Genomic DNA, 111,866 nt, shown 5'->3' with positions numbered 1-111,866 from the left:
AAAAAGGATTTCCCCTCGGTTCTTCTTGGACAAGTTATAAGCATCACTTCATAGATTTGACAGGAAGCTTAGGGCTTTGCAGGAAAGCAAGGAGGAAACTCAGTCCTCCGACTCCTTATTCTCCCTCCCTGAGCATAAAACCCTGCCATATCTGCCATATGAGGCAACTACCTTACTCTGCCAATTGATAGGGCCGGCTCTGAGCAGCAGGCAGCAAATACCTCCAGTTTCAAACCAAAGAGAACCGGTTCTTTCCTCACATTGGCCTTGCATTACAAGACTTCATTTTTTAAAGGCCGACAACAGAATCTTCTGCAAATGGGAAAGTGACGAAAACACACACGCAACTGCGGTTTATTGATGGAAGCCTGCCGGCAGATGATCTGCACAGGAAGTTATGGCAACTTGATTCTCCCCCGCCCGCCATTACTCTTTTTTACTGTTATTATTTTAGTGGCTAGAATCCCTCTTCCTTCTCTCTCTCTCTCTCTCTCCCTTTGGAGAGGAGACCTTGGAACTCATTTTGATATATATCACGAGCACTGCCAAATGTGACAGCTACTCTATAGCATTTAAAAGCATTGCGCACCTGTCTCCAGGATAATGGCTCGCTGGAGATGTGAGGATGAAAATTGAATTTGTCTTCCAATATGTTTCTTGCCCAGATCAGATGTACCTCCTATTCCAAACCTCGGCATGGGCTGGTTTACTGCCATAGACGGGAGCAGGAGGAAAGCATGCACACAAATGATGGGAAGGTCTTTCCAATGACCTTCGGGAAGCCTTTGGAAATGCAAGCTAAGCATCAGAAGCAGTGCTGGATGCGCCAGTGGGAGAGCAGAAGATGCTGTGGTCGCTTGCTCCCTCCTGATTTCAAACCACATGTGATTGGTTGGTGGGAGATGGGGCAGTTACAGCTCAGGGGGAAGAGCGTAGCACCCAAAGCAGGACATGTTGGGATGGTATCGGTAATTCCGGGGTGTCCTGGTCAAATTGGGATGGTTGATGAATATGGGAAAGTGCAAAGCTAGGCTGATAAGGGGTGTAACCTGGGGAGAGTTCTAGGGGCCAGGCAGAAAGACTTGGAGGGCCACATTTGCTCCCTAGGCCTGAGGTCACCGATCCTGGACTTACAAGGTTGTTGTAATAAGAAAATCATACACATGACACATTTTGAACACTCAGAAAGTGCTCTACTACTACTACTACTAATAATAATAATAATTTATTTATTTATCCCTTGCCCATCTGGCTGGGTTTCCCCAGACACTCTGGGTGGCTTCCAACAGAATATTAAAATACAGTAATGCATCAAACATTAAAAGCTTCCCTAAACAGGGCTGCCTTCAGATGTCTTCTAAAAGTCTGGTAGTTGTTCCTCTCTTTGACATCTGGTGGGAGGGCGTTCCACAGGCCGGGTGCCACTACCGAGAAGGCCCTCTGCAAATGTTGTTTGTTTTATTTTCATACTAGGGAAAGCTTCTCTGGTGGCTAATGTTATAGGCAAAGAAGTAAGCCAAGCAAAAAGAAAAAAGAAAAAGAAAAAGGCTGCACATCCTATGGCAGAGTTGGGAAAACAATTGTGTGTGTGTGTGTGTATTCCCTTCCGTGCAACCTACTGAGGGTCACATGCCTGTGGTGGGTGGAGCCAGGGGTAAAAGTGGGTGGGCCAACCCATGCAAATTTCCCTTTTGTAGTTTCTGCATTCCATTCTTCTATATCCTCCTTCCAGCCTGCCAAGAGGCAGCATCCTAGTTGAAGGACATATTCCCACCTGCCAAAAACACGGGGGGGGGGGCGCTAAGCAGGGCCAGTGAGGGATGTGGCTTGGGGAAGGTTACGAGGGCCACGTAGAGAGGCCTCAGGGGCCACTTTGCTCCCCAAGCCTGAAGCTCCCTCTAAAGTTCTGATCTACATTTCCGCCTGGAAACATTTCAGTGTTTCCTTCCGATCCCTTCTTTCCCACATTTTCAGTCTGTTTCAGCTCTGTTTATCCTTCCAGCTACTCGTGGCAGTGCTTGGGAGAGAAAAGGGAAGAAAAGCTATCTGATGAGCACAACCCTGACTAAGGGGCCAGGAAAAGAAAAAAGCAATAATTATAGGGACCGTTGCCCAGCTCAGCGGTGAAACGCAATTTCTCAGCCAAGAGGGTGCAGCGGGTGAGGGCATCTTGGTACAAATATACCAGTGCGAAAATCGAGTGAGTCACGCAGAGGGATGTTTTGATCTAAGGAGAGCGTGTGCCAGGGATAACATGGCAAAATGCAGGGTATGTCAAGGAGGAGGAGGGCTTCAGCCGGCGTGAAATTTATGCCACCTATCAAGGCAGGTTAGCGGTTTGGTATTTGGGAGTCAGGATTCCCTCTGCAAGTGAGGATGATTTCGCAAGGCATTAGCATCAGCGGCGAGAGCTTAAGGTCACTTACTGAAAAGACTTTAATTAAAGCGGTGATCAATTCTGTCAGCGTGCTAACAAAGCACATTCTGTTCCCTTCCTGAGGGAAGACACGTCCCATCACCCACTCAGGGGCTTTTCAAAGAAGTTGGAGGCAGGGCCGGCTGCTGTGAACTTGCTGGAAATGGTGGGATGCCCTGATAAGCTGGACTCACTCCTTTAGGTCTTAAGCTGCATGCCTCTGCAGCCTCATCCTTCGAGGGGGCTGAGGACCGGAGGGAAGGATGGGAAGGGGTGCAAGAGGCATTTCCTCCATCATGGGACTGATTTCTCTCGCAGAAAGACTTGGGCTGCAAAGCTCCCGGGCGATTCCTTTCCATTAAAAATTTTGTTTATGAATTTCCCAGAAATGCAATACAATCAATTCCAGTGTCCAGTGTCCCTTAGTGATTAACTTCCCTTCCATGGTTTCCTCAAATGATTATTCTATTCCTTCTTTCCTCCACCTTATTCTCGAAAGAACTTTTTTCTGCTGAGCATACTCCAGACTGGCTAGCGTTTTAGCATGTTTACAATAATTATTATTTTTTAAATCTATGGTTTCCAATCCTCCTTGAAGGTTGCCTCATCTCGTTCTCTTAATTTGACGAGTTAAACTTGCTGATTCAGCATATTCCATCCATTTCAGCCGCCACTCCTCTTTCGTAGGTACTGCATCGTCTCGCCATTTGGGGGCATATAATAAGCTCACTGCACTCATCACCCACCCGCACAGGTTCCTTTGATTCTTCGGTAGACCACAGAGATTCCTGAACTGTGTGCTGTGAAAAGATTGGAAATGTGTTTTGGGGGGGGGAAGCAAGCCATCACATTGGATATGTTGGGTGCTCTGTTACCAAATATTTTGGGCCACTGGGCGCATTTAAGATTCTGAGAAAGTGCTGCGAGTGCCAATCCCCCCCCAAAAAATAGGCAGTGCATCTAAAAAAAAAGGTAGCGCCACAAAATGGTGCCAGAATAGCTTTATATCAGTGGGGAAAGAGCACCGATAACCATCCTTGCCACTCACTCACAGGAAGAAGCTCTTCATTCCTCTTCTCTATTAAGAATGGAAGGGAGGGTTTGTCTCCAATTCTGGCGCTAATCTTGCTTTCAGGCCGAGGGAGCCAGTGTTTGCCCACAGACAGCTTTCCGGCTCATGTGGCCAGCATGACTAAACCACTTCTGGTGCAACGGGACACCGTGACAGAAACCAGAGTGCACAGAAACACCGTTTACCTTCCTGCCGCAGTGGTACCTATTTATTTACTTGCATCAGTGTGCTTTCAAACTGCTAGGTTGGCAGGAGCTGGGGCAGAGCAACGGGAGCTCACCCCATCGTGGGGATTCGAACCGCTGACCTTCTGATCGGCAAGCCCAAGAGGCTCAGTGGTTTAGACCACAGCACCACCCGCGATGTATTCAATGCAGGAGAGGTGGAGCCAGTGCAAACAGGAAGCGAGCAGGCAGAGTACACAGTCTCACCTGCACTGTGAATTTGTAAAGAGGATATTTGCTGAAACCTTTTGTGGGTGCCATAGCAGGTACCAGAGGTCACCCATGGGTGCCTGAGGTGCAGCATTGAAGACCCTTGCTTTATGCCCTCTGGGAGACCCAGTGTAGCGCTGGATATTCTCTCTCTCTGTGTTTGTTTGTTTGTGTGTGTGTGTGTGTATGTGTGTTAGGGGCAGTAAAAATAAAATAGAGACACCAATATAAATTGCTAAAAGTGCCACAGGTGCCGGCACAGGTAAAAGAGCTATCCAATTCCATTTAACCCATGTCCTGTGTGCTTCGAAGTCAGTATACTTTTGTATAGAATGTAAAAGCACTACATTTGTAGTACAAATATGCCCGTAATTTTCATTGCCCATTCATTTTCATATGCCCATAATGTTGACCTTCTGTTTCACTTTTTTGGGCAGCGGGGAGCAATATTTTTCAGCGTATGGATCATGTCATTTCAAACGGATGTTGACCCTTTCAGGCATTTGAAAAAAGGAAACCCAAATTAATCATAGCTTGTCAGTGGAAAAAGATAACCTTGGATGCCTTTGTCACACCTATGTACCAGCCTCGCTCCCTGACTCTGATCACTTTGCACTCCCAGCCAGAAAAGGCAGTGCCTGGTCATGTTATTATTGTTGGAAAGGACTGAGGTGCCGGAACTGCAAGGAGAGCAGCAGATGGCTTATCTCATCCATTTTTATACTGTAGCTCTCTGGATCCAAACTGACCTCAGAATAGCTTCTTTGCTGGTTTACACAGCCGCCACGCCAAGTACGCAGGGTGTAGGGAACAAGCCTTCTGTGATTGATATTGTCCTAAGTGTGCTGACACAAGGAGGAAAATTGCTTTGCTAATCTGTTTTGCCTATGGGTGATGTATAGGGAACCAGGAGATAGCAATGAGATGGGCTAGTGGGAGGTTTATTTTATTCTGTGGTCCCCCTTCTGGTTGAGCCTGTGGTTGGCACCCAGAAAGATTTTACTTAGAACAGACCCACTGAAATCACTATGACAAAGTTCAAGCCATTAATTGGAGTTCGCTCTGAGCAAAATTTTGTTGTATACCACCCCTGTGAGCTGCAGCTTATCAAAGTGTTGGTGCTGACCTTTAGAGCCCTAAACAGCCTCGGTCCAGTATACCTGAAGAAGCATCTCCACCCCCATCGTTCTGCCCCGGACACTGAGGTCTAGCGCCGAGGGCCTTCTGGCAGTTCCCTCACTGCGAGAAGCCAAGTTACAGGGAACCAGGCAGAGGGCCTTCTCAGTAGTGGCACCCGCCCTGTGGAATGCCCTCCCACCAGATGTCAAAGAGAAGAACAACCACCAGACTTTTAGAAGACATCTGAAGGCAGCCCTCTTTAGGGAAGCTTTTAATGTTTAACAGACTACTGTATTTTAATACTTTGTTGGAAGTCGCCCAGAGTGGTTGGGGAAACCCAGGCAGATGGGCTGGGTATAAATAAATTATTATTATTATTATTATTATTATTATTATTATTATTATTATTATTATCATCAATCGCTTGTAACAAGAGCCCTAGGGACCACTATCTGCGATCCTCCCGGCAGCCATTCCTCCTCTAGTCACCTTTGTGGTTGCATGACCTGTCTGTCTGTCTTCAAGCACTGCAGTTGCCTGCAAGGGATTCCCACATGGCAAGGTTAATGTTGCCAGCCTTCAAGTCAAGGTTGCAGACATCTTTGTATTGCAGACTTGGTCTGAACAATGGGCCTGGTGCCTGAAGCTAGCTCCCTATGGACACATCCTTGGGGATCCTGCCATCTTCCATTCTGAGGAGGACACAACCTCTAAGGTTTTCCTCATAAACTAAAGGTTCAATCCAAGGGCTAACCAAAGGCAAATCAACAGCCCATTCAAATATTCCCTTTGGTGTTCTGTATATACAGAGCTTGCCCTAGTTTCCAAATTGTACCATCAAGCATTGGGAAGGTCTTTCCCCTTGGAAAACCCTAATTTGAGGCCTAAGTTAACTCTCAGCTCTCTTGGGACTCTTACAAAGACTTTTAGATAAGAGGTCTATTAACCATCTTAGTTTATACTTCAACAGTAATAGCCAATCAAGCTTTTAACATACTGACTTTTGAAGTTAATTCTTGAAGACCAGTTCAAATTGAGTAGCTGTATACTGTCTGCTTATACCTTCACCATGGCAAACTCAATTTATGTTCTCAAGAAGGAAAAAGCCTTTAATTATGACATGATCCTTCACTAGGATGTTGTACATATGCCCATAAACCTCATCGACAATAGTAATGTCCCTTCCATTTTTCCAGTTGCGTTTTATTGTAAGACACATTTCCCAATCCACCTGCTTTGTCTTAGGTTTTCCCCTGTGGGGACAACTATTCCTGGAAGTAGGTCTGGAATGCTGGGGGTGTGGCAAATTTTGCAAACTGTGCCTAAGATAAAAGGGCAGCAAGTTTTCAAGAGATTTGTTTCATCATTTAAAGTGCTCTTGTAAATATGTACTTCTTTAGTTTAAGGCATACTTAAGTTCTGCTCTGGCTATTCAGTCATTTTACAGCACGGCAAAGTTACTGAGAATGAATATACCATATTTTCGCTCTATAGGACACACTTTTTCCCCTCCAAAAATTAACTGGAAATGTGTGTGCGTCCTATGGAGCAAATGCAGGCTCATTGGCTTCAGCGATAGCAACGCGAAGCCTCTGAAGCACAGAGGGAGAGCTGCCCCCGTGCTCCGGAGGCTTCGCGTTGCTTTCGCTGAAACTGCCCGAAGCCTCCGGAGTGTAGCGTAAAGTCCAGCTGCGCTCCAGGGGCTTCAAGCAACTATCCGCAAGCCTTCGGAGTGCAGCAGGAGTTCCTGCTGCACTCTGAAGGCTTGCAGATAGCCGCCTGAAGCCTGGAGAGCGAGAGGGGTCGGTGCGCACCGATCCCTCTTGCTCTCCAGGCTTCGCTGGAGAGCCGCTGCACAGTTTTCCCTCTCTGCGCAGCGCCCCTTCAGCGAAGTGGGAGGAGAAATTGTAGGGGCTCCGTTTCTCCTACCGCTTTGCTGAAGGGGCGCTGCGCAGAGGGGGGGGGGTTCCCTGTTCTCCCCTTCCTATGGTCCGGTGCATCCTATAGAGCGAAAAATACGGTAATCTGTTAAAGTGCAATCCTATGTATTGTTTACTGCCCAGAGAACTTTGCTGAATGGGAAGTATACATCTGTCAATGATAAAAATAAATTCATGCAGAAGCAATTCCCACTGCATTCAATAAATCTTACTCCCAGGAAAAATATATTTAGGAATGTAGCTTAAATGACTTTTAAAAGATCCTGGGTCTAAAATAAAGCAAAATTGTGCAGCCACACCAGTCTCAAATTACTCCAGCTTTGCTATTAGCGTGAAAATATTTGGAGAAGCAAATATTTGGTGGCAGTGAGCTTGATCTGGCACTTGGTGTCCATGTTAAAGCTCCTGGCCTGTTTATGAAGTTATGCCTTGGTTGTATCCGAGTGAAAATTCAGCAAAAGAGGTCAAAGTATACTAGCATTTATTTGCTAGGATACCTCATTTCAGTGATGCCTTTGCATTAGTAAACTGTGGTTCAGGTCCAGCCTGCAGCTCTCACCTGCTCCCTAAATGCTGCAAATAAATTGACAGCTTTTCAGCTAAGCGCTGTCCCTAGATAGAAGAGGGCAGCTTAATTAAAAACTTCCTGCCTTTGCACATATTCTTCACTGTCACTCTCTGTGTCTAAGTATTGGATTCATGTGGATTCTTCCGCGATTGCTGTTATGTCTGCAGTGCAACCTGGAATAAGTTGTGCATTATCAAATCTGCACTGTTAAATTACATCCTCTAGAGAGGCAGCCATTAGTCTGTTGCAGCAAAACCAATGAAGAATCTTGTGGCACTTTAAACACCAAAAAGTTTATTGGCAGCACAAGCTTTTGTGGGAACTGGAATCCACTTCATTAATGTAGAACAGGGGTGGCCAACTCCCAAGAGACTGCAATCTACTCACAGAGTTAAAAACTGGCAGTGATCTACCCCCTTTTTGGGGGTTCGGGGTCAAAGTTGTTGAGTTTTTACAGGGAGGAGGTAAAACATTGAGCTTCTTTTAGGGGAGCCACAGTTGTTCAGCTTCTTTGGGGGGAGCCAATGTTCTACCAGTGATCTACCACATACGTCCAGTGATCTAATTTTAACAGGGAGAAATGTAAAGTATTGCACTTGGGCAAAAAAAATGAGAGGCACAAATACAAGACGGGTGACACCTGGCTTGAGAGCAGTACATGTGAAAAGGATCTAGGAGTTTTGGTTGACCACAAACTTGACATGAGCCAACAGTGTGACGCGGCAGCTAAAAAAGCCAATGCAATTCTGGGCTGCATCAATAGGAGTATAGCATCTAGATCAAGGGAAGTAATAGTGCCACTGTATTCTGCTCTGGTCAGACCTCACCTGGAGTACTGTGTCCAGTTCTGGGCACCACAGTTCAAGAAGGACACTGACAAACTGGAACATGTCCAGAGAAGGGCAACCAAAATGGTCAAAGGCCTGGAAACGATGCCTTATGAGGAACGGCTAAGGGAGCTGGGCATGTTTAGCCTGGAAAAGAGGAGGTTAAGGGGTGATATGATAGCCATGTTCAAATATAAAAGGATGTCACATAGAGGAGGGAGAAAGGTTGTTTTCTACTGCTCCAGAGAAGCGGACACGGAGCAATGGATCCAAACTACAAGAAAGAAGATTCCACCTAAACATTAGGAAGAACTTCCTGACAGTAAGAGCTGTTCGACAGTGGAATTTGCTGCCAAGGAGTGTGGTGGAGTCTCCTTCTTTGGAGGTCTTTAAGCAGAGGCTTGACAACCATATGTCAGGAGTGCTCTGATGGTGTTTCGTGCTTTGCAGGGGGTTGGACTCGATGGCCCCTGTGGTCTCTTCCAACTCTATGATTTTATGATCTACCGGTAGATCGCGATCTACCTGTTGGACATGCCTGATGTAGAATATTCAACACCAGAATTTAATTCCTAGTTCTCACCCCTCGCCCACCTTAATTTTTCTATGCTACTTAAAATATATTGCAGCAAATTTGTCGGGGTGTGTGTGAGAGTCAACAGTCCTTAAAAGCTTCTGCATTTCTGGAACAAAATCCCACATGAATGTTTTTCCGGGGCCTGGTCAAAATGCTTGTGTGTAATACTGGCAATGCCCCATTATGTGCCCCCCCCCACCCAAAAAGAATAAGAAAAGTGCTTTCCATTTGCACTGAGGAAAACAAAAAGGTTAATCAAGACTATTAATACCACTCTCATCTAGCTATTATTTCCAAGACAAGCTGCCTGCTGTCTACTGCTCTGATCTGGCCTCAAGTCTACTGGATGACCCTTGGGCCAAAGGAAAAGAGCAACAGAACATCAGCAGCAATTACCACTCTTTCTGCAATCTCTAGTAAGGAACTGAAAGACTACGGCAAGCTGCAGGAAGCAACTTCAGGTGCTGATACATTTCTCGTCCTCAGAAGACCACTTAAGAGTTGCTGTTTGTATCGAGGTTGCGTATTTGGTTGGTTGAAGGTGAAACACAGAACACAGGGTTGTTCTTCCCCTTTCAAATCATGTCCTGGTGACTTTCAAATGAACCAGACAGGTATAAGAGGCCAATGCCTGCTTGTCCAGAGAAGGAAGACAGGAGCTCCGGGTACTTTTTAAAACCTTCCTCTTCTGCTTTATTGACAAGTAAATTGTTCAAAAATGTTCTCACAATTCAATAATTACAAAGACTTCAGACTTACATTTAAAAAAAAGGTGTAAAAACCAGAAAACCCCAAAAGCAGTAGTGTCCAGCTCAAATTGAGCTTCATTGATCAAGAATCTGAGAAAAGAGCAAGTATTGTCAAACACTTAATGTAACAGGATTAAATGTTGACTAGAGCCACTTGATTTAAAACTAGGGATAAGTGCATGTCCTATACAGTGTTTCAGGAAAGAGTATTAGCCATTGGTATAGCATTAGCCCATAGAAACCAGATTTTTTTTTTAACAATTGACATCCAACTGTCATCAAATTGGCACAGAAGGCACACTAATGTGACAATGACAAACTGGATATGCCAGCCACAGAATTAATTACACACGCATTTTTAAATGAAACATGATCACAATTCCCCCCGCCCCCCGGGAAGGGGGTGTGGAGAGGTGGAGGTGGGGAAGAGGGAAAATTACTAAATGTATAATACATGGAAGCATGAGATTAAATATACACGCAATATGTCACCGCTGCACATGGGCCGTAGCAAAATATACAGGAGTGTGCTGTGCATTTTTCCTTTTTTCTCTACATGATCAATACTTTTGATTAGCAATCATGGGGTCTTCATGCAGGCGAGGATACAATGAACTGGGGAAGGTGGTGTTGGGGAGAAGATGAGGCACCCTCATATACACATCCTTCAACGTTTCCACTTTGGTTACCAATCAAGATAGACCGATGGTTTAAGTACTACTACACAATCCCTTCGCATAAGCAGCCTTCAAGGGAGCGATCCCAAGAGAACGCACCCTAGCGTATTTTATTTTATCTTAATGTAGTGTATCTTTAACACTTGAACAAAAGCAAAACAAAAAGAGGAATTACAAGAATGTCCGCGAAGGTGGTAGCAGGAAAAGCAAAGTAAAACCAGTTTCACAGCAGTCTTTTTTTCTTTTCATCTTTTTTTTTAAAGCCCTGCCCCGGCTAATGATGAACTGAAGAGGTCTAAAAAAGCAGGGTAAGGATAAAATGTTACCGGCAATAGTTTTATGTACATGACTAAAAAGTTGGGAGAAGGACATTTACAAAGCTGAGAATGTATGTAATGGCTAAATAAGTTAAAAGGCCACAAACTAGAACCTCGGTTTTCAACTTCCTGACATACTTCTACTGATGCTGGGAATGGCCCTACAGCTTCCTATCATTCTCCTAAAACTTGAAAAAACACACAACCAGAATATATTTAGAATATATTTAGCCAAGGATGCAACTAGCCTGCTTTTATAGCCTGCTTTTTACTTCACACTCAAAAGGACCATTTCCCCCCCTAAAAGGATTTCCTGTTAACGAGACATTACATCATCCTATAGAAAAATATTCCTGACACCGCACTGTAGTAAAAAAACAACTACCAGCGACTCTTCTCTATTTTCTTTCCAACTTAAATATGAAGACTGTTTACCAAAAGCCTGTAGTGTATGTCACATTAATATCACATCTGTGCAGAAATTGATCCACCATAGGGTTAAGAACAAACAGTTTTGCATAAAAAACAGTAACAACTTGATCCGTGTCGTAATAAAGAACTCGCTCCTCCTTTTTTTTATTCTCCCAAATCTAGACCTCTAACTATAGAATTTACTTTTGTGCAACACTAGAAATTCAGTATCAAGTCTTGGCACAGTTGCTGGAGACGGGCCTCCTGCTCTTGAATACTCCGTGGAGTAGCTGCTCCTGATGCCGATGGTCCCGAACAGGATTTGGGGAGGGAGGGGGGAGCCGTAGTGTTATGCATCACAGGTCGACTGGTCCAACCCGTCTAGCGTCAGCTGATTCCTATGTGGGGAGTTGGGACTTGGGGGCCCGCTTGGGTTCGAGCTGTTGGAAGGAGTCGAGTGTTTGGTAGAATCTGAGTCAGGCTGCAAAAAAAAAAAGGGGGGGGGGAATACTGCATGTCAAGAGCCTGAAACCATTAGGATGCTTCTGATGGGAGACAGAGGCAGTGCAGCAAGAGCTCCCGAAAGAACTGGGCCCAAATTGCACCTATTAGTGTGGACAACTGGCTGACAGTGTGATAAGAGGGAAGGGAGAAACAGGAAGAGGAGGAAGGATGAAAAGAAAGCCTGTCTTCTCAGCATAGTCCTATTGCGGAAGGCCTGCCAAGTGTGGAGCAAATCTTCTGAGCCACTTAGATGGTCTTGGGGGAAATTTCCCAGAGTTTCTGGATTTGAGGGCAGGGGACCCTCAACCCAACCTGAGGAGAGCTTTGAAAGACTAGCCCGTCTCTAGTTCAAGCAGCTGCCTTGTAGGTTTCTATGCATTAAACCGTCTTCAGTCAGAAGACAGAGCTCATCATTTCCCAAGTCCTTGCACAGAGAGCATCCAGCCTGCTGTCTTGATAAACATGAATCCAAAATGGGAGAAAAAGTGTCCTAGGAAGCGGCTGCAGAGGGAAAGAGAAACGGCGGGGTGAGGAGTGTTCAGCACAAACACCCTCCATAGATCCTTCTGTGCTTTATGCTGCAGCCTTCCTACTTTAGAAAGGTTTTAGGCAAAGTCAATTAAAGAGGCAGGCTTGGATCCTAAGACAAATCCTAAGCTCATGGAAGGAAAGTTTCCTGTCTCTTTCTCCCCCAGAACTCCATCCCACGTTGTTCAGGATGGTGCCCTGATGCTTCCAGAGAGGCTTCTCAAGGGTCACAGAGGAGAGAAGAGGATGAGAAGCCTTACTTCCATTGTTTGAACTTCTCTTGGGGTGCAAGCCATGAATGTGATAAGCAGCAAATGTAGTTTGGGTCTCAGCTTGTTATGTATGGAACTCTGATTAATGTCTCTCTCTCTCTCTCTCTCTCTCTCGGGGGGGGGGCATAGCAGCACCTCTTTCATCCACAGGGAGAAAACATAATGGGCATACATTCGCCCCAAACCCCAGATAGGGAAAAGGATCACTCAGTTGTGAGTAGTGAGTAGCTTGGAAAAGCAGGGGCAAAGACCGTTATGTAAAACAGCAGATGAATTTGTCCACCGGTTATTTATGTTATGTCCTTGACAGCAAAAAAAAAAAAAAGAAAAAAGAAAAAAAGAAACTGAAGGTTTCTGACTGCAAATGGTGTCAGGGAAGACACAAATGGCAGCCCAAACTGAGGAATTCACTGGACAGTCAGTTGCGCCTATCCAGCCAGCGTTATTTTCTAGATTTGTTGATGATGGCTCTGTGGTGTAGCCCTTCCCTTTTCACTTCAGCCATTTGCTTGGACATTTTCCCAGCATTTTGGAATGCAGTTAGCTCTTTGCAAAGTACAGCAGAACTGTTGCTGCGCCAGCCCATTTAATTGGGGGAAGAAGAATTTATATTTAGCCAACAGATTAAAAGGCGATATCACTGAGAGATACCATCAGGAAGGTTTTGCTGTGGGTGTAAACAGCAACTTCAGACAATCATTTAGGCAAGATCTGTTAAGGGAGAGCTGTGACAAGGCAAGGAGCCACCGAGGAGAATGACCCAGAGTTTCACAGCACACTGTTGATATACAGGCAATAGCTCACATGCTCTGATCTTAACTATTGTAAGGATAAACTGAAAATGCCACCTCAAAACCTGACACTTATGGCAACCTGCTGGGCAATTCTTAGGGCTGCAGCTGGAAACTTTGCCTCTTATTTGGGTCGCCAAGATGGAGTCTGCAGCTGTGTGGTTTCTGCAGTCCTCGTGGGGCAAAATCAACAGAATGCTGACCCAAGGTGCAGATGGCAGAAATTAAAAAACAACAACAACCACACACCAGTGACAGCCCACAGCCCAAAGGGTGCTGGATCTTTCCACAAATGCGGCTCTCTCTAGTGCAGGATTCAGTAGGAAAGTGGCAAGGGTCAACAGATATTTGGGGAGTTTTTAGTAGATGCTTTGAAGCTCGCTTTCACCCTTTCATATGCACCTTCCCGACACATGCTTCTTTCCCCCACAACACCCACCAGGCACTATTGTATATTTAAAGGTATTTTTTATTCCACCTCTCTCAAAACTGGAAGCGCCTCCATTAATGGAAGGAACAGGTGGGAAGGAATAGGAGGGTGAGGGAAGCAGATGACAAACATGACCCTCAGAGCCTGATGCAACTGGACTGCCTCGTCCGCCATTGGCAAACTGGAACATAAGATGCCAGCTCCTGTTCCAGCCTGTCTGTTTTGCTTTGAGCATGTCATTTGTGGCGTACCCTGCATTTTATAAATACTATAAAGCACTTTCATGACTACAGTTGAAAACTGACATATAAATATACTACCTTAAATTTTGTTTACTATTGGTCGTTACTTTAGTCCCCAATGGCTCCTTCACTAACAAAGAGGCTACAATCACTACATATTCATAAAACAGCCTCATCACTGCCACTGCTAACAGCGCTAGAGGGTATCGGAGGAGGAGGAGAAGGAGAAGAACAGATTTAAAAGCTGCAGGCTTCTTAAAAAGGTCCAGCCATCCAGCGACTGCTGTATTAGCATTCTATGATACAACTGCAAAAATAATTTTGCAAGAGATGGAAGGAAAGCATTTGTGCGAACCCACAAATTAGGAAACCAGTGCATGGCTATGTTTGCTCCTGATTTCAGTCTCGGAGACATCTTCCACTGGGAAAATTGTTTTCCTTTCATTAGAAAGGGCTGTAGCTAAGGGTAGAACACACACCTTGCATGCAGAAGGTCCCAGGTTCAATCCCTGGCAACTCCAAGCAGGGCTTGGAAAAACTTGACTGAATCCTGGAGAGCTACTGCCAATGAGTGCAGACGATATAGAGCAGATTAGCCAATGGTCTCAGTGAGTACAAGGCAAGCTCTTATGTTCCTTGTACATGTCATTAAAATCAGCCGTGGCAGCTCCTGGGTTTTGATGAATTAGGAACCAATTTCAAAAATGCAGTTGGTACTGTTTGATAATCTCTCTAACACTCCAGGAACGTTGCTAAAAGTTTATGCAAGGTGGCAGACCAACTTGCTGGCAAGAGTGCTCGGATAAGGAATCCAGGCTGTGTTCTTCTAAAGCAGGGCTTGCAAAACTTGGGTCTCCAGCTATTTTTGAACTACAGTTCCCATCCTCTGCTAGCTAGGGATGATGGGAGTTGTAGTCCAAAAACAGCTGGAGACCTAAGTTTGGGAAACACTGTTCTAAAGCTTATCACCTATTTTGGATCCTCAGTTATGAACTGTTGCTAAGACACCCACAAAGTGTTTGAGCATGTGTTTCTTGGGAATCAGAGCTTTCAAGACATTTCTCCCTAGTATTCTGTAGTGAAGGAGTCTTCTAGAATCAAGATTCCTGAAGGTCTATGAAACCTGAGATCTGGCACTTGAGATATACACAAACAACCAAACAGCTGCTGTTTACGTAGAAGGCTCTTTCCAGACTGCATGGAGAGCTATGCACCAATATGAGGAAACCAAAGGGTGTCTACAGATAGATCTCACCTCTTTGTCAAACTCCTGGTCTGGATCAGACATACTCCTCAAGGGCATAGCTGCTCCTAGGTCACTGCCACCTGCAAAGCAAATATGTTTGAGACTCTCCACTCCGATAGGTTTACAAAACTGCAGGTTATAAATAGATCCATTTCTACTGTTACCTGAAGATGGCCACGAAATGTAGCTTTTGTTTCTCTGAGGTGCTTGGCGTGAAATGTTGGTCGTGGGAGGACAAGCCTTTTCATCTTGTGAAGGAGGTAAGACACTCTGCAGCAGAAATGTAGCCACAGACAATTAGACAAGACACTTTCAACGTTATTTTCTTTTTCAGTGAAACATTTAGCAGAGTTTTTTTAAAACACTGAAGGAATACTGCTTTCAGAGCTATTGAATGGTGGTATTTTTTACAAACTAAGCTTCGCTTGCTAAAGAGGGCCATTTAACACAAAGGCACATCATTCAAATAACCGACAAGGGGGCAATTTATCCCTCCTCCCCCCCCCCCCGCCTCCCAAAAAGCAAGCGAAACAAAACTGAGTCATCAGTCTAAGTTCCTTCCAAGTGCTGGAGGCAGGATAACAGAACTCACCAGTAAACCAGACTGTGGAAAAGAAAAGAATGGAGTTTGACTGCAGATCATGCCTCAAGGTTTTTTCCAATTACAAACATATGAAAATTGTTTTTGAGCTATGGTATATTTGACACCTGGAACAGTAAATACTGCTTTCAAAGCATTCTCCAGTGAGCTTTCCCTTTGCCACCTGCTGTTGGAAGGACCATAATCTAGTCTGTGTAGGGGTTTAGGAGACAACCTGCTAACTCGAGTGTAGGATTCAGAGCAGCAAGCACTAGTTTATATATATATACAGGTTAGTAATTCCCTGCAAACTGCTAGTGCCCCCTCCCAACTTTTCTTTAATGTTGGCAGAGAGGCATAATGCCCACCGTCACCATCCAGTTCCTAAAGAGCTGCTCCTACCCTTGCTACAGAAGCAGAGGAGGGACAGGAAGAGGAGGAAAGCAGTGAGGAAGAATGGTCACTCTGGAGAAAGATTTCAGCAGAGATAGGGCTCATGTGATAGACGTGCTCAAAGCCTGTTGGAGGTGATATCAGAGCAGAATGTCGGGAGAGTGAAGGGGAAGGAAATTCGTTCTGTTATTTTAGACAAGACAAACAAGAAAAAGGAAGGAGGAGAGAATAGTTATTTAGAAAACACTATTGCACTCTTGGCAGTGATGCCTGCTTACTTTCAGTGCCGTGTGTGTGTGCTGGCATTCTCAAAGAGAGTTTTCACACAGCCTGCTCAGGCATCTGCCTCCCCTCCCCTTCCCCTCCTGGATAAGATTTGTCGCAGGGTTTGGGCTGGCATGCTTGCTCCTCTCACTATGGAAAGACCTGGGGGGTTCCTAGGAGATACAACCCCGTTTAAAAGGGAGTTTGATTTCCCAGAGTTAGAAGACATTCTACAACTGAATAACTATCCTGTCATTTGCATCACCCTACAGTGACGCGAGCTGAAGAAAAGTGGGGAGAGAGCAGGCATGGGCAAGGCCTCCTCCTGATCCCTTCCAAGAGGTATATTAGCCCTGATTAAACATTGCAGCTGCCCCCTAGGAAATGAACAGCTGTTCTGCTCCAGCTATAAAGTTCTTCTGCCAGCTTGTTCCCAAGATTTGCGGGTTGTGGCTGAGCATAGGCCTGCCTATCTGCTTTCCCTAGGAACAAGAAGTTTTACCAGCGGGAGATCCATGAGCACTTGCATCCCATCTCCTGGTCCCATATGAGCCACGTGGTTGAAATTGGTCGGATTGGAAATCATTTTGGATCGGAGTTCAGGGTCTCGGAGCATCTCCCTAAACCAACAAAGACATTAAATGATGGGTTTGCATAAGTAGAGTCTCCTTTACCACCAATTGCGGTGTGTGTGTGTGTGTGTGTGTGTGTGTGTGAGTGAGAGAGAGAGAGAGAGAGAGAGAGAGAGAGAGAGAGAGAGAGAGAAGAGAAATAGTAAATCCACACCTTCTTTGTTGTATTCTTTCTTCTTCGGGGACTTTAAAGACAAATCTTCTCTTGCTTCTGGTGCGAAGCATTTGCTTCTTGCTGTTGTCTGATGTCTCCGGCACGCTAAGGGCGGCTCCTGCTGTAACAAGACATAATGCAGTTTATACGGGTTCTTCCCCTCTTTAGTATATCCTCACAACAGAACAGCCCTGAGGTAGGTTAGGCAGAAGGTCTGTACAAGCCCTGCTGCAGTGAAGGAGACTCCTGCAGGAGACCTTTGTGGAATCCTTAAGCTCTTTTTGCAGAGGAACCTAGGAATTTACAAAGCATCAGGTGGACTCTTTGCTGAGTGAGGCAGGGTTACAGCCCTCTCTTATCTGATCTACAGAGTTGTGCCCTGCATGCACACATGTGGGGAGTGTGGGCTAACCACATCCACTACCTGCATGCAGCCCCTAGAGGGCAGGCCGAGGCTGAATGTGGCCCTTGGGGCGAAGGAGGCTAGCCACCCATGGCTGCCTCTGTAATTTTTTACACATGGCTGTAATTTTACACAGACTCTACTTGCCTTCCCTGCATCACCAACACATTACAACCACTCTTCTTTATCCCTTTTCCTTTGTATGTCCCCACCCCGAACAAACGCACTAACCTGAAAACTTGTTCTTGAAATAGATCAGTCGAGGAGGTTCACAGTTAAGGAGATTCAGTGTGCCCATCACATTTAGGGGTCTGATCTGTTATGGAGACAAAGTAAGGGAAGCTTAAAATTGATCCTCAACACACTGCCAAGAAGTTTGCAGTAAACGAATAAGGCCCTGTGTTTTACAGTGCGGGCAAGCTACTTACCTTTCTTAAGCCGATAGTCTGAACCCATTCCATGGTGCTGACATTAAATACATCAACACCGTATTCACTGTAGACCGTTAAATAGAATGGACTGCAGCCTAGAGAGAAAATACGAAAGCTGGTTATGGCTGCATACTTCTGAGATAAAACTGAGCACCATCATTATTTCAACTGCTACTGTTTCTCAAGCCATCTCTCAGGTCTAGTTCTCGCTGATATAAGTAAATGAAAAGGCATTGATTCTGGCAGTCAGCATATTAAGAACTCTTCTTCCTGACATTTAGCTTTTCGTGTGGGAAAGGTTTATTGTAAAGGGAGCATTCCATCATGAGAACACCCTCCCCCTCCCATCCTGCACTGGTACAGCCTAGACAGATTCCTATTTAGGTATTTGTCTATTTGAAACCCTTTTTATACCTCCCATCATTCTATATAGATTTTCAGCACAGTGTGCCATCAGTTATATTGCAACCCAAATACAATGACAAAATAGATAAAACCATCAATGACAATAATAAAAAATGCACAAAAAATGAGCAGGTGGACAATTTTTTTTAAGGGGGCACAAAAAAGATAGCAATGTGGCTATACTATATACCATAGTTGGGGGACCAGTGCTGCAAAAGGCCTTTCCTCTGTTGCCACAGACCATATAGGAAAAAGGTTGTGAAGTAGGTTGTAGATCAGGCCTCTCTGGAGCAAGCAATTTTGTTGCAAGTATTTCATTATAGATCATCAGCAGTTTAAATCTGCAGGGTCCTTTCCAATAGGCCCTCTCCACCAGCCTGCAAGGCAGGTCATCCTTCCCATTTAAAGACAGAAAATGGAAGCTGGAAGATTTCTCCTGGGTCCAGCCTAACAAGCCACCCTGCTATCTACCAGCTATGCCTTCAAATGGTTAATTCTTTGAAGATGGGAGAAGAGTTTTATTTTTCTGAGAGAGACTGGAAGGCTACAGGAAAGCCAAGATTGCTTCAGAAGGTGCTTTTAAGGGCACAGTACTAGATATGTCTAGCAACATATCTAGAATGAGAAAAATATGTTTTAAAAAATCAGTTAGAGGTGTAGCTATGCTACACGCCTTCATTTCTGCCTTTTTGGGAAAATACAGCCCTTTGCCCGAGTAGGTGTTTTGATTTATGGTTTCCAAACAGCAGCTGGCTACGACACACTTTCTGGGAGATGCATTTGACTTGCTTTCTGCTGTATAAAAGACACCTGCAAAAAAGAACAGGACTGACAAGTCCTTTTGCATGGTAGCAAGGCAGAAATACCTATTCCACTGGCAAGGTTATCTGCGTAAATACAGAGGAAGAAGGAAAGACGTGGGCAGGGCTGTCACTTTCAAGAGACAAGTTAAGGGAAGGCGAAAGGGCACCCCCTGGGCTCTCCGCCTCAGCCCCTCTGCCATGCCTTGCTCCGAGGAAGGGTCAAGGGGGACCTTCCTCAGAGTAAGGCATTCTGGGTATGTTAGAAAGTTTAAACAGAATTTCCAACTGCTCTGTAAGAAAGAAAAAAGGGGGGGGAGAAGCGAGGAGGAGGAGGAGTGTGGCATAATCTCTTCTGCTGCACCTGGTAGTGAGGGGAATAGAAAGGTCATTGCACTCAGTCGCTGAATGAGGATGAGGTGAACTCCAGAAGCTATGGGGTTTTCCCAAAGGGAAGCGTGGTGTGCTATGGTCATAGGAAGTTGCCTTTACAAGAAAACCCCTTTCAGAAGTGATTCAGAGGAAACACAACAGACCATTTCTCCCACGAGGGTCCTTCGTGAAAAAGAGCCCTCCCCCATAGTTCCAATGTGCAATGGTCTTTACCAATGGTCTTTCAAAATGGAGCGCCTGGTAGCAACAGCTCTCCTATCCCCCCCCCCCCGCTGCCCCCAGCCTCTAGCTGTAACCATCACAGCCAGCAGCTACTGCAGGGATGGCACTTTTGTTAAGGACAAGCTCCTGTGCCTTAAATCGTTGAATGAATGAGATGTGCACCAGCTGAAGTATTTCTCATTATTGGAAAAGGTATAGCTGCTGCAGCTATGTTTGCCATACAGCTGCTTAAAGCACAGAAGACTCAGGTGGTGCTGTTTTTTTAAGGGAGAAAAAGGAAAAGACGTGGCAAGTCTAAGCCACTCTTTAGTTTTGTTGACTGCCTTACTCACATTTCTTAAATGTTTCAATGTTTCAAGTGTTTAATCCCCACCCACCCCCCGGAATAACTTCCATGATGTTATGTGAGCCCGTTTTGTTGGTAGTGGTTGCTACAGATCGCAGTTGTGAGGGCAAGCAAACTGCAAGAGAACAAGCCCATACAAGACTAAGCATGCCATAAAAAAGGCCCACGGACAAGGCTAACAAAGGTTTGCAAAAATGTGGGAGGGCAGGGAGTACCCCCTCTGTGCACTAGCACTATCAACACAACAGGGTACACATTCACACAGTACAGTGGTACCTCTGGATGCGAACAGGATCCGTTCCGGAGCCCTGTTTGCATCCTAAAGCGAACGTAATGTGCTGCGAGTCACGTTTCACCGCTTCCGCGCATGCCATCATTTTGAGCGTCTGCGCATGCGCAAGCGGTGAAGTGCAACCCAAAAATGCTTAACCTGAAGCGTATTCATCCCAAGGTATGACTGTACAGTGATTAGGAGAAGATGGGTTAAAATCTGCCTTTTAGAACAAGACATTTGAAAAGGTCAGTCAGATGTTTTAGGGAGCACACATTTACACACTATGCTTGAAGTTGACTGAACTAAACTATTGGTTATCAACATGAGAAGTACATGTTTTAGGGGGTGGCTCATATCTTACAATTGAGCCTTTACTACAAAATCAGTGTTCTCCAAGAGCACCTGGATTTGGTCTGTGAACACCTGCTCAAGAACCTTGCCCAAGAAGAGGAGATTGGGAACTGGCCGGTAATGAAGGTATCCTCTCACCCAGCCACCTAGCAGCTGGTATGTAGAGCAATACAGCCTTCACTTAGCTGTCATAATTAGTAGGCACTGAAAGCCCTATTCAACATGTATAGGTCCATCAAAAACAATGGTGGTATAGCGTGATTTAAAACTATGATGGTTAAAACAGTTATTTGCCGATTATTTTTCAGACAAGTGAAGCAGCAACAGGAAAAAAAAAACATATACATACTACAGGCAGCAGGAGTTGCAGGCCACATTAGCTCTTGCATGCGTGACCTTCGACCTTGCGCATCAACGTACACTCCCAAAAGGCTGAAGCAAAGCAGGTATTCCTCATTGCTGAGCTCCACAGCACAAAGGGCGTCAAGAGGCTGTTGTGAGAGGAATGCAAGCGATGGGTCATTGGAATTTACCAGGTTTATAGATTGTCCATCACCCTGGATGTTCAACAGAGAGAAACCAGATGGGTAGCCAACACAAAGCCTGTCTTTGAACACTGTCATCCACTGTATGCTGCCAGGTGCCTGGATTTCACTGAACTTTTTATGGAAAGGTTTAGTCCTATGAATTTCATAGCACAGAACCTGCCGTTTGACTGCCACAAACAAACTTGTTGAAGAGCTCTTCTTCAGTGTTCCAGTTGTAATGAACTGGCAGCCTTTAGTTTCAGGAAGCTTAACATCAAGACTGCCTTCAGATCCATCCAGAGAGGACCAGGGATACAAGTGAACGTGATGATTCCGGCCACAGATAAGGATAATGATTTTCTCTTTGGGAGCCAGCTCTATCTGGTAGACCTTCTTGCAGTCAGCAGCTCGGACGATCACTGTGAAAACAACAGGTCAATGTGAGTAAGTGATAGGAGTGCAGACAGGCGGAGCCATTTTAAGTGTCAGCAATGTAATTACTTAGGATATATGCATATCTCCATAGTGATAGCAGCCTTCCTCAATCTGATGCCCTCTGGATGTTGTGGTCTACAACACTCACCAGTTCCATGTAGCATGGCCAATGGATAGTGATGATGGGTGTTCTAGTCCTCAACTTTTGGAGGGCCACGGGTTATGGGAGGCTGATGGTAGGAAGACATAGTTTTGACCCAGTCCCCCTCTCAACTTTCCCTTAAAACTGTACACCAATATTGCAATATTACAGAGAAAGAATATTTTGACCTCTTTAAAAAAATGCAATTTCCATGGATGATTTAAACATACAAAGCAGGAGGTACATACTCTCATCTTTTAACAATAAGGTATAACCAAACTGTGTCAAATGGTCCTATATTTCCCATTCTGGATTAGCCCATTCAATCCAGTATTTTTGTAAGTAACATAGTACTATGCTGTCCACCATAAATTAGTTAGTGGCCTTCCAATCAATCATCCCTGATGTAGAGTGAACATATTTTTAAGGTACCCAGCGCCGACAGACAAAACCTTCCTATTTTCTTATATCCAGGGAAACGCCAAGTGCACTTTACATTATATTTTAAAGGTCAACACACATAAGTTATTATTCTATTAATAACTCATTTTTTATAAAGAAAAGGTTTTTCATTATTAATTAACAAATGGAACGGGGAAGAAAGATATTGGGAAATGCTAAGATAGGTGAGGATGATGCAACATTAAAGAAAAAAACAATTCTTTGACCTAGTTGGAGGGGTCTAACAGCAGGCATACACATTGAGTGCAGAAAAAATGAAGACTGAAAGATAGGATGGAGTTCAACATTACACTGAGCTTTACTTCAAATACAATATTCTGCAATTACAATATATGAAATACTAAAACTGGCCAGATGCAATGTGAATGTCAGTGAATCCCATGAAAGCTAAATGCAGCAATTTAGGTCTGAACTATTTGTACCATTCTGAACATATATTCTAGTAATGCAAACATTGGGAAGAACATTCCCCAAATGGGGAGCCACTGAAGAAAAGGCCTGTTCTTGCGTTGCCACCCTCCAGACCCCTTGTGGAGGAGGCACACAAATAAAGGCCCCAGATTATGATTGCAGAATCTGGGTCAGTTCATAGGGGGAGAGGTGGTCCTTGAGGTATTGAGGTCCTAGGCCATTTACAGCTTTATAGGTCAAAACCAGCACTTTGAATTGGGTCCAAAATCTAATCAGCAGTCAGTACAGTTGGGTCAGGAACTGCAACCATCGGATCAATAACTCTGCCCAAGAAGGGGAGATTGGCAACTGGCTGGTAGTTACTTAAATTTTCCAGAGGGGTTTCTTGAAGAGCAGTTTTATCACTGCTGCCTTTAAGCAGGAGGGACCACCCACCCGCAGGGAGGCATTAATCACCTCCCCGGCCCAGCCAACTGTCCCCTCCCTGTTAGTTTTTATCAGTCAAGAAGGGCTGATAAAATCTTCCTTTGTTAACAACAAAATTATAGCCACTTCTTCACAGTGACTGAGCTAAAAGGTAACTTTCTGATTTTTCTTACTCTCTCTGTCTAGCATTATAAATACTGCCATAAATTTCATTCTGCTGGTTCTGTTTTTTGTACAACTCACTTCCTTGATAACAGAAGCAAACCTATACAATTCCATTGCAGCAGTAGCATGACACTGCTATTGTTCAGTTTAATCACATGCAGAGAAGCCAGAACAGTTCTCTTGAGTGAGGCTCAGGAAAGTATTCTACTTTTCTTTGGTAGAGAGAAAAATGTGATAGAGTTTATACTTTGGTATTCATTAGTTTGCCAGAAAACATGGTGCATCATACAATTATTTTCCTCAGGGGCATGCAAGGTGCATACATAAACACACTCTCACTAATTAATTCTAGTATTTAATGAGACTGTTAGAATAAGGAGAGTCACATTGACATGCAGAATATGGCCACAAGATGTACCCATAAAATTAAAATAAAATAAAATAAAATAGCCTCTAACCAGGGAAGAATAGATACTGATGTCTACAGACTAGTTATTCATTTGAGATAGTTAGTTTTCTGAAAGCTCGTTGACAAGCCATAAAGATTTTTCACTTCTACTGTAATAAATGAGAGCATGAGAGGAGAAATATTTGTCTGAAAATCACCACTGCCTTCAGACAGCCAAGTGAGAAAAAAGAATCATTATTCCTGTAACCCAGAGAAAATTGTACCTGTTTCCAATTACTCAAGTCTATCAAGAGTGTACATGGAGCAAACAGCCCGCAAATTTCATTGACATTTAACATGCTTTCAAAAGTCATGTTTACTCCATGGCACTAGCAATCAATGCTGGGTGAACTCAGCAGAGATGACCTGGACAACTTGTGACTCACAAAAACAACATCATACGGCTGACATCTATGGTTTCACAAAGGGCTCAATAAATCTTCTGGTTTTGCTGCCTGCCTGAGATTACAAAAATGGTGTGTGAGAGCAATACCTGGCAGGTCACAATATATAGCTGGTAGGTGTTGATGGGCATGGTGCAAGCCTCCATTAAAGTCTTTATCACCACCACTTCATTCCCCTTTCACTGGTGATATGTGTGTGTGCTCTATTTGCTATAATATGTAGCAATGAAGCAGGTCTGCAAACTTTTGCTTCGTGTGCAATGAAACCCTGCATGGCAAACATGCCCAGAGTTAGACAAGAGTCGATCACAGTTACATTCTTAAACTGTATTACGCTCCTGCATATTTTTGGTTTCAATGATAGCATGAGCATGGAAGTGTGCAGAAAGAGGCAAAATAGTAGATACCTTTTCTGGCCCCTCTTTCATAGCCGAAAGCTCATCTGTGCAAACTGTATGGGGAATCCTTGGATGATCATTCTTCTAGGGTGTCAAGTGCCAGGGGCATGTGAATGCTTAGTACTGCAGGAGCACCTTTGCATTTATGGAGTTTGGAAATGCACTGAAAGGGACTTCTAAGGTGTCTATGGGGAACTGCAAACAGTCCTTACCTGCCTTCAGTGGTAAGATGACCAATGAGATTCTCTTCCGCCAAAAAGGCAACTGAGAGTGGGCAGCTTTTGTCAGATAAACAAGTTTTCTACACAGAATGGACTGCTGTGTAACCAACTTTAACACGGAACTTTTAAGTGATGGGGTTCAATAAAAAAAAAGCTGATTGTAGAAAGAACTTCACTTACCATCACGGGTCACGTCTACAACATAGAGGCCTTCTTCAGCACCAATTGCTATTCTATCTCGATCTAATGGTAGTGGGGAGAGGGGGGAGGAAACCACTATTAATATAAACAGGTTTGCAAATTCTGAGTTTCTGCTGTTCTAATGGAAGGGACCCATTTGATAGTGATAGTGAGCTGGAGGGACTTCACAACTGTACTGGCTCCCCAATTTATTTCTGGGCACCAATGAAAAGAAATTATTCTAACCTTTAAAATCTCCAGTGGACAGTTTATCTAATGGAACTAACATTTCTGTACCAGACTCCATGGACACAGAAGTCACTAGAGGATGTTCTACTCTAAATTCCTTCTCTAATGTAGATTGGTGGGGAGAAGGCTTTTTTTCTGAAGCAGTGCCCTAACCCTTTACCAGTCTGGTCTCATCTTCACTTTCTGAAGCAAGGAAGAAATTTCTATCCCAGCAAGCTTTCAGAGGGTGAAGGGGATTATTGTTATAACCAGCTTGGCAATTTACATTGCTGCAAGTATATGCTCTATGGTTTTAAGCTGCTCTTAATATTGCATCTTATTTATTGCTCCAAAACTGTTTTTTTATGTGGTGCCATTGTGATAATTTTGGTGGCTGCCCTGAGGCCCATTGTCCAAGAGGCAGGCTATAAATATGAAAATAAATAATACCCCCAAATGAGAAGGCCTGTAGGGAAAATATGCACAATTGCATTTTAAGGCATCATTAGTGTATGAGCTAGCTGTTTTTCCTTAAGCCAAAAAGCAATGGGCATAAGAATAAGACGATTCATTCAAGCACTGCAGATGCCTACTGCAAACAGAGTTAATCATAATTAGCTTTTAAAAATCAATTAGTAAATTTCACACTACTAAGCTTCTCTGGGCACATATGCAGATGAGGAAAACTGCACGAGGATGGCAGCACAGGCAACACATTAGCTCCATCTGCAGCTGTAACAGCAAACATTCAAATGTCTCATTATATTCAACATACCTATAATAGTAGCAGCTAAACTGGCTTTAATGAGAGGAAGTGTGCTATCATAGGCTTCCTGTGGAATATGTACAACTTGGTTTTTGAGTTTATTTTTGTGCAGAATAGATTGCAGCCCCTCTAGGATTCCAACCCACTTTCGCTTCTCGTTCTCATTTTCTGTTAGGATCAGCAGAGAGCAGGTCTTTGAAGGCGAGCCTAAGAGAGAGGCTGTCACCTTGACAGCAAGAGGAAGCAAGATGAAAATATTCAAGTGAAATTTGCTGCCTCTCTATTGCCGGAGAAATACATTGGCTAAAGTAAGTTGCAAATACATCACTCGCAACGGCTTCGTAAAAGTGACAGCTTCAATATACACAAGCCCTTCCAGTTCCTCTTAAAGTCTTATGTGTAAAATCCTGTTTCGTGAAACCCTCGGTCTTCCTAACATTTCCCTTAGTACAATGATTTGGCAATCTTTGCAGAATCCATTTTAATGCTAAGCTAAATTCTCACATTTACGGTATTTCGGGATGTTGTTTGTCCACACTGCATTACTTTCAGCATGATGCACGTTTAAAGGGGGATGATGTGCATTGTCTTGTCCCACAACCTTGCATTTCTATCTAAAATGTGATCATTAGAAATATTCTCAAGAATTTACATTCAATGGGGCCAGTGTCATTTCTTGGCAATGCAATCCAAATCCTGGCTGGGGAGGAGCAGTGGCAAAGTTGCATCTGCTGCTCAAAAGATGGTGGCGGGAGCAGGCAAATCACTTCAGAGGTGGGGCTTGGCCAGCCCCACTGCTGCCACATGATAACACCAGCTTGCTCATATGACTGGGGAAACAGCTGGGAGAAAAAGGTTAATCTTTGTCTAGAGCCTCGTTCCTTATTTCTTGGCTGGTATGTTGTGCTCCACAGAACATTATGCAGTGGGCCAAAAGAAGCTGGGGGAACAGACTGCACACTTCTGAATGAGAAACAGTAAAAAAAGCAAAAAAAATCCTTCCAGTAGCACCTTAAAGACCAACTAAGTTAGTTCTTGGTATGAGCTTTCGTGTGCATGCACACTTCTTCAGATTCTTCAGTGTGTATCTGAAGAAGTGTGCATGCACACGAAAGCTCATACCAAGAACTAACTTAGTTGGTCTTTAAGGTGCTACTGGAAGGAATTTTTTTGTTTTGACTATGGCAGACCAACACGGCTACCTATCTGTAACAGTAAAAAAAGCATGTTTCTTGACACTATGCATACTGACAGGAGAATATGAATATTACCTGGAGAATGTACAAAATGCTATTGAAATAGGCACATTTCCAAGGGGCCTCTTGGAGATTATGGATACTGATCAAGAAATGTCCACAATTCCTTCTTCATGGATGTATTATGAGGCCTGGCGGCACGATGGCCACTTGAATTAATCGTTCAACTTACATTACCCCTAACATGCTTATTATAAAAAGGTATGAAAGTCCCAACTGTGTCATGACCCAAAGCAAACAAATTAAAGGTTGGTAACATCTGTAGTACCTATGATAGATTACTAGTTGTCGCTAGGGAGGTATATGTAGGTATAGGTCCATTCAATCAGTGTATAGGAATCGTTAATGAAAAGAGATGCAGTCCCATACGGCAGGGATGGGGAACTGCTGGCCCTCCAGATGTTGTGAATAGTTTTGATTAGTGTATCTAACTTACTTTTTTTACATTTTAATACACTTTTTAAAATTCTTTGTTTATTTGCTCTTTAAAAAGGTGGCCCTTATATGCCAGTTGCCAAAAATTACAATTGCAAGGAAGAGACAGCTAGTTTAGACGCCTACCTGCTACTAGGCAATGCACCCTGCTAATTTATTAGACAAGGACAACAGCCTAGTCTAATGCACGTGTATGGTACGAGTTGTGCAAACCAGGGGTGGGAAATCTTTTTCTGCATTCCCTCAGGGGTAATCTGTTGGGGACCACATACTGGTGTTGATATGGCCAGAGCCCAATATGAGCAGGGACACCCTTTTTCTCTCCCCTCTTCCAGAAGGTTGCCGGGGAAGGAACATGTATCTTTTGCTAGAAGTCTGAAATGCTTGTTTTCAAAGGGATTCTCTTTCCTCCCATGGCTTCATTAATTTCAGCATTCCCACCCCTCCCCTTTTTCCTCCTCCCACTCTCTTCATCTCCCTTGGTGCTCCTTCATTCATATGAAATTAGGGCAGGGCGCTGCAGGTTGCCCACCTCTAGCATAAACCACCTTAATATATTTCAGCAGCGTCCCATTTTTTTGTGTGCCAGATACGAGCACTTAATTTTAGTATCTGAAAACACAAATTATTCATATAAAAATTGAATTGTAAACACACAGCCTGTCCTCCACAGATCAGTTACAGCGAATTTATTAATCTTCAAGAAGTGTCCCTCTACCTACATGTTAAATGGATATTTTAAAACTGAGATTTATACTAGGGACAGACAATACAACTATTTATCAGTCATTCACTGAAGCAAGGTATGAGAATAAGAAGTTGCAGTAAAATAAAAACCGTATTTGAACATACCCTGAATATGCAAGGAATATCTTTGCGGGTTGCATGTATAACATCCGATGCTAGGACAGAGCTCACACAAAAATCTTCATCTCTGGTAAGAAACCAAATAATTCAAGTCATTGGCGTTGGATTTTACACTTATTTAAAAGTACAGCTAAAGCAAAAGCTGTCGGCCTCCTTTCCCTAGGACGTTAACACATGAACTGGTGTTAATACTTGGTTGTGCAGTTCAGGCAGACCCTGGGTACAGATAAGCTAGTTATAGCAACAAGGTAAAACATTAGGTTTTAGCAGGGAGAGCAGGTGAGGAAACAGACAAACACAGTAACAACATGTGCAAATCAAGGCTCACTCTAACGTCGTTTTGTAGACCAACATGGCCATTTTGTCAAATCGTTCCCTGAAATAACAAAGCACAGTACACTATTTTGATGAAAATTAAGGGGTTGTATGCCAATTTCTGATTGCTTAATTGTATCCCCCCCAAAAAAAATCCCGCGTAAATTTACCATGCAAAGGGGGGGGGGGGAGAATGGGGTTTATTACCAAAATGACTACACCAATACAAACCTGAGATCCAGGACTTGACTTGCAACCACTCCTGGCTGGGTGGATTTTCCCTCAGGTACATCATAGAGGAATAGTTTACAGTCACAGACAACTGCATAGGCCCGCTGCCATCCTTTCTTAACTCCTGTTGGCTTTGGAACCTGTAAATAAAGAAATGCACACATACATCATTCACATCTTAGCAGATAAAGCAGAAGCGGGACCCTTGAGGACATTTCCATGCGACATTTGACTCTGATTTTTAGTGCTACAATTTTTGGTGCTATAATTTTTTTATTATAGTGCTACAATTTCTTGTACAGAATATGAGTTCCATGAGCTTAGATGCATGTGCAAATGTACTGAGCATTATGCTGTAAACATGATGCGCTTATTGAAGGACCTATGACCTCCATGATGAACTCTGGAGTGCTATGGATAATGGAGCTATAAGCAACCAAACGGCATGTATAGTCATATATGAATTCAAGCATGGAAATGCTAGTGTGTCTGGGAATATAGATAGATAAAGAAACTCCAGGGAAGACAGATTTTTTTAAACATTCCTCTTTTACAAAACATTCCCCTTTTACAAAATTAACTTCAGGATGTGTGCACTTCAGCCTTGCAACTGGAAAATATCAAAGAGCGTAAGATGATGAGAACATTTATCTCTCCCATTTAAAGTTTGGCTAGAAACAAACCTCTCTCACCCAGAATTCTTTCTCAACTTTCAGTCTGTGGCAATCCAGCTGCCAGTTTCCAGAACTTTTTATCAAATCACCTGCTGTGCTCACTAGTATAAAGATTAGGACTAAGGGGATTACTATAAATTGTAAACAAAGCCTTGGGGCTTTATCATAATTTGGGAAGATGGATGGAGAGAGAGAGAATGGGTTTTCGGCACAATTCTAGGGAAGATCCTCTTCTGCAGTTTGCCCCTTCTAGCATGTCAGATACTAGTGCAGAAGATACTAAGCCGTACGCCAAAAGAAAAATATTTTTGTAATATACTAAGATAATCAAATGCCTTCCAGCTACTGCTGCTATAAAGAAGCAGTACGCTAAAATGACACAAGGCAAGATTTTGTGTTTAGCTTCTGCATAAAGTTTGTATTTTCAGTTGGACTTTTCAGCTCGGAATTCTAATGCCCCATCTTATGTGATGTCAAACACACAGAGATTCTTTTCTCATATATACTTGCGCGTCTCTGAAAAGCAACAGTTATTTTTTACACTAGTCTGCTGCTTGGTTAAGTGACAAAGCTATTGACATGTGCAACTTTCCATCTAGCTTTGATGCAGGGTGGGCCTCACGAGTTCATGGAGCACACCACAATTACAGTACATTTTAGGAGACGCAATAGGAACCAAAAGCATACCAAAACCAACAGGAACCAAGAAACACAGATGATTTTGGTACACAGTGTTCTTTCGGTACCCTTGCTTCCTGTTTAACTAAACCAAATCCTTTTTTCTAATCTCTGCATTTTGCTGAAGTGGGGGTATGAAACCTGAAAGAAAGGTGATGTCTTTTTAAAGCAGTAAAGAATAAAATGTATTATATCTCTATGACGTGAAGTGCAGATTAAACAAACAAAGCCCTCCTTTCAGGTTTTATACCCCACCTGAGCAAAATGCAGTGAAGAAATACTTACACAATATACTGTACTTTTTATTGTACACTTCCATGCTTGAAGATTATTATTTAATACGGCACTGAATGAGTTAATTGAGTTTGTACCTAATAACCTATGCCAATCAAACTACTGGATTTTGGGGTAAAAACACAGTAGTGTTTTTAAAGATAGGTGGGATTCAATTAGCACTACTGTTAGAATCATAATTCTCTCCCTGCCTCTGCTCCTGTATAATTTTCCTACCTTGACGTAGCCTTTGTAGGCTGTTCCTATGCCTCTTTGAACATCTACCCCAAGGGGTCTCTTGGCTTGCTCTGGAGGTATAGGGCAGACTTGTGGTGCGCTGTCCTTGCAGGAAACATGGCATGCAAATGAACACACTAAGAAAGAAAAGGTGAACTTGTCAAAGTTCTTTGCTGTTACACAGTAAAACCTAAAGTTCAGTTAAAAACAAGGAGCACAGCATCATACAAGTACAGTGTATTGCTAGCATGAGGCTTTCTGATTAAAACAGTTGACACATGTGACTGATAACACAGCTTCAACTCTATGGGTCAACATGGAATTGGAACCCCTGCAATCCTCTCTTAATGCCTCGCCCTTCCTGAAAATTTCATGGGCTCACATTAGTAACGTAAATAACCCGTTTCTGCAGCTGACCCTTCAAATATGGCGCAAATGACAATCACATTCAGCTCCTTTGCAGTCACTTTTAACTTCTCTTTTAGATCACCCAGCCTTTTGCTTTAAAGAGGCATATAACCATTTCCTTCAGGTAACTGTCTTGCTGCAATAAAGATGTAAAATTCATGCTGTTAAGTCTCTATGAGTACTTAGAAGACTTAAGCCAACTTACCATCACAAGCGTAGCCCTGTCTAATCAATCCCACCATGAGGGAGGTGCAGTGGCTGCACTGAGTGGGGCTTGAAAAGGATTTGATACTGAGTTGATGAGCTTTAGGCTGGAATATAAATTCAGGGTAAATAACATTTTCAAAAGGTTAATAAAATGACAAGTAATTGTAAAATTGTATCAGTGGCAGAAGTTCCCACTTCAGTGGACCTTGATTTGAAGAGGTGGCCCTGGTTATGCCTTCATTTACTTGCAATGGAATTTCAGCAGGAACCATTACTCCTGAACTGTGTACTGAATATTATTATTATTATTATTATTATTATTATTATTATTTGGGCATCTTTTTGAAATAATACTCAATGCAACTTACAAAATGTTTAAAATATGTAGAGATCTAGCAGTTCAAATTCTCTCTTGTTAACTATAATACTTGTAGGAAGTAATGCTAAAAAATATGCTCTCCATACAAATCACACTATTTTCATTCCTACACTTAGCTGCATGGTAGAAGCAGTGGGCGACACAGTTCTGAGACTGGGACTCCCTTGCTCTGCCACTGGGAGATGATCTCACCACCTATATGAGGGCAGAGACGTTTGCCCTTATATAAGTGGCTTGGCTTAGTGCTACATCTGAACCTAGGCTACTGGTTGCTTTGACTTGTTCTAGATTTCAGCCAAGGCGTGCTTTGACTTCCTGCTCATGGTTTGTCTGAGGGAGGCAAGCCACAAGCCCATGTTCAGATGCAACTCTATGCCATACCACGACTTAGCTAAGAACGCGATAAGAATACTGCTAGGTCAAGCTAAATGCCCATCTAGTCCATCATCCTGTTCTTATAGCATCCAACCAGATGTCTGTGAAAAGCCCTATGGGAAGCTCTGGGTAGAGTGGAAGCAGCAGGACCAGGACAGGAGTGAAGTGATCAATATTTCCACTAAGCCTTGGTTTTGCTTAGTATTATGTGTACACTGATCCACTGTGTTGACGTTGGTTCTTTCACTGGTTTTTCAGCACTGAAAGCTCTCTCTCGGGGGGGGGGGCATATTTGCTACCCACTCTTCATGGTGACGGGTGTGTAACAATTTTAAAATGAACACAGAAAGTATACTGTGGTGGATTAGCATTGAATAAAGTTTTGCATCATGGCAAATTTTAACTATATGTAGACCAAGCAGATCAGAACTGCAACCTAAAGGAAATCTACTCCGGCACCCCAACAAAACTAAAGCAATGAGTAAGGACACCACACACAGGAGTGTTTAATAGCACAAGCCTGCACAACTTGCAGCCTACAAAATCATACATAGCTGATCTGCCCCATACTGGCTTGCTGTGTGTTTAACAACCCCATTGTTTTTACAGTCCCAAGGAGACAGCAGACCTGTTGGGCTGTTGGACACCTGGCAAATGGACTGCATAAGGCTTTGTAAACAGCTATGCAGGACCAATTTGAAATAATCCTAAGAGATGAAAATGACGAACTCAGACAAAATTAACATACAGATGGCTTATGAATGGGATATAATCATTTTCATATCTGCACCCCCCCCCAAAAAAAAAGGTTCTAAGCAAAACAAGTCAACAAGTGCCCCCTACCTTTGGTACAGCTAGAGAAATGGACTGAATGGTGGGGGAAGGAGCAGCAGGCATCCTCTGAAGCCGATTTGGTTCCTGAATTGCAAAAAACTACAGTTGAGCAATTAAAGACTTCCAGGATCCAATATGCATTTGGTTTGGCAACAACTTGAGTATCTTTTTTGAAGGTGAGTAAGAGCCGATATCACAAAACGCAGCCTTGTTCCAAATTTACTAGAAGCAGGTTTGCAGATCAGAAAGACTCATAGGAAAGCCTGCACTCTAGCAAGCAGCAGAAGGTAAACAAGGAAGAAGATGGAGCTCAGCGATACACCCAGGGAAAGGGGAGCAAAACAAAAGGGAGCTCACAAAGCATGTACATTTAAACACTGACGCAAGTCAACACAGAAAGAAGCTGCGAAAAAAGAAAATGTTTTCTTGCGGACTGATGGCTGTAAACATACATTTGTAAATTTAGGGCTCCCCAAAATGCTTTAATCTGGATTAATGAAACAACGGCGGCTTACTTCTTGCTGCTGCTGCTGCTCTGCAGTCACAACAGATGTCGATGGCGAGACCTCTGCTTTAGAACCCTGTGCCTCCTGCTCACTAACGGAATTTGTCTGCAAAGTGGGTTGGAGGAGAGGAGATAGTAAAGGAAGTTAGCTTCCAGCAACGGATCCCTGAGTAGCAGAACAAAACCAAGTTCACCTGGGGCACAAGAGCCTGTCTGCTCAGAAAATGCTTTGTGTAGAGCATTCTGCTGAGCTCTGTAATATCAAGCTAGTTAACACCTACACTCTAAAAGGAAACCAACAAAGGCCACAGCTATATTAGATAAGTGGAGTTGGCTGATGCTGAAAACCCCAAAATTGTGAAGTTATCAGTTCATTCTGAGATTAAGGTAAAGTATTAATACATGGCCTTCAAATACCCTTTGAAAGTTACTTCTAACTCACTGTAGGAACAGACAAGATCAGATCTGCCTGGCAAGGACTTACCTCCATACAGCAGGTGTGTGATTACACTGTGCTTGTGTGTTTTTGTCTCTCTGTAGGTGTGTGTATGCACCCTCCCAATCACCATAAAATAAGACTTACACGGTATCTACTTTGTTCATTATTGTTAAAGGCTCTTTAATGAGCATTAGATATGGAGATAGTACTAATGATTTCTGTATTTTAAAACAAACTGTTAAAAGATGAAATTTCCGGTGGGGAGGGGAGAACAAAACTGAGGACTTAGGAGGAAAAGGCAGAAATGCACTATTATGTTGCATCTAAATAAAGGATAGAAAATGTTATAAAAATAACCCTTATTTTGCTGAACTATATGGCCTACTCAATTAAGATTTAGAACTGGGTTAGGTAATTCACTTAACAAAAACAAAACACTGTTCAGCAGCTAGAAGATGTAACACACACAAAATTTCATTCAAATTTTAAATGGGAAAATATAGCTATTAGTAGGTACAGAGCTAAGGTGTATTTAGAAGAATCATTTTTTGACTCTTAGATAATGGGCCTTTAAAAAATGCTAATATTGTTACCAAAATGAAATTCCACACTTTGGAGCTCTGAAATCTTACATAACGGAGCTAGTCTTTAATAATAATAGTCTTTAGAAGATGCTGTTAGAGAAAGAAAGGTCTTAGAAAATACATATGCTACAGTGCAGTTCATGTGCTGTTCATCTTATAGCAAGTTTCAATGGAAACAGGAAAAGTTTTGGCCCTGTCACTATTCTGCTGTCCACAATACAAATTGCTTTAAAAAGCATAAATCACCTTTAATACACATTGTAATTGCCACAGCAACTTCAAATGAGCAGTTTACAAGAGAACTCTTAGGAAATGAAGCTATTTCTATTTAGTCGGTTAATCTTCAGTATGATTTAATAAGCATGTATAAAGGAAACTAAAAAAAAAAAAGGTCACTAGTTTAGGATGGCAATTTTACACATACAGGTTACAGATTAGGGAGGTAAAGCCATCAGCATGAACTTACTTCTTCCCAAAAGGCTAGCAGAGAAGATGAAGACGAGGAAGAAACATTGTCCTTGTTGTAATAGATATGAGAGGATAAAATTGATCACTTTTTACCCAGCAACAAACCATCAGAGCGGTTATTAGCAAACTAACTAGGTAAGTTAGTAACTGGCAAAGTTTGCAGACTGCAAAGGCAACATTTTCCTGATATTCCCAAACTGTGCATTAGCAATATTAAATATTCCTTATAATACATCTGAACAGTGTTTGCTGTCGAATACAACCAACAAAATGTTGTCAGAGAAAACAGCAGCTCTGACTCGGTGAGTGGCCTTGGGAAAGTTCCTAGCACTCAGCCTCCTTTTCCCATCTGTAATACTGAAATATACTGATCTGTCTCAGCAGCTATTGCGAGGTCAAATGAGGTAAGGAACTCGAGAGTAAGTGCAACGTACAATAATAAACATTTCCTGCAGATGTATATAATGAAGGCAGATATTTGATCTTCATAAAAAATTCAACGCCTCACTATAAAGGGCTTTTAGATCTAACGTAGCAAAGATCTCTCCACTTCCCAGTTGTCGGTAACAGCTAAGGTTTGGCACAACTTGTGATTGCATTCTAGTTTGTTTTCAAAGAGGCTGCAGTGTGGGTGGAGAGCAGCACACAGCACATCCTTCTGCAACAGCAACAAACCAGCGCCCACTTTCTGTGAGATGCAAGCAGCCTTTCTGCAAAGACTTGCAGCCAATTTATCTTTTCCCTGGCAACCAACATGCAGTTTGAAAAGGAAATAAGGAAAGCCAGGAAGTCACAAGAATAGATATAACTGTAGCTCCAGTGATCGCATGTGAAATCGTAGACCCAAACTCCATACAGGTTTTTATCTGAGCTGGGTTGTGACACATATCCTCTCTGGGATTTATGAAATTCCAGATGCAGATGACTAGGCACTTGCAAGTAAGTCATACATCCCCCGAGGAAAGCAAAGTGGCATACAGAATTAGTCATGTCAGGTTAAGCACTCTTGATTTCTACTGACTTGGGAGTTTGTTCTATAAAACATGCAGAGTGGAAGAGAATTAAAAATACTTTCATTAAGATTTCATTTTTTCACCGTGAATATGATTGTGCTGAATTTGTACTATGACTCTACACTGCATTTATTATATTACTATTGTATCTTGTGACCTTCTCTAAGCTTTTGGCTTGCAATGCATGAATTATATGATCACTTGGTCTGATCAAGCAAGGCAACTGTTAGCATTCTTTTATCTGTTTGTGACGGTCATTCCAATCCCATTCCAATCAACAGATGGATTTCCATACAATAAAACAAATATGCAACCCATTAAGTATCGATAAGGACACTGAATACAAACTGTGCTCAAGTATGTGTTTCTGACAAACACAGAACTCATTAGTTTAAGTAGGTGAATTTATCAAGAACAGAATATATATATATTTTCCAGTGTCTAGCTACTAATCTTCAGTCACATCACCTAAAAGCTGAAGAAAGGGCCTATGTTTCCTGTCAGGCAAGCTGTAACTGACAGGTTTTGCAGTCTGCTTGGTCTGCTGGATAATTTAGTGGAGTAGCATAGCTTTGGGGATGTTCTTGTGATTTTATTTTTCTATAACCCATCTGTCTTTTAGTAACACTGTCATGTATCCCCTTTCCAACAGAGAGAGAAATAAATGAATGGAGTTGAGGAACATGTGGGCCTCCAAATGCTGTTAGAATACAACTGCCATGATATCGGCCCACTGCCAAGATTGCTGGGACTGATGGAAGTTGTAGTCTAACAACAGTTAACTACTGCTGTATGGGATGAAACACACACACACAGAGAGAGAGAGAGAGAGAGAGAGAGAGAGAGAGAGAGAGAGAGAGAGAGAAAGAATATACAAATATGGGAGGTTTGAAAAATGGATACAGGTGGACTCTCTCTTTGTTTAGCCTTAATGGGAGGTGAGTTTAATAGACAGCTCAAGGGAGATGAACAGAGGCTAAATGAGCACGTATATATTAATACTGTAAGAGGAGCCAAACAGATATGGACCACAGAATAGGATATTTAAGTTTATGTTAGTGAAGAAAAAACACTCATTTCTCTTCTTCCACGCTGTGCTCTAACTTTAAACTACCAAAAAGGAAACTTCCAATTTACACGACACTTTACAGTAAAAGCAAAAGAGAGGAACCCTGCCTCAAGGCGTTTACAATTCAGATTGCTTGCGGGACAGGGTCCTTTTTCTTTATGAACTGCTATTACCTACTTCAATATCATATAATAAGTGAGTCTGAGTTAGAAAGAGATGAACCAGTTTTTGAATGTAATTATTTGTATCCACTTTGTTGCATACACTGCTATGATATCCCCACTTACTTGCCTTTCCCCCTAAACTAAAAAGGCCCAAATGTAACTCCTTGTAGGGGAGTTACACTAGCCCCTTGGTCATTGTGGCTGCACTCTTCTGAACCTTCTCCAGGTCTAGCAATATTCTTTTCAAGGTGAGACAACCGGAACTGTTAACAGTATTTCAAGTGCAGTCACAGCACTGATTGGTGAAATGGCATTATGACACGGGCAGTTTTATTTTCAATCCTTTCCCTAACAATCCCTAACATGGAATTCACTTTCTTCACGGGACATCTTCACTGAACTATCCAGTAAACACTAGCCCAGATCCCATTGGCACCTATGCGAAATTAGGATCTTTCTCCCCAATGTGCTTAACTTTACGCTTGCTGATGTTGAACTGCATTTGCCATTCTACTCCCCGTTCATCCTTTTGGAGATCCTTTTGGACCTCCTTTGGATTCCTTTTTGCAATTCCGATGGTATCATCAGAAAAACACAGCCACCTCACTTCTCACTCATAACTTTATGACATTTGTCAGTATAGATCCGGCTATCCTTCTTGCTCCACACTCCTTTTTAACATCCCAACTCACTATGTTTCCTGTGCAAAGGTTTAAGGGTGCTAATACTCACTCTGAAAGTCAGATCGTGAGCAAGAGGTGATGTATTGAAGTATTCAAATATAGAATCCTGGAAGTCTGAAAGTTTGAGACCTGGAAAAAGAAAGCACAATTAATTAGTCATCATCCCGCTATTTTACTTTTTTAAAAAAATTGCAACAATCATCATGGTGGTGAACAGTATTAAATAAAATTACATTCCTAAAACAACTACAAAATGCATCACAAATTAGTAACTCAGAGTAAACCATCGGCATAGCTGAATCACCCCTCTGGGAAAGCCTGGGTGAAAAGTTGAGTTTTGAGAAGGTGCTTTAATGCCAATACTGTAGGTCCCCGCCTGATGTTTTCTGGAAGCCAGGCCTGAACCTTGTCTGGAATGGGTCTAGATAATGCGTATATTCCAAGAATGTCTGAATCTTGATCGCCTTCCCCCAAAACAGGGCATTTTCAACTAGTGGATACCTGTTGTCACAAACTGCTGTTATAGGGGTGACCCCCTTTTTTTTTTAGAGGAATGGCCATACTAAAGCCTCTTTAAGGGCAGTGGAGTCCACCCCCTTGTGTAAAGGCATGTAAATCACCTCCAGACCCAACCAGTCATACCCTGCTGTCTTGATTTGATTAGTCATGAAGGACAGTCATGGAGAGGGCACTTAGCTGGATGCATAGCTGCAAGCACCTTGAGGCCTCATAATCTGAAACTGACCAAGCAAAACAGGGCAAGATGTTGTACTGGAGGCCTGACTAGGAACTGTCATAGTCATGACATCAAGGTGAGTGAGTTCTGTCCTCAAAGTGTCATGCAAACATGGCACAACAGACCTTTGAGGAATCCAGTGGTGATCTGTGGACAACTGTTAGACCCCCCTGTACAGTTCCACTGGGAGACTACTTGAGGATGCCATGGAGGCACACGGTATGTTTGCTGTCCTCATAGCCACACTGGGTAAGAATGATTATAACCAGTGCTCAGTCGACCTCAAAGTTATTTCTGCCGCCTGTGTTCTAGTTGTCATCTGGCCTTTTTCATTGCTTCAGAGTACCAGGAAGCTGTACAGTGACAGAGTAGCTGAAGAAGTGTGCTTGCACACAAAAGCTTATACCCAGAACAAACTTAGTTAGTCCCTAAGGTGCTACTGGACATTTTTAAATTTTTTCATTTATTTTGACTGCATCAGACCATCACGGCTACCTACTTGAATCTAGTATCTACCATCCATTCTACAACGAGACAAGGGCCTCAACAGGATTTACGTTACCTGCATCTGTCCTGTATTTCTCCTCCAGCTTCTTCTTTAAAGCTTCAACTTCTTCCAAGAGTTCCCGATTTTTTGTTTCAGATTCCTTTAGTTTGCTAAATGGGGAAATGGAAACCTTGAAGCATTTGGAACATAATAAAGCAAAACACTTTTCTTTGCCCTCGGGGGGCTCCAATGGATGTGGATTTGCTCAAGCTCTAGGTTGCTACACTGCCCAGTTTCAGAAAGAGAAGCCACGCGTCAGATGTACAAAACCAGCTTCAAAAAAGCTTGCCAAAATCGTGACGCTTCCTAACAACATGACACTTTCACGACCCATAATCCTGCACATGCTGGCTGGCTGGAGGAAGCCAGCTGCAAGTCTTGAACAGGGACAGGGATGCCCCAGGGCTTGCTGAAAACAACAACAGGCTAGCCAACCAACCCCCCTCCCCGCACTATGACAAAAGCCAATGCAAGAGCTCTGGGCTCAGGCTGCAGGGCTAGAATGCCTTGGCTTCCTGGCTGGAGTTTGACCTAGGGTATCATGAGGAAGGAAATGACTGCTTGCTTGGCCACCTTTTTCCTCCGTCTCTCACAATCCCGATTCTTCCTCCTACACAGGAAATTAGGAACAGGGCTACTTCTTCCCTTGAAAGAGAAGCAGCCATTGTGGCGCAGGTGCTGATGGAAGTGATATGGGAAATGGTGCGGAGGTGTGGGGAGGTGAAAGGTGTACTGGGGAGGGGGGTAGGAAATATGACTGGGTGGGTTCTGCGCTCCATCCACCCATCACGACTTACAACTGAGAAAAGAAAAGCGTTATGACCATACAAATGTTAACCATGACTAATGCTTGCCCATTTCAACCCCTGGTTTCAAAATGGTTGACATCCCTATAGTTAAAGCTTAAGAAGGTGCTGCAAGAAAAGCAGGGAGAGGAGGAGAAGGAACCCACAACTTGGCAGTTTGCTTTCCAAACAGACTTAAGGGCATTAGCCAGGATCCAAAAAGTTGCGCAAATTCACCAAAGGGCTTTGCACGGTCAGTGGGATTATTTTTTTACTGTTGTTTCTAAGAGCAACAACCCCAATGGCAAATCCCAAACTGCTTTTCAAAGCTTCCCCCAGTTTGAAAGAGATCCTCGGTTTCCCCTTGGGCAGGAAGGAACTAGTTGCATTGTTCTTTGGATCTAGGTGAACCTACCCCAACCTCGTGCCTTCTAGACATTTTGGACTACAGCTCACCCCTAGCCAAAACTGAGCTGGCTGGGGCTGACAGAGGCTGGGAGTCCAAAACATCTGGAGGGCACCAGGCTGGTTGAGGGCTACTCTAGGCCGCTATGCTTAAACTGTAATGCAAGGCAGAGGCTTAGGGTTGTTTATTTTGAGTTCTTAGACTCCCTGGCACATACACGTACTTTCAGAAATATGCATCAAAAAGTCAATTACATAAAGAATTACATGAATGCCATATGTTATATTAGAAAAGCAAAATTAAAGAATGATCTGAAACATTACCTTTCAAAGGACAGGTTGGCATCTTTAACCTTCCTTAACTCTTCCTGGACCAGCTGTTTGGCACGTATTTCGGCATCGAGAGCAGATTGCAGCTCCAGCCTTGCTGACATATCCAACTTCTGACTACGTCTCACTTTCCAGAGTGGGTCCTATTGCAAAAAGCAATGGTTAATACTGCTAAAGAATTTATCACATGTGTTTAAATATTAAAAGCGATTAAAAAGCTTCAGTTGTATTCATCATCGTTAGCGAGGTAGGGGTGGAGGGGAGATGAGATCTTAAAAGGAAGACGGCATTCAGGGAACAACAACATTTGTAATGCATTCCAACTTAAAAATTGGGGAGGTGGGGGTGGAATGCAGCTGGAAAACGTAGCTGAAACACAACCCAAGCAGTTTTACATTGAGAGCAAGAGCTGACCAAAAAATCCCCAGAGAATGAATTGACCAAAATATTGCCCTTGAGGGCCCCTGGTGACCTGGCAGGATGGATGTAAATACAGAAACAAACAAAGACAAGGAAAAGTTTAAAAATTTGCTTCAAAGGTGCTTCAAAGAGGCAATTATTGGATTGATGATTTGCCAAAATCCATTTCACTGTGGAACTATCTGCTATCCTTTGTAAACGGATAAAATCACCATTTCCCCATTCTAGCCTTACATTTGACATTATTTTTTTTCCATATTTTAATGTTTTTATACAGATTAGACTGTTACATTAGAGTCTCTAAAGAGCAACTGAGGCAGTAAACAATGACACTGTCCAAAGATTGTACGAGAAAGGAAACTAGCTCTGGGACTCACCCTTCCCCGGCTTCCAATAGGAGAAACAATTCCCCTCCCTAGGGCCAATTCAGCTGTAACAAGCAGCATGTTGAGAAGGGAGATGGGAATGGGCAAAGGCACCAGCTGTTTAAGCCAATCTATTTGCTGAGAAGGGCTGCTTCCTTCTGCTATCGATTGCCAAGGGCAACACTCCATCCTCATTTGGAACTTTTCTAAGTTCCATGCTAGATACCATCCCATTCCTGCCTTCTAGAATTCACTGAATGATGTGATTCTTCATTTTCATTGATTCAAACTCTGTACACTCCTCTTCCTTCAAAAAGGTAGCCCAAACTGGGCTGCGTTAAATAAGTAAATACAATGAAAGATAGATAGCAGAACATCCCAGTAATTAAAAAATAAATAAAAATACCCAAGGGGGGGCGGGATTCTCAATTATAATGAGAACTGAAACAAGCCAAATATATGGTAACTGGTTCCAGAATCAGTCCACAAATAATATACATTAGAATTAGGGGATGCAAAATGGATTCTCTTTGAGATGGCCACCAGGCTCAAAAAGGATATTGTAGCACAGGAAAAAGTGCAGAAAATAACAACTAGAATGATCAGGAGGCTGGGGCACCTTTGATATGAAGAAAGGCTATAGCATTTGTGGGGAGGTTAGTTTAAAACGTTAAAGTTACCTGGGGAAAGGGAACATGATAGATACTTATAGAATTATGTATGGCATTGGGAAATCAGTAAGAGAAATGCCCCTCCCCCCTAAAAGCAGTCCAGTACCAATTAAACTTATTGGCAGGAAATTCCGTGCAGAAAAAAGGAAGCAGTTCTTCACACGGTATATGAGTCATTTGTGGAACTTGGAGACCCAAGATGTGGTGACTACCACTAGCTCAGCTGGCTTTTAGGTGAGTCTATCAATGACTACTAGTCACGATGGCGCCACTTAACGTGACACTGAATAGCAGCCGTTGGTGGAATATCAAAAGGAAAGGGCTATAGCTGCTAGTAGGCTGCTGAGGACTACTGGCCTGATCCAGCAAAGCAATTTTTATGTTCTTACGGAGAATGTGGGAGGGAGGCTTTGGGGGATTAATGGTCTGCCTTTTCTCTCTATATAACAAAAATATAAGAATGTCATCATGCAGCCCCATGGGAGGATCTGTAGTACAGCATCACAATTCTGGATTTGGGATGGGATAGGGGAGGAACATCAAAGGCAGGTTGCACAACAACATCTGCCATGACATGGGAGCAAAATGGGAGGTACGATGAGAAGGGGAACGTGGTGGCTTAAAGTAAAGGAAGACATTTGAGCAAAGAAGGGATGGAGAGAACTGAGAGGAAAATAGTAGTTTTTGAGGAACAACAGATGTTTAAATGAAGCAGCGATGAAGGCACACCGGGAGGAAAAAAGTGGCAAATTTAAACAACGGCAGAGTAAGCAGGAAGTGATGCAGGGGGCAGTGGAAGTTTAAACAAAGTTTGAGTATGACAGGAAGGGAATTTGGAATAGCTCTGTTTTGTTAGCTTTCTGGTGTTGTATCTATCATTTCTATTTCTTCTTGTTAAAACTGCCCTGTTTGTTTTTTTAAAAGGCAACCCTTCTGTGTCCTCCATCCCTGCTTTACTCCAACCTCTGCTGTTGTCTAAAATCACCATTTTCCTCTCAGTGTGCCTCCATCCCTGCTTTACTCCAACCTCTGCTGTTGTCTAAAATCACCATTTTCCTCTCAGTGTGCCTCCACCCTCACTTTTACTCAAACTTCTGTAGTTATTTAAAACAACCAGTTGCTTTCCTTTCGGTGTCCTCTGTTCTCGCTGTATTCAAGCTTCTCCCTCTTACATTTCTTAGCTGTCTCATGTGTCAGAGATAAAAGATTAGGAGCCCTCAAATATTCTAAAATGCATTTCACTACTGCTACCATGTGTTGCTTTCAACATGAAGTTCGAGATTCAGTGTAGTTACCGTATTTTTCATCCCATAGGACGCACCTAGTTTTTTGGGGGGGAATAAAGGGGGGGGAATCCTTTATTTCCCCCCCAAAACCAGGTTGGGGAATCCAAACCAGGTCGGGGAACAGCGGGATGGCGGCGCTGCACCTCCCCGCTGTCCCTCGAGCTTGTGGGGCTGCCGGATGTCTGCCCGAAGCGCGGGGCGCTCTGCTTCAGTGCTCCCTGCGCTCCGTGCAGCAGGCTGCTATCCGCAGCCTAGGGAGCCCTGTGGGTACTCCCGCAGGGCTCCCTAGGCTGCGGATGTCTTCCCGAAGTGCCAGGCGCTCTGCTTTCAGCGCGCCCCGTGCTCCGGGAAGCAGGCTGCTATCCGCAGCCTAGGGAGCCCTGCGGGTACTCCCGCGGGCTCCCCAGGCTTGCTGATAGCTTCCTGAAGCCTGGAGAGCGAGAGGGGTCGGTGCGCACCGACCCCTCTCGCTCTCCAAGCTTCAGCGAAAGCCTGCATTCGCCCCATAGGATGCACACAGATTTCCCCTTCATTTTTGGAGGGGAAAAAGTGCATCCTATAGGGCGAAAAATACAGTAATTTAGAACAGGTATTTTGTTAACAAGCAAATACTCACATCCACCAACTTAATTTAACTATCTCTAACTCAACAAGCTAACCGGCAGGCTTGCTCTTAAGATTCTATTAATCTCAAAGATACAGTGACATATGTGGCATGTGCACAAAAGGAGCTGCAGAGTAGGAGAGAGGATGAGGAATGGAAATGGGAGCGATCTGTGTACAAGGGAGAGTTGAGAAAAGTAAGGAGGAGGAGGGGAAAGGGGGAGTGAATGTGAAAATGAGGGTGCAAAGAGAGTTGCAAAAAAGGAGGAAGTAGAAAACGTGTGAATGGGGGTGAAGATGCAAGCATGGCTTCATAATTGGGTAGAAGCTGAAAAGGCCGCTTAGTAGTTGCAATGTGTGGGGATGAGGAATATGCAGGTGGTAACCATGGGGTGGGGTGTGTGCAGGACGGAGACTACACAAGAAGGGGGAGGCGGTGTGGACATGGGACTGAAGATTAAAATGGATGCAAAGAAGGGCTGCAGAATAGAAGGGGGTTCAGAAATGGGGCTGAGAAGGTGAAAAGCGAGTGTATTGTTGGCTAATGTGTGGTGCAGGGGGTTGGCAATTGGAGCGAACAAGGACACGAGCCCTTAGTCATTTTTAAAAGAACTTCTAGATTCATTGAAGATACACAAAATTGGAGGCCCCTCAAATTGTAAAGCTTTCCAGTTAACCAATTAAGATTTTCATGCTTACCAAAGTCCTCGATCCCAGACTGGAGCTTCTTAAAGATTCAAGTTCTTCTGTCATCTTAGAAGCTAAAGCTTGAAGATAGCCACGGGCATCTTTTTCATCACTCACCCTAGTGCACAATCATAGAGAGTCACTCCTTTATATCGATAAAGGACACAGGCACACACACATTCAATAACATGTTATCACCAGTCTTAGTGTTCAAACCCTAAAATGTTGTTTTTCTTCCATGAAAATTTTCAGGATTAAACTCGGCAGACACAGCCAGGGTAGTTTTCCCTACAATCATCCCAGGGTAGACCTATTGTAACACTCCTGCTGTGGAGATAATTAAGCAGTAAAGTTTATTGACAGGGGAAATTTGGAGTTTGTGATGACCTGTGAATTCCCATCTCTGAGGTACTAAGAGTGGGCCAACCTTGTCTGATGAGAGCTACTCTTGATGGACAGGCGAAGACCACTGCAAAGGGGATGTGCTTCCCCTTTAGTTCAAGGAATGTATTAAGAACCTGTAAACAGCCCAAAGCAATAATAAAATAACAGTTTGCAAAAACCACGAAAGAGCCTAACTGAGATATTGCTGCTTAACAGGCAGTGCTGGTCTGGGAGCAAAGGGAGAAACCATTTTCTTTGATATTCTTAGCCCACTTGATAGCTCAGTCGGTAGAGCTTGAGACTCAGTAGAGTATGAGACAATCTCAGGGACATGGGTTCGAGTCCCACACTGGGCAAAAGATTCCTGCATTGCAGGGGATGGACTAGATCAGTGTTTTTCAACCACTGTTCCGCGGCACACTAGTGTGCCGCGAGATGTTGCCTGGTGTGCCGCGGGAAAAATTGAAAAATTCAAAAGATTTAAAAATAAAGTATTTTATAATTTTTCATATTTCTGTTTACTTACTATTTCATAATAAAGTAATTATAAAATACTTTCTTTGTGTTTATTTGATTCCTATTCAAGAGAATTACTTTATATATAGTCAATATAGGCACAGAGTTAAATTTTTTAACATTTTCTAATGGTGGTGTGCCTCGTGAATTTTTTCATGAAACAAGTGTGCCTTTGCCCAAAAAAGATTGAAAAACACTGGACTAGATGACCCTCATGGTCCCTTCCAACTCTACAATTCTCTGATTCTTTGTGATTCAAATGAAGGAGCTCTTTCCATCAGATAAGACTAGCCTACCATTAAGGAGAATGTAATTTGTGTTGAGATTGTGCATATGTGGTTGTTAGGAGCATTATAAACTCCTTTTGGAAAAGGCTGTGGCATAATGGTTTCAATCTTCCCCCTACATGTCTGTGTTATGATGTGAATTTTTAAAAAATCTTTGAAGGATCTACACTGCCTCGTTTATATGTCTGGCACAGGAATCATAAGGTTGACGTTAAAAAAGAAGAACTGAAACAAAGAACTGATGAACAGCCAGGCTGCAACCTTTTAATTTAATACAAATTAATTTTTAATGTATGACCTAGACATTCTCACTTTGGTGAAATCAGTTGACATAGAAGGTTAATAAAGTTCCTGTAAGGGTAATAAAACTGAGGTATCAATCAATATTTGTGGCTGCGTGTGATTTCTGAAGTGTATCATCTACAAGACGACACATTTCCGTTCTATGGGAGCCTTCCTTCTGCTAATACAGCACTAATTTATTTTTCAAAGGATCCTCAAAATGCACATACCACTGAATAATTTCTGCAATTTGAGCTTCCCAGTGGGCAACAGATTCCTTCTTTGCCGCCAAATCCTGAAGCTCATCTTCTAGCTGCCTGTTTTGTGATGTTAGTTTATCCACAAAGGAACAAAGCTGCAATGAGAAAATTAGAAGTTTTCATAACTGTAATTTATTGTAACGTTGAACCTCCTGCAGCAAATGTGTAAATCCGCCTGCAACATTTTGTTTTCCAAACAGTCAAATTAAGCCAGCCCAGTTAAGTGGCAAAGTATGTCTATAAGCAGCACTGAAGGTTTCTTCGGTTTTGATAACAGAGATTAAATACCCAGATTTTCACATTTGACATGGAATAGTCAGGCTTTCACATACAATTAAAACCACTGTATTATTTTTTTGAGAATTATTTGTAGCCTCTCTTGAATTAGGAGCAGGGCAGGGAACTCTAAAATGGTATTTGAATTATAGAAATAAAACAAAAGATATCTTGGAGTAGCCAGCATGCCCTCCAGGTGTTGCTGAACTACAAATCCCATCATCCCTTACCATTTGCCATGCATGCTGGGGCTAATGGGAAATGAAGTCCATAGCATCTGGAGGAAGCCACGTGGGCGATTACTATTGTATCTGATGAAAAACTGTGCTACTTCACAGGTTATGACAATTTACCTTCTCATTTTCAGTTGTTATTTTCTTGTTATCTTCAAAGAGCATGGTTCTCTCTCGCTCATATTTCTCTTTCAGAGTTCCCACTGTTTCCTCCATCTCACTGTGCCTACAAGCGTGAAATAATATCATGTAAATGCCATTTCACAGAACAAAGAAACTATTGCTGCTTTTTATGGAGTTGAGTACATAAATCTTATTTAGTTTTTGGATGCCACATTATGTATAGTGACTTTTTTTTTGCGGTTTGGGGGGGGAATGTTTCCAAGAAAGCAGCTGTACACAGAACTTACTTCTCCCGTTTGGCCTTATCCAATTTGTCTTTTAACATCATGATCTCTTTCTGCAATGCTAGCTGATGGCTTTCTAAGTCATGCACCTCCTTTTTCACATTTTTTACTTCCAAGACATGGGATGCTTCTCGCCTGACCAGCTCCTCTTCGTAAAACAAGATTTTCTTCTCCAGCTCTGACTTCATTTTGGCCAGTTCCTGCTGATGCTCATGCATGGCCACGCCAGCAGCACGACCTCCCTGCTTTATCTGCACAAGAGCAGGGGGAAAAGCCACACAGACAACACCACAATACAGTACATTCAATATTAGAGACTTTAGTTTTGTTCAAAGTGACATAAAACACATTTCATCTCCTTAATACTTGATCATGAAGTATAAACACATGCATATTTATTTGTCTCTGCATAGCTTAGAGATCTCATTTGCTTCATCATAATCTCTCTGAAAGCCATGAACCGAGAGCAGACTGAAACATGCAGAAAACAGTTCACATCAGACTGCAGCAGGAGGGGGACTGCATGCTTCATTCATTTTGCCTTCATGTAGAAGACTAGCATGTCAAAGTGGAAAGGTTTTACTCTAGTCTCATAATCATGCTGACTTTCCACTTTCTTTAGAACCATGGAGCACACACGAACACACATTATTTGCATCCTGAAGAAGCACAGGCCACTATTTAGACATCATTTTTGTTAGCTGTTCCCCATTTATTGAAACTATTTTTTCCAGCACCAGCCATTTGCAGGAGTCCCAATCTGAACATATTCTAGTGAGCATTTAAGGTCCCCATCCCTATACTGCAGGCTGCCATCTGATTGGATTTCACTTTGATTCTGACTTGATTTTAGGATGTAGGATGTATTTTAATTGATTGCTGGATATTATGGTAAAGTGTCATATATTTGATGTTAGCTGCTCCGAGCCCGGTTTTGGCCGGGGAGGGCAGGGTATAAATAAAATAACAACAACAACAACAACAATAATAATAATAGAAACACCATTTGAAAGTTGGCTTTCAGAATAATAATAATAATAATAATAATAATAATAATAATAATAATAATAATAATTCTGAAAGCCAACTTTCAAATGGTGTCCCCCCCCCTTTAATTACTGTTTTAATGAACGTATTGTCTCTTGCCCTGCACTCCTGGGACTGAACTGTTAAGAATGATAAAGTCTAAAGAAGTCAAGCAACAGAGCCCCTGAAACATGTAAACAAATCTATTCACTGTGGTACAGATTTAGGTTTTTTGGGGGGTGGGGCGACTGTGTAAGAGGATACAGCAAATAAAATCTTGTCTGGGCTCTGTAAGAGGCTAATTCTGAGCTGGTACACATGAGAACAGCCTGCAGTAGTAGACCCCATGCAGCTTAACATGTGCTATGTGAGGTTTTTTCCAGCACTGCTCCAAACTTCCCAAAAAAAACCCATAACACGTATGGCAATCTAAAGGTCTACCAAAATGGGGATGAGAAATGTGTCAATGTCAATGGTTGCTTCTCACATTAAAATTGTGAGACAGGGAGGATTACTACCTATCCTGCCTAGATCCAAAAATATCTTGTTGGAATGCCCAAAATACATTGAAGAACTAAATCTCGGGCCTTGCACATTCTGGCAAGCTGTTTTTCGGAAGTGAATAAGTTGTATCTGTCATGGGACACCCTGGAGATCTGGATTTCTATCCCTTGTCAAGTGAAGCTGTTCTTATATGGCTTAGATGCTTTTCAAATAATGTCACCTTTAGGGTCTCCAGTTCATTTTCAAGCTGCTTAGAGAAACTCTCACTGTGCTCTCGAAGCTTACGCTCTTTTGATGCCTCTGCTGCTGCGTCATCAAGTTGGGCTTCTAGCTATAAGAAGGAAAACAGGCCTGGTTATTGAAACCGTGATAGCTTAACCCTTATTATTTTTATGACTAGAGCAGCTACAAAAAACAGAAAGGGAGACATATGCCCATCTTGAGGTTTACAATCTAGATGACAAGGGTCACAGAAAAGGAGGAGTAGAAGATAAAAACAGTTTTGGAAGATGATATATTACCTTTTATTCCCAATCCTACCAACTTTCAGAAACTTCAAGGGAATACACACACACACACACACACACACATCTTTATAACCCATCCTCATGCCTATGGCGACTTAACCATCTCATGAAGGCCTGCACTATAAAATTTTGTAGCCAACTAGGAGCCAGTTACTTTAAAAGGGGAAACATAGAATCCAAGATCAACAAGACAGATCTGGGTAGCTAGGAAACTTCAGTGTAAGGAAAGAATGACTGCGGCATTTAACTATAAATATAATAATTGACAGAAAAAAGTTAGTGCTTCTGGTTCTTTCATTGCTTGCTTTCTCTCCTTTACGGACAGACGAAGGGAAGGAGGGAGAGTAAGATGAAAACAGGAAGCCCAAATTATGGTCCAGAATGTGCTACTGTGATATAGCAGGAGTTTTAGCAAAGTGAATCCATGGAATAGCTGACTCACACATTATGTTTCTCCACACAACTCCACAGGGCAGAGGGAGTGTGGAAGGACTGCATGAAGAAATAAACCAGCTGCTTGTATGTGTGGAACCCAGCCACAGTAACTATTTCAAGCTAAAATAGCAGCTGAAATCCATTATCCTCAAGTACCCTGCCGAGCTACCTCTTTTCTCGCTTTCTCAGATTTACGGATTTCCTGTCTCATGGAGTCAATTTTCTGCATGATCACTTCCACTTCTTCCTCTTTGTCACGGAGCTGTCGAGATAGTTTCTGCTTGTGGGAGCGCAAGTCTGCCATCCTCTCGTTCAGCTCTGAGAATTCCTGCATTGCTAGCTTTCTTTGTTGATGGGCGTCCTTTAGTTCTTTGGACTGTGCCTTTAATCTTTCAGACGCTTCAATGAGTTGCTGGTGAAAAGAAAGGTCCAAACAAGTGTTTAGAGATCGACACTCTTGAGCATGAAGTTCAATCTTATTGCAAAATCACATTTTGACAATTTAAGTCCTCATCTCCACCTCTCCCCATCCCTGCTCTCAAAATAATGACAGGCATTTTGGCAGTATATAAGCAGAAGTATTTATATATCACCACTCTGATATCCCAACGTATTGTATGCTTCCATCCTTCTCCCACCTTCCTCTGTTCTCCCTCCCCTTCTTTCATACATTCCCCCTTTCCTCCTGTCTCTCCTCATAGCTCTTCAACCACTCTTCCCAGCATCATCTCATTACTTCTCTTTCTCTCTTGTCATCTCTGCTTCTTTCTGTTCGCCTTTTCTCCATTTCCCTTCTTCCCTACTCCTCCCTTTCCTCAATCGTACTCAACCTTCTAAAAAGAAAGAAAAAATAAATATCAGGATAAATTCTTTTATCCCTGTGTGTGCTTCTGCTTTGCGGTGTTCACTTGCATGTGGTGGGGATCAGAGCCAGTCCCAGGGGCAAAAGGAGGTTATAAGCTGATGCTTAAGCTTCTGCTGAAATCCCTGGCAGAAGGACGGTCACTCCCACGAGCCAAAGGACACAAAAGGGTTAAACACCACAGGGAACAAGAGCTGATTACTGCTAGTGATTACTCTTTTTCTCTAGAGAGGACACCAGAAACCTGAGCAGCGCTTTAGCAATGCCACCCTCCCTCAAAGGGAAAAGGGGCTGTGAATAGCTTGGGGAGCCCTCATACACAGCCTACTTCCATCAGCCCTTTAGTTTTCTTGTGTTGCCTCTAGCCTTTGCAGTGTACGTCCAGGGTGGGAGGAATGCTTCTCTCTTTTATAGGGCTCAATTTTATTTTATTTTGCCTTTTAAAAAAACCAACCCAAACCATTTGTGCTTTATATTATTATTATTATTATTATTAAACATTGTGCATATAGTTTGGCACAGTCAATATGGACAGAATGGGACTGATACTGACACAATAACATATCAATTCTGAGGGACATTCTCAGTGGAAAAGGTGCTACTGGTCAATCCCTCAAAAGTGCTTAGAAATTCTGCCCTATGAAGCCTTTTTCTCATCCTTCCCCCTCTATAATCCTTTTCTTTAAGTTATTCTTTTACATATACAACACATCAACATTTATATTCCATTATAATACAGTTGACTCACAACTTACACAGGGCTTATGTTCTGGGGATTGTGTGTAAAGCCCAAATCACATACAGTACAGTGGTGCCTCGCAAGACGAAATTAATCTGTTCCGTGAGGCTCTTCGTATAGCGGTTTTTTCGTCTTGCGAAGCAAGACCATTGGCAGCTTAGCGGATTAGCGCTATTAGCGGTTTAGCGGCTTTTAGCGGCTTATCAGCTTAGCGGATCAGCTGATAAGCGGCTTAGCTGCTTAGAAAAAGGGGGGAGGGGGAAAAAACCCACAGGAACTCGCAAGACATTTTCGTCTTGCAAAGCAAGCCCATAGGGAAATTTGTTTTGCAAAGCGCCTCCAAAACGGAAAACCCTTTCGTCTAGCGGGTTTTCCGTCTTGCGAGGCATTCGTCTTGCAGGGCACCACTGTATAGCCGGAACAGCCCCCACGCGAGCATCCCTACCTTCTCAGAAGATTGTGCGTTGCCCCCTCCTCCCCACGCAAGGTGGAGAGCTTCAATTTACGTGCATTTAATTTCTGTGATTGCAGTTGCAAGTGCCTAACACTACAATTGCACGTTAAATGTGTGCAAGCTGCAAGTTGACTATATTTCAAGCCTAAACAAAGCCAGCAAGCTAGCATTATGAAGAAAAAAATATTGTTCTGCTAAAGAAACAAAATTACTAATTTCATCTAACATTATTTAAATACTTGGGCATTACACTTGACCACAACCATTTATTTTTGCTGTATTTAGCAAAAGTATTCCATCTCATCTGAAACCTATCATGCCTTTGTTTTTGTTGCCTAAATCTGAGATGGTGGGTTAATTTTGACATAGCAGCAAATTCCCAAAGTTTCTCCATCCATTAAAGATGTGTGTTTGCTGATCTCCATGACTTAGCAAACGATATTCTTGCCGCAGTTAACATATAAGAAACTAATGCTTTTATGTTTTCATACCACCAAATCTTCCCAGATAATTCAATACTGTAAAAGGAATTCTGGATGGAGAGGAATTCCATAACCCAAGTTCTTTTTTGTTTCTTAATTTTCTTCCAGTGCTTTTTTGACACATCACATCCTTGCCATCTTTTAAGGACCCAGAGGTGGTTCAGTTTTTTGCATTACGGTGAATTATCCAATGCAGGCTTTGCTGATGTGAAACCAAGAGTAAGCAGGCAAGCAAGCACAAAGTATCATGTGATGTCTTAGTATGAGGTACACATTCAACTGTATGCTCACTGAATCCAAACGTAATACTGATATTCACGTGGGAAGAAAACAACGGTATAAGCTGGATACATGCATTCACTGCATTGTTGGTGTGCAGCCAGCAGTCCCTACAACTATGCACCTACAGCAACTGCACCAAGTACCCTATTTGCAATGGGGGGGCCCTTCCCGAGTGGCAGTTGGTAACTGGTTTTCCCCTGAACAAGTTTAACTTGTGCCCCTGCCCAACAGTTTTGGGGGAGGGCTATAGCTCAGTGGCAGATGTTTCCAGATCCAATCTGCAGCATCTTCAGGTAGGGCTTGGGAGTCTAGCTGGGAGAGGAGCTGGCAGTCACTGAAGACAAGACTGATCTAGAGAGACCAATGGTCAAATGTGGTGTAAAGGCTGCTTTCCCCTATGTTCCTACTACAGCACGTGTGGTCTAATGGATGAGGAGAACTGGATTTGGCTTCTGATTGTTCCCATGAAGCTTAGTAGCATGGGCATGTCATTATTACTGAGCCTAGCTTATAGTACAAAGTTGATGTAAAATGGGATAATTGCATGTATGCTGTCCTGAGCTCCATGAAGTAAGGACAGAATACAAGTATGACAAACAAGACTCTCTATATAGTGAGAGTTCCACATAATGTTCCACATCGTCGGACTGAAAAATGTTCTATACATCATACCTTATGGAGATCCTCTTTCTCTTGCCGAAATATCCTGCATTGCTTTTCAAGTCCTCTTAACTTGTGGGTGGAGTCTTCATGTTCCTGCCGTAGCGTCACCGCATCTTCCAGTTGCCGCTCTAGCCTATTTGAGTCTATAAATTTTAAAAGGGAGGATTACTCCATAGACTTTTTGCTCAGTTGGCATATGCAGCAGTTCTGCATTCTTCGCTGCCAAGAACAATTTACACTGGGTAGTTCAGAGCGAACTCATTCATTCTTCTCTCTAACATAACACACACTGGCAAAACCCCAAGTCCCATCATCACAGCTCAACGTACACGGTGTCGACAAATACAAATAAAATCCAAATTCTACCTCAGTCCCAGTACCAAAGAATTCCAAGTTCTGAAGGCAGAATAAATTATGCAACATAAGCATTCTTGCCATCTGCTTCTTTCAACAATACTGAACCTGCTTTCAATACTCATGTTTTCAAGGAATGAGATCCAAAAAGCTATTTTAGATAAGACCACTGTGGCTTTGCTTGAACAACAGTCCCCATCATATCTCAAATTGCGCTTGAAAGTCCCATCGCTTTTGAAAGCAGCTTGTCACGTGACTTAAGTAGCTTTTAAGAGACACACACGTTCAAAACCCATTTGTGCATGCAGAGCTAGAGAAGAGGAAGGGCAAAGAAGAGGAAGGGCAAACATTAAGGTTAGGGTCAGATAAGCAGTACAGGTCATTTAAAGGAACAAGAAACTAGTTCAGGCAATGTAATCACAGCTCCCTGCCTACTCTAGTCCCACTTTGCCTTAACCTCCCTACCACCAAAGAGATGTCTCCAATCATTGCTGACATATTTTCAAGTTTCCATGCTAGAACAATAGGACTAGAAATCTTAAAGGAAAAAAGCGGGAGTGGGTATATAAAATAATGTCTCAGAAACTCAAAGTACAATTCATTTTCTCAAGTATAAGAGGGTGGGCAGTTTTGGCAGAAGCAGAAGCCCCACTGGATTGCCCCTTTGGAAACTGTTATCTTTCCTTCCCCAATTTTAGCTGCCGCCTGTGAACAGATATAAGCAGGTTACATGATATTACTGTGGTCCTTTCTTTTCCTTTTTAAAGAAAAATTGGATCTTGAATATTCAAAGTAAAATAGAAGATTATAGCAGTGCTGGTTCTACGAACAAAACTTGCAGGTTTGTTGTCTGTGGGTAGCTGTGGGAAAATGTCAGCCCTCCCCCTGCCCCCAGTTCAGAAAATGGTTGATCCCTCAATTTCCATCCATCAGATTTTCACCCAAATTTACAACTATGGCTACTTCAACACAGCTAACTATAAACCAACAAAAAAACAAGTTTTATTTTTCCGAAGTCGAGAGGTATCTCATGGGAGCAGGGAAAGGAAATGCCTCTACGGGGGGAAGAGAGAAACAAGGCTACAAGTCTGACGAGTGTTTACTTGTCAGCAACAGCCACCCCTTAGTTTATATAATACTGCAATGTGGCCTATCCACTCAAAAGCAGCTACTTCAGGTAGGAGATTCAGTATGGTATGCAGCAATTTCTTCCACTTCTAGGGAATGTCTCCTTGCGAGCCAGAGGGGCAAGAAGGGCTTTGTCAAGCTGCTCAACCTCCCTGTCTAACAGCTGATATGTGGGGCAGCACAGCAGCAGCAGTTGCTTCCCTGCCCATCAGCTGATTGGCTCAGCAAGCCTCCGGGTTGCGAGGAGACCCTCTCTGGAGCCCAAAGGTAATGTCCTCTACAGGCTCTGGAGAGGGTCTCCTTGCAAGGCAGGAAGTGCTCCCCATTTCCAGCCTCCACTTCCAGGTTCCCGGCACTGTGTGTGTACACGGTTGCACGCAAAGAGGTGATGCATAAATTGGGAGTTGCCTGTACAATGGTGCCAATCAGCCTGGCCTGTGGATTTGACTTGAGCCTCTGAGCAAAATGATATGTAAATTATAATTTAACATTATTTATAAATTAAGATTAATTTAAGGTGTTGAATATATTCAATAACCTTTGATTGTTTTGTGTCCCTGTTAAGGTTGCACCTGGAGCAGGTTCTCCTACTGCCCCGCTCTAGTTACCCTACTGTCTCAAAAAAAGAAACTTCAGGTGCATACCGTGGATACCTAATTAACAAACAAAAAGAGAGTCACCAGTTACAAGGCATAACCCTATAAAACTGAGGGTTCTCAGAATGATGAATGGATGCAGGACCACATCAAACAGCCAGTTTCTCACATTTCCTCATAGCAGATATAGACATCATAAGCGAAATATTGTGCACTGCAGCTTAAAATTTTCCATATGAATGGCACTTGCACAAAGTTCAAAGCTTGCCCCTTTCTGGGAAAAAATATTAGAAGAGGATATCCTGGGATTTTTATAGAAAGGATAGAAGTCAAAAGAATTATCTAAGTGAAGCCGTACAAATTGCCTTTTATTCTTGGCTCCCCAGTGGGAATAATCTGCTATCAAGTAAAGGAAGCTTTAGAAGAAAGATAAGCTTTTGTTCAAAAATCTAAATGCTGCTTAAGGTTGCACCTGCCACACTTTCCAAAGCTGTATCATAATGTAATATTACATGCATTTCCACACTGAGCCATCTTGGTACTTGAGCTAAAGATCCAAAAGTAAAAAAGAATGAGGCTCATGTCTAATGGGCTGCTATGAGGATTAGCGCTTTACCACTGGACTTATTTTGTACTTTTTTTGAGAACTAGAGAGAAACCTATTAAAACATGCCAGGCACATACCTGCTATTTTGTTTTTCAAGCGCTCGATTTCCTCATTTAGCTTTTTTATTTCTTTATCCCGGTTTGTGTTTGCTGTTATGCGAGCAGAACCATGAAGGGACTGAACAGCCTGGGTAGATTCTTTAAATTGAACCGAAAGAACAAAGCAAAACAATTTGTTTAGTCCAACCTGAAAAACATTCTGTTGCTCCATTGCAAAGCAACATAAAAGGAAAGCGAGAGGGCGTACCTTGCAACTTCCTGCTCAGCTCAAGCTTCTCCTGTTCCAACCTTCGTATTCTCCTTTCATATGCCTCTATTTGCAAGCTGTTGTCCAAGTCACGCTGCACATCCTCATCTTTGGTTATACCACTGGACTGCATGACATTCTTTAGCGAGCCTCTATCAGAAAAACAACTGGAAACCAGAAACATTGGAGAACACGTTTTAATCAGTTTATGCTCAACCCTAAGTAGGAGTTTCCTGTTGGAAATTCAACAGAAGCAGAAACCTTGGAACAACTGTGAAGATTATATAACAGAGATCCTTGCTTCAGTACTATCTGAGCTGGCCTGCAAGTAAAATGGCAGCAATGTGCTGTGTGATCTGTTTTCTCTCACTCCAGCCAGCACAGGCCAGCTTATCGGGGAGGAAGCAGCAGCAGTAACTTTTAATTCAGGAGAGACTGGAAATGGAACAATGCTGCTGCTGTGACAATTCTCCCTTAAGTTTAAGAGTATGGACACACTACATTTTCCAGGAAGGGCAGGTAGACTGCCTTTGAAAGCTGAAGGAACCACAGCTCAGAGCAAACAGTTTTCAATAAAAAGTATCAGGTTGATCTCCTAGAATCTCCACCTGATAGGATCTCTGCCCCAAAACCTGGAGAGCTACTGCCAGTCATATCAAAGTGCAACGGACTAGGTAGAATGATGATCTGACTGGACCTCATATAAGCTCGTGTGCATCTATGATATCAGTCTGTCCGGGCCTTTCACCACTCCATACACCCTTTGATCCGCAAGAGAACAAACCACCTCCTCAACATTATTTTCAGTACCAAAATTGGCTTTAAAAAAATATTCTGCAACTCAAACCACATGGAAAGCCAGTCTATTGTCCTTCTATTATCACAGCCAGTGCAGTATAGTGGGGAGAACCCAGACAGGGAAATCCTGGTTTAATTCCCTGATCAGCCTTGAAGCTCACTTCTAGGGAAAAAGTATGGTGATGTTCAATTCACCTTGAGGCTGGAGACTGCAGATGATGGATTCTCTTTGTGTTTAGAACTACTGGTTGGGGCACCATTTAAGTGATTACCTTGACAAAGTGCTCTCACTCTCTATTTTACTGCTCAACTCCCTTTGTCCTCGTTCCCAATTTAAATTGTGCTTAAATATGCGGAAGTGTATTTGCTTTAATTTACCCTTTTACCTTACCTTGCCCCCTTCCTCACTGCTGAATTGTAAATTTCAAGCTCCCTGGGGCAAAGACCTGTCTTCTGCTGCTCCGATTACTCTTTAAAGCGCCATATCCAGTGATGGTGCTCATATAAATAAATCATAAGCAACAAAAAAGGACAGGAGCCCAAGACACGCAGGGCAAGCATTTTAAGCTGAAGTTGAGAAAGGCAAATGACGAGATCTGAGTGTGGTGCTTTCCCATATGCCCATATGCATGAACTTTTTTCACCTACCTCTCAGTTGTGTAGGTAAAGCCAACGAATGGTAAATGCAGTCCAGAAAAGCCAGTGTGAGAACCAGGTGGTATCATTTCCTGCACAAAAAGGAATGCAGGATGAAAACCAAGTTAAATCTGGAAGGACATGCTGGCTTTTTTGTCCCTTGCCTCAGAGACAGGAAACAGCCACAACCCTATTTCATCCACGTGTATACTGTCCATCTCATGTAAAAAGGGCCATAGTCATATAAATGTTATTTAGGAAGATTAAGTATTCAGATTTATTCATTTAAAGTAGGAATACTTCACTCTGGACTTTATCTGCCAGTGTTTTCACTATGCACCAAGGAAATATCAGTGAAATGTTCAACAGTGGCAGACAGCTTTTCTGAAAGCCTATCAGTTTTCCTTTCTTTCTTTTTTTTTTTGTTAAATCATTTTTATTAATTTTCCAATAAAAAACATCCACTTAACATATCAAATCATAATCCAATCAAAATAAAATAAAAAAGACCAAATTATCATCCAAGAGAAAGCCTATCAGTTTTCAATCTCGCTGATGATCTACTGTAGTCACATGAGAACACACAGCCACTGGCAAGAATTGAATATGTTCTCAACTGCATTCAATTCATGCAGAGGAAAGATGAGGCCCAAGAGAATTAACATTAACCTGGTGTGCACATTAGAACTGTCCCCAGAATCCCCTGGGGCACACAGGAGTCCTGTCAGTGATGAAAAGGTTCAAAGAAGCAAGTTTGAAAACTATTGCCTTTAAGAAGAAAACAATCACTCACAGGGTTTCTTAATACATCGTCATCTACATCAAAGTTTGATGTGTCCGAAGGACTGCTAACTTCTGGAATGTAAGGTGCTTCTAAATTTCTGATATTGTCCCAATTTAGCCCTTCAAAAAATGCATGCGCCTTGAAGTCTTCTATTCCGTTCTGCCCCAGACGACGTTCCCTACTGCAAATAAGCCTCTGGATTAGGTCTTTTGCCTCTTCAGACACATCACTAACATGGGATGGAAACTGGAATCTCTCCTAAAGAAAACAGAAAGGGGTGGGGAGACAATGTTTCAGACTTCTACAATGAGAAAATGCTAGCTAAGGGACTGTTTTTGAACGGGCTTCTGGTAAGTCAGAATGCAACTGAAAATGTTGTGGAAATTTGAACAATAATAATAATTAGGGTTCACAAACGGTGCTTAAATTTGGTAGCCAACCATTATTTACACATCAGAATATGTTTGAGCACACACAGTTTCCTTTCCATGGGAACTGCCCATCCATACCCACACAGAATTAAGGACAAGGTTTTATAGAAGATACAATAGAAGTTCTTCAGAAATTAAACACTGATTCCACTTGCACTCCATACATTAAGGGCAGACAGACCTCATACTTGCATAGTTTACTCCTGTGTATTTACTACAACTATCTATCTATCTACTACAAAAATCCCAAAGCAGCCAAAAACATGTTATATATGTTCAAGATATAATTAGTACATAAGACGAATGAGAATTTTAGTGAATGCATAGTTAAATAGCTCTTACTTCATGATTCATAATCTTCCCGTAGGTTTCCACCAGCGACTCTGCATAGAAAGGTGTTTCACCATACAACATTTCGTACATGCAGACTCCCAGGGACCACCAGTCGCACTCAGGCCCGTATTTCCCCATGCCATCCTCCATTGCTTGCAGTATTTCAGGGGAAATATAATCAGGTGTACCCACTGCAACTGAAGATTGCACCTTCAAAAAGTAAAATAAATACCTAAGTCTTAAGATTAATTCATCTACACACACTACCTAGCATGAGAGAGGGCTATGCATCCCTGTGTAATGAAACGTAATGGATTGGATTCTGGGATCCATAAGCAGTAAGGGATTTTCCCATTCCGTCTACTACTCCACCAAGAAGCCCCTTGTACCCCTGGAAAGTCTAGAGGATCAGGAACTCTCCTGGACAGTGTGGGATGGGGTTCAGGCAAAGGCACTTTGTGGGTGTGTAAGGGAGACTTGTATTTTTCGGGATCCAAACCAATGTTGCTGAGTTAAGTTCTTAAAATCTTAATTTTGAGTGAACCCCTTACAAAAAATATCCTGGAAGCATGATGTTCTAAAATTTCTATTTTGGCCAGCTTAGTGCATGAGGTTCTCCCCAAACCACCACCCCGAAATCTCTAGTTTTGTTTTCGGTTTTTACATACTGCTTCTTCCAAAAAATGTACAGATTAACATGGAGCAATTAAGCCACAAAAATGCACAAAGTTTCATTTGAAATAAGTAATCGTAACATTTTATTGATACGTACAGTGCCATCTTCACTCATCTTCAAACACGATCCAAAGTCTGCCAGGCGTATATGGCCGTTCACATCCAATAAAACATTGTCAGGTTTTATATCCCTGATTTGAAAAGAAATTATTATTTTCATACAGTACACACATTAGGTCAAAGCACTAACTTCACTGAGCAGTTAGTAATCTAATTTAGAAATAAACCATATATTTTCTCCAGTAAAGCATTCTGTTTACCTGGCTATAAATGAAAATTATATATACCTCACTACAATTTTATGATGGTACTGGGCATTTAAAAATTGGTATGCAACAACCCACATTGGTTTGAAATATACCCAACTCGCCAATTTCATGGAAATATGTTAATGACATTTAACTAAATATGCAAATATGTAGACTACTGATTACTTTTGAGACATCCTCAACATTAAAGAAATTGCCTTTTCTGTATTTGGATTAAGAAACCAGGTGTATGCTTCCCATACTTCATAATTGCATGCGTAAGATAATTGTTTTTCATAGTTTTCTGAGGTGGAAGGTCAGAGCAGAAATGACTATATAAGTTTCCAATATGAAACTACTTTACTTTTCTTCCAAATTAAAGAGATAACGCAATTAATGGGGGGGGGGGTAGTGTCACTTTCCACTTTCGCATCATATCGAGGCAACACTGATCAAGTGTTTCGCCTTCTGTTTACCAAAGATTTTTCTGGAACATGCATTGCTAACAGCAGTTCAACAATAAAAATGTACAATGTGTCCTTTGCCTTCCATTTCCTTCCCACAGGAAGGAAGGTGATTAACTATTGGAGAGTGTCAAAAACGAATTCTTCTGTTTTTTTAAGCTTGTCTTGAACATGCAGGCACCGCCTTTCCTCACAACCACCACACAAAAACAAGTTTCTTTTTAGTAAAATTAAATACAATCAAGCAGCTAACAATGTTCTTAGACAGCTATGTTATACATCACATTACAGAGTTCCCTCCCCCATGGCATTTTACATTTGTTTACTTAGAAAACTTGGCTTAAATGCCAATTTTCTAGCTAGCTCAATCCTAGGCAAAGTCCTCAAGTGATTTCCTGAGGTAGCAGTAATTTAGAAAGGTCATTAAAAGCCATGTTATGTTTTGCAAGATAAAAAATACTTTAATGACAAAATCATGGCACACACATCACAAAGAGATGCTAACACAACGACCAGAAGTGACTTTAAAAAGGGTTAGACAAATTCATGGCGGATAAGTCTATCAATGGCGATCAGTCATGATGACTGTTATGTTACCAGGATCAGAGTCAGCATGCCTCTGCGTACAAGTTGCTGGGAAACAGCCATGCAAGAGAGATAGTTGCCCTCATGTCCTGCTGTGGGAAGTTGCCCTCATGGTATACTAAACTGTGTTTTAAATCATCCCAACATGAGCCATGCCAACAAAGGTCCGTATAGTAAAAGCCATGGTTTTCCCAGTAGTGATGTATGGAAGTGAGAGCTGGACCATAAAGAAGGCTGATCGCCAAAGAATTGATGCTTTTGAATTCTGGTGCTGGAGGAGACTCTTGAGAGTCCCATGGACTGCAAGAAGATCAAACCGATCCATTCTTAAGGAAATCAGCCCTGAGTGCTCACTGGAAGGACAGATCGTGAAGCTGAGGCTCTCCAATACTTTGGCCACCTCATGAGAAGAGAATACTCCCTGGAAAAGACCCTGATGTTGGGAAAGATGGAGGGCACAAGGAGAAGGGGACGACAGAGGACGAGATGGTTGGATAGCGTCTTCGAAGCTACAAACATGAGTCTGACCAAACTGCGGGAGGCAGTGGAAGACAGAAGTGCCTGGCGTGCTCCTGTCCAGGGGGTCACGAAGAGTCGGACACGACGAAACAACTAAACAACAACAACAACATGAGCCCTGGAATTCAGGGTGCTCATAAGCATCTGGATGACCACTGTGGAAAACAGGATGCTTTAATACCTTTTGTGTGATCCGTGTACTTCCTATATCTCTCACATCCCCACCAGTGGTGGGGTTTTTTTGCAATCACCTCAAACACACTGCCATCTTGAAATCTGTCTCATAAAAGAATTCAGAATGGGGGCAACTACCAAATGGCAGACTTGATTTTTGATGTACCAATGTACACTGAGCCACTTCCCAAAAGAAATTCCATATCCCAACAAGTACGACAGAAGAATAGACAATTGTGCAATTGCCCCAGATTGTAATTAATCCCTATTAGTTGTTCTGATATTCTTAAACTGTAATTAAGCATACAAACATGGAGTTTACTTATCAGTAAATATTGTTAGGCTTAAGCTGTGACATCAAAATACAGAGGAGTGAATAATCTTTATATATATGCCCCAAATTAGTTTGGTAACTTCCAACTCTTCATCTGTAACCCCAAATTATTATTTTTTAAATGGCCACATGGCCTCAGAATCTGTGGGTGTTTCTATTAATAAAAAATATTAGCTGATCTGTAGTTTGAGCCTCCTTGCTCACTAATCATGTACTGATACACATTAAGAGGTTTCTAGATGAGACAACTTGACATTTCTGATGCCATGCTGTTAATTTTTCTTTCTTTCTTTTTCTGCATTGATTGTGTTCCAAATGCTATTATTTGCTGTTGTAAGAATAAAGCCATCAAAGCTCAAGAGCACTCTAGCTATCCCCCTCTGTTTCACATATTCAAGCTTCCTTCGTATCATGTACAATTTAACATTCTGGGTGTTCACCCCTTACTAAATGGGGTCATTTTCTTATATGTGTAATTTTACAGTTGTGATTACTTGTGCCAAGCGCACACTGCAGACACTTCCACATAATGTCATCCTTCAGTGTGAGGCTCGCCTTAATTATATGCTTATTTTTCTGCTTATTAATAATTGGGGAAAGAAATATTATTTAGAAGTGAATGAAATGCATATAAACAGTTGCAATCTGGAAGTGCATATAACGTGTTCTCGTCAGGCATACCTAATCTAATTCTCAGGATCAGAACATCCGTTTTGCTGAGTCGTGGCAGCTGCACAAAGTACAGATTGGCCAACATCTATAACGTATCACAAAATCCTCTCCCCTGGAGAAAGACTTGCAGCATTTTAAAATTTGAAGGTGTGTATTTTTTTAAAGTAAGTTGGTGAATTACATTTGGACTCTTTAAATATAAAAGCTATGTTTTGGAAAGGTGAAAACATGGGACAAAAAGGACATGATCGACAACAGAACTGGTGGTGGAACCATTGCTACATATGTCTGGAAGAGTTGCTAACTCTTCTATCACTGTGAAGACAGGAAGGAAATAAAAAGCATCCCACAGGAGGGATATCATAGCTATTCCCGTTTTTACTACATCAATCTTATATTTATTTCTAATCTTCAGGTGAACATGTCAATGCTTATGAAGCCAAAACTGTACCACTCAAAATAGGAAATATTTATCAGCAGACTTGGTGTAGCCACAATGTATTGGCACAATGTATTGGCTTTGGTTGGAGGTGGGGGTTTTCTGTTTTAAGAAAATTGCTTACCCATAAGTTGTAAGGGTTTCCTCCACAATGTTATTTATTTATTCACAACCAACAAGACAGAATCCTTACCTGTGCACATAATGTAGCTGATGAATGGAATGTATAGCAAGCACCATTTCCCCAATGTAGAACCTGGCCATATCTTCAGGCAGCTTGTCTTCAAACTTGCTAAGTAAGGTCAGTAAATCACCACCCACATAGTAGTCCATTACTAAGTACTGAAAAAAATGCAAAAACAAAATAAACAACATGGGTGAAAATCAATGCAGAATGCGATCCAACTGATCACATTCAGCAACTGCACAACCATAGCACAAAAGATGTGTCTGCAAAAAGAGGAGTCAAAGAGGCTGATGTCTTTAAATTATTACCATCCAATTTATTATTCAACAGCAGGTCCTAGGGAGGGTTGCAACAATTTAAAATTCAGAATTAAAAGTTAAAGCAAATCGGAGCCATGGAAATAAAACAAAGAAATATTGAAATGTATTTAAAATGTGCTTTTAAATTATTAAGTAATGCAGTTACAGGAAAGATGGAAAGTTAAGCTATTTCAAGCTTTCATACAGCCAGTTGCTAATGTGGCCACAAGCCATCAAACATTTCTCTTCTGCAAGCTTCTGTGAAATATGGGAATGTGTGTGTGTGAGTGGCATGGTCCCAGCTCAAGAACTGAAGGAAGATGACATTAAGCTAAGCAGCTCTAAGTCTGGTCAGTTCTAGAAACCTACACTACCTTGAGTGCGGCAGATGAAAGGTGGGGTGCAAATGTAGCTGAATAAATTGATCAAATAGTTGAGTTATAATGAAGGTGCCTGACTTAATTGCATCCAGTGAAAGTTCTATTTATTAACTCACTGTAGGTAACTGAATAGCTTTTAGGAATATTTTAGAGTATTTACACAGAAAATTGAGTGGCAATATTTTGCTATGAAAATAGATTCCAAGAGCTAGGGTTATAGAGTTGTCCTTAAGACTTGTAAAATGATGCCTTGGAGAAAATCTGCTGGGTCAGAAGTTTGGTATCATCAGTTCTTGACAGGCAGTTAACTCAAGAGAGAACAGCTTGAGAATATGGGTCAGCCAACAGTCAAAGATACTGACTGCTTGTCATGTAAGAATTCTGGGACTCTTGTTCAATACTGACAAAAATGCTTTCTGGAATTTAAATGATTTTATTTAAACTTTTTTTTCAAAAAAAACAACACATTATTTTCTCTGTGCTTTCCTGTCTTCCAAACCACAGGATGATCAGCGAAGAAAGATTTTCAGCGAAGAAAGATTTTCAAAAAACAATACTTCAAATTGAAAGATACACAAAATAAAATTAAGTGCAGAAACTGCGCAAAGGTGAGAAGGGTTAATTTGATTTGGAAAACATAACTGTAAAAAAGTACAAAAAAATAAAAGGAAATCTGGCTACTCAATCATTTGGGTACAGTAACTTTGACCAAGGTTCCTGAGAACTGCATCCATTTTGTATGGATGAAGTTCCCTTGTCTGTGCATGTCTGTTCCTCAATAACTCTCTTCAAAGACACAAGCAAGGTAAATGTTTGGTGCAATTTCTCTGCAATAGCCCTTGGACAGTTCAGCTGCCCCCTGCTGAGCCCAAGCCCTCCAAACATATGCAATGGCACTGCAAACCTAGGCATACTTATTAAGAATAAATCCCTTTTAAGTAAGTGAGACTGGCTCATGGAGAAGCATGCATAGGACTGCACTCTAAAGTTGGAGTTTTTCTGTGTTTTTTCTCAGAAATATTTCAGAGCTGTAACTTAACACTCTAAAAGCCACAGTTGGCCCTCAAATCAATCGTGCCACCCTGGATTTGAGCAGAAGCCTTGGGATCTTGTGTATAAAATAACACATAATGCAACTGAGCCAAGGTAAATAACTAGAGAATAAAAGCATTTAATGAACAATCTAATTCAATTCACTCTAGCTCATTACGTTTAATGACAAATCAACATATCAAAAGAGCAAAATAAAGTGTATATGAATGATGTAGGGAATCTGTTTTTCTTCCACAATAAAGACACAAGCAGGCAGGCAGATAATGCTCTAGATTCAAAAAAGATACCCAACTGAGAAACTAGGAGTCAATGCCCCATTCCTTTAAAGAATTGCAATTTTCACATACCAAATAGTTTTCATCCTGAAACTAGGAGTCAATGCCCCATTCCTTTAAAGAATTGCAGTTTTCACATACCAAATAGTTTTCATCCTGAAAGGCATAGTGCAATGTAGTAATCCACTGACAGTCTCCATTCACCAAAACATCTCTTTCTTCTCGGAAACAAGCAGTCTAAAATGGGAAAGAGGAGTTCTTTTAAATATTTGACATCTTTGCAGAAAACACAGGTGCAAACACATGTTTACACCAATTCTGCAACACACCAATATTCATAGCAAGGAACCACTTACTACTTACAATATATCAAAACAACATTTCAAGACAAGTCCAAAAGGCTCAGTGTCTCATTCTATGAATATTTATAAACCACCAAATCATTAAAAAATTGCAGTGTAAAAGTTACATTTTTGTTTTACAAAGTCAAACATTTCTTTGATCACAAAACTCATTAACCATTCCCAACTGACCCATTTATACAATGGGTCTGTTATAGCTTCTTAACTAGTTCATAATTTTTATTTCTATATTTATTTCCCTCAGAGGGCACATGAACACAGCAAAACCATTTATATGCCACCCAGAGTGGCTGGGTATAAATATAACAATATAACAACAACAACAACAGTAGTAGTAGTAGTAGTAAGAAAAAGAAGCTAGCACCGTTCAACAGATAGTAAAACCAAGCCATACAGGGTAGGGAAGGTAATGGTGTCATTTTCCTTTCAAACATCTGAACAAGCCATGGAACAGGGAAGTGACAGATTTCTAGCAGCAGCTAGGACTATATCTATGTGTGCAGAATAGAAACTATTTCCCAGGACTTCTTACATGAAAATTAAAGTGGTAACTAAAGAACTGGAGAGCTATGAAACTCTAACGATTGATAAAGGTTGTATTGTACCAGAAACTGGATATGGTATCCCCACAATGCAATGCAGGATCCAGTCATATATATGTCTGTCCAATGAAAACTAGGCACTAGACTTGTATGTGAACTTTGCAACCAAATTTCCTTTATACTTCTGAGAGTTCTTGCTAAATGTCATATATGTCTTGTTATAAATTATCATTGTTTAGTTTTTTGCTAATGCATTCTTCACTGATTCTACTGTGATGCGTACTATGCTAAGATGCTTTATTCAGCATATTGTAGGTAAAGGGTCTATTAAGGAATTTATAACATTTCTGAACCAAGTATTACATTTATTAAGGGATCAACACTGCTTCAGTATTTTCCTTTCACAAATACATTCTGACCTTTTTTAAGGAACTGAAAAAAATCCTCCCTCAATTAACTATCCTCCTTGAAGACTTGACTTTCAAATTGCACAAACTTACATTCTTTGTCTTGAATAATGCATTTAGCATGTGGCTCTGTATGTCATAGCAACTGAAATCTGAAGCCTCCATGTAGTCTTTAACTTGGTTTTATAGTAAACAAAAATCTGGCCAATATAATTCATGGTAAAAAAAACTAGGGCAGACTGTCTGGTAAACGAATACACAGTATTGCTGAGAACAACAGATGCCTCGAAGGGACTGTCAGACTTGATTGCATTAAAGCAGCTCACTTTGGGGGGGGGGATTGCAGGGAGGAATCAAGCTCCTATATGCTCATGCAGTAATTCTTTCTAATCTGGCTGAAGTTCTCTGTGATTTTCTTTAATGCCATTTTTTTTTTTTAAAAAAAAAGAAATATATGAATTGGAAATACTGCACTTACCTCTGCCCTTTTAAGCATTTCCCATTTATTTAGAATCTTCATTGCATAAATGCGTTCCGTGCACTTCAATTTAACAACTGCAACCTGGATTTAAAATTTAAAAAAATGAAGTCAATAACATTTTAACAATTTTGAATGGATTGATAACTTCTGAAATGAAATACATTTTCTGATGAACAAAGTATATCACAATATGAACGTCATCTTACATTACACCCTACTGTAAATTTGGGGGAGATCAACATGCTACTGATAATCAGTTTCATATTTAAATAAGGACTACTAGGAAATATACACATGCAAACCTGCACATCCTAAGGGTATACAGTGGATCATGTGCCACCAAATACTTATGAACAAATAAACGGGAAGCCTTTTATATGAAGATGTGGGGGGACTGTACAGGCGACAACCATTTCAGGGGCGATCACCGATGTGGGTGCTTCTGGACCCAAAAGGAGGCTTAATGGGGCAGGGTGTGCTTATACATGCTCCACTGACAAACGTGGTGGTCAGGAACGGAACCTCAGCACAAAATGGCCACTGTCTGCACATTATTTACCAAAAACAGCAGTATTTGTTTACTATGGGATGCATATTATTATGACCTTCCATTCATGAAAGAGTCTTTGATTTAGTAGAATTGTCCACTAACAGAAGACACCATTCTGGTTGGAATGGCATTACTTATTTTTATAACTGTAATTGTTTTCTTTGTTTTAATAACTGAACATTATATTGGTGAAGCCCACCTTGGGATCTTATGGTGAAGGGTGTGAAGAATTCTTGTAAATAAATAATTGGGGGAGATTTGTGTATGTGTGTCGATTCCCACTTCCCCCTGCTGTCCCCTGAACCACTTCCAGCAGGTTCTGGAAGGATTCCCAACCTATGGAATAGATTTTCAGGGTACAGGGGACTGCTATAGTGAGAAGGAATTGATGAAAATCATCTTCCCTGTTGGATAAAAGTCCCTTCTGCAAACAGAAAGGCACAACTGGATCCAGCCCTATGTCTCTAGGCGGTTGGGGAGGGGGCTGGATCTGGCCAGCAGGTAAGGTAGTTATTTCCACCACCCTTTGTGGGCCAGCTGTAAAGCACCTGATATTGACAAGTAGCCTGTTTCTGCATGCACGGTTTCAAATCAAACCACACTGGCAAAGGCATAATTCACGAAGCACTGACAATTAGCTGCTCATTAGATCTTAAGAAACCACCTGGTTATTGTAGCTCGTGAAGCCTGGTACACAGCAATTTGCATAAGGTTTTGCAGGTACCTGCACACCTCCTTCTGGCTCAGCTGCACCTTTACCTGCACCACTCCTGATGTTATATATGACTTCAGGTGTAAGGCAGGTGGGCATGGCTTAGCCAAAATTCCCTTGGGGCCAAATGGGGAAGCCTGCCGGACCTAATTAGGTCCACCAGTTGGAAATTTCACACTGCTCCTCTAGTCAATAAGAAGTTTATGCAGAGTAACCACACAAAACAAGAGCTAGTACCCTAGAAGGAAACAAATTAGACACCAGTTTGAAGGGGGCCAAGTTAAACAAGTATTTGAAAGATATGCACATAATGACCTATATGTGAGTATTTAGTAGCAACATGATTTTACTACAAGACCAATAGAAAACATCTGTCCAAGCTTAGGGTGCACACTCCTAATACAGATCTGCAACCTTTATCACTCTGTCATACACAGTTTAGGTGGCTGAAAGAGCCGTAGAGATTATGAACCTGTCCCCATTCTTCAGCATGTGTCAGATTGGCAAAGCACTGGAAACTCCTAGATCCTAGGGCACCATACAATTTTTAAATGCCCAAGATTTTTCCAGCTCCAGCTCCATGTTTGCAAATTGTACTTGAGAATTTTCTTTAACGCCATAGACTTGAGCACAAGCACAGAGAGGTTATTCTAGATTAATTCAATTATAATAAAAGTGATCACATACACCCCTCTAAAATGAGCAAAGCAGACAAAAGGTTAAGAGAAAAGCCAGTTGTGACCCATGGATTCAAATCTGGCCCTAAGCATAGACCTTGGATGCAAGGAAACATGTTTTATGTTAAGCACCTTGGTTTCTTTCTAGGATTCCTTTGCCTTTGTCTCAGAAGGAATGGTCAGCCTTTTGGTCAGCCTTTCTGGTCACAGCTAATGCTGATAGAGAATGGATTCAATAATTCTTTGCCTTTGTCTTGGATTGCACAGCAAAGTCAGCATTGCTGGCTCTCCATCTCTTGCTTTATTCAAAATATGATTCCATTTAAAACTTAGTTACTAACCCAGGACTTAAAGGATGTCTCACTCATCTCTAACAGCTTTACTTAAAAGGCACCAGGAAGCAAGTGATGCAAGAGACTATGTTGGGTTAGAAGGCCAAATAAATCTGACCTGAAATGTGGAAGTTCCCTATATTCCATAGCTCAATAAAAACAACTGTGGATGTCCTGTCACAAAAAGAGAAGAGACTGCTCTTCAATGAAATGCATTTTAGAGACACTTTGGTGGGTGGGGTCGGCGGAACCCTTTGGCTACAGCTAATGTATCATTCATAGGAAGTTGCCTTATACTGAGTCTGACCTACTGGTCCATCTAGCTCAGTATTGTCTACACTGACTGGCAGTGGCCCTCTGGGATTTCAGACAGGAAGTCTCTCCCCAGGCCTACCAGGAGATGCTGAGGATTGAATGTGGGACCTTCTGCATGCAAGACAGATGTTCTACTACTCAGGGTAGCTCTGCCTCTAGCTACAGCCCTCCCCCAATGATGTTATTTCCTAGGCTAGTATCATCACTTCTACTAAACGAAGTTAATTTTGGGAGAGAACGCATACACTATCTTAAAATCTGGGCAGCTAAGTGGGAGACTCATTACAACACTGTAATGAGTCTTGGCACCTTGACAATTGCACGTTTTCTCGAAATCAGTGAAGCAAGCACTAGCAGGTTCTAAAGAGCAGTAGAAAGTAGGATTAGTTTAGCTTTCCACTACTGCTGACATATAACTATAAGCAGGGCTGCTTATTCTATGAAATTTCTAATACCAACTGCTTATCTGGTATACGACTGTTTTCTTTTTTTAAAATCTAGGTTTCATGGTTGCAGAGCTAAGTTCTAAAACACAGAAGCCACAACTGTGCATGCCAATAGAAAACAACAAAATGCATTGAAATCCAAATACTACAATTCATAATAAAAAGCTACTTAAAAGTTTATAACTATATTCCTTTATCCTACCCTAGCCTTCCAAATTTATTCATTCAAATGTTTATACCCTGGCTTCCTGCCCCATATAACACTGTAACTCTACTGACTAGAATGCCATGATTCTAGAGCCCAGGACACCCAATCAGGATCACTGGACTTAGGAACTCAACTCTGTCTTTGAGACCAACAGTGGTGATCAGAGACCCTCTGAACCAGAGGATGTTAGGTTCAAGGCTGCTGGTGTGGATTCTATATCAACAGAGTCCATAGAACCAGAGCAGGGACCTTTGCATCTGAAGTTTTTCAACTAGTAGGGTGCAGTGCTTTTTTCCCTAGAAAAATGGGTGCCGCTACTCACCATGAGTTGTAAAAGTTAACTGTCACACTTTTTAATCAGAGAGAGAGAGAGGTGTCAGTACTGTGTGCCCTTGAGTACCCCCCCCCCCATTTAAAAGAAAAAACCACAGGAGACGAAAACTGGAGGCAGAGGCCCAAAGAATCATAGGTGACCTCTAGTCCTCATTGGAGCAATTTGCTCCATCGGAGCTCTCTGTGGTGCTGAAGCAACCAGGCTGCCTTGTTGGACCCCATGGACTCCTCTGGAGGACCAAAATACTGAGGAACACCTCCGTCGGGCTGCATGGCGGAACCCAATTCCAAATCTTCATTCAAACTCTTCCAGCAGTTCACTATAGATATTAAACAACATGGAAGACCTAACAGAATCCCATAGAGATTTCCTCAGGCCAAGGGAATGAGTAGAAGTTTGCTAGCACCACTTTCTGGAACAGCTTCTCCAGAAAAGAATGGAAGCACCATAAAAAATTGTCAAGTTCCAGCCCAGCCAGGCTATGCAGAAGGATGCCATAATCAATGACAGGCACTAACAGCCAACAAAACCAAGAAAGGCACACTCCCTACTGTCTGGTTTCTAGAGTAGGTCATGAAAGCTGTCTCTTTTCCAAAGCCAGACTTGAAGCCAGATTGAAATGGGTCTCCATATCATCCAGAAAGGCCAAGAATTAAGCCTCAATGTCTTAATGTTTCTCTATTTTACATTTTTAAAACTTTTGTTCCTGTTATATTGTCATGTTATACAGGCAGCCCGTTTACATACGTTCATTTGTGTGCGAACATGTATACATGCATCATGCTGAACTTAGAAACGTCATAAAGGTGTCAATGAAACATCACTAAAGGGGTGGAATAGGGTGCTTGCAGGCTTTTTCTACGGTTTCAATTATACATGATTTCACCGCCTATGCATAACCCCTGTGTAAACAGGGGCTGCCTGTAACTGAGCGTGCTGTATTGACTAGCTTGCACTAGTGCATGCGGTGGGTCAGTAGTATATTCTTAATTCAGTCCTCTGACCTAGCTGTTATACAAACTCTAACCCCCAAATTTGTGAGTTTCCCCAGACACCTCATATACTTTATTAGGTGGCATTAATCTAGCTGAATGAGGAGTAACTCCTTTGTATTAAGATTATTGCCTTTGTATTAAGATTAAGATTATAAACCAATTGAGGAGCGTGGAATTATATCCCTCCTCGAACACACACAATTCCAACATAGGAAGACAAGAGAAGTTACTGTAAGGGGTTGGGATAAGGGGTTATGCACAATAAGGTTTTAGGACCCAAGAGGTTAAAACAAAACAGAAATTGATGGATGCCCTATGCCTGTTTCAGCAGCAACAGCAAATGTAGCAGTACATCTTCCACAGCCACTGTCTAAATCTGGGCACTAGATCAGGCAGTCATTACTGCTTAGATTACATGAGGAATTTTCATCAGTATCTCATTCATGAAAGAACTACACCTTTGCACTGTGATTGGGCACTTAAGGCGTGATCTGCATGGTTCATTATCAGTTTTCTGGCCACTGAAAAGCAATCCAGAAAACACAAAAGCATTTTTAAATTTATCTTCATACTGAGAAAATGGAATAATGATTAGCCATACTGAACTCTTGGACTTTTGCTCATATTAGGAATGTATTGTTGCAGAAGTGATAAATAACCTATACAGGCAGCCATCCCTTTATATGATTCCCTGTTCAATCCAATCTGCTGCTTGGTATTTTGAAAAATATACTATTTTTCACATATGCGTGTCATTAATCATTTAAACTGACAACCAAGCTGCTGCCTGTACTTTGAATAAAATTCACTGTCTAGACTAAAATGTGCAAACAACAGCTACTAAGTGTCCTTTATTTGCTCACAAAATATATGAGAGTTCTTTTGGGGAGGAAAGAACCATTCTGCTCTTTATTCTATAGGGAAAAAATAGATTTGAAGTCATTTTTCCCTCTATGTGCCTGTCCATTTTGTGTGACACAATGGACTTATCAATACAAAGCAGTTGTGGCTTTTAAGGAAGTGGAACCATGGCTGCATCACACAAGCAAAAACCCAAATCTTCTCTGTACCAGGAAATAATGTTTAGATCTTAATGGGAGCAAGCCCAAATACTAGGTGTAAATTGAACATTGTGCTTTAATGTGAAGATCAGGCTGTATTGTTTAACACAGTTGACAAGAGGGGGTAGTTCTGTTTGTTGTTTTTCCTGCAACAAACTTTTGAGCGTTGAAACACTTAACATTTTCTTATGGTATAAAACAGGGACCAAATTGAACTATCAGTAGAAGCCAGCTCAAGGAATTCTGCTATTTCAATGTTGCTTCCCGCCACAACTCCCCCCAAATCTACTCTGGAGGGTCAGGAGAACCCGCAGAACAGTATTAGAAACTGGAGTAGAAAAGCTAGGAGCTAAATGGCTTCTGGGACCTGGGTGGTGGGCACCAAAACAGAATGCCTAGTAGCTTGGGGGGGGGACACTTTTTATCTATTATTTTAGTAAGCATGGATTAATATGCAATTCACAAAAGTGATACATCTTTAATATCATATTTGTAGCCTAAATTGTTAATAGATGTTTAATTTGGTGTTTACAATAAAAATACTGGTACCATACTTGAGTTTTCAAAACATTCTACTCTTTATTGTTAAACTCCTTAAGATATTATCTATCCTTAACATATACTTCAAGGCTTCAAAGCACATACATTTCATTAATCCTTGAGCGTCAGCCAAACACACAAAAATAGCACCCAGACTTTTTGAGGTGCTCACAAATGGAAAATCTTTAGGTGCAAAATGCACCTGATGCCCTGCTAATTTCAAACACTGCCCCAGAATAGTGTGTAGAGAGATGAAGGAGGAAATTGTTCTGTCAGGCAAGCAGAAATGTTTGCACTGATGGAATGACCTTTGTTACACTGAATTCCACCTTATGTATTTGAGCTGCTGCATGATTCTTTGTTTTAATATAATGAATTTGTTTTGCCTTTACCATGAAATAATGAACACCAATAAACCTAAAATTAGCCTCAGAGGCTTATTTATATAAAGAATTGTTCTGAAATATTTCTTGGGGGTGTGTGACATTAAGCAACTGAAAAAGCCAACATGGGTACACTAACCTTTTCATTAAATGCTTATCATATTAATACATATTAATCTTCAGCCTTTTTGAACAAGGTTATTTAATTAAGAAAGCTATATAATGTAAACTAGCACTTGCATAATCTAAAACTGGTCTGAGCATTTTCACAAACATGCTTTACTGTTCTACTGCATTTCAGAATATATCTAACTTGTATGTACTATATTTGGAGGAATCCTTAAAATACTTCTCAGGCTGAATAAATTTCTAATAAACTAAAACTATTTAAGATTCCATGGATTATAGATGTTAAGACAGCTTTCCAGATTAAAGATTAAAGTACAGCAAGAAAACCCGTCTTCCTGGGTTTGTGGACAGAACTTAAGTGCAGAGTTACAATGCAAAACCTCTTCCAATCAAGGAGAAGGATCAGTTGGAGAACTGTCCCCCCTGCCCCCCCCCGGGTTAGGGAAGGTAAATAAAAACTAAATGTTCTGCTATTTTTAAAATCTTATAATCAATAATAATAAAATAGGTAATCACTCAATTAATTAATTAATGGAAACAACAGAAATGTAGAATAACAGGATGTTTTTCTCTGTTCCTTTCCCCAAATCGGAAGCCGCTGAGAGAAAACACAAGGAGAAAAAGAACATATTCTGTTACAAATGCTATATGAGAGACAAACACATACACCATATACAAGCCAGGAGCTGGTAAAGCTCTAAAATAGGATACAGGAACTCCACCAAATTAGAACAGACAGCAACATCAGGAGCAAAAAACTGACCGATTGCTTCATTGATGGGTTCCTATTTAAATGAATTTGAAGCCAATCCTCTCTTTCCAGGACACATTCTATAGCACCTAAAGTTAGGTAAACACAGCCACTCTTCATCCACATGGCAGAAAGAGACCATTCCCTTATTGACCAATCAGAAGCCAAAGCAGCACAACATTACATATACCTTTTCCTAAACATGCAATAAGCATGCACCTGGGCCTTTAACAGTCTTACATATTTACAAGACATGCACCTGTCCTTTGCACTTTGATGTGGAGAACACCAAAAGCAAAATCTGTAGCATCATCACAGCAAATATGACTGTTGGGATGGGAGAACATGCATGCTGCTTAGCCACACCATATTAAGCCACATCATTCCACAACCCAAAATGTCATTTTTATTAATTCAATAGTGTTGTAATTAATGGTTTCTAAACAAAGACTTGAGTTTCCCATTCTGAAGATTATGTAAACTTTTTATCTAACCAAAATACAATGTAATGGTCTGAATTAAAAGACAGAGTAATAGTTTATTTAGAACAGGTTAAATACTCTAAGTTTGCAAAATGCTATAGAGGGAATCAAAAAATAAAATCCCTAGACTACTTAACCAAAGTATACTCTGAAGAGTATAATGGTCTCTCCTACAAACCACTAGAAGCGTGGAAGTGTAGCTCAGTGATAGAGCATCTGTCTTGCATGCAGGGGGCCTCGGGTTCAATCCCCAGCCTCTCCAGGTTGGGGAGGAGAGGGCCCCTGTCTGAAACCCTGAAGAACCAATCAGTAAAGACAGGACTGAGCTGGATGGACTAGTGAGTCTGATTCAGTATAGGGCAGCCTCCTAAGTGTTCCCGAGGACTGGAAATGTCCCTTTATAAATTAAAGATCTGATTTGTCAGGGAACCAATACCATGCAATAAACAAAGGCTATTAACCAAAGGCTGGACTTCCAGTTCAGGGTCTAGGACTGGAAATACCACTGATATACAATTTTCAATTCTCTTTCCGTTCAGCTTGTGTTTCCAGAAATCAAGGATGCTGACGCAGGTCAATGATTAAATCTCCCATGGAAATATAATACCGATGCAAGAGATCCAGTTCCACGAGCAATGCCCTTGTTAGTTCAGAAGCAGCTCTGCATGCTTCCCTAGCAAGTGGTAGCTCCAACCACCTTCAAAACCAGCTTCTGGTGCATTGTAATGAGTTGCTATTGGGAAGGGGGTAGGAAATGAGAACTCCCAGTTCACATACACAAGCCTAGGAAGAACCTAAAGGGATTATGCAATTGCAGCCAGATTCTGATGATGAATCCAAAGAACACCCTGAACTCTTTTCAGCATGCAACATTCTCCCGGGATCCAGTACAATTAGTTAAGTGCTGTCTGAGAAGGCAGAAGTACTTGCCCAGACACCGAGATAGCCCTTTTACCAAAATAAATCTCACAGTATTGTATATGACTGAGAAGGCTCTTAAAACATTTATTCCACTCCCATTTATCATGGAAGCATACATTCCCTTGGATTTAACAGAATGCTATCTTCAAGACAAAACGTTATGCGTTATCTCTCTTTACCATCACTTTGCTAATTTAGCTACCATCTTTAGATGTGATTTCCAAAATCATGCCTCAATAGAAAATAATTAACAAATAATTCTCTACATTTTTCACACTATATCCCCATCAATAAAAGCTAACATTTTTTCCTGTGCACTTTTACAATTCAGATCACTAGCCGCTACAAACTTTTTGCCTCATGCTAGGCTAGCCGGAATTCCAACACATTATGGGTTCTACCCAATAGTGTCATGGAAGCATCTTTGATCCACAAGTGGAAGGGAGGGAATTTTTTGCCTATTTCTCCTACTTCTTGCACATGCTGTCTTTCAACTCTCTGGAGCAGATTTTTAGGGTTGCAAGGAAAATCAGTGAAAACTGTATTTTTTCCTCTTCCATTAGTGGAGGCCTCCATTGGATCAAAAGCCCTTCCACAAAATGAAGGACCCAACTGGATTCAGTCCTATATGTATGAAGTGTTGACTCCTAGGCTATGGCAGCTATAGAGTTAAATATTCTAAAAGGGTGGGGGAATTGGTTTAATTTAGCAAATACAATAAAGATTCCTGAAGCACCTTAAAACCAAGCTATTTTATTGTGCCATAAGCTTTTGTGGTTTGGAGTTCACTTAGTCCAATGAACTAAAAATAGTTAAAAGAGAAACAGTTTGAAAGTAAAGCATGCAGTGTATTTACCAAAAACTTACAATAGACAATGTATCTAAAACTGAGCTCCAATGGCATCTTACCTCACCAAATGCACCTCTCCCAATCACTTTTATGATTTCAAAGTCATCTCGATGAAGCTGCATTTCTTTCACCAGCTGAGTAAATGGCTTCGCTGTTGAAAATAAAGAGAAAATCACAAATTAAAGTCTGCATAATAGCCCAACCTTGCAAGTAATCCCACAAAGGTTACTGGAATGCCGTCTCACCTATACAGGTATTAGCAACCTATGGCATGTTATCACTAATTTACAAAAGTTCCCCACCTGAACATCTTCTTTACCTGATACAAGTAACCAGTCATGCAGCTCTTTACAAGCTAACACTAGCCAGTTTCAATCAGCATCTTTTTTCCTAATGTTACCTTGCATTAGAGATAGCAACAGAGGCTACAGGGCCAAATCAAGACCTCTGAAGAGTAACACTTTGCCCCCAATCCCAGTTGTCTGCAGGATGTATTAAGGAAGTGATTGCTAACAGAGAGCTCTAGGAATGAAATTTGTTGAGTTCATGAGGAGTGGGGGAAACAAGCCTGACCTACTATCTTTTAATCTCTCACAAAAACTAGCTGCAGATCAGTGTTGTATAGAGACTAGTCAAATCAGTGTCCAGAAAAATTGTCTTAAAGCATTACATCAGTCACATAAAATACAGAATGAAGCAAATACTTAGAACATTTCAAGTTGTGCTTAAGAATAGGTTTATGCCCTTTCCCCTATTACAGATAGTCTATGTTCCAATAGGCATACGTTCACTCCCTTAGACAAACACACAAAAATAAGGTGCTAAGGGAAGTGTCAAAAATAAGGCAATAGCTATCCCTGGGTGTAGCAGAGAAGTCAGCAGCTTAGCCAACAGGTCTAGCATTCTCTGAGTGTCCTGTCAAAGTTCTCAATTCAAATGCAATAATAGCACCACTATTATGACAACTGAACATATGCATTAAGTACAGCCCATTGTTTTTACCACAATGGCACTTGGCAAGAAATTTGCAATACAGACAACTAAGAAATTACAGTACAGGAAGATGCTAGGATCCAGCAACTGTTGCCGCCTGAGCATATTTCTCTCCCAGGCCTAATAGCCTACAGCAGGTGTGGCGAACCTTTTCTAGCTTGCTAGATCGGTATCACCCTACCCGTCAGGTCAAATTTGACAGATGGGTGGGGTTCCTGACCTGCCAATCACCTGATGTTAGCAGTGATTCCATATGGTTGTAGCCAGTGCTAGTCCAACTCAGAACAGACCCACTGAAATTGATGAGCCTAAATTAGTCATGGGTCTCCTCTAAGCTGGACTGGCAAAAGGGATAAAATCCAATGTATTTATACTTCAAAATGAAGTTACTGCTGTGGACTCATCTTATTAAATACAAACAGATATCTTATTGGAGAGGCAGATGTACTCTGTGCATGCCATTTATTTCTGAGGCTCACAATTTTAATTTATCTATCTCACTGTTTAATTTAAACTCCTTAGACTCTATTAAATGCTTTGACTAGATAGACTATTACGTGCAGTTTTTCCTTCTCAGTAAGCCAATTGACAAAAGCTTTGTATGACACCTTTTTGCAAACAAAACAAAACATCCCACCAGGAGATCTGGAGTCTCATGATAAGATAACACATGTTATTAACTAACTCACTCTGCACTCCCCTCATATTTTCAGACATAGTCACATTTATTTAGGTGAATGAAAAGGGCCCCACAGACCAATTCCACTGCTGCAACCCATGCAGACAAGAAGAGCAGAGGAAAGCGCAGGAACCAAAGGCTGCTGTGACTCATTCTCATTAATGCTAAGCCATGGCTTAACAGTACAGCTGAACCAGATCACTGTGGTCTGGTTCACAGTCAGAAAAAAAATACTCTTCTTACAATGACTGGTAACATAGCTTTGAGTGGGTTTTTAAATACCTAGTGTCCTAGGGCAAATTATCCCCACCCCCTTTGAGCCGAAAACAGTAAGTATGATAACATGTTCTTCAAGCTTTAGAATGGAGGTAAAACTTAGTGGAGCCTCCAAACATTATTGCAACACCATTTTAAAAGGTCAGGCTCTCTTGTGAGCCAGAGTAATCAATGTAATTGCACAGATGATAATGTTGACTACTATATAAACTTATATACCACCCTTCATCCGAGGATCACAGAAGGGTTACAGTATAAAAACACAAAAATGCATAACAAACAAAACAATCACCCCTTCCACAAATGCAGTTTTAAAAGCCATAGATTGCTTAATTAGCCAAAGGCTTGGGAGAATAGAAATGCTATCTCCTGGCACCTAAATATATGTGATGAAGGTGTCAGGCAAGCCTCCCTGGGGAGAGCATTCCACAAATGGGAAGCCACCATAGAAAAGGTCTCTTCTCTCCTTGCTTCCCTCCTCAGCTCTTGTGGAGGAAGAAGACAGAGAAGGACCTCAGAGGTTGCTCACAGATTCAGGGGCTGTTCATATGCAGTGCACAGTCATTCCTATTGAATTAAATGTACATAGGAATAACATAACCTAGTGCAACATGCAACCTATCTTGAGACAGAGAGCAGTCTTTGCAAAAAACTTTTAAAATGAGTTTTGCAGTCAAGCCAGAGCTACATATGCAAGACTTTAGGAACTAGTGCAGGAACACATTAAGATTTTTACTGTGAAAACTGCTGTAAGAGAAGACTCTGGAGGCTGATAAGAATGCTGAACAGATACTGAGGCCGTGGAATTAATTATTACTGGGGATAATACCTAAAGTTACAAGAGATTTCAGGGTAAAATATTTTCTGCTTTAACAATCAAAGAACAGAATGTTGCTTTATGCTTTGATTTCTACTGTTACCCCTTCAGAATACTTCAGATCACTGGCCAAGCCTCTTGTTTACATCATATTTTAGTGTGCTTTCTTTTTTAAGAATGTGGAACAGCAGCATCCACAGTATGCAAGATTAGATAGCTGGGTAGGTCTTAATGGGTCTGGCTGCTTCCCCAGGAAGGCATGCTTCAACAGCCTGTTCCATGATATTGCAGTTAATACTTTCCCCATCTGCACAGAGACTCACAAACCTGAAAGTCTTGCACATGTGGTATTTTCCAGACACTAACTTGCCTCCTAATTAATGTAGTCTAGATCCTAATTAATTCAGCATAGAAGAGTGAGGTGGTAGGCTCTTGAAATGGTGGTATGAATTGCACCACTCCAGAGTACAAGCAGAAGACATTTTTGAATGCTTCATGGCATGAAAGATTCCCTGCAAACAGAAAACTAGTTCACTCCTCAGAAATAGAGCTAAAACATTTCCCCCTCATGAGCTTATTTACTTGCTGGGGGGGGGAGGAAAATGAAGAGATGCGGAAGTAGATTTAAAACGTTACCTTAAGTAGCACAGTTCATTCTACAACCTGAAGATTCTGCCATTTCAAACTGCTATACATATAAGATCAAACTATAGGCAAATCATGATTTAGGATAGAAATCATTTTCCAAGGCATTTCTCCTAGACTTAATATGCAACAGTGATAGCCAACCCCTGCTCTTAACTGCCAGCATGTAGTTAATCAGTGGCATACTGACATTTTTTTCACATTTTCCCGTCAGCTTCAGCAGGAGACACCCATGGGCTGTTTTGCAGTACAGTACAGCCAAATTAGGATTTAAGGGACTAAGATATGAGATTATGTGTATCCTCCCTCTCTTTTGGTGTGTACAACCACCGTCAACTCAAGTTACAATGAAAGCATGTTCAGTTCAATGCTCATTTTAAGAACCTTAGAATCTCAAATCTGGGTTCAATTTATCACATGTTACTGCGTGATAAGACTGGGTGATTTATCCCTCCTCACTTTCTACACCACACCATTTTATAAGTATCCATTATGTTCTCCCTCAATTTTATTCTAAGTATTTTTTTTAAAAAAACTCTTTTCTAATAAGCAAAAGTAAACTAACCTTCTGATCATTTCTGCAAATGAAATGAGACCATCAGAAATGCACACTTATATTCTAATTAGGAAATACCATGCTGTTTACACAGAGTCATGTTCAATTTGTAATGTTACTAAGTGGCCTGGATACAGCTACATACGGTACAAATTCAAACAAGCCTATCACACTGAAGAGATGTTAACTTTCCCTCTCCACACCCACACTCAGTGTGAGTAGGGTGTCTGTGTGTATGTTACTGATCTGTACTGACAACACAGAAAAGGCTTTAAATACTTTTAAATTAATTAATAAAAGGAGAACAAAGCTTGTCAAATTGTTCCCAACTTTGTCTGTCTTCCAATCATATCGTTTCTGTAAGCTACGACATTGCAGTGAAGTACCATACATTATTGAACCATTTGTACTCAAAATTATGCAAGTTCACCATTCAGCTGGTATTAATATTTGAGTGTTGATGCTGTAACCTAAAATAATTTATAGAGGGCTCATTGATATTCTATGAAGATTTTAACTTTTATTGTGGTTTCAGAAAGGGTGAAATGAGAGCATATTAGAGAACGTATGCTATGAGGAAGTATCATGGAAACTAAATCAGAACAAAAGATATACACCTTTAATCAGAGTCTCCTTTCCAAGAAAAAAAAACCTCTCTCTTTGTAACCAACTTGAAAACTGAATCAGGATTTCCTGGATCTGTCACTGCATCAGTTTACATCCAAGCAACCAACATGCCTACCTTCAACAAACTGCATGCTTAAAAAAATACTGCAACAGTAGTTGAAAATAAAGCAAGAGATAAGCAACAGAGGACAAGGTGAGCTGTCCATGCAGCATTATAGATACTATAGTGGTACCTCGAGTTACAAACGCCTCAGGTTACAAAGTCTGCTAACCTTGAAGTTACCTTGAGTTGAGAACTTTGCCCCAGGATGAGAACGGAAATCGTGTGCCGGCGGTGAGGCCCCATTACAGAAAGCACGCCTCTAGTTAAGAACAGTTTCAGGTTAAGAACAGACCTCCGGAATGAATTAAGTTCATAACTAGAGGTATCACTGTACTGAATGACCTCAGAATATCTTCAGCGTGAACTATAGACACATTCATGCTAATTAAGGAATTAACTAGTCCTCATAAATTTAAAATATTATTTGAAAAGGAACTAAAAGAGATTTGCAAACAAGACTAAGGAAACCCTCACCAATGTTAACACAGCTGTCTCAAGACTGTGTGTGAGGGACAGTATTTTCAGTTGTTTTTTAACTGATCATAGGAAATTTGCCTTATACCAGACCAAACTCTAGGGCACTACAGTGTATACAGATCTGCAGCAGTAACTTCTGCTTCTCTTATAACCCTCTACCTGATCCTTTTAACTGGAGATGCCAGCAACTGAACACAGAAGGCCCCAGTTTCAAAGAAGCAGCTCTACAACTGAGCTAAGAGTGACTTTTCTAATTCACATATAGGAGGAGGAAAGTACTCATTTTTTTTTATATCCGGGTTGCCAAACCCTTAAACTGATTGTGTTTTGTGGGTATCAGAGGCATAGCGTGCCACTGACAATATACCTACTGCGTTGTAACTTGCCATAACCTGCTTTAGTTTAATAACCTATCTGATAAACAGTACATCTATACTCATTACTAGTAGCTTTCAAAGCTGTAGGGCAGGCAACTCTCCCTACAGAGGCACAGACAGCTGCCAAGGGAGGCTCAAGCTCCTGTGTAGGTCAAAACACCAAACCTTATGTTGATTTATGCACTAGGGTTCAGCAGGAAGGCATGTAACATCTTTGCTCCACCCAGCACCTCCTGTATAGTGTACACCTATAGCACCTCCATGAGGCCTGGGGCTGTGAGGGACATAAAGAGCACCCACCTAGTGAAGAAGTCATGTGGGGCAAACTTACAGCTGCTTCAACAGCCAGAAGATTCAGCTGCAGAATGGCATGTGCTGAAACAAAGGAATGGGGAACTTACCTTTGCCCTGCTGGTAGTGACTGGTGTATCACTGTTTATTTTGTGGTGTTTTAGAGATATTGTAAGTTGCTACAAGAACTTCAGTTAAAAGGTGGGGTATAAATACTCCTAAATAAATAAATAAAGCATCTGTTTCAAAGCTTTTGCACTTTAAGGTATGTTGTAAGTATGTGGAATACTGTTTCTGCACTTGTCATGACGAGAGAGAAAACAGCAAAATGAACCCTCAGTTGTTTCCAGCCACAACTGTTTGCTATGTCACTGTTTGCTATGAGGAGTGGCATCCTTATGGTGCGTTTCACATCCCTTCAGACGCATCATCCAGTAAAACTTGCTGCGTCAGTTCCAGCCACCACTTAGACAGCTCCCCAGACCATGTTCTCAGTGGAGGCTGTGACACTCACCACAAAAGTGCCCTGAATTGCCCAGGAAGAGGCTTGTCTCCATGTGCTTTGGCAGAGACAGGACAATAACCCTAGGATCTGACATTTGGCTAATATTGAACAGTTCTTTTCTCTAATTAATGAAATCTGAGAACACTTCACTGATAGTCTTTTAATAATAATAAAATAATAATAAGGCATTTGGCATTCCTTCTGGACTGAACTGATGAGGAATTCTTATGTTCGTATTTTTTGTGAAATGTAACTTTAAATGAGAAACGAAATTAAGATTACTTTTTGTAAAAGAGGGGAAAGAACTAAATAATTGCTAAACAGATTTTCTATAGTAGCTGGGAATTACAATACCACTATTCTGTGCTATAAATATAACTGACTTTCTGAACAGGTGGGTACTTTATGCTTACAATTCAGTAACACAGCACGATAAATCTGAAACTAGAAGTCAATGAGATTTGAGAATAATCCTCCTTAAAGGCGAAGTTTTCTATAGAATGCTTGCTGAAAGTAAAAGCAGTTTTGTATTTACTGTTGGGACACAGTCTAAAGATTTATACAGAACTTATTTCCTACTAAAGATAACTACCAAAGAGCAATGATCATAGAACACGTAGGTGTGGCACACCTTTCTGTTCACTGTACTTTCTCTTAATAAATGGCAATATACAACCAGCCATCTTCAACTCTGTCCCACACCCTGTTTCATTTCCTTAGACAGAATTCTAACTGAAAGGTTTGTGAAAGTCAAACCTCTGCCTTGGGCAAAAATCCACGAAGACACATGAGAGGCACTCATTGCTGCTATTAGCTGTAATACTTGCAGTGATGGAAGCTATCCAAAGACTCCAATTGAGGACTTTTACATTTGTGATGAATGTTGGCCACAAAAAGAGTTTTACAAGACTTTTTGTTTATTTGTTTAGCAAACTGCAAGTTCTACAAGGGTGGTGTCCCTTTCTGAGCATGCTTGTTTGTCCACCATTCTCTGGCTTTTCGCGCTGGCCTACCCTTAAGAAATGTTAGCTTTGTTGCTGTTTTTATTGTACATTGCCTTAAGACAATTGTGCAGAAGGCAATTAATAAATTGATGACAAATTATGTAGGGGTTACATTTTGGGGATTGCGCCTAAAGCCAAAATGGCATATAGTCAAAATACATCGGGCTCAATGCCAGTGGGGTTGTCAGTCATTTTTCCTGGAACTCTGGCCCCCTTTCCAATTTTTTACAGGGTTTTTTTTGCCACGCACATAAAGCTGAATGTGCGTAAGTTATATGTGTATAAATTGCTGCCCTACCATACAAGGCAACAGCCATAATACAAAAGACTCTGCTAGAAGCAACAGGTACAAAATAGGCCTGGGAGCACCTAAATCAGTGGTTTTCAACCAGCGTGCCGTTGCACCCTGGAGTACTATTTGATGGTCAGGGGTGTCACGGACAACAATGGCCTCAGTCCCTCTTTCCTTCCCTCCCTCCTCTGATGCCCTCTTGCATCTCTGCTTCCCAAAGGCTTACACAGCTGTTTGCTGCAGCAGCCCTGGCTACCAGTTCCACAGGCGAATGGTGCCTCAGGGGCTGACCGGGGGTGCCTACCAGGCCCCTGTGGGACACTGCGAGGCACCTTTCTTTGGGGAGGGGGCCCAGAGGACTCCCAAGGAGAGGGGAGAGGAGGCTGAGGGAACACTCCACAAGGGAGGGTGTTTGAAAAAGATTCAAAGGCTGCCAGCTTTGCAGGCAAGGGGTGACATAAGTGGACTCCTGAGCCCCACAGGGTGCCGAAGAATGTAGATGGTCAAGGGAGCCATAGACTCAAAAAGGCTGAAAACCTCTGACCTAAAGGACTGTCAGCTCCTGTACCACAGATGAGAAAAGGCCTGCTGTGTGTCCCACCTCACTCAGAAGTACAATCTTTGTGTGTGTGCTTTTCAGCTCATATCTGTGTGATCTTTTCTCCCCCTGGTGCTTTGGTTTGATAGCTGGTGCTTTTGTTGTGCATTTGAACCTTATTATTGTAATTTTCCTTATTTTTCGCCTTCCCGTTTTCAGCCGAATCTTCTTAATTTGCTAAATCAGTTAACTTTATATTTGCCGTTCTTACTCACGGGTTGTTGTTGCCAATCGGTAGTTTCAGGAAGGAATCGGCGCTCTCCGTCAATGGCGACGCGGCTTCGCTCCGCAAGCTGGGTTGCGATCCTCAGCACCGCGCTCACACCCGGTGCCGTTCCGGAGCCTTTAAAAAGGCTCTTTCACGATACCGGGGGGCGCAAAGGTGCCCACCGAATCTCCTTGTCCACAGGCTTCAGCGCCTGTGATTTTAGGGGTCCCCCGCTCGCCGTAGCGGGACAGACCCGAACTTACGGAGCAGTCCTGCTTCAGAGCTTGAAGCAAGGACCGCCATTAACGCTGGCGCCGACCGGAAGTCCTCCTTATTATTGTAATTTTATGGTCTTTTGATAACATTAGCCTTCTTAATTGCTCCACTGAGTGAAAAAGCAGGACAGGAAATCATGAAATCACTAACTGTACAACCATGTGGGATGTTCTTCTAATAGTTGCATTTGTCCCACCTCAGTTTGACAATATCTATCTTCAAATCAATCTCACACCCTTCTCTCAATCCTTTGGAATCACCGTAGTTTTCTGATAGTAACCAGCTTTGTTTGTTTGTGAGCATCCTTTTCCATTCCACCATCTGTTGGACTCAAGCATCAGGAATATAGGAAACTGCCTTATATTGAGCTTGGACCATTGGCCCAACTAGCTCAGTATTGTTGACACTGACTGGCAGTGTCTCTCCAGGGTTTTAGTCAGAGGATATTCAACCTGGGACCTTCTGAATACAAGTCAAATGCTGCACAACTGAGTTACTGCCCTTTCCCAATTCTTAACAACTGTTAAAGGTTTTTACCCTGCTCCTACATTCATAAATCACCTTGAACCTGCATTAGTACCCTACAGAAGCTAACACATTATGTCCTCCAGGCCGTATGTGCTGGAAGAGATGTAACATTACGGGAATATTGCTACATCTATGAACACGTACTGATTTTTCAGGTTGAAGTCTTTGCAGGATTGTCTGAGATTGTTTAGGAAATAATTCTCCCTATTCCAGTGTAGGCATTCTTTGATGATGCAGCAGCTAAAGTATAACATAAGAGCCCAGTGCAACTCCTTTTAGCAGTGGGATTAACAGAGAGAGTCAGGCACCGGAAATAAAAAGATTTCATGGAATACAAATGATGTTTCAGAATATCAAGTACTGACCATCCACCATTTTTTAAAAAAAATACACATTGCAGTAAATATACAAGGGGATTAGCTAAACAAGACAACCTTTTTACATTTGGTTTTTATTCCTGGCTAGCAGAAACAATGAGAAAACAAAACCACAACTGGCACAAACTAGAGAGACTCTCTATTGTAAAGTGAACTGTAATGGGAACTCAAAAGTAAGACAATGACATTCATTTTGAACAGAAAAGTATCCTGAACAAATTATTCAGAATTGCTTAAGGGGTCTTGGTTCTTGTGAAAATGTGATTAAAATAGTAATAATGCAGAGCTAAGCAAAACTCTTTACAGGGCCCTGTGATGCATGCATTTACTCTACAAGTTGCCCTTCTCCTGATGAGGGCACAAGTAAGCACTGTATTTAAAAAGAAAAAGTGATGGCAACTCCAACTCATTTCACTACAATGTGCAAGAGCCACAGAAAGTAGCTGAAAGACTTACTAAATTATCAGAAGATGAAGCTATCTACCACCCAGCTTAGAAATACTGTTGCTGTTGTTGCTTGTGCAATCAGAAGAAAAGAAAACTTCTTTGTTTGAACTGTTCTGCAAACCTTGGTTAAGAGGGAATTCATGGTTAGCAACAAGCCATGGTTAAGCCAAAAGAGGTAAGGAATACTCCTGATCTCTTAACAATGGCTAACAAATGGAGAATATTCTGTTTTTGCTAGTCCTTCAAATAGACAGAGAAGGGTATTCAGGGACTATTCTGTAACACACCTCTTTTGGGAACATTGCCAAAGTTCAAATATTTTCAGGAAGCATTATGAGACTTTTCTATTTCAGCAGGTTTTTAGCAGCTGGGATTAAGCCAGCAAAATTATGAGAGTTCACAAGTTCTGGATGCAGCTGGATTTTAATTGAATTGCAATGGGATACAATTACATGATTAATCTATTTCAAATTTACATACACAGAGGAGGAGAGGAGCAACATTTCCCCTTGTCCTCTTTTGTTTTCCACAATTCCTTCTCCACAATGATCAGAAGGCAGCAAGAGCTTGTAGAATTCAACATTATTTGCATGTGTGTTTGCGCACTAGTCTCTTTAGAGCACCACTGATTTGCCCTAACGCTTGTTCTTAGTATACACATCATTCCTAGAAAAGCTCTACAGAACTTGAATATAGCTGAGCCATTCCTAAGTTCCTAGCTGCACGTTCCAGAAAACTTTTCACATTAAATTGGGTTTAGGAAAATGCAGCAAGAGAGCCATGAAACTAATGCTTAAGATTACTGCTCAGTTACTCTAAAAATGTGTGGATTAGGTAACTAGTCTTTCCTGCCTTCCTACAGCGATACAGATACTCATTTGGGCGCAGCTAAGTGATAGATCATTGCTCTGCATGGAGAAGGTCCCAGGTTTGACCTCTAGCACTTCCAAGTAGGGCTAGAGGAAAACTCCAGACTAAAACATAGAGAATAATGGCAAGAAGGACCAATAGTCAGCTTACAACTTCCTATGTTCCTGTCCATGTACAAAGTGCTTCTCCCTTGTCCATTCAAAGAGTACTTTAGTTTGGCCAAGCTCTTCCTAGCATTTCTTGTGGGCAGGGACTCACAAATACGTAAAAAAAATATTATTTTGCATTTGGAAGGGGGGAACCAGGTGTTAAGTTGATGGCGACACACAGGTTGTGCAATACTTATATATTATGAGTTTTCTTAGTTTCTGCCTCCCAGGTGGCAATTCAAAAGAATGTCCACATGGAATTTCCAGAACCAAATGCCCTTTGTTGTCATGACTTCTTAAAATGAGATTTCATTCCTGTCCCCAATGAAAAACATGTTCTAAAGGTGTCACAACAAATTTGATGCTCTCAGTTCCAGTAATGATATTGTCTCATTTCCAATCTAAGGGCTTTGAATTAATGAGTGATCTCATCTTATTTCAATTACGCTTTTCTTGGAAGTGTCTCCCTAGAAAGCTGGCTATACATTTATCATTAAAAAACTGACCAATTTCAGCTTTTCATAAGAGGACAAGAAGAAGCTAAATTTCCAAAGGCAGTATATTAAAACTATCTGCAGCATTATAGTACAGTGGTACCTCGGGTTACATACGCTTCAGGTTACAGACTCCGCTAACCCAGAAATAGTGCTTCAGGTTAAGAACTTTGCTTCAGGATGAGAACAGAAATCGTGTTCCAGCGGCGCGGCAGCAGGAGGCCCCATTAGCTAAAGTGGTGCTTCAGGTTAAGAACAATTTCAGGTTAAGTACGGACTTCCTGAACGAATTAAGCACTTAACCTGAGGTACCACTGTATGTTATAGAGGGCTCAATGTAGGGCTGCCATACATCTGGAATTCCCTGGACAAAGACAGGTTTCGTCTGGCAAAAATTGAATTCAGGAGAAATTGGTTAAGATGTCTGGGGGAAACCCGGGCGTATGGCAGTCCTATTGGAAGTGTTGTTGTTGTTTTTTGCCAAATTTCCTAAAAATACAATAAAAACTTATATTTATTTATTTGAAATTTTGCTCAACATCTTTTGTGTCCAGATTTTCATTTTATGAAATATAGCAACCCTAGCTCAATGTAGACAAAAAAACTATTCCTAGACAGTGTATATTATTAGAGTAGAATTAATTCAATTTATTCTACAAATTGTTATATCTAGTGCAGCAATGTCCAAACGCAATTGACAGGTAGATCCCCAGGGTTCCGCAGGTCGATCACAGGAGTAAAAAAAGAGATTGCCCGGTAGCTCCTTAGAGATCTCTATGTCCCGCCACCGGTGCTATTTCCCCCTAAAAAAGCTCAACAACTATGGTAGATCATTGCCAGTTTTATTATACTGGGAGTAGATTGCAGTCTCTACAGAGTTGGACATGCCTGATCTAGTGAATATATTATTGTGTCTACATTCCTTATATGTAAAGAAGCTTTAAAGTGAACATTGTGCAATTTTTCATCTTTCTCACTCAAGAACCAGGAAGAGTATCCATCCACAAGGATTTCAAGAGGCTGTGAGGGAGGGTGCATCCACTCCTCTTCCCCCAACCAAGAAATAATCCATTATCTTCTACCAGCTGTCACCCACTTCAGTCTTCACCAGATGAGCATTTTTGCAGCAGCCCCAGAGACCTAATGCATTTCTTCTCAGGGCTTTCATTTTAACATATATTTTGCAGGTCTTAAACACACCTATGCACTTAACACTGGCACCTGCAGAGTGAAAGTGCATGCAATTTTAGAGATTTACAGTATTAAAAAATGGAACTGACTTTTTGGAATGTAAGCAGCAGGAGAGATTCTTAAAAAACAGGTTCACTGTCCTAAAATAACTGTAACCAGAAAGAAACTTAATGTGTGCAATCTACCAAATGATCGGTTCTTATGACTTATTATTATTATTATTATTAATTCATTTTCTCAACTGCCCTTCACTGTAAGGTCTGAGGATGGGTTACAGCTACTGTATTTTTAAAATCCAAAATGTTGAAAGTGGCATCAAAATGGATAGAATCTTTTATGCAGGAGCAGCCAAGCACTTTTAGCAACGTCAAGATATTATAAAGCTGAATAATCGGATCCAACTGAACAGTAGAATGAAAACGAAGGGTGCTGGCTGCTGTTTTATACTCTTGCTCCAAGCACACAAAGAAGAAAGAACAAGAAGGGCACAGCAACAAACACTCCTGCAAGTTCCAGCATGACAGGTTACACTGCACCCATCCCATCTATGAACTGTAAAATAAGTAAATAAATAAACTTATTAAGGCAAACGTGGCATTAAGACTATTGTGCTGCCCCAAAAATGTCCAGTTCCACAGTAAAAATAGAACAAGTACAATGACACTTAAAACACGTCTGTATTTTAAATAAGTTGATTAGTTGTAAATTATAACATGTTATCTAGGAGAGTACATTACTCCTTTATTTCTGTATTGCAGTACAAGATATTGCTATCTGAACTAGACTCTTTCTTAAAAGCTCTTGTTTAAAAGCATCAAGAGTCATTTTTCAATGATCTAAGACCTATTTCTTACTGCATAACCACCTTACACTCTTGGGAAAAAAATGTAAGAAACAGTTTTTCAAGCCTAACGGAAACATGAGATAGGGCATAATCACAAAAAAACACATATGAATATATATGAAAATTATTACATAGGGAAAAATGTACTTGTGCAACATTCAACGTACCTATCATCTCATTTAAACTGGATTGCCTCACCTGCATCTGCAGTGTAGCACACTAGACAGTAACCGGGTATGCAATTTAAATGTTAAGCTGGCCATGTGGCACACGACCACAAAGGTACTGTAATTCTTAGTTAAATGTAATCCTTAAATGTAAAACTAAGAATTACATCTAACTAAGCAGTATGAAAATGCCTTTTTAAATTATAGCTGTTGCTAGCAAGAAATAGGTGTAGCTATCTGAACATGATCATTATAGCAAACTGTATCATTGCTTTCTTCACGGAATCAGTAATCACTGCTATTTTCCAAGAGGAATTAGCAAAATACAAGGAAAAATGAAGCAAATACTTTTATTTACACTTCTAGTCTTTTGACAAACATATAACTCAACCTTTGCCTATACACAGAGAAAAATCTAAGTTCTACTTTATTAATGGTGGGTAAGATCCAGAGTTCCATGAGTGGGACAATCCTCCTGAAAGCGTAAGGGGAAGTATTTTCATCATTTCCTCCCCACAACCTCATGCCGCTGCTACAGAGAGTTGGGGGGCTCACCAGAACCATATGGGAGATGGAGTGGGAAGAAGAACAAATTTACAAGCAGACTCCCTTCACCCTTCTTAGTTATTTTCATTTGCTGAAAGGATATTCTGTCCATTCCAGTGTGTATGTGTAATTTTATTAATATACTCCCAGTATATTTTGAAGCAGTGCTTCATTATAGGAATAACCTCTGTACATAAAAAATTGACATTAATCAGATATAAGACATTTGATCATGTGTTCTTGCTTGTGATAATTTAATCATATCAGAAGAAGAAAGAATAGTGTTCAATCATCTGTTTATTCTCATTGTGTGACCTACTTCTTATTTAACTGTTTATACATTTTAAGACTTCACTGTTGAAAGTCTCTTGGAATCAGAGGAGAAATGTTCCTTTATAAACAGCTCACCAATCTGAAATCACCCACACACCCATTTTGCAAATATCAGAGCAATAAAATAAAAAATAAATGTGAAATATAGACTAACAGTAAGTTTCCACAAGAAAGGATTTTGCAGCTTCATGTTTCCATCGGCTTTTAAAGGCATCCAAGCTGGTGACCATCACTACATCTTGTACTAGTAAATTCTATAGTTTAACTACACTCTGTGTGACTTCCTATTGCTTGTGCTGAACCTTCCAGCAGGATCCAGTGTATGAATCACCATAAAACATTTCCTTGGAAAAGAGTTTTGCAAACTTCAGAACTGAAATTTAATAAATAATAATACAGGTGGGCATTGTTTTTGTTTGTTATTATGGTTTGTACATATTGTTTGTTTTTATATTGTAAACCGCCCCGTGATCTTTGGATGAAGGGCAGTATATTAATAATAATAATAATAATAATAATAATAATAATAATAATAATAATAATAATAATAATAATAATGTTTTATGTAAAAATCCAACACAAATATTTATAATTAGAACTTTAACATATGATTTAAAATTAAATGTATAATGATATCGAAGTTATGCGATTGATATTCTGAGCTTTATCAGGCATTAGTTTAAGATGCTCCAAACACTATCTTAACAGTCTCCCTTCTCACCACTTTAGTCTAGGGATTTCCTTCCTTATGGACAACACCAGCTAAATCTACCAGGGTTATTGTGCAAACAACGCTAGTGGGGTTTAAAGAAGCACTGTGAAAGTTGAGATATATTGTTAAAAAGAAATAGATAGTGGGAGGGAAGACTAATGGCAATATAAAACAGAAGAAATGCGTAACTGAGAGGTAAATACGGATGATTGTCAGAGAAGCTGAAGGAAGTCCAAACAGAGTTAAATTTGTGAAAATTTGGATAAGATTTTATATTTGTGTTGAAAATTAATAAAAATTATTTTTTTAAGAATAAATCTACCATGGTTGTGTGCTGCTGTGCTTTCACTGGTTCCTATTACAAGAACGATAGATTTCCACAAGACATGGAAGCAACCATTTCTAATGTAGCTTGAAAATAAAATGATGATGATTTTAGCATTTTGTCCACATTTATATACCACCATCATAATAGTCCCAGCAACATATGATATAAAGTTTGAATAATTATGTGAAGATAATAACTACATTGATGCATGTAAAGAAGTATCGTCCAACATATTAAGTAAAAAGGTAATTTCTCAGACACAGGAAATACTGATGGCACTTTGCCCCAAATCTCCTAATGACTGCCTCCAGGAGTTTCAAAAAGATATTACATCACACTGGAGATAAAATAGTGCTCTTCTGTATCCCATAGCAAAACTGACAAAGGGCCCAAAAGCACTTTCCCAATGGCACTGTCTGAACTTGGCCATGTAGATAGGACTGGAACCACTGTAGCACCGTGCCTCCAATTCCCAGTCCATGATCTATGTTGTCAATAGCTATGGAGAGGCTGGGGACCAAGGTCACCCTCCCCTTGTCCTGCAGGGTTTCAATCCCTACCCAGCCATGAAGTTCACTGGGTGACCTTGGGTCAGTCACCATTTCTAAGCCTAAGCTATTCACACAGGGTTGTTGTGAGAATGAAATGGGAAGGAGGAGAATCATGTACACCACCTTGAAATCCTTGGAAGATAAAGGTGGTAAAAGGTAAAGGTAAAGGTACCCCTGCCCGTACGGGCCAGTCTTGTCAGACTCTGGGGTTGTGCGCCCATCTCACTTAAGAGGCCAGGGGCCAGCGCTGTCCGGAGACACTTCCGGGTCACGTGGCCAGCGTGACAAAGCTGCATCTGGCGAGCCAGAGCCGCACACGGAAATGCCGTTTACCTTCCCGCTGGTAAGCGGTCCCTATTTATCTACTTGCACCCGGAGGTGCTTTCGAACTGCTAGGTTGGCAGGCGCTGGGACCGAGCAGCGGGAGCGCACCCCGCCGCAGGGATCCGAACCGCCGACCTTTCGATCGGCAAGTCCTAGGCGCTGAGGCTTTAACCCACAGCGCCACCTGCGTCCCCATATAAAGGTGGTATATAAATTTAATTAATAAAATTAATAAAAGTTTCCATATATTGCTATGCATTACGATCACCCCAGTCATCTAAGCCTAAGCGCTGTAAGTGGGAGAACCACCATAAGATGGTGTAAGCTGGAAATGACAGCCACAGCCTCATTTTACACCAACTATTATGTAAGCTTTGTCTATATGTTTATGTTGTATGTTGATGGTTGAATCTTTTATGGCTATGTACTTACTTTCTGTTTTGAAGCAAATTACTGACAATTACTTGAAATAAATGGACCTGGGCTCTGTAACTCATACTCTTAGTTGTAAGCAGACTGGACTACTGCAGTGCTTTCTACCTACGGCTGCCTAGATCAGAAACAACAACTTGCATGAAACACAGCTGCCAAAATCCTGGGTCATGCTCAACAATCAGATTATAGTGTGATGACTCTGCGTCCACTGTTACTTACACATTTCAGAGATCAATCTAAACTGCTGGTACTAATTTTTTAACCCCCTTCATGATCCAGAACAAGTTTACCCCCAAGAGCTGCCTTCACCTATCTGAACCAAACTACCCAAATCTTAAAGATGGCCTGCTCTCTATCCCATGAACTGGTCAAAAATGAGGACAGGACCTTCTCAGTGATGGCACCACAACTCTTCCTGGAGAACTCTTATAGGGCTCCCTCTCTCCCCAGTTTTAGGTGGGCTGTGAAAACTTATTTATTTAGACAGACGTTTGATGTGCAAGTTTTCTATTTTTACCTGTTCCAAGAGCTTTAAAAGTTAGCTTTGTTTCTGTTCATACCATTTTTAAATTGGTTGTGTTTTATAATAATATTCCTAGAAACAATAGATTATTTTGGTTTGCCATTTCTGAGTACATTTTATGTAGGAAAGCAAGCCAAAATGGCCTCAAATTGCTACCTTTTTTAAAAAAACTACTATTAACATAAGCCTCCAGACCATAATTTGAAACTATGGCATGAAATGAGCTTGCAAGCTATGGTTTGACGGTTAGCACTAACCATAATCTCATTTGGACATCACAACAAGCCTCAGTTAGAGGAAATGAAGGAGAAAAATCTGAGCTTCACAAAAAGTGAAGCGGAACTATGCCTTACTGTGAACATGCAAGCTCGAAGACAGGAGATCATGATCACTTTGCTCCTCTTCCAGTCCTGCTGCTGCTTCTGTTGATATCTCCTGTTGCACAGCTGTGTGTTCAGCTATGATTTGGCTTAGCAGTTCATCCAAACACAGGCTTATGGTCTGTCTCACTCCAGACAAGCCATCAGCTGCAAACAAGCTTTGTTCTTAGGTTTACAGTTCATGGTTTGTCCAGAGAAAGTCCAACTATAAGCCCGGGAGTAAAAATGCTAAGCCACAAAACCATGGCTTGAATCACAGCAAAAGGAAGACTGGGAGAGAAGCACAGCAGCCATGCTGTCCTCACACTGAACCCTCATACTATGCCATGGTCTTGTTTAGCACTGTGTGCAAATGAACTGTATTGTGAGAGGGAAGGAGGAAAACGATGGAGCAGGAAGGCATGTAGGGTACTCCCAAACTTCCAAATCATGGTTTGGACAATCAGAATGCAGCATCTAAACAGGCCAATGTATATGACACCTATAAAACCCCAACATACTTTGTCTTTTCTTGCTTTCTGTGGGTCAGAGTTTCAAACAAGAAATCTTCAAGTACTAAACAGATATGTTGTTGTTGATTTCCAAATTCTCCTAAATGGCTTAAATAGCAGTTGAAATTTCTGTGCTGGACAGATGTTAAATAATGATGCCACACTCAGCTGTATCCTTCAAATAATGGAAGTGCAGATAACCCATCTCATCAAACTATTTTCTGTCCTTCTGCCATCCCCATTCATGTGTATGCCATTCCACCCCACCTCAACTTCCATGCTCCAATACACTCAGATGGGAAAATGAAACATTTTCATGCCTTCGAGTCAACCCTTGCAGAGTAAGAACAACGTAGAATCAAACTGTGCTTAGGCACTGTCCTTCCCCAAAGCGCTTCATGCTCCATATTTTAACTTACACAGAAGAGCTCCGAGTTCTATGTGCATGCAGAGGCTACTCAAATCTTCAACATGAAAATAATACACACTCAAATCGTGTAATAGTTTATAAAACCAACCATCAGTTTACTCATCTTTTTTTGAGTGCTACCACCTGTTCCAATATGCACTGGCTTGGAACCCAAGCTACCATTCTGCAAAATGAAAGGTGCCTTCCATTCACATAAGGGACTCCAACACAGAAAAGGCTCCAGCTGGCAGAAGGGGAGGGAATAATTTTTGCCAGTTTCCTTTTTTCCCTTGCAGCCACCTCCCATGCTATTCCAGAGGGCCCCTGTCCCAATCTCCCAGAGCAGATTTTCATGAAAGTACAAAAGCAATTCTAACCTCAACTAACAAATTCAGAGCAACAATTGATATCTACATTCTGCTTCTCTGAACTAATAAAAATAGCTGTTGCTAGTCATATACCTGAACATACGAAGTTGTCCAGTATTGAATCAGACCATTCATTTAGTCCAATATTGACTAGTCCAACTGGCAGCAGCTCTCCAAGGTGTGAGGCAGGAATAATTCCCAATCCTGATAACCCTTCAGTTGTAGCATACCAAAATCTGGAACTGAAATCTTCTAAATGCAAAGTATGTAACTCTTCCACTAAAGCTATAGCGCTTCACTATTTGAAGTATCTTGGTCGCTGGCATCAACCATCTGAATTAATGTTCAACTATTTGCTAACTCTGCCAGAGTGAAACTAAAAATATATGTACCATTTAATAGGTGAAGTAATAGGTTATCAATAAGGTGTTTCTTCTAAAAAGACCGAAGAGCTTTGCTAAGGGTTTGTGGCCTGTCACTAATAGTTGCATAGAAGAGTGTTGACAAATTTCAGGATGTTCAACAACTAGGAATTTCCTTGTTGTTTCCTTATAAGCACTAGTAGCCTAATGGGAGATGGCAAGTCACAGAAATAACTTGGGCCTTTAACAGAAATTTCTGTTTAGGTATTAGGATAATAGTTTGAAATGTACTTTTTTGTAATGGGCTTTAAACACATCCAGTTACCCTGTATAGCACCAGATGGTGGTTCACACATGCATTTCAATTACTCTAAAAAAAACTACTTTCACTCTGATACTATAGTCTGCTAAACAAGGCAAATGCGGGTAGAAATGGGTGCTAAGGGTCACAATATGGGTCACTGCCCACATCAGAATTGAATCAGGTTGTTGCACTGATGCAAGAGTTCAGGACAGTGTTAATTAACTACACACTAGAAAATTATTTTTGTGTGTGGAAAAGCGGCATACAAATAAAATGAATGAATACCTCCAGTTCTTTCAATAACTGCAGTCTTTCTAAATGCTTCACAAGGAACTTTACAGCACAGATAGTCAGTCTATAAAAAAGGGAACTCCATGGTTCCTGCAGCAAGGAAGATGGAGTCATGGGTGGTCCTTATGCTTCTGTTCAGAGATTACTGCGGGAATAGCAGGAGGCAAGTAGAAGCTTTGTTATGCTGCTAGATCTGCCCCAGACTGCTGCAGGTTAGAAGACAAAGAACTCTCCTCTCTTTGCTGACATGATCAAACAAACAAAAAATTAAGATGTACTGACAGAATAGTATTCTTGGTTTAATGGGCTATTTAACCAGCCTTGTATTTAAACAGTAGCCTGGTAGTCACAAGTAACTAGAAATTCCATACAGACAAGTGAGTGGATTGGCAAAGGAGGGAAGATTATTTGCATTTCTCCACCACCAGTCAGATTCAGTTTCCATGCTAGTTGTGGGGAAAGCCCATCCCTTAGTCCAGTCCCTCCTTGACCAACCTGTTTTGTAGAACACTTTAAAAAAGAGCTGCCTGCTAAGAGGGCAGCATCCTGCATATCCATGCTGATCATGGAAAGAGGGTTTCCCCTACTCTCCAGCCAGCAGGGAAACACAGGCTGCTGGCCTCTTATCAGGCTAGGAATTTTTGTGGACTTATTTACAAAACAGCATTGGATTTCAGTAAAGTGTGTAATCAGTTGACAATATTTCACCAGTTGATTGAAGGGAGTGCCAAACCTAAACACAGAAGTATCCAAGTATTATTAATTTTCACATTCATATATACTTTTGGTGGCCAAGAATAGGATGTGTGTAGGGAAAGATGGGAGTTTAATCAGTGTAATTCATTTTCTTGATTAACCTTTGTCACTATCCCAGAGCCTTTAGGATGTAACAAGTCATATATAAAATAAAATCAGTTAGCTAATTTTTCCTTCACTAAGTTACTTCATTTTGAACTGTAGTAACTGCTTTTAAAATAGTAGCTGTAAATCTTTTCTGCTTTTTTAAAACATCCATCAGTCATACAATGATGACATGGAAGCTACTGCACTGGTATCAGAATATAAAGGTGTTCACTTCCAGAAATATGCCTGTCAATTTCCTCTGTCAACCAATACACAAAAATGACCTGCACATGCAAGAACACTTTTCCCTTCATGAAACTATATTACAACAATTTATCCACATCAACTGGTTTACACAAATACACAGAACTCATGATGGAGGTGCACCATATTTCTGCCACAAAACAAGCAATCAATGTGGTGGGCTTCCAAGGCAGATGCTGGACAGTGTTTAATTATTCAGTTGGCAATTATTGACGCTGTCACGGCCACCCAGGACTGGTCCCAGCTCACAAGAGACCTCACTCCGCTGCAGCTTATTTACAGGAAAAGTTTATTGAAGGTTTCTGCTTCTCATACAGTTCAGCATTGTGGCCGTACGTCTGCCACGTTAGACCGCTGAAGTCCCCTCTGACTCCTCCCCTCTTCCGCACCAACTTAATAGCCTGGCTCTAGACCACCTCTTCCTCTCCTTTCTTTTCCGCAGGGTCTTCCTGCCCCCCTGGGTTCCCTCTCTCCGTGACTCGCCTGAGGCTGAATCCTCTGCCGCCTCTTCCCCCCTCTTTCTGGCTTTAGGGCCGGGCTCCTCCCCTGAGCTCTCTCCACTTCCGCGCGCCTCTACGTTTGAACTTGGCGCGCGTACGTTGCTGCTGACCTTTCTTTCGACCGCTACACCACCCCCTGCTCTGCTCTCCACCCTTTCCGGCTGAACACCCTGCTCCAACCCCCTCTCTCTGTTCTCTCCTAATCCTGCTCCCTCCGAGAGGCTGACGACTCCACCCCCTTTACTCCGTTCCGGCTGAGACGTCTCTTGCTTCCTCTGTCTTCCACTGGGCTCCTCTCCGCTTCTCCCTTCTCCTCCCCTTTGCTTGATTAAGGTAACCCCCTTTTGAGAATCCTCTGACTCGCTGCTCAGACTCGTGGATTCCCTCAGAATTCCGTCATCTTCTTCCTCATCCTTCTGCCCCTCCTCCCACTCGCTCTCCGTCTCCTCTGTCATCTCCTCCTCTCTCCCAGAAACCCTGACATCCATCCCCCCCTCGAAGCCCCCCCTTCCCCCCTCCCGCTCGCCGGGGACCGGTTGTGGAAACTGCGGCTCTTCGGGGGTAGGCTCAGGATACAGGTCGTCTACGTCAATGTTCTCCGCTGGCAGTTCTGTGTAAGTGTATTCGAAGTCGGGTTCTTCCCCCAAATGCTTCTCAGTCTCTGCTTCCATCGCTACTTCCTCCGGTGCTGCCCGCCAAGGACCTATCAGCCACCTCTTACGCCATTCCTCCTCTGGCTGCTCCTCCCACCAATAAGGGGTTTCCGTGTCCACCCCCGAGCACGATCCCCTGGGCGGGCTTGATTCTGGTGTTCTTTCCTCGGGGGAAGAGAAACCCCTGAACGTGCTATCAGACAATGTGGGTGTGAAAAGCCAGTCATCAAAGTACTCAGCTGGCATGGGTCTATGTGGGAAAAGTGCATGGAACTCTTCTTTCAAAAGGGGTTCGTCTAACTCGTAGCCTGGCACCCAACTATTAGCAGCGGCTGGTGTGCCCTCCCTGGCGAGAAAATATTCAACTCCCTCCTCCCCCCATCTCGAGTCCAGTATCTCTGTGACCTCGTTAAGAGGTTCTGGTCTTGGCGATTCCCCCCTCTCAGGCGCCCTCCTACGTGGCTCTGGGGGTGCTCCTGACTCTTGAAACCTGTGTGGGGTTTTGTAGGGAGTGAGCACCGACCTATGAAAGACCGGGTGCACCCTGGAACCTTCCGGAAGGGCTAGACGAAAAGCCACCGGATTGATCTTAGCCTCAACTTGATATGGCCCTAGCTGCCTGTGTCCTAACTTCTTCTTGGCCAATGACCTGGCCGGCATCGCGTGGGCTGCTAACCACACCCAGTCCCCAACCTGGATGTCCTCTCCCGCCCTCCTGTGCTTATCGGCCTGCACCTTATACGCCTGTTTTGCCAGCTCCAAATGTCTCCGCAGCTCCTCGTGCACCTCTTGCAACTCCGCTGCAAACTGGTCGGCATCTTGAGGCCCCCCCCCTCCTGGTGCCGCAAATCTCGGGAAGGTTCTGGGATGACGGCCATTGTTCGCGAAGAAAGGCGTCACTCCGGTGGATGCGTGTTTCGTGTTGTTGTAGGCGAATTCAGCCATCGGCAGATAGTCCACCCACGCCGCAGGTCGCTGGTTGGCGTAGCACCGCAGGTACTGCTGCATGATCGCGTTGACCCTCTCCGCTTGACCGTTGGTTTGTGGATGCCTCGCCGATGTCAGGTTGATTTTGACGTGCAAGATGCCCAGAAGCTTTCGCCAGAAAGTGGAAACAAACTGGCGCCCCCTGTCGGACAAGACGGACTGCGGAAGTCCATGCACTCTGAAGACGTGATCGATGAAGAGCTTTGCGGTCTGTTCTGCCGTCGCCACCTTGGCACAAGGGATGAAGTGCGCCATCTTGGTGAACAAGTCCACCACCACTAACACCGCCGTCTTACCTCTGGAGCTGGGCAGGTCTGTAACAAAGTCCAACGCTACCCTCTCCCACGGTTGCTGCGGTGTCTCCAGCGGTTCTAGCAATCCCGCCTGCTTCTGGTGCACTGGTTTGGACCTCTGGCAGATATCACACCTGGCGACGTAGTCCGCCACCTCTCCTCTCATCTGGGGCCACCAAAAGTCTCTAGCCACCAACTCCATCGTCTTCTCTTTGCCGAAATGGCCTGCACTAGGGGCGTCATGCAACTGTTGCAAAACCTTGGCTCGAAGATCGTCGGTGGGCACGTAAAGGGCACCCTTACGAGTCAAAAGTCCATCTTGTAATTGAAACTCATCGTTGTGTCGCGACCCTCCGCGTAGCTCCTCCATCTTAGACTGTGCAAACTGATCCCTTTGCAACGCGCGTCGCACCGCGTCCAGGTCGACTGCGATGGTAGCGCACGTCCACGCCTGCGGTGCGAAAATGTGCTTTGCTGCGATTGGAGCTGCTTCCTCCAAGTATTGCGGCTTTCGGGACAGCGCGTCTGCAATAACATTGGAGTCTCCTGGGATGTATTCTATTTTGAAGTCGAAGTCCGCAAAGAACTCCGCCCAGCGCATGTGTCGCTGGGTCTGCAACTTAGCCGTCCGCCAATACTCTAAGTTCTTGTGATCCGTGCGGACCTGCACCGTGTGCTTGGCTCCTATTAAGAAGTGTCGCCACGCTTTGAAAGCTGCATGAATGGCCAACAACTCCCTGTCCCATATGGTATAATTGCGCTCCGTCTTGCTGAGCTTCCGGGAGTAGAACGCACCCGGTCGCCAGTTGCCTTGTGAATCCTCTTGCAAAAGAACGGCCCCAACCGCTCTATCTGACGCATCGGTCTCTACCCGCATGGGTCTGCCGGGATTCACGTGGAGCAGCTGCTCTTCGGAGGCGAAAAGACCTTTAAGCGTCCGGAAGGACCGCTCCGCTTGTTCGGTCCAGACGAACTTCTTCTTCTTGGAACTGAGGGTGTCAGTGATCGCCGCCGTCGCGTTCGCAAAACCTTTAATAAACTTGCGGTAAAAATTGGCAAAGCCGATGAACCTCTGGACCTCTTTCCGATTTCGAGGGCTTTTCCAGTCCAACAGCGCTTGAACCTTAGCCCTGTCCATGGCCAGTCCCTCGTCGGACAACTTGTAGCCAAGGAAATCAACCTCTCTGACATCAAACTGGCACTTTTCCAACTTGGCGTACAGCCTGTGTTCCTTCAGCCTCTGCAGGACCTCCCTCACGTCCTTATCGTGATCCTCCGGCGATTCCGAGAAAATCAGGATATCGTCGAGAAAGCAGACACACTTTTTGTAGAGGAGACCTGCTAGCACGTGGTGCATAAATGCTTGAAAAACGTGGCTGCCATTTTGGAGGCCGAAAGGCATGACTCTGTATTCGTATGTGCCCAGAGGGGTGAACATGGCGGTCTTCCACTCATCTCCTTTCCGGATGCGGATGAGATTGTAAGCTCCACGTAGGTCCAGCTTGGTGAAAATCTTGCCCCTCCTGACGGTCGCTAAAAGGTCGTCAATTTTGGGCATGGGGAAAGCTTTGGGCTTAGTCAAGCTGTTGATGAACCTGTAATCCACTATAAGCCTTTTTTGGGGCGTGTCCTTCTTCTTCACAAAGAAAACAGGGCTGCCACCCGCTGCTTTAGATTCCTGGATGAAACCTCGCTTGAGGTTATGGTCTATGAACTCCCGAAGCTCTTGCATTTCGTCCTCCGACATGGAGTACAGCTTGGCAGCAGGCAATTGCGCCCCTGGCACTAAATCAATCGCGCAGTCGTAAGGTCTATGAGGCGGCAACTTGTCAGCTTCCTTCTCACAGAAAACCTCCAAGAATTCCTGGTACTTGTGAGGCACTGTTTGCACCATACCCAGATGCAATGGCTGCTCAGCTTCTCCTCCCTGATCGGTCTGAAAGCAATGCTGAGCACAATACGATGAACAAAAGTTGATCTGCCTCTGGTACCACGCAACCGCGGGACTGTGCCTCTCCAGCCAACTCATGCCTAACACGATGGGTGTGTCCGATAAGTGGGTGACATTGAAACTAATAAGTTCTCGATGGTTGCCAATCTGCATCATCATGGGAGGGGTTTGCTGCACCACTTGCCCCCCCAGCAACTTCCTGCCGTCCACCGTGACCACGTTCAGAGGCGTCGTTGCAGGCAGGAGCGCCATGTTGTGCTGCTTAACGAACTGCAGTCCCATGAAGTCGGCGTTGCTTCCCGAATCGATCGTTATTGGAACCTCGAGGAGTCTCCCATCAGGCAACTGGAGTGTTGCTGTGAGCAGAACTGCCGGTTTGGGAGGCAAAGGGTCCACGCTCTGCAGTGATGCTGGGGGCTTGTCTACAGATCCGCCTGGCTGAGCCCCAGTAGCTCTGCTTCCAGCCAGGCACTGTCGTTTCCCTGAAGCTGCTCCCCTGGTTGCACCTCTGCTGTTACAGTTGCCAGCGCTGCAGTGTGCTTCTGGAGCCTCTGGGGGCACTCTTTCGCCATATGGTGCGCACTGTCACAGATGTAACACTTCCTGGTTCCTCTAGGAGGCTTCGCTTTGGCTGCACCAGGGACAGGGCTCTGGGATGGCTTCTGAGCCCTAGCACCACCAATCTCCATTGGCTCCTCTCTGTCCTTCCCCATTGGCGAGGGGTGCGCACGGCTGAAGTCCCTGTGCACAAAAGGGAGAGTCCTTGCTTGCGCACGCGCTTGGGGCCCGTCCTCCTCGTGCCACGGACGCCCCTCATGTCGAATTCCAATAGCTAAAGCCCGGTGCACCACGTCTTCTAGGGTCTGGGGTCTGTCCCCCCTAGCGATCTCATCCTTGATGGGGGGGCTCAATCCCTCCCAAAAAAGATCTCTGACCGGCTTACTGTCCTTTGGCCAATCTAAGGCGGTGAGCAATGCAAAAAACTTAGAGTGGTATTGGCGCACAGTCGCTTTCCCCTGCCTCAGCCCGTGCATTTGACGGCGCGCAATGTCCACATCCACAGAGGATTGAAAACAAGAATCCATCGCTTTGATGAACGCAGTTGAATCGCGACGGGCCGGTCCATCTTCGCGCCACAAATTGCGTAGCCAAGCCCTGGCCTCCCCATGCAGGTGCGAAACAATGAACCCCACTTTCTCCTCCTCATCTTTAAAATCGTGACGGAGTAAGTGCAGTGCATATACAACGTCCGCTCTGAAATTGGGATAGTCTTGCAAGTTGCCATTAAAATGCGGAACTAGGGCACCCCCCCTCCGTCCAAGCGCAATGCCCTCCGCTCTGGATCCTGGGGCCCCCGCCTTGTCCGCGCGCTCCCACCTTGCCTGCAAATCCTGGCACGTCTTCTCCAAGTCGTCATTCTTCTTGTGCGAAGCAATGACTGCCGATGTGAGAGCGGTAACCTGATTCCGCAATGCAACCAGCTGCTCCTCAGCGCTCATGGCTGCTCCCGTTCGTGAGCTTCGCAAAAAAAAATTTTTGCTTTCAGAGAGAGGGGACTTACTGTCACGGCCACCCAGGACTGGTCCCAGCTCACAAGAGACCTCACTCCGCTGCAGCTTATTTACAGGAAAAGTTTATTGAAGGTTTCTGCTTCTCATACAGTTCAGCATTGTGGCCGTACGTCTGCCACGTTAGACCGCTGAAGTCCCCTCTGACTCCTCCCCTCTTCCGCACCAACTTAATAGCCTGGCTCTAGACCACCTCTTCCTCTCCTTTCTTTTCCGCAGGGTCTTCCTGCCCCCCTGGGTTCCCTCTCTCCGTGACTCGCCTGAGGCTGAATCCTCTGCCGCCTCTTCCCCCCTCTTTCTGGCTTTAGGGCCGGGCTCCTCCCCTGAGCTCTCTCCACTTCCGCGCGCCTCTACGTTTGAACTTGGCGCGCGTACGTTGCTGCTGACCTTTCTTTCGACCGCTACACCACCCCCTGCTCTGCTCTCCACCCTTTCCGGCTGAACACCCTGCTCCAACCCCCTCTCTCTGTTCTCTCCTAATCCTGCTCCCTCCGAGAGGCTGACGACTCCACCCCCTTTACTCCGTTCCGGCTGAGACGTCTCTTGCTTCCTCTGTCTTCCACTGGGCTCCTCTCCGCTTCTCCCTTCTCCTCCCCTTTGCTTGATTAAGGTAACCCTCTTTTGAGAATCCTCTGACTCGCTGCTCAGACTCGTGGATTCCCTCAGAATTCCGTCATCTTCTTCCTCATCCTTCTGCCCCTCCTCCCACTCGCTCTCCGTCTCCTCTGTCATCTCCTCCTCTCTCCCAGAAACCCTGACAGACGCCAATACAGATGACTCCAGGAAGTGAATCCTCTTAGTTGGTTAATGTATAACAAAGAGCAATGGTCCCTCCAGAAATTGAGAGCCAGCTGTTCACATTTTAGAGCACTAAGACTGAGCAAGAAATAGTTCTCCAAAATTACATGAAGCTCTTTCAAGGGAAGTTCTGACACTTTTTAAAAGAAGTCTTCCAACAAAAACAGAGCAAAACAACAACCATTTGGGAGAAAAGGAATCGTTTTTGAAAGAAGCAAAATGGAGCATTGATACTCTTAAATGTTGGTTCCCCACCTGACAACTTTTTACTGAATGAAAGTTGTCCTTAGCAACAAATCTTGGTAAAAAACAAATTCTGAAACCATTTCCAGTTTCCTTTGGACCGATCTAGAAGCAGACGAAGTACTTTCAGAATCAAGAAAATGTAACGTTCAGAATTTAAAAACAGTATGCTGATTTATATTTCTATTATTATTTTTTACAAAGTAACTTAAAAAAATAAATTCTCAGTCCTTTTTTCCTGCTTCAGTCTGTTTAATTGCTGCAGACTTTTCACTGTCATCATGCTTAAAACTATGATCACAAAAACAATTATTGTGTATTCTGTATAAAATTTAAAAAATTAAAACGAAGTTAGCAAAAAAATACCATGAGGATTGTGCAAAACTGACTTAGTGCATTGAACATTTACTCACAAACATATCCCTAACAAATCTGACAGAATAGGATATGAAATACTGTTGAAACAGTGGAACTTGAGTGCCTGCTTCTCCTTTCCTCTCTCTCCACCCATTCCAGGTAGAACAGGCTAAGAAAGGTCATGGGATTAACTTGGCATTTCAGGCTAAGCTTAGCTTGGCACCAAGCCGAGGATATTTCACTGCTGTGTTTTCTACGTACATTTTTATTTATCTTCATTTTTTTATTCCTTTTGGTGCAAAACACTTTAACCAGTGTTAAATAACATACAGTATCAGCGCAACAACAGTGTCAAAACACAGAAGAGCTCATCTGAAAGCATGTATAAACAAAAGCTTTTTTTCTCTCCACAACATCTATACGTTTTCTCAGCTGCACCTCAGCTGTAGGTGCTGTACTTCTGAACTGGCGTCCCCCTCAGTACCATATCCTGGAATTTCCCAAGAAGGGGGTTTATGAATTTCATCTCCCCCCTCCTGTCTAATCCTTGCTGATAGGAAGGCTCATTATTGCTTCCAGGCAGGTCAGCTGACAAAAGAAATCACTTGGTCAGTTGCCACATGACCACCATAATTCATGGAATCTCTTCCCACTTGGAGAATTTGTCACGTGTAGCCTCCAGATCAACTTGCAGCCCAAAACTGCAGACAACCAGAATACACACAGTTAGGCCCACATCGTTTCAAAACTCATAAGTAAACCAATTACTTAGTAATGCAACAACTATGAAATCCAGTCCATCAAGTTGTGCTCCAAAAAGTTCGATCTCAACCTTTAAGTCACTTGCCTTCAACTGATGGGTAGGGACCCACTACTGGATTGTGATCTGATTTAAGGTGGACTGCAACAGGAACACCTCAACCATGCGGATATGACAAGTATGGTAAGAAAATGCACAGTTTGACTGAAAGGTGGGTCCCACATCTGGAAAAGTTGAAAACTACTGCTGTATATCAAGAGGTCCATTAGCTACAACAGCTTAACTCCCAATCCAGAATGCTGGCAAATGCTATCCTCCTGCTCCCCAATTTGGAAAAGCATCTCTTACTGTAACCAACAGTCAAGAGGGCTTTTTCTCCCCAAATAGGGGAAGGGGAGATAATCATTCATCTAGATTACCAATATGAAGGCTAATTCTGAATTTACTCTCCCAATATGCCATCCAACTCTGCTATGATAGAATCAGGTTCCCTCACTCTACCACTTTATCAGCCAGTAGTTGAAAATCTTCTTCTTACAACCATATTTATATATTTCTGCCTATATTTCTGTACTCCTACAGAACAGTAGTACTTCCTTGCTGGGAGCTGCTTCTGCTAGGTAATAGCATCAATTATTTCCAATACAATATTTATCCAAACTGCCACCAGCATGCAGCATTTTCACAAACCACGTAACATATTCTCCTCAAAAGACCCTCCTTGACCATAATCTTGGCCAGTCCTTGCTTCTACCTGGATCACGCATTATTGCTCCATATCTCAAAAAATTCCGCTATACAATTCCAGCCCTCCACACCCCAGCAAAGTTCCTGTTCCTGATCTTGCATATGCATCATTATCTTTCTTCCATATCCTTGCTACTTCTATTCATGAGTCAGTGCTCTTCCTACCCCACCCAACTTCCTCACCCCATCACCAGCAAATTCATAGGCTGAGAAAACCCATTGCCGGACAGCTCACTGACTGATCCCTCTTATTTCAAGGCTCGCTCTAACCTATGTTTGTGCTACTCATCATCTTAATAATACTGTATCCCATTTCCCACTGCAAGCCCAAGAGGTCCCATTTATCCCTTCGCTGCTCCTAGCCCCATTTCTCCATGTGTAAGATTTTATACTTAATAATCCAAATCTGGATACCACCTCAGCTTTCGCTTCCTTTATGTACGCTGTGCTTTATAATTTGGTGTGTCCTCTGTTTGCCAAGCGCCACTAAACACTCATTCCCTCGCCCTCATTGTTGTCACCATTCCCAGAGTCTCCTAATGGAACAATCATCAACAGGCTATGATGCCGCCTTCCACACCAATACCTGTGTCTGGGGCTGGGCTAGGCCCTGCAAGAGCAGCAGCTCTCCCTGCTCAATCCCGGCCAACACTTCCTTCATGCAACCACCATGCAGGCCCTGTTGTTGCACCATGCCCATTGTCCCTTCACATCGCTGTCAGATCCCTCTCCCAATCCGCTCCCTAAGAAAAACCACCCGGAAGCATTCTCGAACTCACAACCCGGTGTGATCAAAACTCGCCTTTCCTTAAAAGTTTGCTCTCTTCCTTACCCTCCCCCCGCCCCGAAACTATCCCGTCCTCTCCAAACAGACCTGGGCCCAACCCTCAGCTGACAGGTCTGCACAAAGTCATCTGCGTGGTCTGTGGCTACCTGCCCCTCCGTCGAAAACTCCCGTGAGCAAATGTGCGGCGGGCCACCCACCCCCCCAAAAACCCTTCGCTCCCCGCCGGAGATTTCCTCGTATTTCTTCTTGGATTCAGGGCCCGAGCCTCGCCGTGGCTCCTCGAGAGCAAGCCCTGGCGATCCCTCCCCAAGACAGCGCCCCCACCCCTCGCTTCCCGGCTCTCACCCCACTCGAGGAAGTCGGAGACGAGCCTGTCCCTGCGGAGCGGCGAGTCCCGGCTGCACTCGGTGTAGAGGCCGACCAGGAGGTCCAGCAGCGCCTCGACGCTCAGGACGCTCTCGCTGCGCCGCGGCCCGTCCAGCAGCAGCTGCTCCAGCTTCTTCAGCCGCACCTTGGCCGACATGGTGGCGGTGGTGGCTGCTGAGCGGAGCGGCTGGCCGAGCCCACCAGGCGGGAAGGAGGGAGAGGCCGCGAGGCTGAGGGAGCGAGAGAGAAGCGAGGCAGGGGGGGAAAGGCGAGAGAGAGGAGGGCGACCGAGGAAGAGGGAGGAAAGGAAAGAGGCGCCGCCTCAGGCTCTGGGCAGCGGCGGCGGCGGCAGCATCCGGCTGCTTCCTCCCTCAGCGCTCTCCGGCGAGAGACCCGGCGCCCCGGGCCCGGCTGAGGCGCTGGCGACGGCCGCTGCGCCTCCGCGCTACGCCCGCATTTCCACAGGCCTTCCTCGAAGGCGGCGGCGGCGGCAGCTCCTCCGGGCTCGGCTCCAGGCCCGGCTGGTCCATGGGCCGGTCCCTCCCCCTTCGGACCCGCCCTCTCGCTTCGCCTGGCAACCGAGGAGGCGGTGCGTGTGTGGATGTGTGGAGAAGAAGCCGGGCGGGGGAGGGGGGGTTTGCTGTCGCCGCCACAGAGGCCGCCGCCGCCGCCGAACCGGTGGTCCCTTCCCAACGGTCTGAGGGAGCTGCCACTAACGCCGGCAGCCTCTCTCTCTCTCACACACACACACATTCACACCCCCTCCCTGGCGCGCCCGTGCGCACGCGCGCCTGGGATCCCGATGCGTTGGCTGTGGCCATCCGGGCAACGGGAAAGGAGGGCGAGGGGCGGGGCCGGGAGGGGGCGGGGCCGTGTCGTCCCGAGGAACCTTCCCTCAGGTTGGCCGCTTGCGCAACCGTTGGAAGCCGTTGCCCGGGGAGAAGGGAGCCGCCGAGTCATAGCTTATTATTATTATTATTATTATTATGGTTTCTTACCTGCCCTTCACTGCAAAGTCCCAGAGCGGGCTGCAACCATATAAAAATACAGTATTAAGTTTCCTTAAAAACAAGCTACGCCTCTGACATCATAAAATGCAGTACGAAAATTAGTCTGAGGGACCGTTCACATTTGTACGGCGCTTTCAAGGGTTTTAAGCGCTTCAGGGGCGTTATTTATCTGTTTTGTGAAATTCATACGCTGTTTGATTTGTTAAAACAAACAAACCACCGCAAAGCAGTTTACGGAAAGATAACACATTAAAAATCAAGAGAGGTTTACAGCCCTGCTTGGAAATACTTAGATTAAAATTGCCTCGGTTTCCTAAGCATCTAGATTGGCTTGTCTGAACAAGGATGTTTTTAGCAAGCGCTGAAAATAGTGCAGAGAAGGAACCTGCTTGGTATTGATAGGCAGAGTTATGCCGATTTGTATCAGGGGAAAGAGGCTGCTATTTTATGGAAACAATACAGTGGTTTAAGGTTGTTGTTTTTCACCTCTCTCCCACTCCCTGTGACTTGGAACAGCTGCATCAATGGTGGAAATTTTGATGGGGTGGGAGCAGCAGCCTCTCCCAGCACAGACAGATCACTTTCCCCCTGCTGAATATCTGTCTGTCACACAGTTGTGTGAGGTGAGCTGTTTTCCTTTCCTTTCCTCACCTTGGGGTGAACTCTGCCGCTGCAGGGTAGGATGGGATCTTCCAGTACGCTCAGCGACTCGGGCTGCAAACCCATATCTACACGGGGAGATTAACATCAGAGCAAGCGTGTAGAATTTTTCTACCTGGTTTAAATGTCATTCATATCCACATTGCACATTTAAAGGTAAAGGAACCCCTGACCATTAGGTCCAGTCATGGACGACTCTGGGGTTGCGGCGCTCATCTTGCTTTATTGGCCGAGGGAGCCGGCGTACAGCTTCCAGGTCATGTGGCCAGCATGGCTAAGCCACTTCTGGTGAACCAGAGCAGTGCACGGAAACGCCGTTTACCTTCCTGCTGGAGTGGTACCTATTTATCTACTTGCACTTTGACGTGCTTTCGAACTGCTAGGTTGACAGGAGCAGGGACCGAGCAATGGGAGCTCAATCCATCGCAGGGATTCGAATCGCTGACCTTCTGATCAGCAAATCCTAGGCTCTGTGGTTTAACCCACAGCTCCACCCACGTCCCACTGCACATTTAAAGGTAAAGGTAAAGGGACCCCTGACCATTAGGTCCAGTCGTGACCAACTCTGGGGTTGCGGCGCTCATCTCGCTTTATTGGCCGAGAGAGCCGGCGTACAGCTTCCGGGTCATGTGGCCAGCATGACTAAGCCACTTCTGGTGAACCAGAGCAGCGCACGGAAACGCCGTTTACTTTCCCGCTGGAGCGGTACCTATTTATCTACTTGCACTTTGACATGCTTTCGAACTGCTAGGTTGGCAGGAGCTGGGACCGAGCAACGGGAGCTCACCCCGTCGCAGGGATTCAAACCGCCGACCTTCTGATCAGCAAGTCCTAGGCTCTGTGGTTTAACCCACAGCGCCACCTGCGTCCCCTGTAGCATCCATTGTTATACCACTGTAGCATCCATACTATACTATATGCTATACCACTGTAGCATCCATTGTTTCCCAAAAAGGATCCCGGGGGCGGGGAGACATTTGTAGCTCTTGCAGGGGTGTGGGGTCCTTAAAAGTCTTGAGAGTGAAATTCCTGCATTGCAAGGGGTTAGACTAGTTGACCCTCAGGGTCCTGAGTCCATAATTCTATGATTCTATGAAATACCAGCCATAAGGACATAATAGCTCTTCTGCATCAGGCCAGTGGCCCAACTAGTCCTATTCTCACAGTGGCGATCCAAATCCAAAGCTCACAAGCACTACGTTGATCATTCAGTGTGACTTTCCTTAGTGAAAAGAGTACACCTTGAACTGTTTGAGCATGCCCCCTCCCCCCAATTCCCAGGGAATAAGGTATACAGGTACCTTGGATCCCGAATGCCTTGCGACTTGAACGTTTTGGCTCCCAAATGCTGCAAACCCGGAAGTGAGTGTTCCGGTTTGTGAATGTTCTTTGGAACCCAAACATTCAACGGGGCTTCCGCGGCTTCCAATTGGCTGCAGGAGCTTCCATTTGACTTCCGAGGTACCACTGTAGTTTGATTTTGAATAAATGCATGTGGGGAAAAGATTGGTGCCAGAATTATCGTAATCTGGAATTCTCCACAGGAGCCCATTACTTCCTGGGACCTAGATTAAGGTTACATAGGAA

General features: G+C 42.7%; 1 protein-coding gene across 6 annotated transcripts; it reads right to left on the bottom strand.

Moving 5' to 3' along the window:
- Nucleotides 1–9,619: 9,619 nt before the first annotated feature.
- Nucleotides 9,620–109,209, bottom strand: CDC42BPB (CDC42 binding protein kinase beta). 6 transcript variants are annotated; one of them, XM_081908605.1, is made up of 38 exons: nt 108,589–109,209; nt 77,404–77,495; nt 67,656–67,739; nt 66,008–66,103; nt 63,866–64,014; nt 60,275–60,368; nt 59,512–59,712; nt 58,748–58,996; nt 57,967–58,046; nt 56,521–56,687; nt 56,292–56,411; nt 53,539–53,672; nt 50,217–50,459; nt 49,306–49,416; nt 47,559–47,806; nt 47,269–47,374; nt 46,610–46,734; nt 44,923–45,028; nt 40,873–41,021; nt 39,374–39,468; nt 38,125–38,204; nt 35,145–35,195; nt 33,666–33,761; nt 33,160–33,234; nt 31,561–31,666; nt 30,948–31,084; nt 29,086–29,225; nt 28,525–28,606; nt 25,991–26,207; nt 24,988–25,050; nt 21,118–21,714; nt 17,975–18,072; nt 17,778–17,862; nt 17,144–17,264; nt 16,860–16,977; nt 15,285–15,390; nt 15,130–15,200; nt 9,620–11,588 (listed from the first exon to the last, which is right to left on the bottom strand). In XM_081908605.1, exons 1-38 carry the CDS (start codon nt 108,764–108,766, stop codon nt 11,457–11,459), a joined length of 5,202 nt encoding a protein of 1,733 aa, XP_081764731.1. In that variant the 5' UTR covers nt 108,767–109,209; the 3' UTR covers nt 9,620–11,456. The 6 variants fall into 6 exon arrangements, with proteins under 6 accessions (XP_081764731.1, XP_081764732.1, XP_081764734.1 ...); XM_081908606.1 differs by having other exon boundaries at nt 17,144–17,261; XM_081908608.1 differs by lacking the exon at nt 33,160–33,234.
- Between the last annotated feature and the right edge of the window lie 2,657 nt (nt 109,210–111,866).

This window comes from Podarcis melisellensis, assembly GCF_964234715.1.
Source record: "Podarcis melisellensis genome assembly, chromosome: 1".
In the NCBI taxonomy this organism is placed as follows: Eukaryota; Metazoa; Chordata; class Lepidosauria; order Squamata; family Lacertidae; genus Podarcis; species Podarcis melisellensis.
The sequence above is the reverse complement of the archived record's forward strand: the minus strand, read 5'-3'. Positions and strand labels throughout refer to the sequence as shown.

Excerpts from the sequence above, each read along its gene's own strand:
- CDC42BPB (XM_081908605.1), bottom strand. The coding sequence starts at position 108,766 with ATGTCGGCCAAGGTGCGGCTGAAGAAGCTGGAGCAGCTGCTGCTGGAC. Across the intron at positions 15,391-16,859 it reads TGCTCATGGATCTCCCGCTG|AGTGTCTTACCTCCTTCACA; the intron begins GTAAAACTTCTT and ends TTTCTGCTGCAG. Across the intron at positions 15,201-15,284 it reads CATTTCGTGGCCATCTTCAG|GTGGCAGTGACCTAGGAGCA; the intron begins GTAACAGTAGAA and ends TTTGCTTTGCAG.